Source organism: Diadema antillarum, unplaced genomic scaffold, assembly GCF_040938485.1.
Source record: "Diadema antillarum isolate AM-2024a unplaced genomic scaffold, OU_Dant_1.0 seq00000035_RagTag, whole genome shotgun sequence".
NCBI classification, from domain to species: Eukaryota; Metazoa; Echinodermata; class Echinoidea; order Diadematoida; family Diadematidae; genus Diadema; species Diadema antillarum.
Genome location: NW_027271149.1, coordinates 1,693,279 through 1,837,457, shown reverse-complemented (window position 1 = coordinate 1,837,457; position 144,179 = coordinate 1,693,279). Strand labels below are relative to the sequence as shown.

The 144,179-nt window shown below is 38.9% G+C and overlaps 7 protein-coding genes across 7 annotated transcripts in view; 2 read left to right on the top strand and 5 right to left on the bottom strand.

Annotated features, from left to right (window-relative positions):
- LOC139725376 (calcium-activated chloride channel regulator 1-like) overlaps positions 1-1,844 on the bottom strand; it is a 19,720-nt gene extending 17,876 nt beyond the window's left edge. The window contains exon 1 of the mRNA XM_071636460.1: positions 1,674-1,844. Within this exon, the coding sequence (XP_071492561.1) occupies positions 1,674-1,844 (171 nt within the window). The remainder of the gene's footprint in view (positions 1-1,673) is intronic.
- A 31,919-nt stretch (positions 1,845-33,763) lies between these two features.
- On the bottom strand, positions 33,764-59,001 carry LOC139725375 (uncharacterized). Its single transcript, XM_071636459.1, has 16 exons — positions 58,782-59,001; positions 56,129-56,319; positions 55,280-55,387; positions 53,384-53,571; positions 52,174-52,283; positions 50,602-50,864; positions 48,965-49,126; positions 48,219-48,259; positions 46,845-46,945; positions 46,079-46,331; positions 45,053-45,273; positions 40,537-40,799; positions 39,102-39,266; positions 38,100-38,202; positions 35,062-35,245; positions 33,764-34,295 (listed from the first exon to the last, which is right to left on the bottom strand). The coding sequence occupies exons 1-16, from the start codon at positions 58,896-58,898 to the stop codon at positions 34,099-34,101; spliced, it is 2,667 nt and encodes an 888-aa protein (XP_071492560.1). The 5' UTR covers positions 58,899-59,001; the 3' UTR covers positions 33,764-34,098.
- A 13,017-nt stretch (positions 59,002-72,018) lies between these two features.
- LOC139725343 (uncharacterized) lies at positions 72,019-101,416 on the bottom strand. Its single transcript, XM_071636431.1, has 23 exons — positions 101,316-101,416; positions 99,225-99,363; positions 98,676-98,820; positions 97,806-97,941; positions 96,530-96,604; positions 95,622-95,731; positions 95,097-95,196; positions 94,215-94,559; positions 93,498-93,612; positions 92,850-92,885; positions 92,148-92,233; positions 90,004-90,084; positions 88,504-88,634; positions 86,665-86,998; positions 85,911-85,992; positions 85,152-85,246; positions 80,263-80,376; positions 79,701-79,791; positions 78,434-78,570; positions 77,485-77,674; positions 74,215-74,273; positions 73,324-73,446; positions 72,019-72,749 (listed from the first exon to the last, which is right to left on the bottom strand). The coding sequence occupies exons 2-23, from the start codon at positions 99,334-99,336 to the stop codon at positions 72,690-72,692; spliced, it is 2,757 nt and encodes a 918-aa protein (XP_071492532.1). The 5' UTR covers positions 99,337-99,363; positions 101,316-101,416; the 3' UTR covers positions 72,019-72,689.
- A 6,669-nt stretch (positions 101,417-108,085) lies between these two features.
- LOC139725374 (uncharacterized) lies at positions 108,086-110,851 on the top strand. The gene is made up of 3 exons (XM_071636458.1): positions 108,086-108,344; positions 108,974-109,192; positions 109,752-110,851. The coding sequence occupies exons 1-3, from the start codon at positions 108,089-108,091 to the stop codon at positions 110,849-110,851; spliced, it is 1,575 nt and encodes a 524-aa protein (XP_071492559.1). The 5' UTR covers positions 108,086-108,088.
- Positions 110,852-116,154: 5,303 nt separating this feature from the next.
- Positions 116,155-116,602, bottom strand: LOC139725342 (late histone H2B.L3). Its single transcript, XM_071636430.1, has one exon. It carries the CDS (start codon positions 116,579-116,581, stop codon positions 116,210-116,212), a length of 372 nt encoding a protein of 123 aa, XP_071492531.1. The 5' UTR covers positions 116,582-116,602; the 3' UTR covers positions 116,155-116,209.
- A 2,793-nt stretch (positions 116,603-119,395) lies between these two features.
- LOC139725341 (uncharacterized) lies at positions 119,396-122,699 on the bottom strand. The gene is made up of 2 exons (XM_071636429.1): positions 122,443-122,699; positions 119,396-119,678 (listed from the first exon to the last, which is right to left on the bottom strand). Exons 1-2 carry the CDS (start codon positions 122,697-122,699, stop codon positions 119,396-119,398), a joined length of 540 nt encoding a protein of 179 aa, XP_071492530.1.
- Positions 122,700-134,958: 12,259 nt separating this feature from the next.
- On the top strand, positions 134,959-141,304 carry LOC139725373 (uncharacterized). The gene is made up of 8 exons (XM_071636457.1): positions 134,959-135,011; positions 135,863-136,024; positions 136,628-136,696; positions 137,179-137,211; positions 138,012-138,115; positions 139,072-139,106; positions 139,498-140,690; positions 141,199-141,304. The coding sequence occupies exons 1-8, from the start codon at positions 134,959-134,961 to the stop codon at positions 141,302-141,304; spliced, it is 1,755 nt and encodes a 584-aa protein (XP_071492558.1).
- The last annotated feature ends 2,875 nt before the right edge of the window (positions 141,305-144,179 follow it).

Genomic DNA, 144,179 nt, shown 5'->3' with positions numbered 1-144,179 from the left:
AATGCATTTCTTACTCTGCCTTTTTTCCCCCAAAGCATTGCTATAAAAAAACTGGAAATTTCAAAATTCTATGTACAAAGTATATGGTAAGTTATGAGGGAATGGCATGCTCACTTTGCCAATTGCATATTCATATTGACTGTTCAAAAACTGTCCCCCACCAAAAAAAATAAATAAATAAATAAAAAACAATAATAATAATAAATAAATAAATAAATAAATAAACAAATAAATAAAAATAACGAAACTTAAAAGTGTCATATTAACTTCCTTATTTTTCATCCGATTTCAATCAAATTCATACAGTTGAACTGGTAATATTTTACTCTTTCTTATCAAACTAACTTATATATTTGGACTGGATTTCCTCTTTAAGGCAGGAGTTGTGGGGCCACGTTTTTGTTTAGAACGGATTGTTTTCCTTTTCTTTCTATCAGCATATTAATCCTGTTTTACAAAAGAAATAGTTTTATTTTTATATTTAGGGAAGGTAATCTAGAATAGCCATTAATAAATTTCCTTCTTTACTATGTCTGCAATTTAATCTCCTGTCATGCTAATTCTCTCACTGACATTCGACCCACTAGAAATGGTTCGTTCTATTCCCAGCGGGTGTATGCCTACACCTTGTGCTCAGTACATGTTATGGACGTACACGAATATGGTCTCGTATACTTCAATGCATTAGATATTCATCCCGCGAGATGGATTATAGCGAGTTATGTCAAGCCCAACCATGGAAAGTATGCAGTATTCAATTCCAATTTACAAAACTTTATTTAACGTTTTGATAATATCATGAAGATCACAAAAGCCGATTACCTAAATGCAATCAAATCTGACACCTGTTTAACTGAATTACTCGTGGTACTTTATAGAAAAGTTGTATTTCCTTATTTTCCACCTGGTTTAAGAAATATTTCATTCAAATGCCATTAAAGGTATTATACCTTTGTAATTTGAAATTAACATCATTACAGCGTATAACGCCAACCGTGACACCAGTAAGGGTGTGGTTTACAGGTGCGATCCCATTTAGGGTAAAAAATTTGATGTGCCGTAATACTAGTACGTCATTTAGGGTCCAGTTCAGATGTGTTTGGACTCTGGTCGGTTTATAACTTGTCTCAGAACAACCCCGTAAAAAACACACTTCATAGTATCTTCTCAACAGTTTTTTTAGATATTGTGTATAAATTCACCTCTTTCTCGCCTATACAACTATACAACTAAGCATGTCAAGTCATCCTTTAGTGGTTTCAATGAGGTACTTTCCATTAGTAGTCAAGTATTCATGGTGATTTTTGTAATGTGTATTCTCATCTTCTGTACGACTTCTATTAAGTCAATAAGCACTAACGGTACTGACCGTTTCATCAAAAACAAGGAGGTTGGACGCATCGCTCCACTCCATTTTGTTAAAACATATGGTCTAGTAACTATATGCTTCCTGATGAAAACTAAATTGTATTATTCATGGTTTATACCCACGTACGGATTACAACTGCCAGTCATCAATTTTTCAGTATGTGTGGGGCCCTTTGTACACCGGTGTTGCACCCTAGACCTCGCGAGATAAGGAGTGGAGCGTTGAAGGGCGAAAGTATTACACTGATGGATTGTCCCGACTAATATAGGTCTATATATCGTTTTATAGTAGACGTCAACCGTACCTGTCTCAGAAGTTCTAGTCTCTCCGGATTATTACTCATTGAACCTGATGTATCCAAGATTAAGATCGTAGTGGTTTGTGGGCTGTCTTTCAAAACAATGAATTCAGGTGTGGTGTCATCTCGTAACACAGGGTCAATATTATCGGTTCCTTCGAAGTCCTTGTGTTCCATGATAACCTTTCGAAGTAGTTTGAAATAAGGTGAGGAAAATGGACATTTCATTAACGTGAGTTGGACGTATGGCCTTTAAAGGCATAAATTACCTTTTGGAGATGAAACAAAAACCCAGCAATGGTGCTTTAAAATAGTTCTAAAATATGAGTTAGGGATAGCAACAACCACTGTAAAAATTTGAATCGGTAAAATCAATGTTAAGTATTGTTAAATATACCAAATGTGAACAATAGTTATAATACGAATGTTTCCAGATTAAACCGTCTACAGTTACGGTTTATTGAGAAAAATACAGATATCTCCTTACATTTTAGGCTTTATCCAGAAAATGTTATATGATAGGATGTTTTTTGGTACAACAAACCTACACATATGCATTAAATGTCATATCTTAAAAATTTTCTGAATCATTGTTTCCAAAGGTAAACAGGACCTTTAAAGTCAGGTGACTGTGTTTGCAATTCACAGTTACGTATGCCCTATATATTAGTAACATAAACGTACTTATGATATAAATGAGATTGCTGTTATCATTATCATTGTAATTATCATGATCATTAGAAGCCATGTCAGCGTTACCACTATCACCATTTACTGTTCTGTAATAATCATTATTGATGACACTGGTATCAGACAAAGTTGAAATAATACATTAAAACATTTAAAAAAAACTTTACAGTATCACACTCCTTTGTGAGAGGGTTAGAGCTGAAGCACTCTTTCGGAATACTTCAATAGTCTTATTCTTTGCTGGGCAAGTTTGTACACCAATTATATGATATCAGTGATAAAATTGGGATGCATATGTCTACCATTTATCATTCAATTTCTACTGCATCGTACATTGCCATCCAGGTGCCAGTCTATAAAGAGCGTCCCGATAACTGAGAACAATCACCTCCATCGACTAAATAATGGGCACAGTATGAAATGAAAGGAAAACTATATAGCAGTTTAAGGAAAACATCGTGACACTATGTAAAAGAAGAAATAGAATTAAAATAGATAAAATAGGATAACTTGGAAAACGAACGTGTTCTCTGTCACTGGTGTAAATATCAGGATGTCATAATCCTATATTCATCTCCTTAAAGACCTGTGATTTATCCTTTTAGACAAAGGGTAGATCAAGTGCGCAATGTCGACATAAGGAGACTATGGCTCCATATTGAAAGCTTCGCATGAAATCAAGGTACTTGTTCCCATTCTTTCTCTGCTACGTGGGTGAAAACGGAAGAAAGTAGAATCAAATAATCAGACATGTGTTCAATTCTAGTAAGTATGATTCGTTTCACAGGGAAGAGAATTACATTTTCTTCAATATGCGATGCAGCATTGCTTACCTCCCAAACGCTTTTTTCCATGCACAGCCTATTCTGCTGGTTAGGTGCAAAAGCGTTGTGCTGGAAGTCGTCGACGCCACTGTTGTCACAGAAGTGAACATTCTGCTCGGATGGTATTTCAACATAGTAATAATAGAGAGAGAATAGCAATGGTAAAGATAGGAGTAGTGATATATCGTCAACTAATGAGGTAGTGCTTGTACATAACATTTTAGCTGAAATGATACACCTTTTATTTAAGGTACCTCCTCTGTGGTTAAAATAGTGGCGTTAGTTCTAAAGAGTGCATTAGGAAGAGAGTGAAGAGGGGAAAATAAAGATTCGACCCAAGTTTACAGCTTTTCGATGGGTAATGCGTCATTGATAAACCTTAAAACATAATAAAAAGCAATAATAAAAATCAAATCAAGGCTGTTAAAACATTTCATAGACATTCTTCGAAGATTTCAGTTTGAATAATCAGATACCTTAATAGCAATTCAACAGAAATAGTAAACACTTATCTTACATTCTTATCTTTTCAGCAATGACACAAAGTATGGTCAGGACTAACACGAAGCCAAGTGTAAATTTATTGAGATATTCTGTACTTCATCAGGCAACGTTCTAAGGGCAAAACGGTCGCATTATAGCCCTTTCAATTGCACTTTTGCCCTTTGAAAAAGAATGCGAAGTTGGAGGGTACTTTAATAATTTGCAAAATATTAATAGCGGTAATGATAACAACAATATCAATGATAACAATAATGATAATAATCAATAATAATTATAATAATAATCAATAATAATGATAATGATAATGATAATCAAATCTAAGATGTAGAAAGATTATTTGCCTAGGTTCAAACATTATTTAAGAACAGTCCGCCTTTAAATCAACTTCATCGAAGCAAACGATGGCTGATGAGGGAACAACACTTAACATTGCTTAAACAAACACAAAAAGCAGAATTTGTCAAAGTTTCGTTTCACAGATCCGCCAAAAAAGTGACTCGTGAATTTTGAAAACTTGCCATTTTGTCTTTAATGTGTGCTCACTCGTGCATTACCTAATCAATCATTCTCACATTCCGACAGAAGTTAGTCAGTAATTAGTGCAGGAAGCACACCTGTGAAATTATTTTACTCAAAACGTCTTCTTTGAAAATTTACCTCATATAGATATCTAATATGAAGATAATACGAGTCGAAAATTACTTTACTTACCCTTGTAAGATAGGTTGCGTACATGAGAGAACCGTGATCTCTGGAAGCTGTGTCTACGGCAAACCTGCAAAGCGATGGATCGGGTAACCCGTCGGATCCCACAGAGTTGCAATCACCGTCATTGAAAACATTTTGTATACGTCCTGGATATTAAGAGATAAGTTACTTATCAAAAAAATACCCATAAGACGGGTTGGTATTTACGACGTGATAAAGTTGTACTAAGTTGTCCGATGGCACTGAATATGTTCTTACAGTGACTCTTCCATGATTCCTGATACGCACACCCACACATCTGTTAATTGCAATCTTGCTGAATGAAAAATCCCTTGATACCTTGAGTTTGAGTTTATCAGTCACCTTTCCAATAATTAAGAATGAAATAAAGGTCTTCACGTTCAAATTTCGCAATTTTCTTCTTCTTACTTTTTGATAGGGAAAAAATCCAAAATTTTCACCAAAAGTGTGCACCAGATTGCTGATTTTTAAGTTTGATATTTCAAAACCTCCCTGAGTACGTATCCCCTCCCACATCCTCCACCCGCTCGGTGGCTCCGCTCCCTGTCATAGATACCCCCCCCCCCCCCCCCATCCTTTTATGCGTGAAAACGGATCGACGCCGCTGATACCAAGGTTAGGAAAAAAATCCAAAATTTTCACCAAAAGTGTGCACCAGATTGCTGATTTTCAGGTTTGATATTGCAAAATCTCCCTGAGTACGTATCCCCTCCCACATCCTCCACCCGCTCAGTCGCTCCGCTCCCTGGCATAGGCGTAGCCAGGGGGGGGCGATGGGGGCGGTCGCCCCCCCTAAGATTTGGACCGGGGATTTGGGAGGCGGAAAAAAAATGCGTGTATACTGTATGCATGCACATGAAGCGGGTCTCCTTTGCAACCTTTCATCAAATAAGATATTTTTTTTTGATATTTCACTCAAAGTGTGCACCAGATCGTTGAATTTCAATTCAAAATATGCAAAATCTCTCGTGCTTGGGAGGGGGTATCCCCCTCCCAAACCCTCCCCCTCTGTGCCTCTTTCCCTAGCCAAGTACACTTTTTAGATTTTTTAAAAATTCTGAATAATTCTGAGTGCACAAGACTTATCACTTATATTCCGAAAACTGAAGGTTCCCTCATGTATCTTAAGGGGAATTTCCCCTTTTAATCGACCCTTTCCTCCCTCAGCCCCCCCCCCCCAAAAAAATCAGGTTTTTTTTTTTTGGTGATTTATCAAATGTTGATTCCATCAAATATGTGTATACAAGATATCTCAATTTCAACCTTAAAAAGATAAAAGCTCCATCGGAAGGGAAGGGTGGAGATAACACTCGCCCACGCCTTCTCCCTGCTCGCCCCCCCCCCCCCCCCCGCCATGCAAAGAAGTAGACTGTGCCATACCCAGATCGCTTTATTTCAATTCTAAAAACGCAAAAGCTCCGCGAGCGGGAAGGGGAATCCCCCTTCCCCTAAGCTCTATTAGTATACCTCACTAGACTTTATACATACGCACAGATGGTGCACATTCGGAATAAGAGCTAAATTCCGTGATTTTAACACTTCGATGAAAAAGTATTGCACCAAAAATTTGCACCAGATCGCTGAATTTCAGGTCTGAAAACGCAAAATCACCTTCGTGTGGGAGGGGATATGCCCCTATATCTACACCCTCGTGTGCATGCTTTTTCTGTTTGATTGCTGAACAGACAGCGTTCATGATATTCAGTGTAAGAATAAATACAAGAAGACTAGTGTATTTAAATTATACCATTTTATAGGCAAATTGTTCAATAATAATCTACACTAAAATATACTGCTACCTTAAACAAGTGGGACTGTTTCACGTCGATGAAACACGAAAAAACATGCACCAAATTGCACCATTTGCAACATCAAAATGCAAAAAGTTCTCGCCGTGGGAGGGGGGACACCCCCCTCGCTCGCTCCGCTCGCTCGGGTTCAGTCGCGTTCATAATATTCAGTGAAAAGAATTAATACAAGAAGTGTATTTGAATTATACCATTTTATAGGCAAATTGTTCAATGATAATCTACACTAAAATATACTGCTACCTTAAACAAGTGGGACTGTTTCACGTCGATAAAACGCGCAAAAACATGCATCAAATTGCACCATTTGCAACATCAAAATGCAAAAAGTTCTTACTGTGGGAGGGGGGACACCCCCCTCCCACACCCTCCCCTCCCCCCTCGCTCGCTTCGCTCGCTCGGGTTCAGTCGCGTTCATGATATTCAGTGAAAAGAATTAATACAACAAGTGTATCTAAATTATACCATTTTATAGGCAAATTGTTCAATAATAATCTACACTAAAATATACTGCTACCTTAAACAAGTGGGACTGTTTCACGTCGATAAAACGCGCAAAAACATGCATCAAATTGCACCATTTGCAACATCAAAATGCAAAAAGTTCTTACTGTGGGAGGGGGGACACCCCCTTCCCACACCCTCCCCTCCCCCCTCGCTCGCTCCGCTCGCTAGGGTTCAGTCGCGTTCATGATATTCAGTGAAAAGAATTAATACAAGAAGTGTATCTAAATTATACCATTTTATAGGCAAATTGTTCAATAATAATCTACACTAAAATATACTGCTACCTTAAACAAGTGGGAATATTTCACGTCGATAAAACGCGCCAAAAACATGCATCAAATTGCACCATTTGCAACATCAAAATGCAAAAAGTTCTTACCGTGGGAGAGGGGACACCCCCCTCCCACACCCTCCCCTCCCCCCTCGCTCGCTCCGCTCGCTCGGGTTCAGTCGCGTTCATGATATTCAGTGAAGAGAATTAATACAAGAAGTGTATCTAAATTATACCATTTTATAGGCAAATTGTTCAATAATAATCTACACTGAAATATACTGCTACCTTAAACAAGTGGGACTGTTTCACGTCGATAAAACGCGCAAAAACATGCATCAAATTGCACCATTTGCAACATCAAAATGCAAAAAGTTCTTACTGTGGGAGGGGGGACACCCCCTTCCCACACCCTCCCCTACCCCCTCGCTCGCTCCGCTCGCTAGGGTGCAGTCGCGTTCATGATATTCATTGAAAAGAATTAATACAAGAAGTGTATCTAAATCATACCATTTTATAGGCAAATTGTTCAATAATTATCTACACTGAAATATACTGCTACCTTAAACAAGTGGGAATATTTCACGTCGATAAAACGCGCCAAAAACATGCATCAAATTGCACCATTTACAACATCAAAATGCAAAAAGTTCTTACCGTGGGAGAGGGGACACCCCCCTCCCACACCCTCCCCTCCCCCCTCGCTCGCTCCGCTCGCTCGGGTTCAGTCGCGTTCATGATATTCAGTGAAGAGAATTAATACAACAAGTGTATCTAAATTATACCATTTTATAGGCAAATTGTTCAATAATAATCTACACTGAAATATACTGCTACCTTAAACAAGTGGGACTGTTTCACGTCGATAAAACGCGCAAAAACATGCATCAAATTGCACCATTTTCAACATCAAAATGCAAAAAGTTCTTACTGTGGGAGGGGGGACACCCCCTTCCCACACCCTCCCCTACCCCCTCGCTCGCTCCGCTCGCTAGGGTGCAGTCGCGTTCATGATATTCATTGAAAAGAATTAATACAAGAAGTGTATCTAAATCATACCATTTTATAGGCAAATTGTTCAATAATTATCTACACTGAAATATACTGCTACCTTAAACAAGTGGGAATATTTCACGTCGATAAAACGCGCCAAAAACATGCATCAAATTGCACCATTTACAACATCAAAATGCAAAAAGTTCTTACCGTGGGAGAGGGGACACCCCCCTCCCACACCCTCCCCTCCCCCCTCGCTCGCTCCGCTCGCTCGGGTTCAGTCGCGTTCATGATATTCAGTGAAGAGAATTAATACAACAAGTGTATCTAAATTATACCATTTTATAGGCAAATTGTTCAATAATAATCTACACTGAAATATACTGCTACCTTAAACAAGTGGGACTGTTTCACGTCGATAAAACGCGCAAAAACATGCATCAAATTGCACCATTTTCAACATCAAAATGCAAAAAGTTCTTACTGTGGGAGGGGGGACACCCCCTTCCCACACCCTCCCCTACCCCCTCGCTCGCTCCGCTCGCTCGGGCTCGGTCGCTTCGCTCCCTCGCAGACTAACCGCCCCCCCTAAGATGAAATCCTGGCTACGCCGTTGCATAGATACCCCCCCCCCCCATCCGTTTTTGCGTGAAAAGGGATCGACGCCGCTGATACCAAGGTTTGCAAGATACCACGCTCACGCACACGTGTGCACGTCACAAGTTCGACACCCACCTGTAAAAGAAACACACTAAGATCAGCCGTTGTACCGACCCGTTGTCATACCAACTCGCCTGTACGGCTCCTAATCATGGGCCATTTACCGGCATCACCTCCGTCTCCTTGAACGCTTCCACCAGCGCTGTCTACGCTCCATCCTAAGCATCTGCAGGAGCGATTTTGTCACCAACACCGAAGTACTCTATCTAAGCGTGGACATTTTTTTTTCGCGCTCGGCCGGGTAAGAAGAGTTTCGTGTGTTTTTAATTTCGCGTAATCTGGACATCAATAACTAGAATATTGATATGGCAAGCAAAATTCCACGTGCTTTTATGTTCGCGCTAGTCTCTGGTTACGTGAAATACGCGAAAATTTCCACTTTTACACCTGCTTGAGCTGGCAGCGGTCACAAGCATCGAATCTACGCCAATGGAAACTCGACTGCGCTGGGCTGATAATGTCTCAAGAATGGAAAACTATCGCCTTCCTAAGATAATGCTGGGTAGAGCTCTCTTCTGGACACCGAGACAGAGGTGGACCCAGAAAGAGATACAACGACTGCTTAAGAAAGCTCTGAGAGCCTTCCGCATTGACCATGGGCTGCTGTTGCCTCTGATCGCACACCTTACTGACGACGGGCAGCAGCATCATTTGAAAATGATCGCAGGGTCCACCTCAATAGGAAAAGGGGAACGGATGAAAAAACCCAACACCCATCCCAAACCAACAATTTTTCCCGTGCAACCGCTGCAACCATGCCTGCCTGTACCGCATCGGACTCATCAGTCACTTTCGAGCCTGCAGCAGATGTAGTCTTCCTTAATCTTCATTCGCGAGGCAAAGCTATACAGTCAAAAAGTCATACAGCCCATGAATTAGACACTAAGCACATAAGACACATGAGTCTAACACTAGCTATCATGTAGTATATGCAGTTTGGTCAATTTGACACTATTGAAGCAAACAGTGCCCGCGGGTTCGACACTGAGCAAACAAGGCCCACGAGAACGGCATTGAACTCGTGGGCATTGTTCTTCTACTGTCGAATCCGTGGGCATTATTTGCCTAGTGTCGGACTCATGGGCCTTATTTTTTGCCTAGTGTCGAACCCATGGGATGTAATACTATGACTCGTGGGCTGTATGACTCGTGGACCTTTTTCCAATGTCGAACTCGTGGGCTGTATGACTCGTGGGCGTCGGTCTTGTGGGATGACATCACGCACAAAGCGCAGCGTGCTGTGTCACACAAACAAATACACAATCACACAAACATTTCCATATTTTGCATCCCACCTGATATCCCTATGGCACACCTCGTAGCTTCCACTTCGTCAGTAATAGGATTGGTGTAGAATTCGTGATCGTTGATATCGCCAGGATTTGCGTGCTCATCGAACACGCCATATCGCAGGTGAGCCCATTCGTGTACTATGACCTCCAAAATGAAAAGATTGACGTATGTTGTTAACACACAGATAGTACTGCGATACAACTAATTCCTTAACTTGGATATTCAATTCGTCATCCAATATGTCTCACGAAAAAAGAAAACCAATGATCAAACAAAATAGACGAGATTAGTCATATTGCTCCGACATGAAGAAAGCCACAACGAACCGTGAAGATATCTAAACAACTGAAAGAGGACAAACAGATAAGATACATATGGTAAAGCCCTCAGTGTAAACAATTTGGAAAGTAATAAGTAAATTATACATATTTTAATGATTACTGTTGTATCATATACAACAAAGTTGAGTATTTTGCTGATGAGAACTGAAGGTACAAAGGATCATCCATTATAACTGAAACAAGTTTTTAGTTATGGAATGAAATAGTCCTGCACGTGCATATGATTTGCAATATAATACAATTTGTCAAATGAATACTTTGCACTATGTATGAGGCCCTACAGTATCTGGAAATGAAAGGAAAGGAAATAAAGCATACGATTGACTTGACTTGAATTGAATTATATATCATATACTCGTTCATTCATATACCTGTCCAGGAGATCCATATCTTTCAGTGATATCTGGATTTGTTAGATAAGATGGTGACAGGCGTATGTACATGCCTGGTTCCCCGCACTGGCCAGGCTGCTGGGTTTGGGCTGGTCATTGCCATCACTATTAATTTTGACATCACTGGTGTCGTAGGTCTCCCACGTGACCTGTTGGTATTCGGCTGAGTCTGTCCAATCAGCAGGAACTAGGATCCGAATCGTCTTGAAATAAGCAAATCGCCTGTTTCAAAAAGAGGTCAGTGAGCTTTCATCGTGACGAATTTTACAGGCGTATCAAAATATTGACAAAATTGATTATGGATTTATTGACGAAACAAAGACACCGCATCCTTAATCATGAACTTGTTCATAATTATTGTGAAAGAATGGGTGAGAAATCATTTTAATTTCGGTTGAATCAAAGACGTATATAGAGCGGTAACAGAAATTGTGATCAGATTTCTAATAGTAATAGCATGAGGCGACGCGGGGGGGGGGGGTCGGCCTTATGTATTCCTTTTGCTTTCTTGCTCGGCTATCTCCTCCGAAGTCGTCGGCTCCGGGCCGCCGCGACCGATGCCGTCGGCCGAGGGAGAGTATCCTACATCGAACGGCCCGGGTTTCGTCCGCGCTCCGCCTCCGTGTCGACGTCGAGGGCGGCAAAGTGTCGCATGGCATATTTCGTTACGAATCAGTCATTTCGTGTTCGTCGACGAAATGACCGATTTCGTGACGAAATAGGCCATGTGATACTTGGCGCCCTAAACAGAATGCGCCAGCTCGCAGGCTCATAGGTCGCACAGTGGGCAGTGTTCTCTCTCACTCGCCCAGCTGATCGCTCGCAGAGACAATGGACACAACATACTATGGGTACGGGCAAAGAGATTTTAATCTCTTCGGGCACGGGTACCGGAGAGTGGCCTGTACATATGTGCCTGTGTTGCATGTCGCGATGAGTTCTCGGTACACGGGACATTGCTCATTTCGTCACTGGCGAGTCCAATAAAAGCTACGAATTCCGTATTTTATAGTATTTTCGCCCAACTGCAGGATCCTCTGCACCCAAAGTGAGTCATTGAGTTTACTCTCACATCAGATGTCATTGTACACAGACTGCTGTATGGCTATTATATCCATTTTACTAGGACATGTCCGTGCCAGTTGTGATCGCCTTTCATGATAGGGGTTGCAATAATGAACACGCCGCTTCATAATCCGAACATATGGGGTACATTCGTGTACCCAGTGGGCCCTACTGCTGCGTAATGTATGAGGAACAAGCAGCCTGGGTCAGCCGGTTAGAATGTTGCTGCATACTGTAATAAGCGTTGGTATTTTATCAAATTTCTACAAATCCACAGAATTCCTCACTAAATATATAAGGATGTTGAAGTGACTGGCATGTCGTAAAATCGTGGTGTCGGTCAGTACAACTGCCTGTGTACATGATCTGAGACTAGCGAAATTTTACTGCATGGTCCGGATGGATACTGTATATAGTATTAAACATTGCATGAATACGTACACACGGGGGGTGTGAGACACCTCCATGATCACACGTCGGCCGTGTGTCATGGATGAATTAACTTTTTTTCCCTTCCCTGTAATTTCTCCCTATAAAATACTTTTGTTCTTTCTTTTTTTTTACTGCACATCCAAACCCTCTCGGCCCTATTCCCCCACCAAAAAAAAAAAAAAAATGACAAAATGACAAAACAAGACAAAGCCCGAAAATTAGTAAAATAAAGAAATAAAAAAATATATAAAATAACAAAAATAACAAAAATAAAAACAACAAAAATCCGAGTCAGATGAACAAGTGATTTTCTGAAAGGCCTTATTTCGTCAATGTAGACACATGTTCTCGAAAAGGAAAAAAAAAACCCAATGTTATCACAAAGAAAGACAAACAGAGAAAGAGGAAAGAAAACATTCCCTGGTATTATTTTAGCTCTCTATTCCTCTCTCTCACCCTCTCTCACACTCTATCTATATCCTGTAGAACTGAACGGTGGAATAGTTAGTGTATGTTTTCCAGTGACAATTCTAAAAGAAAAACAAAAAACACACATTCACACAAACACCACAATTTTAATGATGAAAAGAAACAAATATGAAATATATAATTAAAGAATGTGTAAAAATACAACAAAAGTCTGAGTCGCATGAACGGGCGGTTCTATAATATACAGACACATGCTCTCGAGAGGGGATTAAAGAACATCAGAAAGAAAGAAAGAGAGAGAGGAAAAACGATGAATGATCCATCAAATGCATTTCAGGAACAAGTCATAACCCACAATATATAAGATTGTCATCGGGTGAAAGGGTCGCAGACGTGGAAAAATTGTTTTTGGTTTTTTTTTTTCAATAGAAAGAAGTATAAATGTATAAATAAAAAGATATATAAATGATGATATAACCAATTTGCATCTTTTTAATGAACCGGAAAGGTGTGTGTGTGTGTGTGTGTGTGTGTGTGTGTGTGTGTGTGTGTGTGTGTATGTATGTGTGTGTGTGTGTGTGTGTGTGTGTGTATGTGTGTGTAATAATCCATCAAACAAGTGTACCTACATTAGGAACCGACGACAACCCACTTAGATGGGATTGTCGTTGGGTGGGAAAATCATTTGTGTTTTTAGTAATGAAAACATGGTAAACGAAATATTAATCATGACATAAGGTACTTAGTACTTTTCAGCTTTCTAATGAAGAGAAAATATGTATGTGCGTGAGGGTCAGAGGGGACTCATATATATATATTTTTTTTTTTTTCAACGGGCGGGGAGACTGAGGGTGAATGGCATGGGTGAGGGGAGATATGCAGGGCAAATGTCAAGGGCAACCCCCCGGTGCTTCGACGGGAAGAATCTTTGGGCAAAAATCAGGGAAGTCATAAGCATTTTGGGGGACTTTCTTCTGACTTTTTTATTATTATTGTTTATTTTGTAACCAAAAGTGTGTCATGCAGGGGGTGGGAACAAGAAGAAGACAATCGTTGGGTTACCACGGGTATTATGTTAATGCCAGAAGTGTCTGTGTGATTGGGGGGGGGGGGGGAGGGCAAGAAGACAACCCTCGGATTTCCACGGGTGTTGTTAACATCTCTAAACCCAAGTTCTGTGATAACAGCAAGAGGGGCTAAATCCATGGACCGGGTCCTCAGCTCAGGTGTTAGGAAGGGATGGTCATGGGTAGAAGAGGGTGCAAACGAAGGAAGGAGAAAATAGTAAAGTTCTTTCTTTTTAACTAATAAAAACGAAAGAAATATGAATGAAGAAATATGAGGCCCTCAAACCCGTGGATTTCCACGGGTGCTGCTAATTTATCAAATTCATCTAGAGTGACACATTCTCACTTACTTTACCTCCCATAATGTAATTAATCAGTGTATATAACGGAAGTCATGCACGCGGTCGGTTTAGTTGATTTCCAGGAGGAGTTCATCATCCAAATTCTGCTTAATTTCTCAACTACAACTTTCTAATCAAACACTTTGCAATTGTTTGCAATGTAATAACGTATATGGAAGCATTGCGTTGTACCAAAATCAATAAAATGGTCAGGCAGGAGCCTTTACAATGCTTTATGCAATCAAACCCATTAGAGTTCGATTCCATGCCTGTGTAATGTCGTTTGAAATCTATATGAATTTTTTAATAAGGAAACAAAGTTTACAGAATTCCATACACAATACATGAGAGTCAATTTGGAAAAATTTCCGTAGATATATATATATATATATATATATATATATATATATTCCTTTGGGGGGTTGAGTCATACCTCTACCTCCATGAAGGGAATTCTTGATATCGCAGTAGCATAGTCATTTTGGCCATTCCCTACATACAATGTTGGACATCAATTCTGTTGATATGTTACGTACATTGCTCATCACTGGTGCCCACAATTCCGGATTTGGTTTGTAGTCATTCATGTTTACCGCAAAGATATTCTGTCCCAATTGTATGGGCCAATGTCGATTGTACCATTTCAATGAAATCACAGTTTGGTCGTCCTTGGTAAGTCATCGTCTGACGTAAGTCCTCACGAACTAATCCTGATTACTGTAAGGCTTTGAACTGTATAGGCATTCCGGTTTACACGTCTCTTCATGCTTTGCTTTGCATGTTATTATACTTCGCTATATGTGTCGTTTCTTCAACCATTTCTGTTCTGTTCCACACGGGGGGGGGGGGAGGGAGGGTAAACATATCATTTTGCTCCCCTCCCCAATAATTCTCTAACATTTTTGTTAGCTTCATTGGCATATTCAGCGAATTACCGCAAAATAAAAATAATGTTAATTTCATCACAGGAATCCCGAATACGCATATAATACGACTTCCCTTTTCAAAGGTTTTTCTATGACCAGGAATCAATTCATAACACCAGTTTGTATTCTCAAAGAATGGAATGTCTTTGATATATCATAATTATCATAATTAGTATAATATGTATGTGCAGTGTACAATAGTCCAGTATAGCTGGTACCATACACCATGCATGTATAAGACCTGGAAAATTGTGTAAGTACAAGGTCTTTGTAGATTCGTATTTTTAGATGGGTACGAGCAATGCATAAAAAATAAGCTTGGTTGCCACCTTCTCTACCTTGGGCTTTTATCTTCCATTAGCCAAATTAGCATATTTAGCTAATATCAGTTTGTATTTTCAAATGATGCAAGCTTATTGAAAATGAAAGAATATGAAAATTAAGATAACACAATTTGCATATATACATAAGCGAAGTAGATGGCACCATATTATTGTATGTAACCTTGTAAAATGGGAAGTTCAATTTGTTGCTGCTGCTGACTCATCGTTAGTCAAATGCTCTTTCATTATGCTACGGAAGTGAATTTTTGTGGAATTCCCTTTATATCTATATATAAATATTGATGTCCACACATGATGTCATAACTCTAGTTGTCTCCTCATCCAGCGGTTCCAACAAATTTTTAAAATTCATAACATTTGCATCGATTGTCTGATTTTCCTCAAACTTTCACTGATGTGTTCTACTGCTGCTCTCCCTCAATCCACAATTCTCTTTGGGTTTTGGTTTCATTTAACTCTTTGAAGATTAGCCCCGAGTATACGCATATTCGAGCAAGTGTTAATGGGAAATGCGTGTTAAACTATATACATCCGGCAAACTCATCTCGTCCTACATGGGTTGTTTTACGATAGACAAGGCAACATGTCGTTCTCCACCATTGTCTACATTTATGAACATCATTGCATTCCAGCGTGTCTTCGGAATCCAGTGAATTGCTTGAATTGAATTACAATGTGTGTGCCTGAAATGACGTCACTGCACTGCACTGTTTGCATTAGTCACGTGATTGCATTATGAAAAATCACTGTCAGGTATCTTGCATGTAGACCCCATTGTTAAATTGCGTCCCCTCCTTGGGCCAACAGTTTGAGGTTGTATGCCCACACCCTTACCCCCCCCCCCCCCCCCCCAAATCCAGCATCGGCACTGGCGTACGTGTTGTAGTGCACACGCTGAAAGTGAAGATAGTCCAGCGAGCGTATAGAGTGATTCGTCATAGCATGGCGTTCCCACTTGCACTTACAAGTATGTCAACATGAAGACAATGCGAAGACAATGCGGAGGGGATTTCCCGTTTTATTACCTCTTACTTCTTTGAAAATTCTGTGTATCGGCCTTGAAAATGTTCACCGTCCAATTCCTTGCATCAGCATTTATAAGAACAAGAAGCTGGTTGCACGAACAGAAATTAGTTTTCACATTCATCCTTAAAATAAAGTTGAATTGAATTAAATTGAATTGAATTGAATTTAATCCTACACAGAAAAAGACATTCAATCATAAACAAGTAAGGTTTTTTTCTCAATTTCACACACGGTTTCTCCTTTTATACAGGACTTCTTCTTCTTCTTCTCCTCCTCCTCCTCCTCCTCCTTCTTCTTCTTCTACTTCTTCTTCTTCACTTCTTTGTTCCCCGTAATTCTTCTTCTTCTTCTTCTTCTTCTTCCTCCTCCTCCTCCTCCTCCTTAAGATAAAGTTGAATTGAATTAAATTGAATTTAATTTAATTTAATCCTATACAGAAAAAAGACATTCAATCATGAACAAGTAAGGTTTTTTCTCAATTTCACACACGGCTTCTCCTTTTATACAGGACTTCTTCTTCTTCTTCTTCTTCTGCTTCTTCTTCTTCACTTCTTTGTTCCCCGTAATTTAGAGACCTCAAACCGTTTTTTAGACTGCTCACCAGGAGGGAGGAGGTTCAACGGTGTCAATACTATCAATTCATCATACCCAAAATAGGTGATATGATACATGCAGATTTTGATTTGCTCGTAATTCCCAGATTTCAAATATAATATGGCTATCAATGCAGCATTGAAAAATATATTCAATAGAAAGTGAATGGAGCGGACATTCGCGTGAAAGTACTTCAAATCTTTGAACAAGAGACGTAGAGAGAAGACGCTTCGGTATTACATTGAAATCTATACGGCCTTACACCAGTTTGTTTTAGTTTATCATGATACAACACGGGTATGAAGCGAAAGCATTTATTAGGACAAAAATCATATCCCATTTTGTCGTAATCCGTTTTAGAATTGTTGGTTAGAAAGTTTTGTTGTTGTTGTTGTTATCGTTTGTTTGTTTCTTTGTTTGTTTGTGTTTGTGTTTGTGTGTGTGTTTTCTTTTTAATCGATGGTAGCAAATTCAATATGGATGGTACTGCAGAGCCCATTGCAATAGTTACAGGAGTAAGGTACTCACCGTGTGGTTATGTAGAGCTGCCGAGAAGCCGCCGTGAAAGCTTCCTTGATCTCGTCCAGAAGCTGCGGGAAGTCGGACTCACTCACCCCCGGCTGGATGGCAATCAACAGATCCTGGTAACCACGATCGGTCACGTTCAGGTATACCCGAGATGATGACACCGACGAGATGGCAAAGAGCACAGTGAAGCAGAATGCAAGTAATGGTACTGTTGCCATTTCTTTTTTGTATTAGTCAGTTGCTTTGTTTTGTTTTGTTTTTGAAATTGTTGTTGTTTTGCGAGCAAATAGATTTGACAACTCCAGAGCTAATGATATTTTCGTTGATTGAAAAACAGACTTTAACTTTGAACGCCGACAAGCAGACGATTGTACCCAATGCAGGATCACATTCTTTCACGATGCGTCTTCTGATGTAGGCCTAATCCTACCTAGTTTCCCCAAGGAGTGTGCAAGAAGGTACTGTAGGCGTACTTGGCGAGGTGGTTCCCCGGATACATGTTGTTGCTTCTACGACAATCGTGAAATGAGTGGACTATGGTCACGCTCCGCTTAGCACACTTACCCTGTAACGACACGTCCAGAAGCGGATCACCGTTTGAATGCAGCATTGAGCTCGAAGAAGTGTCACGATATTCAGTGGAGATTAGTGGGAAACGTACATCATGGTGCTTCAAGTTTGTTCAAGGACAAGTCCACCTTCATATTACATAGTACATGTGAATGGAGAGAATGTGGCAATATTTCTAGAACACATTAGTGAAAGTCTGATGAAAATTGCACAATCTGTTCAAAAGCTATGAATTTTTAAATGTTTCTGCACATTCACTGCTGGATGAGAAGACTACTACAGTCATCAAAATGTATGATGTCACATGTGTATTACTACAGATAAAAGGAAATATAAAGAGAATTTCGCAAAATGTTATTTTTTGAAAAAATGGCGTATGTTAAGGGTGATATTATTCCCCTGCCTTCTGAAAGAGGTATATCTATAGTGTTCTTTTATTATGCGAGAAAAGTGAAAATATGTTGAACTTTCTCTATATTTCCTTTATATCGTTCTACACATGTGACATCACAAGCTGTAGTAGTCTTCTCATCCAGCAGTGACTTTCGAACGGATTGTCCGATTTTCCTCAAACTCTCAATAATGTGTTCTACTAACATTGCTGCATTCACTCAATCCTCATGTCTATGAAGGTGAACTTGTCCTTTAATACTTATTCTTCTCAGGATTGCTCAGTGCTGGGTCTGCTTGAATGGTTGTGGAGTAGATTCCTGAAATAATACTTACTTGGTCAAATTTAGAAATCTGCGAATTTCCATTCTTCTCATACATTATAAAACATGTAACCACTCCAGACAAAGACAAAGATGTCCTATGTAAGATGTTTTGTACTTTCACTGGAGGAATAATGGCGAAGGCAAGTCAGTCGCCACAGTATTACTTTTTTTTCGTTCTTTTTTGTTTATAAAAGTGTGTAAAACTTCTTTATTGTGTATGTTACATATTTATATATCTTTATATATATATATATATATATATATATATATATATATATATATATATATATATATATAAAATAGCATACATACTTATAATACAGGCCGGCAGTGCACGACAAAAGTTATAGTGCACGCAAAATATAACGATTGCAAACGATAACCCACTATCGATTTGATATCGGTTTTTGCTCCCTCATTTTAATCATCGAGTACTTGAATCCCGCACCTTATCAACGCGATTGCGCCCCAACCGCGATATGTTTTGCTCGATATTATCGTTATTCTCAATTCTCGCAGGCTGGCTATGCCAGCAACTTATCTGTGTGATGGTGATGGGACTTGACTTTCAGCGGTAGATTTAAACATGGAAGCTGAAATGAACAGGTTCGCTACTTTTAGAGAGACTGATCTATATAAACAGTATCTTAGACAATAAGGACACAAAGGATGCCATCAAATACGCCCTACGAATTTTGGACTCCTACTGTTCTGAAAAAGGAATCAATCCGACGGATATTAGGCCTACTGAGCAAGTCAACCCAAGATTTGTGCCGCTTTCTCCGTACATTCTACGTGGAAGTGCGCCGTGGAAATGGGCAGCGTGTGGTGTGTACAGTATACTCTAAGCGCTCTTTGATCACGCCACGCTATGAACTTTACTACGACATTCACAACACACTCTCGGAATCCGCATGTGTAGCAATGGGGCCTGGCACGAGCCTTGTGTTTAAATCCAGTAGATCCCTAATCCTACAAAACATCATCAAGTCCTGGTCCTGGACCCACAGTGCAGTAAGTAGGGCGTCTATAAAACGTGTTACTGTTAGTTGACCTATTGTAGGGTCAAGTGTTAACTGGCTCTGTTTGCTCGTAAGTGACGTACAGTACAGTGTACGTAGATCTAGTATAAAAACGTTAGGCCAGGACCCCTAGGGCCCTAGGCCTAACCTATCGTAGGGCCTAGAAAACGTTAGATATAACCACGTAGACCCTAGACTCTATAGTTGAATTTGGATCTTCAGGATTTTGTCTACACAGGTTCAAAGAAACTGGTATTATTGCTTGTGTAGACACGTGCAACTGTTAGAAATGATCTAGGCTTATCTTGACTGGGTATGTATGCTATTTTATATATCACATAGTGCATGACATCTTATTGCACTATAACAAGTACCAAGCACCTCCAAATTCTGAATTTGCCCTCAGGCAATTATATTCAATTCGGCCTGCGGCCTCATTGAATATAACTGGCCTTCGGGGCAAATTCAGAATTTGTCGGTGCTTATATTGTTATAGTGCATTCAGCCTCATGCACTATATATATAATATATATATACAATGTATATATATATATATATATGATTATTTTTCAATTTTCTTTTCATATTTCTCAATGGAAAATACATGATAAACAAAATATAATTATACAGAATGTCCAGCTTGGATACATACATAAAGAAATAGGAATACAAACATAATACATAGCGGTCGATGTGTCATTTTCAATCAAAGTAAAGGATGCAAGGAGAAATACGATGGAACCTACTAAAAAGCAAAGCTTGTTGAGTGTAGGTCCCAACAAAGGCCTATTGTGGGGAACAGGATGAGGAGCACGGGTACAATTAAAGACCAAAAGTAAGGATAAACAAAAGAGAATGTCTATTAATACTCGGGGGTTCAGAAGATTCTTCTCACATGTGTGTGATAAAATGAGAACAAGTAACCACATGCTGCACACTACAGCAGTTGCTCTAATAGCAATTTTGACATGGGAGTGATAGTGTGAATACGACATAATTTTAGGGTTTAAACATTCCGACTTCCATAGACACGGGGAAAGATTCGAAAAATCAATTGCAATTCCTATATGTGATATACCAGCCAGCTGCAATGCCGCATGAAAAAAAAAAAGGAAAGAAAGAAAGAAGGGGAAACTATAACGCTATGCGACACGACCGAAGGTCTTACTAGAAGTGGAAGGAAAAACACCGATGGGCAGGAATTTGAGAGAGCATGTAACTATATGTATATATGCATAAGTCTGTTCACATGGCAACAACCGAGTAGTATAACAGAGCATAATAAAAAGGAATGTTAGTGCACTTGCGTGTTGTTGCTATTCAATACATGCTGTCTGAGTTTACGCTTTTTAAGCTGGTATCTCACTGAGCGGCGAACGTTTGCGAACGTAGCGAATTTGAGATTCGCCAACTTTTCTGACGAACGTTTGCGAAAAATCAAGGTTCGCTTCTGCCATTAGCGACAGTTAGCGACTTTTAGCGATGTTTAGCGACAATTAGCAACACTTGAGCGAACGTTTGCGAAAGTGTTTGCGAAACACAGATGGCGACTATTAGCGAATGTTAGCGACAATTTTGCAAATGTTAGCGACAGTTTTGCAAATGTTAGTGACAGTTTTGCAAATATTAGCAACTGTTTGCAAATCCTTTGCGACAATTTGCGAATGTTCTTGGACCTAGAAAAGTACCAGGCGATTATGTATAGTCAGACCCACAAAATGAACGTAAAACCTTCCACTGAATTCAGATCTCTTGTGACAACCGTTCAAGATGGATTTCCAGTATATGGAAATAAATTTCTGCCAAGAAGAGGCTCAAGGTGTTGCTATCCTTGTAGAGCTGCTTTGTCAGGCTGCTGCTACAGCTATTGTGCAGCATAAGAGAAATAAAATAAAGAAAAACAAGAAAGGAAGAAGAAAGGAAAGACTGTTTGGGTCAGAGAGTGGTTGCAGAGGATAGACTTGCAGCAATTACATGATGGAGATGTCAAGAGCTTCAAGAACTTTCTTAGAGTGGAACCATGTCTGTTTCAGAAGCTTTGATATGGGAACCATATGGTTACTTGTTCGCTAACAGTGGCGAATCAAATAAAAATGTTAAAAATTAAAATGAGTTTTCCAGGAGAGGTCGCTATCGATGTAAAGTATACAGGATACTAATAATAATAATAATAAAAATAATGTACATTTATATAGCGCTTATTACAGTAGTTCGTAAGCGCTTAACATTTAAATCTTAAATTAATACATGTATAAGGATTATGAAAAGCATAATAGATTATATAAAATAGCATACATACTTATGATACAGGCCGGCAGTGCACGACAAAAGTTATAGTGCACGCAAAATATAACGATTGCAAACGATAACCCACTATCGATTTGATATCGGTTTTTGCTCCCTCATTTTAATCATCGAGTACTTGAATCCCGCACCTTATCAACGCGATTGCGCCACAACCGCGATATGCTTTGCTCGATATTATCGTTATTCTCAATTCTCGCAGTCTGGCTATGCCAGCAACTTACTGTGTGGGACTTTCAGCGGTAGATTTAAACATGGAAGCTGAAATGAACAGGTTCGCTACTTTTAGAGAGACTGATCTATATAAACAGTATCTTAGACAATAAGGACACAAAGGATGCCATCAAATACGCCCTACGAATTTTGGACTCCTACTGTTCTGAAAAAGGAATCAATCCGACGGATATTACTGAGCAAGTCAACCCAAGATTTGTGCCGCTTTCTCCGTACATTCTACGCGGAAGTGCGCCGTGGAAATGGGCAGCGTGTGGTGTGTACAGTATACGCTAAGCGCTCTTTGATCACGCTACCCTATGAACTTTACTACGACATTCACAACACACTCTCGGAATCCGCATGTGCAGCAATGGAGCCTGGCACGAGCCTTGTGTTTAAATCCAGTAGATCCCTAATCCTACAAAACATCATCTAGTCCTGGTCCTGGACCCACAGTGCAGTAAGTAGGGCGTCTAACGTGTTACTGTTAGTGTTACTGTTAGAGCCATGGTAGACCTATTGTAGGGTCAAGTGTTAACTACAGATAGCTCTGTCGCTCGTAAGTGACGTACATTGTACAGTACAGTGTACGTAGATCTAGTATAAAAACGTTAGGCCAGGGCCCCTAGACCTAACCTATCGTAGGGCCTAGAAAACGTTAGATATAACCACGTAGACCCTAGACTCTATAGTTGAATTTGGATCTTCAGGATTTTGTCTACACAGGTTCAAAGAAACTGGTAGTATTGCTTGTGTAGACACGTGTAACTAACTGTTAGAAATGATCTAGGCTTATCTTGCCTGGGTATGTATGCTATTTTATATATCACATAGTGCATGACATCTTATTGCACTAGATGTCTATAACAAGTACCAAGCACCTCCAAATTCTGAATTTGCCCTCAGGCAATTATATTCAATTCGGCCTGCGGCCTCATTGAATATAACTGGCCTTCGGGGCAAATTCAGAATTTATCGGTGCTTATATTGTTATAGTGCATTCAGCCTCATGCACTATATATATAATATAACATTACGTTACATAATATTACATTAAGTTACAATATATTACATTACATTGCATGACATTATAATAAATAATTAAACAAAATAAATTGGATGACATGGAATCAGTGAATCGAACTACAGTCCATTGAATAGATATGTTTTGAGTCTGATTTTGAAGGTGTCAACAGAAGGAGAATCACGGATTATCACTGGGATACTGCTCAACCTATTGATTTGTGCAATCACGATATTTCCTCACTCATTTTATCATGCGTGTAAATATTTTATTTTGTAACCGTCTGAAGGTTTGAATTTGTCTGTACATAGGTCTCACCTCTTCTTCAAGAATCGATCGCGTTCTTTCGCACCCATTGTATTAGTTTGGTCTTTTTTATTGATTTTTTGTATCTCTTTCTGTTCTTTAATTCTCTCTCTCCCTCCCTCCCTCTCTCTCTCTCTCTCTCTCTCTCCCTCTCTCCCGCTCTCTGTTTCTCTTTAATATATCTATCGTTCGAACCTTTGTCCCATCCTTGATCTATGTTAGCTCCATGCATGCTCCCACTGAATAATTTGCTTGAAACAGGGTCCTAATTGATGAAGTTTCTTTTGATCGTTTTTAAAACCACCAGCATAGCAAGGGGAGGGGGGTGGGCGAAGGAGGCAGTTGCCCCCCCCCCCCCCTTCCCCCGATTGGGAGGGCGAAAAAAGGATAATAAAATTGCTTGTATATGCTTGTGAGGCGCTCCCTTTCAACATTTTCTAAAGTAACATTACATTGTCCAAATATTTTACCCAAAGTGTGCACCAGATCGTAAAATTTCAATTCTGAACATGCAAAATCTCTCTTACTTTGGAGGGAGCTACCCCATCCCACACCCTCCTCCTCTGTGCCCTTTTCCCTGGCCCTGTTGCACTTTTCAGATTGACACAGAATTCTGAATAATTCTAAATGCACTCGACTTGTCACTTCAATTCAAAAAAACTCAGAAGTTATCTCATGTACAAGGGGAAGATCCCCTTTTAATTAGCCCTGTCCTCATTCAATCCTCATTCAGTCCTCATTCATCCCCTCCATACCAGTCTAGTCAGATTTAGTACAGTTTTTTGGCAATTCCCAAAATATTCCCAATAATTCCGGAACGAGATATTTCAATTTCACTTTAAAAGATGCAAAAGCTCCCTCGCAAGGTAAGGTTGGAGATATTCAATTCATTCAATTCATTTATTTTCATACTTCTCATTTATGAACATTACAACAGAAACCAGACAAGTTCTTTTACCTTGTGAACAATGTGCAGAAAACAAACAATATACATGGTGATAACACAGTAATTACATGTAATGATAACTGGTCAAAATCGAAATCGAAATGGGGTTGATCAAAGAGAAGTATGACGGGACCTACATGAAAGCTAGCTTGTTTGGCTGTAAGCCCCGAGTAATCAGTGTTTGTGAAAAAGAAACGGAGAACGGATAGAAGATAAGACCAGAATGATGATGTAAGGTTGCCAAATTTTATGTAATAAAAAAGAAGAAGAAAAAGAAGAAGAAAAACAAACAAACTATACATTGATATGAACTTACTGTGACCGAGCCATCATTATTATACAGCCTACTTTGGTATATATACTATGAACTATTGTTGCATTAAAACTTTCACCAGGATATGATCAGTAAAGACACAAAAAGTAACATGTACAACTATTAAGCCATTTGGTGCCTGCCGTCAAGCTCTGCATAGAAGGTTAGAGAGGGGTAGAGGGAAAGAGGAAGAGAGGGAAACGAAGTAGAATGTGGAATTGCTAATGATGAATTCAGAGAGCCCGATGGCAAGACCCTAAATGGAATCTGCAACGTGTTGACAAAATGTTTGATTGGACAATAACATACCACAGTATTACATAAGACATTACGACTGTTCAGTGTCTGCAAAATATGCACTCAATAAAAACTCTTTTAATTTACGTTTAAAGGAATATGAGGACGAGCAGCTTGTTATTTCGGGGGAGAGGTCATTCCAGTATCTAGGGCCCGTATACATTATCGTTTTTTTAGCGAAAATTGTTCGAGTACGTGGAAGGTGAAATGCGTCACTTTGGCGGGTAGGATAATTATGAATCAAATAGTTTTTTCTGAACATGCTAGTAAAAACACCCGGTAACTCGTTGGCAGAAAATTTGTACATTAATATGCCGACGTTGTAACTGAACAGATCTGATATTTTCAGTATTTTATTTTTCAAAAATAAATCATTCGTGTGGGACAAATATCCGACATGGTTGATATTTCTGATGGCACGTTTTTGAATACGGAACAGTATATCAAGAAGATTTCTAGTTGCATTCCCCCACACAAGAATACCATAATTAAGGTACGGAGTAATCAAAGTAGAATAAAGATTAAGCAGAATTTGACTTGGAAAAACACTCTTAAGTTTATTAAGAACACCCGTATTTTTAGAAAGAATATTACTTAAATAACTAACGTGGGATTTCCAAGATAAATCACTATCAATAAAAAGCCCTAAAAATTTTATACTACTGACTTGATTTAATTCAGTTTCATTAAACTTAATATGAAAAGGAAGGGTTTTAAGAATATTGCTAAAAAACATACAATGAGTTTTATCAATATTAAGTGACAATTTGTTGGCGTATATCCAAGATTGCACAGATTTAAGTTCTTTATTCACTGTGTTAACAAGAGTATAAGGATCTCTGTGTGTAAAAAACAGATTGGAGTCGTCAGCAAAACATATAAAGGAAAGAATTGGCGAGGAACTAGGAAGATCGTTAATATACAAAATGAACAATAGTGGGCCTAGTAAGGAGCCCTGTGGAACACCACATGAAATTAACTTTAATTGAGAATCACGGCCATTTATACTCACAAATTGTTTTCTGTTTGATAAATAATCTCGAAACCAGTCCAAAGCCTTCCCACGTATACCATAATGTCGTAGCTTGTAAATCAAAATATCGTGGTCAATTGTGTCGAAGGCCTTCGAAAAATCAAGAAAAACTCCAATAGTGTGGGAGACATCATCTATAGCATGAGCAACTTTATGGATAAAAGTGAGTAAGGCATGGGTCGTACTGTGGTTTTTCCTAAAACCAAACTGGGAGTTACAGAAAACTTCACACTTTTCGAGAAATTTGTGTGTGCGCGTATATACCAACCTTTCAAGAAGTTTTGAAAATGAAGTTAACAAAGATATAGGGCGATAATTTGTCACAGATTCTTTTTGTCCTTTTTTAAAAATTGGTACTACTTTAGCTATTTTCATTTTTTGTGGAACTATGCCAGTAGATAACGATAGATTAAAAATGTGTGTTAATGGTATAACTATTTCATTAATGATGTTTTTAAGGAGAAAATTGGTGATTCCATCACATCCAGAGCTTTTCTTAGTGTTCAAGTTTTGCACGATATCTTTGATTTCTTCTTCAATGACAGGTTCAAAAAAAAGAGACTGCTGATTCTGGTCTTTTAGAAAGTAATAAAAATCAGTATTTGAATGCGGAATACTGCTGGCAAGGTTAGGTCCTATGCTTACAAAGTATTCATTGAATACTTCTGCCACATCAGCTTCATCTTCAATGTACTTATCATTATTAATAATATGCCTAGGTGGTTCGATGTTATTTTTAGTGTTCAGCGCTTCATTTATCACCTTCCACGTACTCTTGATGTCATTTTTATGCTTGATAAATTGCTTTGAAAAATACATTCGTTTGGCTAAACGTATGGATGATGTTAGAACGTTGCGATAATGCACATACCGAGACCGAGTTCGACTGTTAGGATCACTTCGGTATTTGTAGAAAAGAGCATTTTTACGGTTAATAGACCTCAGGAGAGATTTCGTAATCCATGGTTTCTTTGGAACCTTTTTACGGTTTGAACGAGTAAATGGCTTAACGGGTATAATGGAATTGAATGCGGATGATAATATTTGTGAAAAGTGTTCAAAAGCTAAATTTGCATCGCTTTGGTTATTAACAATTGACCAATTAACGGATCCTAGTCTCTCCCTAAGTCTATTAAGATTAGTTTCTGACATTTCTCGAAAACCAGAATTGGGCGAATAAAAAGAGGCATTACTTATGTTAACATTGGGCAGAACAGCGAAAATCGGAAAATGATCGGATACATCAGACACTATTACACCAAACGTGATATTGGAAAGAGAACTATTAACAAAGATGTTGTCAATTAGAGTTGCTGTGACATCTGAAATTCGAGTGGGCTTCTTTATAAGAGGTGAAAAGGACTCGGATAACATCACATTGAGGAAATCTTGGCATGCGGAGTTGGTATGACAGTCTAAAAGGTTTAAGTTGAAGTCACCCATGATAAAACAACTTTTATTCTCCAAATATTTATCAGCTAAAAGTACGGATAGCACTCTCCCATGCCTTCCCCCAGCTCGCCCCCTCCCCCATGCATAGACCATGGCTACACTTTGAAGACTGGTGCATCAGATCATTTAAAAAAAGAAAAGAAAAAATCTCTCTCGTGTAGGAGTGGGAATGGGGCTTAAAATACTCCCTCTCACATCCTTCTGCTTAGTCTCCTTCCACAGACTTGCTACACTTGTTTGATTGACAAGTTTCCAGATATTCTAACAAAAGTGTGCGCAAGACGGTCGAATGTTAGTTCAAATTAAAGAAGTAAAAATAAAACAACCTCCCTCGAGTATTGGAGGGTATCTCCCACCCTCCCACTGCTTGTTCCCTTCTATAGAGCTAGTACACTTAGCGGAATAACAATTTCCGAAATTTCCACCCAAAAAATGTGAAAATGTGCATCAGATCACTTTAATTCAATTCTAAAAAGACAAATAAGCTCCTTCGAATGGGATCCCCCCCCCACACCCTCCTCTTTACCTCATTATCAATTTTAGATCTAGTACACAGTAATGATGCACACGCAGAAGAAAAGCTCATAGATTCCGTGATTTAGCTATTTACACTTCCCTGAAAAGACCGAATTTATTTTCTTTACTTTTTTATGGAAAAAATTCCAAGTATTTCACCCAAAGTTCTCTTTCTCCCAAATTTCAGGTATGAAAACACAAAATCACCCTGGTGTGGGAGGAGGAATACCCACCTTACGTCCTCGTGTTAATGCTTTTTTTGTATTTGATTGCTTTTCAGACAGTGTTCATAATATCAACAAATCCGTTTAAATGAAATCCTTTTTATAGGCAAAATTGTTAGACATAATCTACATCCAAGTACTTCCTACATTAATGAAACCAGTGGGACTGTTTCAAGTCGATAAAACACCCAACAAATTAGCATCAGTTTGCACCATTTACATAAAAATGAAAAAAAAAACACCGCGGAGGACACCCCCCCCCCCCACACACACCCTATTCCTCCCCCCACACACACCCTACCCTGCTCCCACCCCCCCCCCCCACCCCCATCAAAGCCTAGCTACGTCGCGCTGGTGTTTAAAACTACCACCCCCCCCCCCCCCCCCTAAAATTCTATCAAGCCAAAGGATAAGGATATTATACGTTAACCAATAACTTGTGTAAGGTCAGCTACATTAGTTGCAAATTCATGGAGATCCATTGAAAGTGCAGCTTCATTTCCTCGTGAAATCTGACTCAAAGAGTAACTTGATACTATCGGTAAGGAGTTCGGTGATAATGATTAATGGGATGGTATAGATATTGTTGAGATAGGGATTCAGGTTTTAACTTTTTGTGAGATAATCAGATACCACTTACGTGGAATATTAAAAACATTAAAGAGCATACAATAATAAAAGGATTTAAAGGTTTATTTGATGAAAATGATTTTTAAATGGCTAGGATATCCCCACCAAAAAAAAGGGTCCTGACAAACAGTGTTACCCACCTTTTATTAGGATCGCTTTATTTTACTTTTTTATGGATATCTAAGCAACTTCAAAACCGATTTCCATCAAGTAAACTTTGAATTCCTCTTAGATTGAATGTTCTTTATCATTTCATAAAGTGGTTTCCATGATATCTCGCAAAAAGTGAAAAGTTGAATCCTCACCTTAACCAATACTATACTATTCCCTTAACTTTGCAATTTTGCATTGAATTGAATATTTACAATACTGTGAAGGTAACATACACCATAATATTATTTCCTCAGTTATCAATTTTCTTTTTTTACGATAACTATACTATATATTTGATACTGTTATTGCAAGTGATTGTCGCGAAAAAATCAGGTACTGTTAGATTTATTTCTCTTTGCTTTGATTTTCCAAATTGATGAAATCCTCCAGTTGAGTTATACTTACCTGCGCAATACCTATAGCCAATCTATGTTTTATAAGCCTCTTACTATATCTGAAATATTAAGTGTTGTAAATGATCTGAAAGTAAACAAAAGTCCTGGTGATGACGACATTCACATTAATGTATTTATGAAGTCATTATGTTTCATAATGGAACCCCTGTGTGCAATATCAAATTCATCACTGGAACATGGGATATTTCCACGACAACTTAAAGTTACATAAGTAATTCCAGTTTTTAAGAAGGGGGACAAACACCAGCTCCAAAATTATAGACCAATATCATTGTTGCCTGTTTTTTCTAAATTGTTTGAAAAATCATTTTATGTTCCATTGATGTCTTTTATTGACAATATTGCAATAATATTTTGTATCATCAGCAGTTTGGGCTTAGACATAGTTATTCTACATATATGGCGCTACTTAAATTGACGGAAAGAATATCAAATGCATTTGAAAACCACGAATTTTTGTCGGAATATTTTTAGGCTTAAACCATTTGATTGTATAGACCATCGTATATTTACTATGAAATTGGAATATTATGGAATAAGAGGAATGTTTTGAACTGGTGTACAAATCATTTATCAGATCATACACAATGTACAGTTGTAAATAATACAAAATCAGAATTGTGTCATGTGATTACAGGCGTTCCACAAGGTTCTGTACTGGGTCCTCTTTTTTTTTGTTATTTATTAATGATTTGCAGTTTGTAAGCCCTAATATGTATTCTACATTATTTGCAGATGATACAAACCTTTTTGTCTCAGGCGGGGATGTGCATAAAGTTAATCACAATATGATTAATTCTGAAATGAAGAAAGTGTGTTATTGGTTTACTGCAAATCGTTTGGTCTTAAACATTTATAAAACATGTTATATGGTATTTAAGACAAAGAATAGGGTAATAGATGAAAATGTTCTACAAATATAACATATATGTCATGTCAAAATCAAGCAGGTCAATAGTGTGAAATTTCTCGGTGTGACACTATTGATGACGGCTTAACATGGAAAGGTCATTTTGATATTTGTACCAAAATAAGTAGAATTGTTGGTGTTATAAATTACCTGAAAAACATATTTCCATCAAAAATTCTTGTGACCATGTACTATACAATGCTTTCCCCGATTTAACATATTGTGCAGCAATATGGGGTCATAGTTGGTTATATTTATCGACTCGTGTTTTGGTGTTACAAAAGCGTGTAATAAGAATACTCTTGTAATGTAAATCCGTATGCATGCACTGCGGTATTGCTTAAGAAATTGAACATTTTGAAGGTTGATCAACTTGTCCAATTACAAGTGGCTACATTTATGTTCTTATACTTCAAAGGTGTCTCACCTGATACATTCCGTAATTCGTTTACCCCAAAAAAGTGCATTCTATGCCTACAACACTAGATGTGCCAATGAGATTTGTTTACCTTTTTACAGATAAAAGTTCTCAAAGACTACAATTAGATACAATGGAGCAAAATGCTGGAATGAGTTACCAACTTTTATTAAAGAGAGTCCAACACTGTCATCTTTTAAGCGTAAATACAAATCGTTTTTAATCCAAAGTGCAATTGAATGATTATTGTAATAATTTTGCCATCTTTTCCCTTCTTTTTTGTTGTTGTGATGTTATTTGTTGTCTTTATTTCTTAATGTATATTTCTTCACCTGTGTTTGTATCCCTGTAAATGCATGTCTCTGTTCGATGGAAATCCCCTCTTATTAATTGTTTGTAAGGGAATCGGTCTCGATAGGCTTCATGTGGCCTTTACTGATCCCTCATGTGCTATATATGTATTTTTTTTCTCTTTTTTCTGTATTGTGAACGTGATGAACGTGATGTTTTCTTTTTAGCATGTGAAATAAGTTTGAATTTGATTTGAAATCGAGTTGTTTTTTATTGCAACTAATTGACATATACATGTCCTTCATCGACTTAAATAAGATTTCTCTTGTCATGGCTTCTACTAAAGCACCGATCAATGCAGTGCTTATCTACGTCAATGTAGGACAACTTGCCGATCAGTTGTAATAAAAACAACTCGACTGAAAATTTGTATTAATTTGAATAACTACGCATATACAGTACCCAACTGGCGGCCGGACGGAAGCTCGTTCGTCTAGTGGATAAGACGCCTGTCCGGTGATCAGCAAGTCTTAGGTTTTGAATCCGCGTCGAGTATAATGGCCAATGACTTCTTTTGTCATGACTACACTGTACTGACTAAAACACTGATCAATTCAGTGCTTATTTAAGTAGATGTTATGTAGGACAATACTTATTTGTCAATCATTTGCAATATTATTGTTTTACTTTTTTTGGTCAATCATTTGCAATATTATTGTTTTACTTTTTTTGGTCATGGTATAGACAACTGTCCTATCAGTTTTCTCTTCGTGTGTCTATTTTATTTCTTTGATTCGTTTTCACCATCTTAAGAGCCTGCAAAAAATCACATAACATGTGAAAATGACAGTTATGTTGCATTCATCAGAGCATATACGGTAATAAAGGAAACATGACAGTTGATAATGTATCATGAATGAACATTCGCTATTGTCTGCTCATAGCACTGAATCATCACAAGACTTTGAAGATCTTGTTACATAAGAAGTTTCACGCACACAACACATACTGCTTAAATACCATGGACAGATCCCATGCTTACTGAAAACACGTACGCACACACAAACACCTACACACACACACACACACACACACGCACACACACATACATACATACATACATACAATGCTATTGGCATTTGGAATTTGAACCGATTCATCCCTGGATATGTGCACATAATCATGTTGACAACTTCACAGTATGACATATTTGTATCATAATTACGATCTTCCTATCCGCTGTGTGGGTGTCATTTCCATATTGAAAGCAATCCCTGTAACAGAACAGAATCATTAACCAAGGGATATTTGAAGCAATACCAATAAAATTGGATGTTCGTGTATGGCATTGTTGACATTAGAGTTATTACACAACTATTCTTATATACTGTCTCAAAGCGGAAAGGCTGTAGTGGGTTGATTATTTGGAGAAACTCCGGACACTCATCCAAAAATGAAACAAACATTTTCTTTCATGTACATGTTCAAACCAAAAACTTGGAACTCTTCTAAATAAACACTGCTAAGAAACAACGATCATTCACAAAGTTAAGCCATTTCTAATCATTATTCTGAAACAACCTCTAAGCCGGGCTTGAAGATAACCTTTATCATAAACAAGCATACAATTTGTATATATTTCTCTCTTTCTCTCCCTCTCTCTCTTTCTCTTCCTCCATATGCATGTGTATATATATATATATATACAATGTATATGTGTGTGTTGTTGTTGTTGCTGTTGGTGGTGGTAGTGGGTTTTTTTTTTCTTGACATGGAATATTTTATATAGAGTGTTGTATATCGTTGTAGATACGTAGGTACGCAAGATAACTCTGACTGGCGCAACCAAACTGGAGTTGTCTTACCAATCTCAGATACCTGAGCGGGGAATGCTGGACAAATGCTAATCATTGTTTTATTATACTCTCAGTTTATGTGAACGCAACCGGGGTCACACCAAATGACTCCTACTCATTTCCATTACAAGCAACTCATTACCGTTCATAAATTCACTACTGAATTTAGCCAATAGGCAGCTTTTACAGTGTTAATTCACGCTTCGTTAAAACTCTTAATTTGACATTCAAGTCTAACAAAATATATTATTGTGGTTTGGTGTTGAGTTATGTTTTTGTTGTTTTTTATCTTTAATTTTAATTATCAGCCTCTAGATTGCTCTATAATCATAATATCAAGTTCAATTTCAAGTTGTTGCTTAAACTTTTTTTCAAGTATACAATGTGCAAACGGAACTACAATAACACCGATTTTGGCTAAATAACATTTTCTATTGAAATAGATCGAGTGTTCAAACAAAATTGATAAATTGTTCAGAGACAAAATACAGTAAATTATTGCATTATAATTTTCATGATAGGTTCCGCGTTGCAGGGGTCGTCATGATAATCATACCTAATGATGTGTGACGAGGATGACAACCCTTTTATTTTGACAGAACGACTAAAAATTGTTCTCACGGATTTACTCGATTCAAGTTATTCCTTACTTTGACAACACGCCTTTGAAAAATAAAATGCATGTTTTCAGTCCGATTTCTGAATTTGTGAAGATTGAGGCGGATTTAATCAATTCCATGTAGTCTTTTCTCCTATGCAGGATCAGGGGTAAAATGGAGAGCTCTCAATTAACCTGTTCCCTACTGAATTCTGAAATCCTCATAGACATAATACACAGGCCACCAGGTTCCCGTGAAAAGGAACGGGTTAATGAGGATGAGATGATTTTATCTGCCAACAAATTTCCCGAGACTTGATGAGTCAACGCTTCTGGCCACCCCTGCGTGTCTCGAAGGTGTAGGCGGCTTGTTCAGTGGGGATCCGTTTCCTTCTATCGCTCCGTGATCGACTGGAGGGGGATGGCTGGCCGCCCGACGAGAGCTCCGAGTCTTCGATTCTGAATCTTGAGTCTCCTCATCACCGTCGTCATGGAGATGAGAGCGGCAACCAAGATGACGCAGGCTGCAAGTGCAATCGCCGAGATGTAGATGGACCCGAGAGGAGTCTGTGTGGAAACCTGCTTATCATCTGCAGAAGATGACAATAAACATTTTGAACGAGGAGCAACTTTTGCTAGTCTGAGGGTCAGATTTCACAACTTGACAGAGGCTAGCGGCCTGTTAGCTATAAGCCCTACGTATACTCTTTCGGTTCTGCCCGCAGAGAAGTACAGATACTGCAAAAGCTGTTTGTAAACACCTCCACATTGAGATTTCAATATGCTTCAGATGAATTAACGAACACACAGCTAGAAAACACTACTGCATTAAGTTCCACGAGACGCACACCTACAAAATTGTAGCATACCATTGCTTAACATGCCATTTGTTGGGGGAAATTCTCCACTGTTACATTGATATCTAGACATTAGACATAAAAAACTTGAACTATTTGTTTTCATGGGTATGCACGGGTCTTTGCCGTCTCAAGCATAAAGGACTGTGTGCGATCATTCGTAAAGTTCTTCTGTAGATTCCGTGCAAATTCTCTTTGACATTGGACAAAAAAAAAATGAAGCAACCACTCGATGACACAGCAGTTCTCATAATGATACTCGGGGGAATTATTCAAGCAATTCCTTTTTAACAAGCTTTTTTACAGAGTTTCTACAAGGGATTTCAATGCAGCTGGTGCCATGGAGCAAGACGAGCATAAAGCATGTTTGGGTGTGTGCGTGTGTTCATTTGTGAGTGTGTGTATATTTGACCATATATATGTTTTGAAAACTACACTTCAGCTCTAAATCGCACCCATAATCAACTCACAGCGGACAACTTTCAGACTAATCACTAACCTCTCAGGTTAACCAACGGTAAAGATCCATCGACTATTCTGATTGGCCCGTCTGCGTTAAAGAAAGCCCGCGAGAGACTACTGGTATCAGCATGGCGACGTCGTCGGTTGGTCCCCTGAGCTGTGGCCGGACAGGCATGGAGACTTCCGTTCTCCTCCACGTGAATGTCGCAGTGAATGAAAATCTGCAGCAGAAATTGAGTGACAGTTGGTTACTTTTTGTTTAAAGATGGGTAACGTAATGGAGGCTTTATCTCGTAAATCAATGACGAATTGACATGATTATCCTCGTAAATGTCATGCTTTTAGGATTATTTTCATCTGTTCATGTCAACTGATATCAGAGGAAATGTGGTTCAACCATAATTCGCTGTCGCTTATTTGATACAAAGGGATGTAGTAACCTCACTATATTTTGATATTTCTATCTGCCAGCACGCACAAGATGTCGGTGGCTTCCTTTAAAGGCATATCAGAGTGATGATGTGGCAGCTGGATGCTTTGTTTTCATTCAAATGATTCCTCATTAAATCCACCTATTTCATTTGCCACGTTTGCCATATTTCAAGTGCTATTTTCGTCTGCTTGTAAACAACTCTAACTCCAGATCAAAATAACTCACAAACAACTATACAAAGTGCTGTCTTCATTCCAACGACTGCGTTCATTCATTTATGAAGCGTCGCTTAAGGCAGATATTTACCGCACGTACGATTAACAACAATCTGTGCCACCTACGCATATCAAGTCTTTCTTAATTCCTCATGTCGGGAGCAAATTTTGATAAGTGTGAATAATATGATCTCGACGCATTTCATCATTTCTTACTGCTTGATCATAATTCCTGCAGCTTGAGTATTCATGTTCTGTTTGGGGTATTTCATTTGAGCGCAAAATTCAAATAGTATTCGTCACATATTACATGTGCGTTACAGCTTATTTCAAATTATTGTATAAATGTGTAGTCCTATCTGGCTTAGTGCTTCATAATGTCCTGTTTTGTAGACTGTTTTCGTTTTGTAATTGTTTTATTTTGTCCTCTGTAAGTGCATATAGTAGATGTACTTGTAATTGTTTTATGTGTTTGTTGTTAATTATTCTGTAATGCTTCAATTGATAACTGTTAATTATGATAATTTTATCATTACTTTAACTGACTCTCTTTTTCTTCATTTTGTCTATTGGGTTCAGCCTCGAAAGGTCAATGGCCTATTGCTGTTCCACTCCACACTCGCCACATATCCTGAGTCACAAACTTTAATTTTTATACATGTACATTATTTTGTTATAAATTGGTTTTTTCTGTGTGTACATTTTGTTATGCTCACATGAAATCACATTAATTTCATTTTTTTTTAATGAGAAGTGGAAAATAAACTTGAAACTTGAAACTTGAAAGGCGTGTCGTTGTAATATGCTATACGTTTTAACTACCTCTTAGCACCTTGCACTGCGTTCAGAACACAGTAGGGAGCTTTCAGAGGAAAAAAAAAAGGTTCTGCGCATGCGCAGAAACGCGCGTCAAGATGATCTATTTTTATAGCTTGCGTCGTCTGAGTTTTTCACTACGTGTTCTGGGCTATTTTTACGTCCGCTCAATTCACGACGTAGAGAGCTACTTCATGCACCGATCATATGGGGGCGCCATTTTATCTTTTTTTTTTTTTTTATACGTTGATAGCGTCCCAGCGTGATCTAAAGCTACTTTTCAGCACGACGCAGGGGAGAGGAGAACGTCCAGTTCAAGCGTCCGCGCTGCAAATCTAAAGCTCCCTAATGAATCACAATCACAGACAAGTAAACAAAATGTCGAGATGACATTTCTACGCATTGGCTGTGTGACATACAAAGAACTTCGCTTTATTCAGCAAGTACAAACCAATCATTTTACAATTATAGAACACTACAGTTTGGCCTATCTTGATATGCACATATTTCAACCGGCCATATTTAATTCTTGACACAATTTCTGCCTCCGAGTCTTCAGAAAGCTTCCATTACACCAGTATCCACTCTTATCAATCTCGTCATTTTTCTGATATTCACTTGAACAACTCCGGACTATTACTAGCGTTAAAAAAAACAAAAACAAAAATAAAAGCAAGAGGCAATAGTCCTGATGTATGGAATTCTTTACACGAATATATTATAAAAGCAGTCTATTATTCTCATTTCTTTGAGATCCTAACAAATTCAATTCAATTCAATTCAATTCAATTCAATTGAATGAAGAAGCATTTACTGCTAATATACAACCAAGAATGATTGACTGACTGTCAATATTTGATTACGCTTGCTCTTCTTGTTTTCTTAAGCTACCCCCCCCCCCGAATAATGGCAATATCAAAAGATACAGTGAAAATTTTAAGCCACCTAGCCAATGCACAAGTACACATAGCATGTACAGCAAAAACGTGCATAATTCCCCTTGAAATAATGCACAGCGACAAATTATTATGATGACATTTATTTTCTGAATCTTCTATACCATACATGTTTGATTTTGTTGTTGTTGTTGTTGTTGTTGTTGTTGGAGAGGGGAGGGGCTATTATCGCTTCAAGCAAACGAGTGTGATAGTCTCTATCTCTGCTTTTTATAATCATCAAAATCGTCTTTTCTTCATCAAACAATCTTTCGGATCGATGATATTTATGTAAAATGATTGATTTATTTGTTGTTTATTTATTCATTTATTTATCTATCTAATTTTTTAGAAGGATAAACCCTTTTATTTAGTCAACTAATGTGCCTAAAGGCCCTGCTCACAATTATGTACAGATAAAAATGTCATGAACAGCAAAACAAAATTTGCGATGAAAAACATAGAACAAATACTCAAATACAAAACATACAAACTCAAGCATCATTGCAATTACAGCTTGATAGGGCAATCATGAAATCATTGGATTAATTCGAGCAGTTGATCAATTCGTCATTTTTATATCACGTTATTGTTGTTCATACTTGGTTTTGGAATACATGCAGAAAAGTATCTGCAAACAAGCAAACAAACAAACAACACCCTGATAATGGCTTACCGACTCGCTGAGAAAATGGCCTAGAAATGCGAAGGACTGGACAGAGAAGCGCCATTTCAAACGAGACTGTAAATGAAACCTGACGGTGTCATCGACAGCACACCTGTGGACAAGTTAAAGGAGTCATATATCCATGTATTTATATATTCATGCATCAATATATTCATACATTCATACTGTCATAAATGTGTACATTTCATACACTCATTAAAGATATAGAAAACTGCATAAGGATGTTGCCGAAGCCCCGAAAGCCTGATGAAGTTGCCCGATATCGATTTCCTATCTTGGGCATTTACGAATACTCCAGATTCTAACATTTTCAGCGGCTTATACTTTGTCTCACATGACTGAAAGAAAGATATAAAACAGAGCAAAACATACTCCAGAACGGGTGAAAAAAAAAATGTCTGCCACCACACCAGATAGAAAAATGGCTTTGAAGTTTAGAAGCAAGAGTATGAAAATAAGATATGAGAACATACTCTCATACTCACAAAACCTCGTCTGTAAATAGATTCTGAAATATAAATGTTGATGTAACGAAAATTATTATAATAAGAGTCTTTCAATTCCTATTCTGTGCTATTACTGTTCATCCAGATGACTCTGACATTTCAAGTGGTATAACCAACACAAGGCACTCATTCCTACAGCTGGGTCAAGAGGGAGATGGTAGATAACTTGTTTTGACCATGGATGAATGCTATGTGGTCAGGATTCGAACCTATGGATAATGAATCTCCCGTTTAAGATACCACAAGTATTCTTCCTCCACAGTGTTTTTGAAGCACTACTTCGTTTCACTTTTATGGTTGCGCAGACATGCGTGACAATCATTTTTAATACATCTTATAGCCCTATACCACGTGCCTTCCGTCACTTAAATTATCGGTATACGATTTGGGCTTATATGTACCTTCAAATGAATACTCATATATCCCGCTGGACTGTAAAGCAAAGCTGAATGTACATAGACATGGGTATAGATATATTACCTACCCATCTTCAATGAATCGATAGTAATATCGATCAACGGGGTTTGGAGAGGGCGTGGCCTCACATGACTTCAGAGACAGCTGATAGGCCAGACTCGAGTCGATCAACGCCTTTGCTTCAAAGTATAGTCTTTGATCGAGGCTGACCTGGAGAGGATAGTCTTGGTACCTAAGATTGTGTCAAAGAATAAAGACATGCTGACTGATTGCATTTTTTGGAAGTGACTCATTCTACTCTGGAGCATTTGGGAGTGAGTAAAATGTATAGAAAATATTTTATTAATCTTAGATATGAGTAATAAAGCACCTGCACCTTATACTGTAAGTACTAAGTGAAGAATTGTGCGAGCTTTTGACTTAAAACAGTTTGCCGTGTACCACTAGCCTCCATTAAAAAAAAAGAAAGTTAATATAAAATGACAAATGCAAAGGCTAAACGATTTTCATATAATCATATACCTTAAAATTGAAAGTTGTAGATAAAATATCTCATTAATGGTAAACTATTCAAGTAATTTTAATCTACACACCCTCCGGTGAATGGGATGGTGTAATGCGTGAATTGTGTTGTGTTTGGAATGTGAGATTTGCTGCCGTTTCTTACTTGCATGTTATGAAAACGACACTTTGAAGCGTCCACTCACGGTTTGTTCTCTATGTCATTGTTGTAGGCCTACTAGTTGCTCTCAAATATACAGAAAAGGCTCTGTACGTGCTCCAACAGCTAGCCTATATCATAGTATTGCCAGCTACACGCAAAGTTCGGCATAAGCGGTGACCTGGGGGCATTACATGAAGCATTTGGTCAGATATTTTGTCTGACAAAATGTTAAAAGCTACTGAAATCCTTGCATCTGATTGGCTTAGAGCAAATTTGTCCGACAAGTTGTCGGACAAGATGCTTCATGAAATGCCCCCCTGGGGGGCATTTCATGAAGGAACTTGTCGGATAAAATGTCCCATAAGTCAGTTATATCCGATAAGTTCAGAGAAATCAGCCAGTCAGATTAAAGAACTTCTCAAAACTTGTCGGATATAATTGACTTGTCTGATATTTTATCCTACAAGTTCCTTCATGAAACACCCCCAGGTCGTGCCGGTAGCCTGGGACCATTGAAAATTGCTGTCGGGCCACCAAGCCTACAAAAGGCAGATCTTTTGGTGGCAGGAGTGGGCAACTATAAGATTCAAACAAAATCGCTGTTTCGTATTCAGCGCAACTATTTCGGGTCGCCAACATTTCAAATTTGGTGATTTTAGTGGCGTAAACAGGCCATGGGGGGAGTTATAAAGTGTCGAGCCCTGCTATAAAAATACATACGTCCTGTAAGTTATTTGAAATCATGTCCTTAATGCTATTAATTCATAAGGCCACTGTCGAATAAACATAATTGAATTATATCAGTGGAATGTCAAATGTCAAAAAGATCACCGCTCACTTGTATTGCGTCTTCGCGGCAAAGGATTCGTTGGGGTACATCCGCAGCGAGAAGTTGAACAACCCGAGGCTGGTACGGTTGTACACTATGGCTGGGAGATCGGCACCGAACTCGACGAAAGTCGTGCGGTCGTTCTCCATCTCACAGATGACGTTGATCTTGGTGACGTTGTGGCGAGTCATGTGATCGTAGCCGCGAACGTTCATTGGTGCGATGAGGATCGTGTTTGAGATGATGGATTTGCGTGCCCCCGGAATCGTTTTCTTTACAATTATATGACAAAAAAAGGAAAATCCAATTGTGTATAGACAGTGAACTATACAAACAATAACATTGCTCAACAGTTGCGATGCTTGCTACACAAACTCAACATTAATAATTCGGTTTTTCACACTTAATTATGATACAATTAAGAAGATTTGGTAAATCTTTCTTTTTCATGTTTTTTTTTTTCCTGCAGTTTGGTACGTGTATTTTTATCATGTTACTTTTGAGTGCTTTCTTGTACTAATAGGCTAGTCAGATCTTTATTTAACGTAATGATTTGAATTTTAAACTTGTGGTGAGAGCGTGAGAGCGTGGGGAAATACATATAAAACATTCTTAGATAAATTACTTTTATTGCAAAAGAAATCACTCCGTGTTATATGTCATACTGCATTTTTGTCCCATACTGACCCACTATTTTATGAGCATAAAATATTGAAAATTAATGATTTGTATTTGTTTAATCTAGGACAATTTATGTATAATTATAATAAAAATAATCTCCCAAATATATTTGAAACAATGTTTCAAAGAAATCAATCCATTCATAATTATCCAACACGGCGATCAAATGATTTCCATTTGCCATTTCTGAGAACTTTGTTGGCTCAAAACACATTTATTTACGACGGGCCAAAGTACTGGAATTCACTTCCCAGTAACATTACTACTGCTCAATCTCTGAATTCCTTTAAGAATAAATTAAAACCATTTTTATTGAAACTTTACAACATCCAACAGAGTTAGTTTCCCTTTATCATCTCAGTCAAGTCATCATTTTTTTTTTTACATAAGTCCTCCTATTAAACTATGTCCCTCTCTGTGTTCTAAATATAACGATGTGTTTTTTTTTCTCCTGCATTCTTACCAACATAACTACGTATAAAAAATGTTTTGCATTACATTCAATCCAGCTTGTATTTTATCACTTATTTTACATTATGAAATCCAGATTGCTTGCGTCCACGATGGCACATGCTGTAGTTCCCTCTTTTTTCTCCCTTTTTTTCCTCTCTTTTTTTCCTCTTCTTTTTCCTTTCCTTTTCTCTCTTTTTCCTCTTCCCAATCATTTTGATGTCAGTTGACATCGGTTCGTTTATTGTGTTTTATATTGATGTTTTGTGTATTTTTCTGAGGGTCCCATATCGTACAAGCTTTGCTTCTTAGTGGGACCCTCCACTTCCATCCTCATCCTTAGTTGACTTGTATTATACGCTTTATGTATTTAACAAAGATGTAATCACATCTACTTTTCACTTTCATAATTTTCTTATGTACCTTTTCAAGTTTTGTTCTGTATCACAAATATCCCGTGTATACGCAATGTACATAAAGTTCTTTGTTCATTTTGATGGAGGTGAAAATAAAGTTGAAAGTTGAAAGTTGAAAGTTGATCTATTAAAAGCTGGCCGGCCCATCATACTGACAACTCTGTGATCGGCACATAAGTGGGAGTCATGCCACGAGCTCGATACCCACATGTCACATGGCCCACTTTGTAGCTATATTAAAGGTTTTCCCGGCGAATTTCGCACTTTTGTCAGTCCAATTCCTTATTGCTGCATTCAATTTAGCAAAATTTAGCGTAGATGACACATTTGGTGCTTCAATTTATGATCTCTTTATTCAAATTCATTTTGGAGCATTCAAATTACCTTTAGCCTAATTCTAATTAACACTTTTTCAATTGAAATTGAAACAAGCACCATTTTTTATTCGTTCATTCAATGTAGAATGATATAGTCACGTGATCACGGACATGCTGCACTCATTCATTCGAATTCATTTTTGGGCATCCAATTTAACATCTTTTGCAGTCAATTTAGCACGCATGTTTAAGCTTTGGTTCTTTCTTTATTTTTTTTTCAACATAGTTATTGTTTTGCAAGCGTCATTACATTTCATATTTTCGTATTCATTTTAGAGATTTTGGCGACAGGTTTTTTTTTCTTCAATGTGCTTATTGAGTCTTCCGGTCCGAAGACGGACTGGCCACAACTTATCTGGCCGTTGAGCTCTTTATTCCGAATGTGTCGGCCAGTTCTAGGAAGTCAAGGTTATGATCATCAAATGTTCCTATAATTCTTTTTCTGTCTTCTTGAGAAATACGTCTGGATCTAACTTGTGCTGTCATGACAGTAAGAAGATGAAGTTAATCTGTAGTATTGGTAAATGTAGGCCTAAAATGACATGTATGAAAGAAAAGGGGCGTTGTACAGAACAACAAACTCGAGCTAAGGGTCAAAAATATGATACTTTTACTGCTTAACAGTAAGTGGATGAAACAAAAAGTCACATAGAAACACGCGTTTAAATGTTCTCACCTTTTCAAGAAGAAATAATGACGTTAATTTGAATGAACATGTTTGGAATTTGACTGCCCATGGCAATTTGAATGCCCGTTTTACGAATTCGAAAGGCACATGTGCAAATTTTATTGATCGAAATGCTAAATTAAACGAACTTGCCATTTTGAATGACAGAATGTGCAGTGACGAGGATTTTCGTTAAATTGAATGAACCTTCTATCAAATGGACAGACAAAAGTGCGAAATTGGCCGGGAACACCTATTAAAAAAAAAGAGTTATCAGCCCACAATCTAGACACTAGGCATATATGCAGACCCGTGAGAAAGGCCCATGAGCTCGACACTCGGGACACTAAGGCCCAAAAACTCAACACCACGTGAAAAAAAAAAAAAAAGGTTCATAAGCTTGACCCTACGTACAACAATACCGGGTGTCCCAAAAATAGCGGAACGGTGGATTTTCAGTACCTTGCGGTCTAAAAGTTATATATCTTTTGACATCATTAAAAAGAGCAACTTCCGCAGAAGACCATGATACCAAAATCATTATTATTTATTTTTGCAGTCGTTTTCAATTTTTTGCGACTTATGAGATAATAATTTGGGTGCGACACGCGTTCCATACGGTGAATTGTGTAAGCTCGTTGATCTATGTCAACAAAAGATACAGCTTTCATATTGGGAGCGCGCGCACACACACACACATACACACACTGTTTTTTCCTGGCCCGTGCCCAATGTGAAAACTGTATCTTTTGTTGACATGGATCACCGAGCTTACACAACATACACCGTATGGATCGCGTGTCGCACTCAAATTATTATCTCATAAGTCGCAAAAATCTGGCGAAATTTGACAATGACTGCATTTTCAGAAATTGGCGTATAATAAAAAGTACTGAACCAAATTTAATGATTTTGGTATCATGGTCTTCTGCGGAAAATGCTCTTTCTAGTGATGTCAAAAGATATATAACTTTTAGACTGCAAGGTACTGAAAATCCGATATAGCCTCGTGATGTAATGTCGAGCTCCTGGGACTATTTGATAAATGCCAAACTAATGGGCCTTATTTGCCCATCGTCCAACTCACGGACGGTATTAGCTCGTGGGCCTATTTTAGTAAACGTCGGGCTCGTGGGCATTGTTCACTTATTGCCTTGCTCACGGGCTGTTTGACTGGTGAGTTATACAACTCGTGGGCAGTACGACCCGTGGGCAGTATGATTCGTTGGCTGGGTGACTCATGGGTGTAGAGGTCGTGATGTGCACCCGTATAGTGGTACAATGGATACCCTCTCCGTGCATTTGAAGGTGAAAGTTTCTTCAGTTCCCTCGTCCTCGTCTTATTTAAAATAACATTTAGCACATTTACAAGAAGGATTCGTATTTACTGAAGAAGAGTGGTGTTGCTTGGTCTTCCCTTGGCCTGAGTCTACAATACACAAACCAACTGATCTCCGTACAGTTACAGAGATTAGTGGCAAAAAGCATTTCACCTGCCACTGGCTAGCGCCATTTTTGCCTTAGGGCTAGCATGATGTCAATAAGTACAGGGCCGGCGGAACGGAGGGGGGGGGGGGGGCTGGGGGTGGGGGCGAGCCTTTAATACAAAGGATACCTAAGATGTCAACACTTTCCCCTTCCCCCCCCCCCCCCCCAACTGTTTTTTTTTTATTTTTTTTTTTTTTTTTACTCCGGAAGTGCGTAAGTGGCATGAAAAAGAAATAGATAGAAACCTTGAAGTATGAGCGCGGTTAAGGCTTTGTTTTTGCGCTGAAGACCTTTTTGTTGTTGTTGTTGTTGTTGTTGTTGTTGTTGTTGTTGTTGTTGTTACTTGTTAGCTGATGAAACCCGGAAGTGGCACCAGAAGTCTGAAGTGCCCCCCCCCCCCCCCCCCCACTTCTGAAAACGTGGCGACGCGGCCATGAAGTACTTACGATGTTGGTGCCGCAGTACTGGTAATGAGTGCCAATGACAAAGTGTGTACTATTGTGCTCCGCTCCAACACAAGTTGGTTCCCGAAAGTGCATGTTAGTTGGGTCTTCGTACGGCACCATGGTCTTGGGAATAAACATCTGCATGAAGGTCCCAAAGCATTGGGGCTTCCCGAGGAAGCGATCCTTTGGCGGTCTCGTGTACCCTGCACTGGATCCATTCCCTTATAGGGTAAGGCAAGTGAGAAAGTGATTTTATTTGAACGATACGGCAAAATAACAAATGAAAAACAAACTGAACATAATTGACCGTTTCAAAATTGTTTTTCAGTTCAGTACAGGTCATTTATCATTTATAGTCATTTCCATTTTTCTTCCAACAAAACATAACACAGAATAAATCAGGAATATCATAAGCATAATACACATGTACATTAGAATTTGTTTTGTTGTGATTGGTCAGCCGATCCTGTTAGCACATGATCTTGCCCGGGCGGTAAGATATAATCTTGGTCCGTTTGGACATGTAATTGGAATTGTCAAAAGCTGATCTTCAATATTTACGCAGCAATAATTAGATGAAGGATAGATTTCTCCCAATGCATTTAATTCAATTAAAATTAAGGAGTAGACGTGACGATGATATGTATTATTTCTATAGAGCATCAAAGTGGATATCATCTGCCCGTTGGCAAAGAGAATAATAGGGAAATATGCGTAGAGACTTTAATCGGAGGCTGCTCTCAAAAACAATATTTTCTTTTCCTTTACGAAGTATTTTGTGTAATGACTATCGTATATAAGACTTACTTTAGACAGAACACTGCGAATCTACACAGCTTAGTTCCCGGGAGAAAAAAAAAAAAGTACACAAAGGCATCTCCCTAGCGCAAATCAATTTCTGTGACTCTGTGTCTGCGTATTTTGTATAGATAGATGATGGGAGGGATTCCTTGGGAAGATTACACGAGATAGAAAGAAAATCACCTTAATTTACTTTCAAAAAACAAGAAAAAGTATTATTGCTACCTGTACGGAAGGTCCAGGACCTGGCCTTAGACCAGGGTGCACAACTGCCGAAACCCCGGGCCAGACCATCGGGAAGGTCGAGCGTGTAGTCCACACCGGATGTCAACAGTCCTTCGGGGATGCTGAACAAAATGGCGTCTCTGTAGAAGATAACGCCATCGCCCGGTGTGCTTTCAACCTTGACACTGGTCACTTCAGAGCCGTCTGCCGTGCGCAAGATCCTGATATGACAGTCTCTATTCGGTCGGCTGATCTATTTTGCGATGAAGGGAAGGGGTGTGATAAGGGAGGCAGAGGTGTTGGACATAAACACGAGCAATGAAATACGACAAACAAACACAAAAAAAAAAAATCACCTGTATACTACCGAATAAGGGTCGAGGATATCATTAACTTTGAGGAAGGTCTACTACACAATCATTTTTTTTTTTGTGACTGAAAAGAATTGTAAAATAATGAAATAAAAATTGAATTGATTGAATAAATTGAACTGAATTTGATTGCTGTTAAATTTTTGTTACCATGTACAGCAACATTCGCACGTCACTCTACTGATTATCATAATATTATTATGGTATTGGTGTGTAGCAGATTTCCTGTGCTGTACCAGTGGAGCACCAGATATAGATGAACATTATGTGACACTTATATGAACATACAAATAGTTACCTTTTTAAGAAAACACTGTATCATGTATTATGAAAATATGGTGGGATGAGCAAGATGAGAAACTGCCGTGCAGGGTTGCGTGTATACTAGTACTCACATCCGAGTCGAATACGATCTCAAACGCGGTATTTTCCGTCATAATATCCCTGCCAGCCGCGGGATTGGAGAGGAAGTCATCGGGAACGGGAACACGTTCCTCTACAACGTTTACAAGAACAGATTGATATAAAGGTTGGCATCACTTCGCTATTAGGGAGCTTTAGATTTTAGACGCGCGGACGTTCAAAGGGGAAAAAAAGCATGTTCTGAGCGTGCGCAGAAGCGCGGGTCAAGTTGACGCACGCTTCTGCGCACGCTCAGAACATCCTTTGAACGTCCGCGCGTCTAAAATCTAAAGCTCCCTATTAGCCATCAATACAATCACTGCAAAGGGTGTGTATGAGTGTCCTACTTTGGCAAAAGAAAGCAGATGATGTTCGTGATTCCGAAAGATTCGTTAACACGAAAATGAAATAAGGTTTGTTATTCCGATGGTTCGCTATTCAAAAACACATAATTTCCCAATACCCAAGGTTCGTCAATCGGAAAATAAAATTGGTTGATTAATTCGAACATTATGCTGATGGTATTCCGGCTGTATGAAAATGAAATAAAGGTCGTTTTTTGAAAGGTTCGTTCATCCGAAAATGAATTAGAATATATTATTTCGAAGGTTCGTTTATCCGAAAATTGAAAAAGGGGTCATTATTCCGAATGTTCGTTAATCCGAAAACAAAATAAGGTTTGCCATTCCGAATTAAGGTTTGTTAATCCGAAAATGAAATAGAGTTCGTTAATCCACGGGTTCGTTATTCCGAAAATAAGATAAGGTTCAAATTCCAAGAATGAAATGGGGGTCACTTTTCCCAAAATTTTACCTGTGTATTCTAGTACTAAGTTTGGTACTCCCATTCAAACCATTTGGGCTTTGGTTTCCTCTGCACCTCTATGTATGTACTACCAAGGAGGTATAGCACTAGGCCTAGTACCTCCTTGGTACTACTCTGAATATCCTACGTATTTATTAATCGTCACGGTGTTACAAGGAAGAAAATCAATCAAGAGATACGCGAGTGAAGATACTTATCTATGGTTATGAATAAGAAACTGATAATCACGATCATGTAGAGTTACGATGAAAGCATCTCTAATCAAAATGGGAATTATGATCATCACCGTAAGAGAGCTAGATGAAATGATTTGCTTTCTAGGTCTTTTGAAACTGCTGCTCAAAGGTTCAGGCTGTTTTCACAAAGTTCCCGAGCATAGATTTTAAGCCATGACAAATATTTCAAATGTGTACTCTTATTTTTTTTTTTATCAAATGACTGTATACAAAAGTTTTTATCATATTTGAATCATAAAGAGAGTAACTGAAAGAAAAATAAGACATTCCTTCCATTTGAATGAACAAATGTAGATGAATACGTACCACCAACTGATATATCAACGCACACTTGATTTCCCTGAAGCCTGCAAAAGACAAAGGAACCATGTCTGTTTTCATACACGAAGCATTTCACGCAATAAATGTGAGACTGTATTAAAAACGCACATGACCAAAAAGTATAAGCGAAAAATTGATATAAGCGGCCCTACCGCCCTCATAGGGCACATCCAGCCGGCTGGCTTCGGGCGATTCCTCATGGCAAAGTGATACAAAGGGATTTACAACATTTTGACCGAATGAAACAATGCCAAACAAGTGCGAACCAATGGTGACAATGATCTTAACTGCTATATATGCTGCATTACTACCTTGGGTCCTATAAAGTACAATTTACTACTACTACTACTACTACTACTGATACTTCCACTACTACTTCTACTACTACTACTACTACTACTACCACTACTACTTCTACTACTACTACTACCAATACTTGTGTAAACACTGTTGTTACTAATACTACTTTTGTTTTCCTTGAATACAACACGAAAGAGACATTACTTCTGATTGTAGATAATATTATCATCTTTATCTATTTTACCATTATGGTAAACAGCTTTGCTGAAGGTATTAAACAGGTACCAGGCTATACCTTTACGATTATCACCAGCATATCTTCGTCATTGGTTTTATCAAAAATGTTAAGGAAAATGTAAACTCTGCCTAACGGTACAACCTGCCCGTAATAGCATGAAATGAAGATAAAAAGGCATTCTCAATTTCCGTACCCGTTACTGTCCTCTGGTTGAAAGCAGACAAGAGATACCCCTCGCTGATTGGCTGCAGGTGTCCATGTCAGTGTGACGTAGTACTGTAGGGGGCTACCGGGTACCTGACGTAGAGGGCTCTTCTCCATACCGACTATACTTGTCGAGGCGATGTCTCGGATACTAAAAAAAAAAAAGGAAACCTTTATCAACTGCAGCCATCTTTTGACACAAACAGATGAGTGTAAATTTGTAATTGGTAAATATGAAACACAGCATAATGCTTCACATTTTTGAACTATGTAGGCCCACACTGCGCGCTACAAGAGTCTATGAAATAGTGAGATACCCGCACCTCGTCAGGGGCACTGTGTTCAGTATACTCTTGAAACTTTTTTTTTCAATTCAATTCAATTCAATCATAGTTTATTTCCAATCATCGAAAATCAAAAAACATAGTACAAAGTATACATGTGATGAAATAATATTGTTCAAACGTTTGCAAAAGGTTCATGTAATATATATACGAGATAAATTATAGAACAACATATAACATGTACAATATTTAGGAAAAACACTGTATAGATACTTCGTGGGCGAGCGGAAAATAAATTCGATTATGGAAAATAGTGATCCACTAAAAACTTTGCAGGGTTACCGCAACAAAGCAAACTGAAGTGAAAACCAAACAGTTTTTTTTACAGTTATGTAAGGAATACGTGTTATCGGTATCATCACGTTCACCCGCACACGTCTTTTACGTGCTTTGTCTATGGGAGCGCGGGGTAGCGAGGTGCGGGCCCCTTCCTTGAAATAGCGCACATCTATTCCGCATCGTTCGCGTTTGACAACGATAGCTGCAAATTTCCGGTATCGATCACTGAACTTGTACTTCCATTTGAATCTTAAGCATTTTTCCTTTATGTGAGTGGGATTTCATAGAATTTCAGTGGCGTAGTGTGATTTAAACATACATAAATATTAAATATGACGAGGTGCGAATCAATCAAGCATACTCATCACACATAACACAATGCGTACTACCCACTACACATAACGCACTACACGCTGCACAGTTCACAATGCACACTCATAACACTACACACTACGAAGGAACTTCATTATTCCGAAGGTTTTGTTAATCCGAAAACGAAATAAGGTTTGTTTTCCAGAAATACACGAATTCCCTACACCCACCTATATATAGCATTTTGTTACCCTCTAAAGAGGGTTCGTTAATCTCAACCGATTATCGTGGTGTTATTCCGAAGGTTCTTTCATTCGAAAGTGAAATGAGGTTCATTGTTGCGAAGGTTCATTGATTAAAAAAATGGAAAAAAAAACCAAGTTCGTTATTCCGAAGGGTCGGTTATCCGAAAAGGAAAAAAGGTTGGTTAATCCAAAAACGAAAAGAAGGTGTGCAATTACGAACCTTCAGAATTTCAAACCTTTATTCCATATCGAATATTAACGAACCCTCGGAATAATCATTTTTCGAATGAACAAACCTTCGAAATTCCGAACCTCATTTCATTTTTTATCTAACATGTCTAATGAACCTTCGGAATATCGAACTGTCACCACACACTACTCGGCGTAAAAAAAAAAAAAAGAAAAAAAAAAGGTATAGGTGAAGTACATCTACCACAGTTGCTTACGTGGTGACATTGTCGGGTGTTTGTGCGGTGACATTAAAGCTGAACGTCTCCCCAACGGGTAGGATAAAGCAAGTGCCCGTGGACGGACCAATGATGCGGGGCTTCGAGCACGTGGGGTCGCCCGTGATTTCCAGCATGAACTGGAAGGGAACCTTACTGTGCACCACTCCGTTTGACGAGTCCTCGATCATGATGGCAATGGCGTACCAGCCAACGGTGGCGCTGTTCGGCATGACAAGGAGGCTGCATTCTCCGTTTCGGTTCTGACAGTCAAACATGAAACGGAATGTTACAAACATTGTGTGATGGTTCTGGGTATTCGTGTGTGCTTATATATAAATTTTAACGTTTACCTGTGATACTCTTATTTAAGCATACTTATTTTTCTGGAAATTTACCACAGAGTAGGATAGAGCACCGAGATATTATATGAGATATCAAGAGCAACTGGAAATTGACAGCTCTCGCAGCTGACCATGGATTTTTGTCGAGGGTGTATTTTAAAGATATTTTAGTTTCTTTTATACTTCACAAACATCCAAGTGTCTTCTTTGGTTTTCGCTGACTTGTATGTAGCTTGGTGAGTAACCGCTACTATTGAGGTTGCTCCCCTGTAAGTGTTATCACAAAATCAAACTTAAAGAGAATGAAAATATCGTCTTGTGTAGTTCGATCATTCTTAAAGGGGAAATCCAGTCCAAGTATAAGTTAGTTTGATAGAAAGAGTAAACTATTACGAGCTAAACGGTATAGATTTGATAGAAATCGGATGAAAAATAAGGTAGTTATGACATTTTGAAGTTTCGCTATTTTGGGGGGAAACAGTTCTTGAACAGTCAATATGAATATGCAAATGACAAAGTGAGCATGTCATTCCCTCACAACTTACCATAAAGTTTGTACATAAAATTTTGAATTTCCTGTTTTTTATTCAAACGCAATTATACTCGAGGCTCAAATCCTCATATATCTAACTGATCACTATTCTGAAGTTATTCAACCAGGAATAACGTCATGTTTCAGACTTCAATGACAGAAACATTGAATTTTTGTCTCTTTTTTTTTGTACACGATAAATGCAAAATTGTGAGGGTATGACATGGTTAGCTCACTCATGTGCATATTCATACCCACTGTACAAGAACTCTTCTGGAAAAATTATCAAAACTTCAAAATTTCCTAATTTCCTTATTCTTTATCCGATTTCAGTCAAATTTTTACCGTTGAACTCGTAAAATTATACTCTTTTTTATCAGACTAACTTATATTTGGACTGGATTTCCTCTTTAAGCATACTCCTCTACATTCAAATTTCCGAAGATGGGTGAAGGAAATGAGGGAAGGCTAACAGTTATTACAGTCTACTTGAACCGGTATCCTCAGAAAGAGGTTATTGATTTCCTATCAAGTTCATGGGAAAATCGGGATATTGCGGGGAAAAATTGAGATGCAGGGTTTTCCTTTTTAATTTCTCCTATACATCAGTCTATTCAGTATGTCCACCGATATCCAAGACCTATATAGTGAGCGTCCCTTTCCAAAGGGATTTTCAAAGGGGATCTACAAACTCACGATCAGCCGGAAACGTCGGCTTGGCCACACAGTGCTGGCATCGCAGTTGGATCTGCACTCGTCTTCGCTCACCCATCGACATCGGATTTCATCACCATCCGGGTCATACGCTACAAAGCAAAAGCGTGATCAGAAATCAACTCATTAAAACTTATGCACCGTTAGGATGTTATTGACCGCATTTGTAAGGTTAAAGGAGAATTTACTCCAAATATTTGTTATACATGTGGATTGAGTGAAAGCAGCAATATAAGTCAAACATATCAGTGAAAGTTTGAGGAAAATCTGACAATCCATTCAAAAGTTTTGAATTTTTGAAATTTTGGTGACAAGACCGCTGGATCAGAAGACTACTAGACAGATCATGACATCACGAATGAATTACGATATAAAGGAAATATTAAAGAAATATCCACAAGATATCATTTTTTTTAATGAAAAGTACACATTTTCTGGATTTGTTACTGGCATAATTATACCAAGGATAATTTTATTACCCCTGTTCTCTGAAAGAGGTAAGTTTAGTGCTCTTTCATTATGCTACAAAAGTGAAAATATGTTTAATTTTAATAGTGGAAATAAATCATATTCATTTCTGGTCAATTTCCCTTTGTTTGAATCTAGATAGTGTAAGTTTTGATCGGTGAGTCTCAGGGGAACATAATAATTTATGAAGAATCCCAATTTTTTCTGGTGAGAAAATGTATACTTGATGTAGGCTACACCATTAAACATCCCTTTTCAAAGAAAAATCTTCTACTAAAACATAAACAAATGCAAAAAAAAAGAACACATAAATTAGCTCACTAACAGTGTTTCTCGCCTTTTATCCGAATGACAGGTACACATACTTGTCAGTTTTCATCATAATATAATTCATCATAACATAATGAAACAGCGACGTCCCGCATATTTATCTACTTTTTAAAATTTTGTCTTTCTAGCGCGGTACACGCTTAGGCCAATGGCTGTCTTTCGCACACCCTTTCAACATAATACCTGCTCCAAAGGGGACGTGATACAAAAGTTATGTTGGTCATCATTAAGTTTAGGCATTCAGTACATCAAAATGATTTGTTTTCTCTGTTTAAAAAATGAAATAAATGATCCCTCGAAATCAGTTCAATACTTTGGGAGGGGAACTAAAACTGTCAATATTATTATCTAAATCAAAACCTGCTTGATATTTTTCCGTTCGAGGTTACATTACTTGGAATCCTGAGCACGGCTCTGTTGCATCCCTGCCTGATCCGCTGCACCGGGAGGCCCGTCGTGATAGGCGAGTGGTTAATCTTCCCCGTGTCTTGACGTGTCTCCAAGTTCACCGACATCACAAAGTCCCAGTTCTTGGGTGGGGAATAGTTGACTAGTGTATGCACCCAGCAGCATGACTGGTAACTTTAAGGGGAATATTGTTAAAGGCATAATTTACCATTTGCAGGTGAAACGGAAACCCAGCATTAGTGCTTTAAAATAGTTCTTAAAGGTGTGTTAGGGATAGAAGCAACTACTGTAAAAATTTGCAGCGGTTAAATATTGTTAAATATATAATGTGAACAATGGTTTAATAAATATGTTTCCAGACTAAACCGTCTACATTTACGGTGTATTGAGAAAAATACAGATATCTCCTTGTATTTTTTGCTTTATCGCGAAAATTTAATTGATAGGATGTTTTGTGGTACAACAGACCTACACATTTGCATTAAATGTCATATCTTGACAATTTTTAAATCACTGTTCCCAAAGGTAAACATGGCCTTTAAGACAAGATAAGACAGACTGAGACTGATGAACAAGCAACAGGCTCCCTCTTTCAGTATCATCATCGTCAACTTCGCTTGACATTATACATAGACACGTTGGCCGCGGGACTGAAATGGTTAAACATTTCGGGCGACATTTACCTTCACAGAAACAGTTTAGATGCAATGAAGAGATGTATAGCACCAACAAGTAAATAATAGAATCAAAGTATAGATATTCGAGCAAGTTCAGAGTGTATGGAAGTGAAGTCAGTAGGCCAATATACATGAAAGAATAGATAAAAGGAAGAAATAGCAAAACTAAGCAAGTACATCATTTAATGATTCGCTGAAGAATCGGTTACGATTCGTTGTTCCGAAAATTTGTTATTCCGAAGGTCCATAAATCCAAAAATGAAATAAGGTTCAATATTCTGGAGGTTCGTTAATTCGAAGAGAAAAAAAGAAGTCCGTTAGTATGAACCTTTTCCATTTTCGGTTTTAAGAACCTTGTTTTATTTTTGGATTAATGAATCTCCGGAATGATGAATCCAGATTTAATTTTCGGATTAGGAAATTTTCGGGATAGTGAACCTTCGGAATAATGCCACGAAATAATGTCCGAATTAACTAACCGTATTTCATTTTTCCGAGTATTAATGAACATCTGGGTATAGAGAGTTTGACTGTTTCGAATAACGAGTCTTAATTTAATAAATTAAATCTCGGAATAACGAACACCATCCGATAAACCAATAGACAGATATGTATACAGAAAGCGTAGGAATAGTGCATGCTGAAACTAGAAGAGAACAGATTATTGTATGAATTTAAGTTGAAAATTTGCATAAATCTGGCAGGCGAGACTTATAAGCGATGTAAAGGGGTATAAAGTGTAAGATATGAAATCAGACAGTTATACTTGGTATTAGATGAACGTTTAAAATTAGTTATATTGAAATACTTAATTTATTACGTAGACAACTTGCATTGTGTGCAAAATTGATGTCACTTTGTAATGTTTAATATCCAGATTTAGGATTTTGAAATCTTTTAGTCTGTATATCATTTGAGGGGTGTGCAGGGTAGACACACGTGATGAGATTTTGATTGATAGCAAGGATGCAGTGTCACAACAAATTTTCCTCTTATTATTGTTTAAGCAGTTGATTATACACGGCTTCAATTTGGTAAATTAACGTTTGTGATTCTTAATGCCATCTATGTGACTGCTTAACTAAGACATCGTGATTTTAAACCAATAATGGAAAGAAAAACCTAAGTCTGACATAACTCCCCGGATGCGCGGAAATTGTGAATTCTATAATTGTTAAAACAATGAACAGCTCTGTCATGCTTACATAAGTTCGTACTCTAGGAGGCCGTTGGGAGGGGCGGACTGGTTGAATTTGTTCTCACCCATGACCCAGCTGCGACTGAGATCGGAAGGGTAGTCGGACGCCTCGTATCTGACATCATCATGAGAGGAAACAGAAGTCGGTGATGTCGTTAATTGCAATAAAATGAATGGAAAAGCGTTCATTACTTCACATTGATACAGGCAAAATAAGGAGAGAACGGGAATTTCCAGGTATACTGAAATAAATAATTCACATCGATAAGACTTGTCTTGCCATACTTGAATCATCCACAGAGGACAAGTAAGGGCGACTTCCGCGACCCTCCGCAGACCAAGATAGTCTCCAGGAGACGTCAAGGAGACCTATAGTTGAGACATCTCCGAGATTTAATTTGATTTGATTTTATTTGATTTGATTTATTCACAAAATGCATATACATACATTATTCACAAATATGTACATTGTTTGTACATGAAGCATGTTATTATACATTTTGTGTGGATCGTCATAAGCTATGAAAAGCTTGACTGGGACGTCCAGTATGGATAACGTACACATATTACGTACATCAACTGGAGACTGAAGGAAGAAAAAAAAAACCTTCGGAAAAAAAGCATGTTCGATCCTCTCGCGACTCCCCGGAGACCAGGTAGTCTTCAGAAAACGTGTGTCTGGAGGAGACGTCATGGCGACGTCACGGAGACGTATCCGCGACCACTCCGTGACCGGCGAGACTCGAGAGTCGTCACCAGTTTGCCATCTAGTCTCCAAGCCAATGACAGAGGCCTACCCACTTAAACCAAAGAGCTCGTTGATTTAAACTGTCAGAGAACTGTAAGGAGAACTGACCTTGTCGTGCAGTAGTAACTGAGTGGACGAATCTTGTTTCGAACTGTCTCGGGAGCTCCGGGGTAGTCAACCTTGAGACCGCCACTGTCCCCCTCGACTAGGGCGTTGGTCTTGACTCGCTCGTGAGTGCAGTTATGGGAGCCCTCATCGGTGTCCGCTTGCCAGGCCAGTCGGTAACTCACCTCGATCATCTGCCGACAACATGGGCCGCAAATGGTCACATAAGCCATTTATTTTTCGTGTCTCATAAACCATATTTCAATGTCTTTTCATAACCATTTTTTTTTTACTATGTAGACCCTATTCTGGTTGTTTCAAAAGAAGAGTAGAAAGCCCCTTTAAAACAAGGCCTTTGTTGATCATAATTATTTTGTATGTTATAGTTAAACTCTAAACTGTTTTGTAATTGGGAACACGGTTTAGACGATCATAGCTCCACTTTCCTTCTGAAATGGGCAATTTATTCTTGTACTGTAGATAATTAAATGAACTCAATCGAAGTAATCTTTCTCCAAAGTAAGAAAGGTAGCGAAATCTAAAAGTGTCATACTGTATGCTGATTCATTCAACAAAGTCTCCAGGGCTTGATTGGTTAAAAGTCACTGTGATACCCTTTGCCGGATTTAATGGATTTTAGGTGTGCTCGATCTTTACCACTTTGTAAATCATAGCATAACTAATATTACTAGACTTAAAGTTTATCCACCGTTCATTTCTACGTCCACTCCATTGCATTCCTACAGTAGCAGACTTCATGCTACATCAAAATTAAAAAATAACGTAAATTCTTAAAATTACGAATGCTGATAGCGCCCTTTAACAAACGGAAAATAGCAAAAAGTAGCAAGACTTATCTGATTTTTAATTATATTCATGAATCAGTCAAAAAATACTGAGTATTATTTCTTTATCTCTTCTTCCATGCCTGGAGAGGGGACGTTTTAAGAAATAAGATTCATTGTCATTGTCATTGTCATTGTCATTGTCATTGTCATTGTCATTGTCATTGTCATTGTCGGATATAGCTATAAATGGAATACACACCAGTATTTCACAAAATACAGCAGGTGAAGACCAATGTTCATTGTGAAAACTAGTACTTGAGATCTTTCTTGTTTTATAATACGGACTACCGCGCTTTTTATCGAGAAATGAGGAATAAACAGTTATTTTTCCCCAAAACCATTGCTGAATATTCACGGAATATTTTTGCCTGCTGTTAATGGTGATATACCGAGTTTGCGGCTAAAACGAATATACCATCATTCGTATAGGCTCATTAATGCATTGGATGGGATAATTCATTTATGAATGTCTGAATTCTTTGTCGCGAATGGAATTGAAAAGAGCATATAGCGCGCATCATGTATTTCAACAGCCAAGGGAATATGATGACTGATGTTACACAACATTTTTAGTCGTGTAAACTGGACATTCGTTTATCGGTAATTGGTAGCCAAGGAGGGTCGGCTTCACGACTAATCAAAATTACTTCTTTGCTCGTTGACAAGACTGGCAGGCATTGATACAGTGGACTCCCGTTATAACGAAGTCCTCGGAACCGGCTGTTTACTTTCGTTACATCGAAATTTCGTTATAACTGAACAAATAAGCAATAAAGAACAAAGAGTGGATAATGTGGCGGTCTGAATTTTTACTTCGGTGTAACCGCAATTTCGTTAAAACCGTGTTCATTATGACGGGAGTGCACTGTACAAGGTGAAGTTGGGATGTTTATGCCCCTAGGTTTTTTAGCGATGTCAGGAAACATTTTGCTCCCTGTTTCCTGTCGACAAAAATGAGCAAGTTATCAAACATCTGGGTGAATGAAAATCCACATCTATGTATCGAGAGTTAAGTATTTCTACAACTGAGATTTAAATAAGTCTGACCCTTCTTCTCACATTAACGGGCTATCGAAATATTAGACGAACACTATTAGCTAACAGATAATAAGAAACATTGACAGGTTCTGGGAATGTAAGAGTACAAAAAAAAAATACTCTACCGATTACAATAATTCAATTGATTGTTTATCTATAATTTAGTTGTTTGTCTATGTAATCAATACACATTATATGGATATATATATATATATATATATATATATATATATATAAGGTGAAGCGGGCTTGGCCTCGTATGTTGTGGGTGCTGCATTATCTTTATGTATAGGTGTGACGGAGGAATGACTCGCAGACGTTGCAGTAATGTTCACTATAGCCTTTTATTCTCCCGAGCTTTCGACCGAGTTACCAGTCTTTTTCAAGGGATTGGGACGTAAACACAAAAGCAGAAAAGCAACCAATTTGCATACATCTGAACAAAATAAGGCAATTGCCTTGTTTTTGCCTTATTTTGTTCAAATGTATGCAAATTGGTTGCTTTTCTGCTTTTGTGTTTACGTCCCAATCCCTTGAAAAAGACCGGTAACTCGGTCGAAAGTTCGGGAGAATAAAAGGCTATAGTGAACATTACTGCAACGTCTGCGAGTCATTCCTCCGTCACACCTATAAGTTTGAAAGGTAATTGGCATAACACAGTGCGGTGGGAAAACAAAGTGAAAATATGTGTAAGGAAAACTCATTAAACATGCATGGTTAGCAGGTTAGTGACAACGGGAAGCTGAATTTTGGTATGATTAGAATCTCACCCCCAAGGACGGATCCCCAATCGGCTTCCAGGACATGGATCCACCGCGGAAATGCGACCCATGACAAATGCCGAAGACCAACACGAATACGAGAGAATGGATGATGACGGTCATCATGATCTTGAACGGAGATTGACTTTCAGCCTTTGAAACTTTTTCTGTTCGTCGGAACCCAAACCCATCCGATGGTCCTGTTCGAAGTTGCGCTCAAGTATTACCCTCTGTAGTGACTATGCTATCTCTACACTCTCACAAAAAAAAATAATAATAAAAATGAACTCCAAGAGTTAGCGATGCACCAGAGTGATGGATTCCAGTATCTTGTCTCCAGCTCTCTCTGTCTCGGGCATGAACTCCTGCAATTTACTGGAGACACGAACTACTGGTTTAGTAATCCGAAAAGAATCCGCATCAACTTTGGGCGACACATTCTTGGGCAGAGGTTTTATATGAGTTTTCGAGATGGGAACATGACACCGGTCTGTCGCGCATGCTGAGCGCAAAAATTGTGTCGTTTGCTAGGAAAACAAGAGGGCGCTCAAACAAACAAAATATAAGCGAGAGAATATTTCGGAGAAAATGCGATCACATCGATTGGCAGGTGATCTGATTTACTTTTTTCCTCTCTCCCTCCCTCGTTTCCTCTCTCTCTCTGTCAAAGTTATTTAATCAATTCATTTTGGGACCAAACAAACTAGGAATATGCAGTTCCTGTTTATATCACGGAAAAGGGGGAACACAATCACGAAAGAAAAATAGTGCAAAATATTTTAAACAAATAGAGTTAACCAAAATATGAATGATCAGATCAGGTTAGTAACCTGTGCTTAATGCAGGCAGTTCAATCTGTCCATTAAACAGAACAACCAAATCCATACAAGGATTTTCTAGAATGTCGAATTCCTGCACAGTTCGCAGAGGGAATACTGCATGGAAGCCCCTTAAATGAAACAACCATCGCTCGAATGAGAGGCTGTTGTTCTTGTTGTTGTTGTAGCTGTTGTCGTCGTCGTCGTCGTCGTCGTCGTCGTTGTTGATGATGTTGTTATAGTATACCATGGGTGTACATGCAATATGTTTCTGCCTTTAATGCAACTTAGGTCTCCTTTCAAAGACTTATTTGCATAAAACACCAATCTCCGATTCCAATACGCCTGTGTCCCTGCACTCTCGATCAACAGTTTTACAGATTCTACGCGTGGTTTTTAGAGTAAAGCACGAATTAGTTGATAGGGGTCAGTCCATTAGGTTTGATTAATGCCAGCTCTTTTGCATCAGTAACTTAATCATTAATGTAGACCTCTTAATATAATAGACCCTAAGTGTGGAATGAAAACAGGCGGGTCAATGAAAGACAAAGGAACGGTAGACCATTGCAGTAAACACGTTATTTGCGATATTTAAAAAGGAAAAAAATGTATGCCGTGTCGTGTGACGTTTTCCTTGAACACGAGATTAAGCAAGACATTCAATTCATATTTGCCTATACACTGTTCTTGTTTTGTTTTGTTTTTTGACGCATGATGATATCCTTGCCATCTCTCTATTTTTTTTTTCATTCACTGATGTGTCTGTAATTTCCAACCATATCAATAGTTAAACAATAATAAACAACAGTTGCTTGGGAAACGCGATCAAAATATGATATAGATGTATAGTGTCCGGTGTCAGAGGTCATAGGTCACTTTCACGAGCTTGAAACTTGTCACCGTCGATTTCAAAATAAGATAACATGGCATCGCTTTCACCGGTCGTCACTCCTTGAACTTCGCTTTCCTTACATTCCTGATTTCGCATGCCGAGTTCAGTTAAAGGCGTCATTCTTGTTCTTCCATCTCCCGTCCTCCCGGATGAAACGTACACGATCGAGATACATGTGACGTCAAAAGATGTTGTGACGTGAAAGACAGAAAGTTGCATGAGGTAAATACGAAGACAGACTATTAGGCGAGGAGATCAGTACCTGAAAAGATTACTGTCATAAGGAAGAGAGTGGAGACAGGACCAAAAGAAAATCTAAGAGGAAAACGAAAGAGGAGGAGGAGAAAGCAGGGGAGTATACAAATGGAAATAGGAGAAGAGTGGGAGTAGCGTGTGGAGTAATAGTACACTGCAAAAACATCGGTGTTAGATTTAACACCACGCGTGTTAAATCTAACACCGATCAAATGTCAATAGAGGACCACACCCACTGGTGTAGAAAGTATGTTGTGATGGTTTTGTAAAGTGTTCACCTGGCACTTCGTGGCGTTAATTTGACACTGCAGCTGGTGATATTTTTGACACTGCGCTGGTGTTAATTCAACAATGACACCGCATGCATGGTGTTGATGTGATATTGCTAGTGTTAATGTCAATGGTATAACACCCGTCCAGTTTCAATAGGAGACCACACCAACTGGTGTTACTGTAGTTTTCAAAAATCAAGTACTTTATCGGAAAATTCTTGATCGTCTTGTTGAAGTTCGAAATCAACAAAAAGTGCAGCAACTAATTTAAAAAAAAAAACATCAATTCTATATTTTTAAATGACACCCGGAGGTGTTAATCTAACACTATAAATGAGCATCGAAAATTTAACACCAGCTCGGTGTTTCATATTTAACACCGGACTTTTTGCATTGTAGAAATAGTGGCAGTGGCAGTGGCAGTGGCAGAAGCAGTAGTAGCAGTAGGAGGTAGCATAAACATAAAGCAGCAGTGGTTGGTAGTATAGAAGCAGCAGCAGAAGTTATAATACAGGTTGCATCGGTAGAATAGGTCTCAGAAATATATGAAATACTTGTTATATTGGATCAGAAAGTACGTGGCAATTACAACATTCACCGAGTTGAGAAATTGAATTGCTGGTGACACCATGTCGAGAAATTGCGCATAAACTACAGTTCATGCACTGCAGTTATTTATACGGGTGGGGGTTCCAAGAATTTGGAAAGATTTTTGCATTGAAACTACGCCGCAACATTTATTTGTACAAAAATTCATCTTCATCGGGACATCAAAATGGAAGACGGAGTTGGTTTTATCGTGATAATCAGGTATACCATTTCACAATAGATACATCTGTCAAATCCGGCTATAAACATGAATATAACCCGAGAGGGACGTCAATCCAGCATGGGGCCAACCAGCGGGATATGCCAGACGTTATCGTGGGCTTCATCAGTAAACGAACTTTCTCAGATGACCGTTGAACTCTTGGTCTCCAATTGCAACGATAGCAATTATATAGGCAAACGTTTTGTGAGCGACAGAATTTTAAAGGCATTATTTACCATCAATTGCAGATGAAGCAAAACCCCGAGCATATTGGTGTTTCAAAATAGTTCTAAAATGTTAGTTAGGGATAGAAATACCGATGTAAAAATTTGAACCAGTATAATCAATATTAAGTATTGTTAAATACAGAAGGCCCTATACAAAATGTAAACAATAGTTATAGTAAAAATGTTTACAGACTAAACCATTTACAGTTATGGTTTCATGACAAAAATAGTGATATCTCCTTATATTTTAAGCTACAATGTTCTATTGCAAAATTTTGATATGGTGGGATGTTTTGTGATTTTTCTGACCTACTCATATGCATGAAATGTGTTATCTTGAACATTCTTTAAATCACTGCTCCCAAAGGTAAAAACGACCTTCAAGGTCTCCTATATTTCGCGCATCTATACACATATCCATGTACCATTACGTGCAGCGTTCGCTTATTTTAAAGTGGATACGAATACTGATCATTTCGAAATGAGACAAATTGCACCCCGGCAGTGAACTTTCCAGTCGGATTAGAAAATACAAATTTGTCGTGTTGTCGTGAAAAAGGGATACACAAACATAAAAAAGACAACATAGCAGAGCATTTGACTCATGGCGTGAATAAGCGAATTGTAACGGAAATAAAAGAACAAGGCCAACCCCCCCCCCCCCGATTTTTGCATTTCTACGTACAATCCAACAAAGTCGTGAAAAAAACACACACACACGCACGCACACACACACACACAAAGGTAGCATTTCAGAGAATTTGACTCATGGCGTAAATAAGTGAATTTTAACGGAAATAAAAGAAAAAGGCTAATCCCCCTCCCCCTTTGCGTTTCTACGTTCAATCCAACAAAGTCGTGAGGAAAAAACAAAACACACACACACACACACACACACACACACACACACACACAAAGATAACATTTGACTTATGGCAAGAATAGTGAAGGTTAACAGAAACAAAAGCAAGACAACAAAACAACGAACCCCTAACTTCCCGTTTCTATGCACAATCCACCAACAAAGTTGTGAAAAAGGACATACAAAAAGGCTACATGTTATCAGAGCATTTGATTCATGGCAAGAATAAGTGGAGGTTAACAGAGAAAAAAAAACAGGACAAAAAAACCCGAACTTCCCGCTTTTATGTAAGATCCAACAACAAAGTCACCACCTATGGCAAGAATAAGTGAAGGTTAACAGAAATAAAAAACAAGACAAAAACATACGAACTTCCCGTTTCTATGTACAATCCAACAACAAAATCACCGAGACCCAAACCAGTAAGTTTTGAAGCTCCTTCTACCTTTATTTCTCTTCTCGACATTCTGCTCAGTCACTTTGTCATCAATTCAGCTCCATGGCCATCTACAAAACAATCACTATCCTACTTTCTACATATATTCAGATGAAAGACATTCACTTTGCATTGCCGTACAAGTACCGAATTTGAATACAGCGTGTAAGATCTATTGTAAAAGCATATTTATTATCACCATTGCGTACGGTTGTACGGAGTTAAAAGAAATGCATAAAATTATAGTACATGAGGTCATTTGACAATACACTCATAAAGAGAAAGGGGAATACAAATGTACCATTTCTTCAAAGTTTCACTTTTTTACCCTTGAAAAGTGTTCTCATGTAAGACAGACAAGAATTCTGCTCACTTCTCCTTGTGTAATTTTGTATGTATCCATTCATTTATAACTGCCGAGGGTGTGATGGGGGATATAGAGTAACTGCGATCATACGTACAAAGTAATAAAAAATAAACAAACTGAATACAATATATTCAACGAACTACCACCGTGTTTAAATCGCAACTGCACGTATCGGACGGTAGCCATTATTTCACATCAATATAAAAACAGATTCCCAACAGTACGCGATGGTTTACACTGCCTATATGCCATTCATGTACATGGTACATTTGTATTCCTTTTTTTCTCAGTTTTTTTTTCAATCTTGTGTAGTCTCACCAATAATTCGTAAGAGTACTGAAATCGCGAAACAAAGACTGATTAAACTGTGGATGTGACTATTAATCAAACAGAAAAAAAAAACACCAAGATTATCGTCCTAAATGTAGCTTTATATTCCACTGAAACCAAAATTGTTTAGAAAGATTCCAAGTAATGTAACTGTCTGCCGGGATCTTGACTAGCGCTACTGTTAAACAATAGCCATTGTACACCAAGTATGTTATACTGGTAGTTTCTAGCACAACCACATGATTCAAAATATGCTACATTTGACTTTTTTATGATAAAGTCGACACAGACATGATAAAATATGAAACAGCAAACTGCAAAGTGTCCATAAATGTTTCATCTCTTTATCCTGATATTTCACGTTACAAACACATAAGGAATGAAACCGAAGGAATTTGAGGTTTGTTTGTTTGCTCGTTCGTTTGTTTGAAATTGTGAACATCAGATATGCGTAACAAATTGCGTAATAAATAAATGTAATGTAATGTAATAAATAAATGTTTCAACAAATTCGGCCGGAGGTGAACAGGTAATATGTGCAACTTTATTTTGCATGGGCAAAGAAGAAGTAATGTACATATAGCATTGCACATCTACCATTACTGTGATTTCCCGCAAATATGTTTGTTCGATATTTCTAAAATTGAATTTGGTTCTAGCCATGACGCATTGATCTGCAGGGTTTATTTTTACTAACAGATGTAGGCGGGGATTTTTTTTTTTCGGAATGTGAGACAGAGTATAGTAACTGAAATAATGATAAACCATAAAAGAACTTGCAGATGAAGTTGTGTATTGCTTTTTCATAACTCACAACTTCCTCCGCAGTTCCTTGGTAAAATCCATTACGAACTATTATGTATACATCTGCGCAGGAGAACGTACCTCCACTAGATAATAATATACTTATATACACATATTCTTCTTAGTACAGAAATGAGGTATATATACAATACATTAAACAATAATAAAGACTGTCTTTACAACAGTTACAACTATGATTCTAACATCATGACGAAAAGGAAAGGCATTTGTATTTTTAACCAGACATGCGACATCTATAGTAACGTCTGAAATAAATCAGTGCTTGCTGACAGATAATCAATAAAATTGATACTTTCAAAAGTGAGGCAAAAACATAAACATTAAGGTAAACATTATATCTTACTCCTGTATGTACACAATACTAGCTTAGCAGGTAAGATTTATATCTATTAAAGGACAAGTTTGCCTTCATAAACATAAGGATTGAGAGAATGCAGTAATATTAGTAGAACCAGGGAGGTCGGTAGAACACATTAGTGAAAGTTTGAGGAAAATTGGACAATCGATGCAAAAGTTATGAATTTTTTAAATTTTTGCGTTGGAACCGCTGGATGAGGAGACTACTATGGCTCATGATGTCATATGAGTACAACAGCATAAAAAAAATATAAAGAAAATTCAACATATTTTCACTTTTTTTCGCATAATAAAATAGCACTTGACTTGCCTCTTTCTAAAGGCAATGGGAATAATATTACCCATAACATATGTCAGTGACGAGTCAAGGGAATGTGTACTTTTTTCAAAAGATGAAATTTTGTGAAATTCTCTTTATATTTTCCTTATATTGTTGTACGCATGTGACATCATACACTGCAGTAGTCTTCTCATCCAGCGGTGACTGCACAAAAAACTTCAAAAATTCATAACTTTTGAACGGATTGTCCGATTTTCCTCAAACTTTCAATGATGTGTTCTACAAATATTGCTACATTCTCCCAATCTTTATGTTAATGAAGGTGAACTTGTCCTTTACAAACATTAACTTCAAGGTATAATTTAGAGATCTCATCATTTCGCTACAACCTCCGATTGCCCAATGAGCTTAAAACAAGGATCTAAAATGTATAACCTGGTTGCACATAGGCACTTTCGATACGTACGACAGATAAAAAATTTTGCATTTTTATATCAAGATCATCAAACACATCCTGTCTACGTGTACAGCTATATTTCACCCAAAGAGACTCAACTGTACAATTCCTTATTCAAAGTAACAAAACATAAACTATAACTTAATTTAGTGAACTAGACACATACAATTATCAAATACAAAGAAATATACCAGCCAATCTATCATATATACACATGTATCAAACACAAAATGAAAGTGTTCTTAAGACATGAATTACAAAGTTGTACATTAACATTGTCTAAAATAGTTAGAAAATACTTGCACAAGTTACACTTACCTAGCCTACTTACTTATCAGCTGTACACTTAGAAAAAAAAAACCTACTAAAAGATGTTTTACAATCGGATAAAAGGGACATTTTGAATACACAATCAGTACGTAATGATACATTAAACTTATTCATTACTACAGCCATAAAAATCTAATAACAGAGCATACATCAAAAAATCTTGACAATCTCCACTGCGCGTCAATATAAACATATACAAAGTACTAAAGCAGCTGTTTGACATGATTGTCGCACAAAACATAAATTCATCTAAAAGAAAATAGGAGACAAAGTGAAATTTTGTGCTGAATCAATTTTCCATATTTCTTTAGATGATCGCGTTATTACATCACATAAGCAGGACCTTCTAGAGATCATATGCCTCCATTGCCTTCTCATCTGATTATCTACTATTGTAAACCCGTGATAGGAATCTGATATTTTCTTGAAAATTGCATCAGAATGAAGAACATAAGAATACATACGAAACATCAAGGTGTATGAGATAGATTATCAATAGTTTAAATTGCAAATACCAAAATATGCACAACAATAAATACAACAAAGTAAAAGTCATTTCTACCTCTCTCTCTCTCTCTCTCTCTCTCTGCCCCTCATATTCTTTTTCCCCTTTCCTCTTCTCTTAATTACATGGACATAATATACAACTTCAAAAGTTATAAATAAAGACAAATGAATTGCTCGGCTGTTCAATATACATTAGAAATGCTGCACGGTCTGCAATTTTTGAAGAGAGGAATGCTAGGATTCATACTAACAGAAACATGAACAGAAAATTCAATAATAGTGGAATGAGGGAATGTTTTAAGAAAAAAAAAACATGAAAAAACTTAGACTGCCAAGGAATGTGATATGAATACTGGAAGGAAAACAAAACACAACGCGATAGCGATACTCACTTTCCAAGGAAATTCAATTACTACAGGAGACGTAGCGTGAACGAGCATGTCAAACATTGCACTTTCACTTGAACAAGACGAACAGAAATCTCCCGATACATGACACTACGCAAGACCAAATTCCTCGGTTAGCGATCCTTGTAACAGTACAATGCTTTTAGGTCAGAATTATATACTGTTTATTTGCTTTTTGACTGGCCGCTCTATCAACAAAATTACATAACAAACATTTTCAATACTTAACACAAAGCGAATAAGACATGTGTACTAAGGAGTCTATGCCTTCCTTGAGGCTGAATGAATGTTCATGCACTGCAGTTAGTTTAATATACGGGTGGGAGTTCCAGGAATTTGGAAAAATTTTTGCATTGAAACTACGCCAAAACATTTATTTGTACAAAAATCCATCTTCATCGGGACATCAAAATGGAAGACGGAGTTGGTTTTATCGTTATAATCAGGTATACCATTTCAGAATAGATACATCTGTCAAATCCGGCTATAAACATGAATATAACCCGAGAGGGACGTCAATCCAGCATGGGGCCAACCAGCGGGATATGCCCGACGTTATCGTGGGCTTCATCAGTAAACGAACTTTTTCAGATGGCCGTTGAACCCTTGGTCTCCAATTGCGACGATAGCAATATATAGGCAAATGTTTTATGAGCGACAGAATTTTAAAGTCTCCTATATTTTGCGCACCTGCATATACCATAATGTTTATTGGAAACGTGCGGAATTTGCTTACTTTGAAATGGATACAAAAATTGGTCATTTCAAAGGTGAGCACGGCACGCAACATCTAACTCAGTTTTATTTTGATCGCGTGACATTCGAAATGATACAAATTGCACCCCGGCAGTGAACTTACCCGTTGGATTAGAAAATACAAATTTGTCGTGCTGTCCTCAAAAAACGGACACACAAACATGACAAAAAGACAACATAGCAGAGCATTTGACCCGTGGCGTGAATAAGCGAATTGTAACGGAAATAAAAGAACAAGGCCACCCCCCCCCCCCCGATTTTTGCATTTCTACGTACAATCCTACAAAGTCGTGAAAAAAAAAGACACACACACACACGCACACACACACAAAGGTAGCATTTCAGAGAATTTGACTCATGGCATGAATAAGTGAATTTTAACGGAAATAAAAGAAAAAGGCCAACCCCCCCCCCCCCTTAACAGAAACAAAAGCAAATCAACAAAACAACGAACCCCGAACTTCCCGTTTCTATGCACAATCCAACAACAAAGTTGTGAAAAAGGACATACAAAAAGGCTACATATTATCAGAGCATTTGATTCATGGCAAAAATAAGTGGAGGTTAACAGAGAAAGAAAAAAAAAAACAGGACTAAAAAACCCGAACTTCCCGCTTTTATGTAAAATCCAAGTCGACCAATAACAAAGTCACCACTAATGGCAAGAATAAGTGAAGGTTAACAGAAATAAAAACAAGACAAAAACATACGAACTTCCCGTTTCTATGTACAATCCAACAGCAAAATCACCGAGACTCAAACAAATAAGTTTTGAAGCTCCTTCTACCTTTATTTCTCTTTTCGACCTCTGCTCAAAGTCACTTTGTCATCAATTCAGCTCCATGGCCAGCTACAGACCAATCACTATCCTACTTTCTACATATTCAGATGAAAGACATTCACTTTGCATTGCCGTACAAGTACCGAATTTGAATACAGCGTGTAAGATCTATTGTAAAAGCATATTTATCATCACCATTGCGTACGGTTGTACAGAGTTAAAAGAAATGCATAAAATTATAGTACATGTATTCATTTGACAATACACTCATAAAGAGAAAGGAAAGAGGAATACAAATGTACCATTTCTTCAAAGTTTCACTTTTTTACCCTTGAAAAGTGTTCTCATGTAAGACAGACAAGAATGCTCACTTCTCCGTGTGTAATTTTGTATGTATCCATTCATTTATAACTGCACGAGGGTGTGATGGGGGATATAGAGTAACTGCGATCATACGTACAAAGTAATGAAAAATAAACAAACTGAATACATTCAACGAACTACCACCGTGTTTAAATCGCAACTACACGTATGGGACGGTAGCCATTATTTCACATTAATATAAAAAAGATTCCCCACAGTACGCGATGGTTTACACTGCCTATATGCCATTCATGTACATGGTACATTTGTATTCCTTTTTTTTCTCAGTTTTTTTTTTCGATCTTGTGTCGACTCACCAATAATTCGTAAGAGTAATGAAATCGGGAAACAAAGACAGATTAACTGTGGACAGGACTATTAATCAAACAGAAAAAAACACACCAAGATTATAGTCCTAAATGTAGCTTTATATTCCACTGAAACCAGAATTGTTTAGGAAGATTCCAAGTACTGTAACTGTCTGCCGGGATCTTGACTAGCGCTACTGTTAAACAACAATAGCCATTGTACACCAAGTACTGGTAGCTTCTAGCACAACCACATGATTCAAAGCATGCTAAATTCGACTTTTTTTTATGATAAAGTCGACACAAACATGATAAAATATGAAACTGCAAACTCATTAAAGTGTCCATAAATGTTTCATCTCTTTATCCTGATATTTCACGTTACAAACACAAAAGGAACGAAACCGAAAGGAATTTGCAGTTTGTTTGTTTGCTCATGTTTGTTTGAAATTGTGAACATTAAATGCGCATAATAAATTAATGTTTCAACAAATTCGGCCAGAGGAGAACAGGTAACCAGTACAACTATATATTGCGTGGGCAAAGTAGAAGTAATGTAGCATTGCACATTTACCATTGTCGTGATTTCCCGCAAATATGTTTGTTCGATATTTCTACAATTGAATTTGGTTCTAGCCATTGATCTGCAGGCTTTATTTCTACTAACAGATGTAGTTTTCTTTTTTGTTTTTGGAATGTGAGACAGAGTATGGTAACTGAAATAATGATAATAAACCATAAAAGAACTTGCAGATGAAGTACCTCCACTAAATATATACTTATATACACATATTCTTAGTACAGATGTGAGGTATATATACAATACATTAAACAATAATGAAGACTGTCTTTACAACAGTTACAACAATGACTCTAACATCATGATGAAAAGGAAAGACATTTGTATTTTTAACCAGACATGCGACATCTACTGTAACGCCTGAAATAAATCAGTGCTTGCTGAGAGATAATCAATAAAATTGATACTTTCAAAAGTGAGGCATAAACATAAACAGAAATAAAAAACATTATATCTCACTCCTGTACATACACAATACTAGCTTAGCAGGTCAGATTTATATCTATTGAACACGTGAACTTCTAGGTACACCTTAGAGATCTCATAATTTCGCTACAACCTCAGATTGCCCAATGAGCTAAGATAAGGATATAAAATGTATAACCTGGTTGCACATAGGCACTTTCTTTACGTACGACACATCAAAAAAGTTGCATTTTTACATCAAGATCATCCAACACAGCCTGTCTATGTGTACAGCTATATTTCACCCGCAGAGACTCAACGGTACAATTCCTTATCCGAAGTAACAAAACATAAACTGTTATTTCATTCAGTGACCCAGACACATATAATCATGAAACACAAAGAAATATACCAGCCAATCTATTATATGCACATGTAGCATACACGAAATGAAAGTGTTTTAAGACATGAGTTACCCAACTGTACATAATGTATATTGTCTAAGATAGTTAGAAAATACTTGCACAAATTACAATTACCTAGCCTACTTACTTATGAGCTGTACACTTTAAAAAAAAAAAAACTACTAAAAGATGTTTTACAATCAGATGAAAAGGACATTTTGAAAACACAATCAGTACGTAATGATACATCAAACTTGTTCTTTTCTAAAGCCATAAAAATCTAACAACAGAGCATACATCAAAAAATCCTGACAATCTCCACTGTGCGTCAATATCAACATCTACAAAGTACTACAACAGCAGTTCAACATGACTGTCACACAACACATAAATTCATCAGAAATGAAATAGGAGATGAGGTAAAATTCTGCACTGAATCAATTTTCCATATTTCTTAATATGATCACAATATTTCATCAAAAGAGCAGGACCTTCTAAAGATCATGTGCCTCCGTTGCCTTCTCATGTGATTATTTACAATTGTAAACCCGTGATAGGAATCTGATATTTTCTTGAAAATTGCATCGGAATGAAGAACATAAGAATACATACGAAAGATCAAGGTGTATGAGATAGATCATCCATAGTTACAGAAATTGCAAATACCAGTATATGTAAAACAATGAATACAACAAAGTAAATTTTTTTTTCTCTCTCTCTCTAACTCCCTCTATTTCTATTTCTCTCTCTCTCTCTCTCTCTCTCTCTGCCCCTCTTATTCCTTTTCAACTTTCTGCTTCTCTTTAATCATATGTACATGATATACAACTTTAAAAGTTTTAAACAAAGACAAATGCATTGCTCTGCTGTTCAAAATACACTGGAAATGGATCCTATCAGTGGGGTCAAAGGTCAGATTCCGGGAGGCTCTCAAGTGAAACCCTTGTTTACCAAAGACATACAATCCCTCCTCCCACCCTCCCAAGGGTGCGCTATTGAGAAGCGATCCTTGTTAATCTGTCACTTATTTTAAGTGGCATACTTCAAAGCCAGCATTAAAAAGTCTCAATCGCGTAGGAGTGCAAACAATTGCATTTACATTCAAATCTGATCTGACCGTGTAATCACGGGGGATTGCTTCTTTCACGGCCAGTGCCTCTTCAGTGTTTTCAATGGGTCCAAGGTTAAAGTATATCCAGTGAGGCCATCATTAACTCATGAAAGATGGGACATCGCACCAGAGTTTGCCCAGAAACTTTCACCTATGGCATCACATGTCATACCTCGCTGCAGACAAGATTGGACAAACATTGTTTTTGTCTTGCTTTTCTCTGCTGAAACAAGATCCACGCAGATATGCATACTGCCCCAAATTGCTTACACAAACATGTTTTAATTGCATAACGGTATCTCAACAACAACAGGAACAACTAAAAGCCAAATACTTGACATAAATGGATGGTCATAACTCAAACAAATTTGCAAATTTCTAAAATGGTGACTTCATGGGGGGATACATGTATGGATTGATAGGAATACAAGGACATATCAAATATCACATTAGTCTCCCTGATACTGATGTAAACAACTGTATCAATTTTCCAGAAAATATAAAACAATTTCAGTGTCTCATTAATCTCCCTCTCTCTCTTAAAAAAAAAAAAAAAATCAAACAAACAAACAAACAAACAAAAATGCCCTGGATATATGAAGAGTCCTAATTTCATGGAACAGTCTTAAAAAACTGTGGGTTGATATGGGTTCATCACAGACTGTGCCTTGGTCTACATGATGCATGCTACACATTGCTACCATACCTCTGCTGGTGATGGTCCCATCACATACAGAACTGGCAGTGGTCTTCAAATCATGATGGATTCAATTGAGTCAGTTTGTTCCTCCAACAAGAGCCAGAAGAATCTTCTTGTAGTCACCTGATGTATCATCCTGAGAAAAAACAAACAAACAAACAAACAAACAAAGAGGGTGACGTTGTACTACTTAGTCGGATTGGTCAAACTTTACAATGAGTCAGAACTCTGAACAAAGCATCTACCGGGTATATATTTTGCTACCTGCAAACAGAAAAGAAACAATATCTGAATTACTCAGTCAAGTGCTTTGCTTTGTTAATGTTGTCTGTGAAAAACACAACCATAAAACAAATCTTGGGCATGAGAAGACACATGCCATGCATAATATTTTGCTTAGAAATCTATAGCATTTATGAATTTCACCAGGAATCTAAAATGGAAGCATAGTTCATAGTGCTCTTTTAAAGGGATATGTCTTAAAAGATGTTTTCATGCAAACACTGTTGCTCCTAGCATTTGTTAAACTGCCAGGAACTTTCAGGCTCTGAAAATGATAAAGTCTTAATGTCAAGTAAAACTGTCCTGATGGAATTCCTCCAAAGGCAAATTGTACTGCTGGTTTACATGCCATAGAGAAACAAGGGTCTTACAACAAGTCCCAAACATACAGTTTTTTGTTGGGGCAGGAAAGGCACCCAAATACTCACAGCAATCATCTGGCCTAGCGGCTGAGAGTAGGCTGCCTGGAATTCTCCACCAATGTTCTGCATGTCCACTTCACAGCGGGAGATCACGATGCGTTTGAGTGTGTCGTCATCTGTTCCTGCTCCCTGGAGGGGAATAATCCGAAAAAATGGATCGCAAATCATCAATACTGCTCTTGAAGGAGAAGTTACTTTCAAGAATCAAGACATATTTGTGGCAATTTTATGGCTGATTAAGTAAATGATCAAGTTCTACCACAATGGAATGACGTCACATATTTTCTTGTTTCAAAATGCATAGTTAGGGATCCTCCCCCTCCCCTGAGATGGCATGTCATTAGAGTCTTGTGCCTCATTTTGATTTGTAAACAATGCTCACAAAAGATGTGATTTTCCTGAAATGCACAAACAAAAACATGTAATTTATTACTTCATATAATTCAAGGAGAAAATGAGAAAGTAAGCTTTAGTGACATTTGTGCACAAAGTAAATGGGGCATAAAACACAAGCAACAGAACAATACCATGATCATTATTGGTAGCAATTTGAACATGTCCATGGAACTCCTATTCTAACTATCCATATTCATATGGATGATTGCCTACCACTTGCAGTTCATTTCAACTGCTGCTTTCTGCCACTACTTTCATTCATAGTGTGCTACATACAATATTCTATGCATGATATCCACTCATTCTTTTTTCTCTCAACATCAGTACAGCTCTTGAAGTCAAATCCCACGTTAAAGTTTACAAGATTTGATCAACTCCACATCACAACACACAAAGGTGCACATTATCTCAGAAACAATTACAGAATGAATAAGCAAACAATGTACCGATTGTTGAGAGTATGACAATCACATGAGACAAATGAATGATTTAAATGCATACCTTCATGGTCTTGTACAGCTTATCAGCAAAGTACTTGTGTTTGTTACGGACGCATCGCACTGTACAGAGGAAGAAAGAGATGAAGACATGAAAAAAAGGCGGTCACCTCTCTGATAGTGGGTGCTTGAGGATAAAACAAGGAAAAGTAGAAATTACGCGGTGCGTAATATATGTCCCTGCCGGAAGTAGCATTTAGTAGCAAAATGTACAACATAGGTAAAAAGATGAAGGTCAAAGGTCAAAGAAGTCAAAGGTCAAAATTCTATGTAGAAGTTTTGAAGCCCTCACCTAGCGCCATCACATAAAGCAAACGGAATCGAAATCGGGTTAGAAATGGCGAAGGAGTAGCATTTTGTAGCCAATGTACAATATAGGTAAAAAAATCAAGGTCAAAGGTCAAAGAAGTCAAAGGTCAAAATTCTGTGTAGAAGTTTTGAAGCCCTCACCTAGTGCCATCACTTAAAGCAAACGGAATTGAAATCGGGTTACAAATGGCAAAGGAGTAGCATTTTGTAGCAAAATGTACAATATAGGTCAAAAATCAAGGTCAAAGGTCAAAGAAGTCAAAGGTCAAAATTCTGTGTACAAGTTTGGAAGCCCTCACCTAGTGCCATCACATAAAGCAAACGGAATCAAAATCGGGTCAGAAATGGCGAAGGAGTAGCATTTTGTAGGCAATGTACAATATAGGTCAAAAATCAAGGTCAAAGGTCAAAGAAGTCAAAGGTCAAAATTCTGTGTAGAAGTTTTGAAGCCCTCACCTAGTGCCATCACTTAAAGCAAACGGAATTGAAATCGGGTTACAAATGGCAAAGGAGTAGCATTTTGTAGCAAAATGTACAATATAGGTCAAAAATCAAGGTCAAAGGTCAAAGAAGTCAAAGGTCAAAATTCTGTGTAGCAGTTTTGAAGCCCTCACCTAGTGCCATCACTTAAAGCAAACGGAATCAAAATCGGGTTAGAAATGGCGAAGGAGTAGCATTTTGAAGCAAAATGTACAATATAGGTCAAAGGTCAAGGTCAAAGGTCACAAGTGAAATTCTGCATACAAGTTTCAAAGCTCCCATGTAGTGCTATCATATAAAGCAAACAGAATCAAAATCGGGTTAGAAATGGCGAAGGAGTAGCATTTTGAACATTTTGATCACACACGGACGCACACACGGACGGACACACACACATACGGAGCCCGTTTCATAGTCCCCTGCTCGAACTCGTTCGGCGGGGACAATGAGCAATACAGGCAACACCTGTTACAACAAAGTCTTCGGGATCAGCATTTTTCTTTTGTTATAAGGAAATTTCACTATAGCCGAACAAATCAATACAGCATATAGAGATCCTTAAGTTTATAATTTTGGGACCTGACTTTTCACTTTGTTGGAGCAAAATTTCATTGTAGCATGTTTGTTAGAATGAGACCGCCCTGCACACTGGCTTTCTGCATCTCAGAATCTATGCAATGTGCCATTATTTGACAGATATTTTCAAGCAACCTCATGACAAAGGCAAGAATCATGGCATGTCTTTTCTGTCGAAGATGAAAACAACTCCTTTTAATCACAAGAATCCAGCCATTACACCAAAATGACACCCCCACGTGCATCTTACAGTGTGAGCAGCATCCTGTGTTTATGCGAAAAATTGTGACTGGCCACAATATCTACTTGACAAAGTCACCTCACGTCACTTTGCAGACTTTGGTACTTCTCTAGACTTTGTAGGTATATGTCTTCACTGATGTACAATTTGTCAAATGTTATTTCCAGATCCTGCCATAGAAATGTGCTTTTCTTTGCCGTTATCTTTGCTCCAATGATTTTGACTTTCTCATGGTAACATGGTAAATAGTCACAAATTAGCAGACTAGTAGGTGTCTTTAAACTAAAGCATAACATTTATAGAGTGATAATTTGTTTTTCTTCATCTATTCTTTCAAATAAAAAGAACTACAAGCATGCACATTCTCCAAGATGTTCCCCAACGATATCAAATGAACAAAATACAAATAAATCTACAGAGCATGAAATCCCAAGCCATTATATATGGCACTCAACAATTTGCAACTGACAACTAGCATTTGATGTTTTCCAGGCTCTCGTCTCTATCTCAGAATGGTATCAAAGACATGCAGCCTGTCTGGTTTTGTCTGCTCTAACTGATTCCTTTATTTCACATTGTCTGAAAACAAAAACTGACAGTCTATCTTCTTTGCGCATATTTCTCAATCTTTTTTTCATCCTTCTTTCAATGTGCATGATTCAATCAGCTCCCCCCCCCCCCCCCTTTGCCTCTATCTCCGATTTGTAATGTATTTGATTTCTTGAGTGGCACAAGTATTTACCACATACAATTTTTGAGCTGCTTGTTTCTACGGGCTTGTATCAAAATATCTTATTTTCCAAAGCACTGTAACACATGAACAGTTTGTGAAATATGTTTTATTTTGTTTTTGTCTTTTTCCAGGAATGACTTGCTTGTCCCAGTTTACCTCACAATAATTGCATTTCCATGAGATCTGGCATGCACAAACAATGTCATAGCACACTGTTTAGGATCACTTGTATTTCTGTAGAGAAAAGCTTGTGCTCATAGAGACTTTACATTTGAACTATATTCACAATAAATCTTTCTCACAAGATTCCTGTTGGTCTGGGTTATATCACAGAGTCTACGTTTCTGATATAAAGAAACACATGTATTCACAGTATCCAGATCGTGATTTACTAGTTTTTAAAGGTCTGTATTGCAGCACTTACCGTTCTCAATCACAAATGATCTGTGGTGTATTGTTGACGATTTCTCTGTTTTGTTCACGAGTTGTTTTTTCATTTGGGTTTTTCCAAGAGGTTTGATGCATTTACTTTACTATGTGTCTCATAGTATCCACAGACTTCATGACTTGACACACGTATTTGTAATATATTGTTAATGATCGGTAGTTTATTATGTTCATGAGTTGTTGGCTGCTATAGGCATACATCACAAGATTTACATAATATCCAAGAGATTTGGTGCATGTACAGTGGACTCCCGTTATAACGAAGTCATCTGGACCAGCACTTTTCTTTCGTTATATCGAAATTTCTTTATAGCCGAACAAATAAACAATAAAGATACATAGAATGGATGATGTTGCGGCCTGAATTTTTACTTCATTGTAACCGGAATCTTGTTATAACCATGTTCATTATAACTGGAGTGCACTGTACTTCTTCTGTCTGTATCCGTAGATTTCATGCCTCGAGGATAATGTGACTGTAAACTTACCGACGGCCAGCATGGCATCTTTCAGGTCTCCCGACATCTCCCTCTTGATGGACTGCTCGATGTCGTGCTTGCCCAGTTTCCCATACTCCTCGAACGTGGCCCGCAGCTGGGCGTAGCTGCGTGACATCATTATCACGTTGAAGCGTGACTCGTCCGTGCCCCACTTTGCCTCGCCTGCCTTGTACAGAGCCTAGAGACACAGCAACATCACGGTGAGTTCAAAGTTCAAAATTTGTTCTTACATCATTGAAGAGATGATGTCGTCATAATTGAAGATATTAAAGGTAAAACATAGTTCTCGTACGCCTGCAGAATTGTCAAAATTTCGCTCCAAAACGTACACATATGCCTAAGAAATGTGTGGAATAATGCTGTAATAACAAGATATTCGTTGGGTAATGATGAAAATGTGAAATATTAACCAAAAAGGTTTGCCGGAGCGGCAATCTCAGAACGAGGTCAGGCTAACTCGGACTAAGGGACAACTCGGCCTCGCTTTGATGGCAGGGCAAAGTTGTCCCTCCGGATTGTACAGTGCTGTACTATGGGAGCGCTTTGCATTCTGGCTGAGATCGGGCCCCCCATGTGGGACCCCCCACGATGAAGAAACCCGGAAGTGCAATGAGAAAGATGGGCTGAAGACTGAAGACTTTTTTTTTTTTTTGCTTGTCAGCTGAAGAAACCCAGAAGTAGCACCAGAGGGCCTTTTTTTTTTTTTTTTTTTTTTTGGGGGGGGGGGGGGGGGACTTGTTAGCTCATGAAACCCAGAAGTGCCCCATGGTTACTAGGTATTAAACAATACTTCACTTTTGCATTACACTCATGTGCAAACTACTCATCGCTCTCCAACATCAGCTATCTTCCATCAAATCTATGACTGTTTCCTTATTCAGTACCCTACTGCAATATCCATGTCTTCTCATTTTTGCCCCATCCACCACACCCTCACCTCTGCATCGGCTTTGGCCTTGTCGGGGTCCACCTCGTCTCCCTCTGGCCTGGCTCCCTGGAGGACCGATACCAGGAGCCTCTGGAAGTGGCCCGACGTGTCGTCCGCTACCGCTTCCTCCAATTCTTCGCCGTAGGCTGGTGGAAATTTTGGAATTGGGTAGGGATAGGAAGGTAGAGATTAAAGATTACCACACAGATAGCACTGATGAAGAGTAAATACTAAGATGGTTTACAAATGTGCCAAGTTTTTCATTTTATCAAAATGGATAGCCATCTCCAAGTGAGAAGTAAATTTCCAAATTGTCATTCCATGAATTTCAACCCCAACTTAATGACCCCCGATAGGTTTATTTCATAAGCATACAAAATACATAGACATTATGGAAGATCACTCCACACTGTCTAAGCCTAACCTACTAAAATGCTCCTTGAAGAAGCATTGAGAAATGTTAGGATTCATATACTCCAACCACATTGCCTTACAATAAGGTAGGCTTTGCCCAAAAAGTGGTTGACTTCATAAAAGCATAACCATCTTTATATTTTCTGAAAACCCTGAGAGGTTGATTGAAAAGAACTGAATTAGCATCTGGTAGGAATGCAGCAACAATATTTACTATGATGAAGAGAAGAAAGAAACTTTTTGAACATTTGATGACAGAGAACTGTGTTGAACATCACAAAAAGCTTTGACAGTTTTTTGGGTTTTTTTAAATTTCCGAAAGAGGATGACTGAAAGATTCGCTCATAGTCTTATGATGTGACATGTAGATAATGAAAACAGTTTCTTGTATAATTTGTCAAATACAATACACAGAAAGACAAAATCTGCCTTTATTTAGGCCATAATTTGTATCTATCTTCACTCATTTCCTCCTACGTGAATCTGAATACTTTCTTTCTCTCTAAAAAAAGAAAGAAAAATAGTCCAACATTTGACCTATTTCTTAGGGAGCCATTTTCTTTTTTCCCCTGAAGCCAACAAGAATCAAGAATTGGGTGTATAAAACACCCTATCACTTCCCCTCCCCATTTTCCTGAGCTTATCTTCATGATTTTAATCCGTTGAGGACAAGCCCTGAATATACTCGGGCAAGTGTCTATGAGAAATGCATGTTGAAGCAAAATCAGTCTGTCCTCAACAGGTTGATGTGAACATGTGGCACAAATCATTCAAGTGTGGAGGAACTTCCATGGAGTCAGCTTCTACAACCTAACCCTGTCCAGCAAACAGCCGCAACCAGCTCTACGAACCATGATCTTACCGTCTTCGTAGACCGTCTTGATCGCCTCGATGGAGCCGTTTGTGCGGGTGCACAGGATCTCAATCAGCACTTCCTCATTGGTTCCCAGACCCTGGAGAATTTAGGGCATGAAACCTAGTAAGTTGGGTGGCTTGATGGCATTCTGGATATTGTTAGAATGTGTGAAGAATCAGTTTCTGCACTATAAAACAAATGCTTCATGTTTGAAGCTATGACGTGATCTTCCATCTGCTACAAAATGCTACAAGACTGACAACACTTAAACATGATAGTAAAAAATAATCAAAAACTTATACTGAATTGTGAAATAATGCAAAATAAAACAAAGTAATACAAAATTTGCACTGAATTGTGAGATAATGTAGTTTAGATTTCACTAGTCTGTTGAGATTTAAACAAAGCAATATTGTAAGACATTTAAAATCAATTATACCCCCCATATCTCCAAATCTATTAAACACAATTGAAGATACCTATCACTTAGCACCATCAAAACATCTGTCAAACCTTTCACTACTACTGAGAAAGTACTGGAGACTGGTGCAGAGCCATATTCTCTCACCTTGACGGCATTGTTGAGTTGGTATGCATCGTACTGAGCTGGGGTCATCATTAATCCCTGCACCACATCCCATAGTTTGCCGCTCAGTTCACTCTTCAGCTCCTTGATCAGGTCCTGCCAGGAAGGGAAAAAAAAGAAATCATCATCAATTTATCAAATGTGCGAAGTTTACTGTCTCAGTAATGTGTGACATACAGAGTTAAGATATTAAAAAAGAATTGTTGTATGTCGCTCAGCAGTAAGCAGATATTGAATTACTTGTCATCGTCTACAAGTCAAGGTCATTCGAGGGCACAGCCTGCTGTCGCCCCTCTATAAAGTCACTGAACCCATTGCAGCCATGCTTAAGATTATATGAGCAGGGGCGTCACCAGCTTTTTTTCAAGGGGGTGCGTTTTGACACTAAATGTAACGAGATTTTTTTGGACAGACATTTGGAATATGGGAAGCTCTCAATCCCTAGACTTTTACTGTTTTTTGAGGGAAACCAAGCGGGGAAAGGGCACCGGCGTAGCTAGGATTTCATCTTGGTGGGGGGCGGGGGATTAGTATGCGAGGGAGCGAGCAAGAGGGTGGGGGGAGGGTGTGGAAGTGCTTGTTGTCCCCCCCCCCCCCTCCTCCCACGGTTAGAACTGAAATTGCATTTTGATGTTGTAAATGGTGCAATTTGATGCATGTTTTGCTTGTTTTATCGACTTAAAGGGGAAGGCTAGTAACTGATCAGTGGGAATCAGTGGAAATGCTGGGAGATGATTGTTCCAATCCTTATGGGATTCATTCAAGAGTTCATTGTATATCTATTGTTGTGTGAAAATGATTTGCTTCAGAACGGTCTCATATTCAAGTAATGTGCAGATTAATGCTCCGTCACTGACCAGGGACGCTAACCTGGAAGCATTAAACTGCACATTACTTGAATATGAGACCATTCTGAAGCAAATCATTTTCACACAACAATAGATATACAATGAACTCTTGAATGAATCCCATAAGGATTGGAACAATCATCTCCCAGCATTTCCACTGATTCCCACTGATCAGTTACTAGCCTTCCCCTTTAAAACAGTCCCACTTGTTTAAGGTAGCAGTATATTTTGATGTAGACTATTATTGAACAATTTGCCTGTAAAATAGTATCGTCCAAATAAACTTCCTGTTTTAATATTTACACTGAATATCATGAACTTGGCCAAGCAAGAGCGAGAGGAGTGAGCGAGGGGGAGGATGTGGGGGGGGGGTGTCCCCCTCCCACGGTGAGCACTTTTTGCATTTTGATGTTGTAAATAGTGCAATTTAATGCAAGTTTTTTGCGTGTTTTATCGACTTGAAGCAGTCCCACTTACAGTACATTTTGAAGTAAATTGTTATTGAACAATTTGCCTATAATAATGGTATGATTTAAATAAATTTCTGCAGTAACAATTCTTACACTGGTGTCATGAACACAACCGAGCCCTAGCAAGCGGAACGAGCAAGGGGGGAGGTTGTGCGAGGGGGTTGTCCCCCCTATAAATGGATTATGGAATGACGGTGTGAAACGACAAATTACTGGCAGCAATATCAGGAGAATGGCATAACGATTACATGCGAGCGAGCGGAGCGAGCGAGCTTGAAAAATTTGACATTTTACAGTCCGAAAACTGCAATTTGTAGCCATAAATATTTTTTTTTTTTTGCTTTGGAAATTAAGGGGGGGGGCGCACCGGGCGCAACTGCTCGAAATTACTGGCAGCAACATCATTTGAATGGCATAACAATCGAATGCGAGCGAGCAAAGAGAGCGAGCTTGAAACTTTTGACATTTTACAGTCCAAAAACTGCGATTTGGGGCCATATTTTTTTTCCTTTGGAAATGAAGGGGGCGCACCGGGCGCAACTGCCGGCAATTACTGGCAGCAACATCAGGAGAATGGCATAACAGTTAAATGCGAGCAAGCGGAGCGAGCGAGCTTGAAAATTTTGACATTTCATAGTAAAAAAAAAAAACTGCTGTTTGTAGCGATATATTTCTTCGCTTTGGAATTTAAGGGGGGGGGCGCATCGGCCGCAACTGCTGGCAATTACTGGCAGCAATATCAGGAGAGCATAGCGGAGAGAGCGAGCTTGAAAATTTTACCTTTTTCAGTCCACATACTGCCGTTTTTAGCCATAATTTTTCGCTTTGGAATTGCGGGGGGGGGGGCGCACCGGGCGCAACTGCTGGCAATTACTGGCAGCAACATCAGGTGAATTGCAGAACGATTCAATGCGAGCGAACGAAGAGAGCGAGCTTGAAATTTTTGACATTTCACGGTAAAAAAAAACTGCCGTTCTTAGCCATATTTTTTCGCTTTGGGAATTAAGGGGGGGGGCGCACCGGGCGCAACTGCTGACAATTACTGGCAGTAACATCAGAAGAATTGCATAAAGATTAAATGCGAGCGAGCTTCAAAATTTTGACATTTTACAGTCCAAAAACTGCCGTTTGAAGCTTTATCTTTTTTGCTTTCGAAATTGAGGGGGCGCACCGGGCGCAACTGCTGGCAATACTGGATATTACTGGCAGCAATATCAGGAGAATTTAAATGCGAGCGAGCAGAGCGAGCGAGCTTGAAAATTGTGACATTTTACAGTCCCCAAACTGCCGTTTGTAGCTATATTTTTACGCTTTGGAAATTAAGGAGGGGGGGGGGGGGGGCGCACCGGGCGCAACTGCCGGCAATTACTGGCAGCAACTTCAGGAAAATGGCACTACGATTAAATGCGAGCGATAGGAGCGAGCGAGCTTTAAAATTTGACAATTTACAGTCCAAAAACTGCCGTTTGAAGCTTTATTTTTTTCGCTTTGGAAATTAAGAGGGGGGGGGAGCCCCGGTGCGCCCCTCCCCTGGATCCGCCACTGGTAGTCAAGGGTGTCGGTTTATGTTCATGACTGGGGGAGGTATGACCAGCGATGTGGGGTCGAAGTGACCAAGCGGGGGAAGGATGTCCAATGATCTGCACTTTAGAGCATCCCCTAATTGTGCGTGTTTGTTTGTGTGTGTGTATTATATACATGGAAAAGTTAGGAATTAGCCCAGGTCGTCTTTTTATTGGCAATGCAAGACATTTTTACATAGACTAGTATGTAAAGCAACACTGCAAAATCAATGATCTAGCTTTGATATAACGGAGCGTAAGGTATATACAAAGGTGCACTACATCACATTGCGCAACATTTTTGCCGTTCGGATGTTCTGAGTACACACTGCGCACATCCTGCTTATACAGAACGCCAACCAGGAATCACGCTGAATCACGCTGAATCACAATCTTTTGTCGGCTCCGGGCTTTTTGAACAATGTTTCACACTATATACCTATTTAATTATGGTTAAAAGAAATCATAGAAAAATATCTTATTTTTGATCACCCTGTCATTCAAAAGCAGTTTACTAACCCTTGAATTACTATTTTGGTATGTCTTTTTTTTTTACCAGCGGATGGGGGGGGGGGGGGGTGGCACCCCCACCCCGTGCGCCCTCCCCCCTCCCCCTCCGTAGTTACGCCACTGCTTTTGGGTGAAATAATTGGACAGATTTCTAACAAAAATGCAAACAAATCTTTTCATCGCGGAAATTATGATTATGTGGGGTGGGGCAAATGGTGCGCTTGCCTTCCAATATTCTTTATGGGGGCAACATTGTTGTTTTCTTTCAAAAGCAAGAAAATCTTGTCATTTCGGGAATTATTAATTATGGGGGGGGGCAAAATTATAATATGCTTGCCCCTCCAATATCTTTGTGGGGGCAACTTTTTTTTTTCTGTCAAAAAAAAAGGTAAGAAAATCTTCTCGTCTCTGGAATTATGGAGCGAGGGGGGGGGTGGGCAAAATGATATGCTTACCCCTCCATTCTTTTTTTTTTTTTTTTTTTTAATGAGGCTAAGGCTCGCTCTTGGGCTGGCAATATGGATTGGTCAGAAGTAACGTACATAGACCCTACATACAGTAAGTAGCACACGTACATGCAAACGTGTACGTGCTCCGTACCGTACGGATGTACAGTACGGTCGATACATAGTAAACACTGTATAGAATACTAATAGACATGTATAAAATCAGTGCTGCGAGAACCAGGGGTGCGAATTGTTTTTGCCCACGATTTTTTTTTTTTTTTTTTTTTTTTTGTCCCTGGTGTAAAATAATAAAAAAAGATAATTATTATTATTTAGCGTCCGGCGTTGAGGTCGCTCGCAGACTTATTTGTTTTGTTTTTTTATTTCTTTTTAAAGGATCTGAAGGGGGGTGCGTTCGCACCCAACGCACCCCCCCTGGTGACGCCCATGATGAGTCAGTGCGCAATGAGTATGTTTCTTTGGCTTGTATCAACCCTACATCCCTCTTCTCTGCGTCTTTATCTCCATAATACATGATAAATTTGTTTTCAACCCAAACAAATTGTTTGAAATTTTTCATATTTCTTCAGGTAGTGGAGATTGACATTGGAAGAAATCTCTGGGTGCTTAATGATTACCAGTAGTCTCTAAAATTTCATGTCAACAGGACACAGTGATGAGGAACATTATGATATAACCTGCCACACTCCAACAAACCAACCTTACTTTGTTAATGAAAGTTTAGCTTTTCAGATTAAAAAAGAATAAAAGATAAAAATATATGCAAATCTGGGCATTGTCATATTACAATTACAATTACTACAAGGCTGATTCAGCCTCTTTGCGGGTTTGGCGGATCATAAATGATCATTAGAATGATTCTTGTACAATTCTCTGACAATATTTTGAATATCCTTTTTTTCAGGCACCACAAGGAAATCAGTCGGCATGGCAAGCATTCTACTTGAGTGATCAAAGACTGGACTATTTGATGTTTCAGCATTCTGCGAGGGTGAAATAATCTTATATTCTGACCTTGCCAAACATCTGCTTGAACTGCCTGGCAATCTTCTGCCTCTGATCATTGGAGCGGGCCGTCAGGACATCAATAATGGCCTGTTCATCGGTACCTGTGTGCCACATAGAGGGGATAGTTCAAAGAAGTCAAAATCACCAAATCACAGCAAATATGCAAAAGTAAGCAATTAAATCAGAAGTAAATATACACTTCCTGATGGACATACAGTAGACTCCTGTGAAAATAAAGTCCCCAAGACCAGCAGTTTTATTTCATTGTATCGAAATTTTGTAATAACCGAACAAATAAACAATAAAAATCAGAGAGTGGATAATGTTGCGGCCTGAATTTTCACTTCATTGTAACTGGAATTTTGTTATGACCATGTTCGTTATCACAGGAGTGCACTGTATAAAAAACATTATCCTACACAATAAATGTTTCAATATCAGCATAGCCTTATGAATCTTAGCGAGGCTGTTCGTTTGCAGAAACTAAAACCAAAAAAAAAAATGAAAACAGGCCAACTTTGTCAAGAAGAAGAGACTGGTTAGCACATTTTATCACAGACAATGTATGAGTAAATGAACATCTTACAGCAGAGAAACAACACTCCTCTTAAATTTTTCATCCCTTCTCACTCTCAATTTCATTTTTTGTCGACACCTTCACAGGTCAGTATCTTCAAAGGAAGGTCTGAATTTTGAAATGTGACAAAACCAGTAGCAAATCCCACTAGATATGGGAATTCCACAGAGTTCCAAGGACAAACTCACCAAGTCCTTTCATTGCCTTGCGCAACTTCTCTGCATCGGCCTGAGGATCAAACCTGGAGACTGGATTCACTGTGCCTTTATCCTGGGCAATACAAAAACAGGAAAAGATGTAAGGAGTGCAGCAAAGCAATAATTAGTGTATGTAGGCTTTATCTTAAAGATTTATCATACATGCAGTGTCATTTCTGTAGTTGGCCATCAATGATTTATATGTTTATTTATTTTGAAATAACTGAAAATGAATGTCGTTAAGAAATATGTTTTTAAAAATCCACACAAATTACACAATCTGCAAAATAAGGATAGGATGTAGTATGCAGAATTAAGAGATTATTAAATCAGGAGTAAACCCTTTTTTTCCAGCTTTGTGCAACTCACATACACTGGCCTCAATGACAATATGTAATTATTTAAACATTTGCATATTTTTCATCTGTCAGCACAACTAAAAGTTGCAAAATTCATGGAAATACACTCCAAACATTAATATCAACTGTGAGATTGCCCTAATTACAGAGAGATAGAACAACAATTGCAATGTAGCATAGAGTTTTATTAGGATCACTCTGTTTTTTGATATGTTCAAATCCTCTTGGAATTACATGCTCTTTCACATTTCTTAAGAGGTTTCTTATTATCTCACACAAATATGTTAGGCCTCAACCAAAACTATACGATACCTTTAACACAAGAAGGTACAATAATAAGACTTAGAAGTGCATGAAACTATATGATTGCAAAAAAATATAGTCACCTTGGGTAGTTTCTCCCTGTACTTTTTGCTCCTCTTCTTTGGCTTCTCTTCCTCTTCAGACTCTTCACTCTCCTCACTATCCTCATCCTTCCGTCGTCCCTTCTTCCCTTTGTCCTTCTTCGACTTGGTCATCTTGTTCAGCATGTCCTGGCCCATGCTGGAGGCGAAGAGCGCCACCACCGAAGAGTAACCGTTGGAGATGGCGAGGTCGTAGGGCGTGTCCCCCTTGGCATTCTGCACCTTGGCGCTGGCCCCCGCATCCAGGAGGGCCTCGATGGCCTCCTGGCCTTCTGGTCCCAGGAGTACGGCCTCATGGAGGGCAGTGTTCCCTTTCCTGGTAAATGTGATATCGCATTTGATGAGTTGAGATTAGTCCAAAGAGATTTTGGACACTTTTTTATTCTTTCCTTCTTTGTTTACTGTCAATGGCAATGAGCTGTTCAGTTGATACATGAGGGCGACATTCCCTTTCCTGGTGAATGTGATATGGGTTCAATGGGTTGAGATTTGTCCAAAGAGGTTTTGGATTCATTTTTTTTTCTATCCTTCTTTCTTTCTTTATTGTCAATGGGAATGAGCCTTTCAGTTGATAGATGAGGGTGATGTTCCCTTTGCTTTCTTGGACATGGGATATGTGGTAATTTGGTTGAGATTGGTCAAAAGAGGTTTGGGATTCATTTTTTTTTTCCCTTTCCTTCTTTCTTCACTGTCAATGTGAATGAGCTTTTCAGCTGAGGGTGGTGTTCCTTTTTCCATGTGATATGGGTTCAATGGGTTGAGATCAGTTGACAGAGGTTTTGGATTCAATTCCTTTCTTCTGTTGTTTGTCAGTGGGAATGAGCTTTTCACTTAACAGAAGCACGAAAATCTTACTTTGAATAGACAATTTTTATCTTGTGTATGCACGATACAAACTCTGTACCAACGTGTTATACAGAAATCTTGAATGATACAACCTTATATTAAAAGTTCCTCAAAATGTGTATATTGAAGTGATACTGGGTTTACGCAAGGTCTATCAAGATTTTATCAAATTGTATTTTCTTCCTTTCCACTTGTGCAATGCCCAGTTTCCTGGTCTAACTCAGGTACTAATGTGATTAATGCCAACATAAAGCATCAAAATTTATCTGGATCACTATCCTATCTAAACTGCTTATTCATTCTATCAGTGACATCAATCGAATGGCTTCAGCAAAAGGAAGATCTCAGAATGTATAATGGGCTACAGCATAATACACTGCAATCAATGTGAGCATAACTTTCCCATATAATGTCCCTGGATAAAGACAGGAAATAGTAATGACGGAAAATAATTTGGTAGGCTTGAGGGTTTTGTTGTTGTTTTTTTGAAAGCCAGCAACATGACTGATGAATTAATAATTTAGTGCAGCAAAGCAATAAATCATTATCTTTCTATATCAATTCTCTTTGTCCGTAGGCCTGCTATCAAATTATAGATACAGAGCAGAAATGCCATTTTCTTGTGAGATGCCGCTGAGCTGACAAGTTTCATTTTCTTCTGGTTCAAGGAAGATGATGCATGTGCAGATCCAGGAATTCCGTGAAGAGGGGCACCATTACAAAATTAAAGGGGGGCGCACGCACCCCTCCACCAATTTTTGTTTTGCTTTGTTTTTTGTCTTTCTTTTTTTGTGTGTGTTTTTGTTTCAAAAAAAAATAATGGGGGGGGGGGGGGGGGCACGTGCCCAGTGTGCTCCTTGCTGGATCCACCACTGTGATGTACTAAATCCCATTTGCAAGCTAGTAAACGTACAAGCAAAACCCCAAGAGAAGTGTTCACACCCAGGGAACTCCGACCCTTGACCTCTTACACACCTTGATGGGGTCTTCCTGTTGACCTCTGCCCCTGCATCCGCCAACACTGGAATGCAGTCCACTTGGTTGTTCATTGCAGCATAGACAATGGCTGGAATGCCGTCTTTGTTCTCACAGTTAGGATCTGCTCCCTGTAAAGAAAGGAGAAACATAGTGCTAGAATTTTGTGCACATCTTAGGGATTATCAAATGAATTGTCTTTCCTGTACAATCATATGAATGATGAAGACTGTTTGATTTGAGAATTGTTTACACAAAAACCATGTAAAATGAATTTTAATAGACAGAATATTTGATATTGCCAAACTTCTTTCAATGAAGAATAGAACCCAGTCTATTTATTTATTTATTTACTTATTTATTCAGTTTTCTTTACCCAGGGTAGCCACATCAGTGGTTTAAACACTGTTATCCTAGGGGGCCCTGCAAATGAATGACAAAATATAACAGTTCAACAAACACAAAATAACAAATCAAGGACATTCCTTTTTACATCATAACATCAGCACAATATCAATATTCTATATAAATGAAAAATGCAAAGTTAATCGTTGACGATAATAATACACAAACTCATATTATTTGAAAAAAAAAAATACCTTAACATTAAACAGGAATATCAAAAATACCCGAATTCTACCCCAAGTGAGATATGTATGCTCTTACGAACGCAAGCTGAAAGCACCACTCAGAAGCAATAGGGTATTATTCCCATACACTTTGTACAGTGCCACTAACTTTGTGGTGTTCTCATGTGATAACATCAACCCATTTTTATAGTGTATATTCATGTCGAGTGCATGCAAAATAATTATAACGCCATGTGATCACCAGGGGGCACCAAAGTGAGTCACAGGAGTGATCGCAGAGATGTATCGTTGGAAACCCGTTGAGGACGGGCAGATTTTGCTACAACACGCATTTCCCATAGACACTTGCCCAAGTATACATGGGACTCATCCTCATAAACGGGTTAAGTTGGAACTTGTTGGTGGGTATGACGTGGCTGGTGTATAGAGTATCCCAACACAAGTGGATTTATTTTTCAATCCACAGAGCGACCATCCCTTCCAAACCCACTATTACCCGCCTCAGTTTCATATCAAAATGAATAAAGATTACCGGCATTATTGCATGACAGTGATTCCTGGAAGAGTAATCATTGTACGTGTAATCACTTTCAACTGCAAAGAGTCTCTAACACATTACATATTACTGGTATCTCACATGCCTTTACAAGCTGTCTTGAATGAATAGCAGAAGCTTTTCTTGCATCACCATAATACACCATAGTTCAACCTTTACAACAAACGATACACAGTACCATTCACCATGTCAATCCGAAGCTCTCTGTCTCTGTCAACCCTGTGTGCTTTGAGTGTTGATTGGCACAGAGAATGCAATAGGATTGTACACACTGTCCCAAGTCCCTGGCGCAGAAGGGGTTAATGATTATCCCAGACACATGGCACATGTCCCTCCCATAATATTACCACCTACCTCATCAAGCATGTCTTGCACAACGTCCACATTTCCCTCACCCCGTGGTCCAACCTCTCTGATCAGTTTCTTTTCCTCGGGCTGGGGAAGAAAAATATGAAGAAACAGTCTCAGCACACCATATGAGGTAGATTGATGGAAAAGCTACCAACAGATCACAATTCATGTTTGCTTCTTTTTTTTGACAGCTAGATAGTCTGCACCGCTGATTAAAACAATACCATATCGTCGCTGGGGCGACAAGACCTTGTATCTACAAAATATTAAATGTTCAGGAGAGCCAAATAACATAGCGGCCAAAGCACTATACCGAATGGGATAGCCTTTCCTCTGACATGCCGTGGTGGCTTTATTTTTGGGGTATGACAGTTAGGATTTGGACAAGACATTGTTTCAAGACCACACAAAGAATCAGACGACCGCCATGTTACGGTTCATACGTGCACGCTGGGCTTTATTGTGTCAACAAGCAAGTGATCACGTCACTCGTGAATATGCATATATGCAAATCAACAATATATCACATATTGTTACAGACATCACTTAACCGTTTATCTGACCGTTAATCTATAAAAGTCATTTTCACCAAAATTTGAGATACAGGGTCTTGTCACCCCAGCGAGGATATGAGGAAGATTGAAAGAAAATCTCCCAGTGGATCACAACTCAATTTTAGATTTTTGACTGCTAGATAATCTGCACCACTGATCAAAACAGCAGCATTGATCAACTAAATGTGAATATGAGCATTAGTGTAAGAACTTAGTGAATAGCTATCAAGGCAGGTTCAAAGTATCTGTAGATAACAATCAGAATCATTTCCTGTCATTTCTTGCTAGTAATAACTGGAACCCTTCACTGCACTGGGTAGTGTAAGTTTGTTCGTAGCCCTTTTGATTCTCATATCCAGAGTTCGGCACTTCGTCCCTGCTCTATCTTCCCCATCACTTGTCACTACAAATGTAAGAAAATGCACTATTTATGGGTACTGTCAGGCATTAATGACCCAAATCACTTTAGCTGTATATTCTTCCACAACAAACTATACCATCATTTAGATTATTACTGAACAAGAAATGGGGGTTTTATCATTACCATCTTTTAACCCTAACCAGGCCGGGCTTTTTGGCCTGTTCTGTGGCCGGGGGAGGGTTGATTCAATCCCCCCCGAGATCTCGGCCGTCGATTGCGCAATTGCCCTGAAAATTGGCACATACATTACTTGTTGCGTAATCTATAACACCATAAAAGAAAAAATTCAATTTCTCATTTTTTATATTTTATATTAATTAACCCGTTGAGGACGGACTAATTTTGCTATAACACGCATTTCCAATAGACATCTGCCCGAGTATACTTGGGACTCGTCCTCAACGGATTAATATGCGCGAAATCATAAATTTTGCTCTTATTCAGAAAATAAAGCTAATGGCATCCTAATTTATAATGACATTATTCCTAGTAGCATTCCTAACAATGCGCTTGAAAGAAAATCTGGTATCAAAGTTAATTTCATATGTATTCTATTGTTTTATGAATATCTTACGTATGTCTTTGTTTTTCAAACTTTTGTTTTCTTCATTTTTTTCCACAAAATTTATTACAGAACCTATTTTGAGCACAGTTATGCCAAAATTCATTGATTTCAGCCATTGAAAGTGAAAATAATCATATCTTTTTGAATAAGCTGAAAAAAAAACCCTATCTGCATAGACTTTGTACACAAAATCACGTTTTTGAGCCATTTTCGGTCTGACAAGCATGTATAAAAGGTCGTGCAGCGTCGCTACGGTACGTCTGATTTTCGCAAAAATGGGGTCATAAGATGTGCGAGACTTGAAAGTAAAAAGTCAGTGAGCGGTGGCGGTCAAAAATATTTGTGCAGCAGAATGGTCGCGGAAAATGTCAAGGGGGGTGATTCAACCCCCCCCCCCCACCATCGGCCTTTTTAGGGTTAAAATAAGAGCAGTACATCACAAACATACAATGTGTATGTCTCCCTGGGATATCTCATGGCAAGGCATTTAGAAGAAATCAATATCATCAATTTTTCAACATCTAGGGAGAGTTCCTCTCATTGTGTTTCACATCAGTGTCTTTTGTTGATTATTTCAGTAGGTCCTCAAAACTAAAAACTGACTTACTGTAAGCCTCTCCTCCTCAGCTTTCTTCTTTGCAGCCAGCTTCTTGGTGAGTGGTCTCTTCTTCTTCGTTGCTCCGTACAGCTCCTCTGTTGGGAGTAGAACGAGAATGTGTATCAGAATGATTCAAGTATCCTGAAGTGCATTAATGAACAACTGTACAACTTTTTTCTTGTGAATTACATTGTATGTCTGCGAATCTTCGCTGACTCGGCTCCTTTACTCGCCTCTTCTGAATAAAGCCTAACTCCTTCATAATTTTATACAATGTATGGCAGAAATTAAGAAAGGTTGCAGTGTTATGCATTTAGTGATTGCAGGGTAGGAGACTTCGGGCAGGAGCAGAAAGAAATGATTGAACCCGATACACATATTTAAATGTCTACTAGCACATCTGTACGAACTGCTAAAGCTTGTACAACATGTCTCATCCACTATCTTTTTGTAAATCTTTTTGGTTGCATTAAGTGCACTTGGAAAAATATCATTTACACATTTATGCCCAACTTCTACAGTCCGAATTACTACACATAAGCCTAATGCCAGAATGCGAGGAAAAAAATAGCAGAAGTGCTGTTTCAAATCACAAGCACATTGATAATGCTCTTTTTGGAGTGGACTATAAAATCCTCAATTACAAAAACAAAATGATGATAAAAACAAAAATAAAATTCTAGAATATAAGCAATATTCATATGAACTTACCTGCATCACTTGTTTTATTCTTTGCCAAAATAGCTTCTGCAAGATGAGGTAGGGACAAATACAAAAAGAATTTGCATTACTTGCCATGAATGACACTTGCCACAAATTACAATGCCCCATTTCAACAGTCACCCAGACATGGAGCTACAGCTCCAGTATTTGAAGTAACAGAATCAATCCAGATCTTCCCTTTTCTGTAGTCCATTTAACATTTGTTACAGGGCCCATTTGAATCAGATGTTTGCATGTAATTGATTGTTGCCTGACTGCTTCCTGACTGCTTCCAAGAAAACTGTCATTACTACATGCTGCAATTTCGTATGAATTAATAAATTGGAACTCTAGTTTCCATGCACGCACTAGTATGTTTTGAACGTCTACACATGATTCATCTGATAAGATACATTAATGACAGCACTAACATCCTATTGCAAATTTACCTCTTGAACATAATATCACAAGAATGCCTTTACACAATATATTGAATTTCGATTACAGTGTGCTTGCATGGTTGAAATGGGACGGAAGACCTGAAAGTCAGTGGATCACAGTCAAGATAATTGCTACAAAATTACAGATTTTGTGTTCCTACATATGTTTCATTGATACAAAATGTAAGAGGACAGATTGATGTGACCTGTGACCTACCTTGACGAGCCACTTGTGCTCTGTTGCCTCTGACGGGAGGATTTGAGCCACGCGACTCAAGACTAATGGTCAGTGTCACATCCACACCATCATCTTCCACATTAGCATAAGTGATCTGCAATGAGGCAAACACGCACATTGTAGGTGTCACAGCATTATAGCCCATCTATGAAGCGTTTTGTTTACAGTTGGCTTGATATGGCTGCTTATAAGGTTGGTTGGGTGTTTTGAGTTTTATCGGAGTCCTATGCTGGGCAATTTGCCTCACAAAATATATGTTATGATGATGTTAATGAAGGTGAATTACTGTGTTTGTTAGATGACGGGTGTAGTGATGTGACTAGTTTAGGGGTGAATTATACATGTAGTCTCCATTCCCAATCTCAGGTTTCTTCAGGGATGTGTGTAAGATTCATTGAGTAAAACACATGTGGAGTATAAGACGCTGATCAAATGGTATTCTCTGCAGAAAGCGATCATGTGGTCATCTTTGCAATTGTTCGGGGTACCTTATAAAAACTGGTTTACTTGGTAAATGTGTGCTTATCAAAGAATTTGATTAGCACAATACTCAACACTAAACAGCACTTTCATCTTGATTTTATCTTCATCGAAATAGGGTTATCATGATGCAGTTCAAACATTTCAAATCAGTTTGGTATTATCAATGCTAGTGTAATGAGGGAGAAAAACATTTTGTGACATTCTGCTCCTCACCTTCCCCATCTTGGGTTTGCCAACGAGTGCTCGGAACTCTGCATCCCGCTGGGAGAAGGCCTCCAGATGGGCCGCGATGTGGGCGAGCTGGCGCTTCCAGTAACCCTTGCCGGGACTGATGTCGGTTAGCTTGGGGCGCTCCTGGGGCGCTGGGGTGGAGGCCATGGTGGTGGCCTGCTCCCTCACCGCCCGCACCTGCTCCACATCCTGCGGGGAGCGCCTCAGCTGCTCGTGGGTGGGGTAGAAGAGACCCACAGTCTGCGTGCCAATGGATTGGTTCAGCACAGCAGGGAGGGGTACACTGAGTGGGCGCCACGCCTCCTGGTTGTTGTAACCCGTCATTGCCTGAAAAATCAAACAAGCAACAAATTTAGCCTGTAGCAGCATTGTTAAGCACTCCATTATACATGAAGACACTGAACTTGTAAGTTTTGAGTTTCATTTTGCATATACATGTATGTCTATACTACCCATATACTGGTGTAAAAGGAGTTTTGATGCAAATTCACTTTGATCATCATAGATAAATAAGCAATATCAACATTACAGACTGTACAGTACATGCTTTTGCTCATTCAACTACAAAAAACAACAACACCATAATATGCCGACATACGATTGCGATATAATCTGTAAGTGCTGAAGGATAGAATGTTGCATAAATTAAGTGCTGTTTCGAGCGTATGAATATTGGCATTATCATTGTTGTAGGCATCCTCATAATCATCACCAGCATTCCTATTATCAACAATACTGATATGACTTACAGCAGCATCATCATCACCCCTACCACCACCACTATCTTTTACATCTTCATCTTTGCAATCATTATTTTCCTAATTATTCTGTATGCACCATATGGCAGAATGACCTGCTCCTTACATCAATAATAACCGGTGGCTGAACCATAGCAGACCCCTGGCCAATAGACTGTCTCACTTGGGGCTGACTCTGACGTGGGCTGGTCTGATGCATGTGGTAACTGTTACAAAGAAAAATAGACAAAAAAGTGGGGGAAAAATATAACACATACTCCGCATAAATGTGCGCATTTTTGTAAAGAATGTTGCAAACATTGAGATTCCATATGTTTAGATAATGCAAATCCGATAAAGTATTTCCGACACGTCTGAGAATTCCACATAAAACGTATCATGACATATATCATGAACTCTTTCATTCCTTGGGCATTGACAGCAGCCATTCCAAGTCAAAAAAGTGGTGGGTCTCTTTCTTCTGATATCAACAATCCTTTCAAATCATTCAAGAAATGTAAGTCAAGGATAGTCCACTGTAAATGGTCGCAATATTTAAGTCTGAATGAAAAAAAAATGAAATGTGATTTGGACTCTTAATGGGTGTGCGTTATCAGTTACTCTTGCAGACAGCAATGTGGAGTACACTTACTGGAAAAAGTAATCCGGGTTTTTGTTGAGTGTCGTCATCGGTTGAGGCTGTGGGGATGTGGCACCCCAGGCGTTGTAAGGGACCGGTCCAGATGCCATTCCCTGCATTGGCTATAATGATGAGAAAATTATTTCAATTAAAAAAAAAAAAAATTAAACAAAAATATGTTGGCTATTCTAGTCATATTTTCATAACATGCATTTTGTATATTACAGAAAGAATATAGGACATCTGTAACACACAGATATGACAGATAATGTTTTTAACTTTGAATATATAGTTACAGGCATGTGCAGAGAAACAGTTATGCAATTTTGGACTGTGAGGAGTACTGCTCCATAGCAATTTCATATCATGTCATGCCTTTACCGACCTGGTACAAGGTGCTTCCTTGAATATATTGCCAATAGAAAGAGGTTCACTCATTTTAAAATGGTCGCCATGAGTAAACATGAGCTTCAAGATTTCATGACGTCTGAGAAGGCTTTTGCTTGAAGTTTTACAGGTTAGGGAATGTCATTTCAATGAACTTTGCTTTCTCTCGAGACCGACAATTGAATGCTCAAACAACTGCATCTACACATATGGTTCTTGCACAGTAACAGTCTTTTCATACAAGGTCTCAACAAGAGAGGCCTTTTCAAAGTTCTAGTACAGAAAACAAAAATGTGGTTTACATGCAAGAACATTTCATATATTGTCAATTTGTGACACATACCAGGTACAACAGACACTTGATCACATCACTTGGCATTGGTAAAACTGTTTATAAAATATAAGATATCACAACTTTATTTGAAAGTTGAAGTGTATTGTCATCGTACAACATACCACCTTCAGTGAAACTTTGAAAGAAACTGCAGAGGGTTGCAAAAGTGAAATGCTACTCTAGAGAGACTTGTACTAACCATAGAAGATCTGGCCAGGGTCACTGCACCATTGGTGTGTATCGTCTCCAAGGGACCACTGCTATTGAAAGAACTCTGTTAATGAAAACAAAACACAGGTACAACATCACCAACTAACTTTGCAAAAATACACAGCAACTTTAACCACACACGGATGAGGTGGTTTCAAATGGCAAAGACCAAAATTTCTCCTGCATTGATTACATGCATCATTTGGCACCTTGATCAGAGAAAAGCTGTAATTTCCTTAGTCTTAAACTATTACCACAAAGGGAAATTGCATTTTGTATTCCACTGAGCATACAATTATTTGGTTTTTGAAAGAGAACCCTTCAAGTGTATTGATTTCAGTTTGTCACACATTTACAAAGTAATATTTACTAGGTTGGTAATGTATAACTCAGAGGTTATTACGTAGTATACTAATTCCAAACACACTTTATGCCCCACAAAGTCGATCTATAATTTCTGGTGACTTGAAACTGTGACTTAAAGCTGTGTGCCTTCTAATAATCTTACTCTCAATGATGGATGGAGTAAAAAGAAAAAAAAGATCTCCAGATACATACCCACCCCCTTACCCTTGAATATCAGGGGTTTGATATTGAGCTTGCACCCTAAAACCACTACAGTGTCAAAGACATCAAATCTCAAGAAGAAGCATAAATAACCAACTTGTCAAGTTGTTCTCTGAACAACATGTACTCATGTTATTCTCCCTCTTTGTGACAGGGTGCCTATTTGTAGCAGGGGCCATGTCATTCATTGATGAAAGGGCCCAGTCATGTGCAAGAGTACTCTCACTTCCCACTTACGAGAAACTCCCGCTTTTGTTCTAAAGTGAGGCTAAATACACTTGATGCTCTTTATCCAGGGCTGCACGCTAACCCATATTCTCTATTGGTCTGACCTGCCCCTAACGGACCAGTAGATAGCCAGTTTTTCATTTTTTTACTGGTCTGAACCTAAAATTTATTGGTCCCTTTTTTTTTTTACTTCGACTGGCCCTGACAATGCTATTTTTTCCCCTTTTTTTCTTTTTACCGGTCATGTTGGACTTGTAAATTTGGTAATTCCTAGAAAGTTACTAGCCCAACATTGATTTTTACTGGTCTAGGACCGTCAGACTGGTGCCAGTGTTAAGCGTTACTTTAGCTGTTTTATCAATGCTGAACTGCCCCTGCCACAAATAAGCACCCTGTACCGTTGCAAACAGGGATAATTACTCTAGAGGACGTACATGTATTTTTCCCTGCTTCTATTACAATCTACTCACATGGAGAGACCTCTGTGTTCGCCTGGAGTCCATGATGAAACTCTGGTCGTCATCCTCATTGTTGTCCTCTGGTTCAGGCGGGACCCAATCGACGATGAAAGTCTTACTGTTCACATGACTCTCTCGACTGCCATCACTGCCAATAAGAGTTAATAATAATTAACTATAATTAACAGTCCTATTATAACGCATAACACATAGTGCATATGTCCGTATGCACTCAAAAAAAAGAGAAAGATTATACAAAGACATGTGATTCCAATTACAATGAGTTACTTGTTTAACTTTTGGTCACCACACTTCTTACCAGTTGATTAATGATTTGACCTTAGTTTTGAATATGTGCACTGCTCTAACCATATCACAAGACTTTCTAATTGTTAATGAACATTTTAACATCATGCCTATCTGCTCCTTTCATACTTAACCATACAAGCATGTGATGCAAGAAAACCCCTATGATCAGTGCAGCTGGGTCTGCATTATACTTCACTAATATCAGGAAGGAACTTTTTCTCAAGAAAGAATCAAATACTAGATGAGAAGGGGACATCACATGCCATGCTTACTCTTCTCTTCATTCTGTGCATCATTCAGTAATTCTTCATCATATTTCACTTAAATAGTATTGAGGCTGGGATTGAGATACAAAGAGATAATACTTGTTTCAAAGAGGTCCGCTGAAGACAACTGTGAACAAGTACCATGCATCAGCAGATATTTTGTATTCCACACAAGAAAGAAGTACATGTACGCAACACTGCGGTGGAAAGACCTTGATTTATGTGTTATGATGTGTGAACTAATTCAATTACAGTCACTTCTCTGCTTGTAGCAAATTTTGTGTCCCAACTGACAGTCTTACAGTACCTGGACACAGCAATAGCCTTGATGGTCCGTTTTCCAGGATTTAGGAGAAATGGTCCTTTGTAGCGGATGGTGTTCTTGTCCTTCCTAGCAAATGGGTCAGGTTTGCTTCCATTTGTGCTGAAGTAGATGGCTGCTCTATGAGTAGCTGCAAAAATACAAGAACATACCCATTTTGAAATTTAAAAGTAAAGAAATTTACACTATATGGATAATACTGCAAGAAAGGAAAAAAAAGAATAAACATACATAATGTACAATGACTGATGATAACATAAACAAGCTGAGGTTAGTTTGTAATTATCATGTACACCAATAGTAATCATGTAATGGACAGACATATGTTTGAATAACTTATAAATTGTTTATTTTCTATAACTCAACTTAATAAAAAATGTATACATGTAGGTTGGCAATATTTCCATCATCTAATTGATACAACCACAAGCTCTTGACAATATGTTGTTAATAAACCTACCAGTCGTAAATGGGATCTTGCACCACACTGGAATACATACTACAGAAATGTGCTAATAAAATAAGTTTCTTTACCAGACTTGATTTCAACGAGTGTGTTGGTGTCAATCTGATTGCTGGACTGGCCAGACAAAGGCAGCCTCAGAGGGGTAATGGTTGGCACACATACAGCTCCAGCCGACGGCATCTTGGAACCAAGGCAATGTAGTTAGTCCTGCATAGGTGACATTGAGAGATTGTGCTCTGAAACACATGCACAACATATGAATGACATAACTTGCACCATACACTGCATACATGTAACTGCCCGAGATGCTGTATTTTTGAAAATATTTTAGCGAGTGTTAAATCTCTTACTGAATAAGCAAAAATAAATTTGTAAATTTACATACATTGATGTAACAACAAAAACATGCCAGTATTAGAGATTATACAGAGATTATTGTATTTACCAAGTAGCTTGACGGCCAGTAGACCAAGTGCATTACATATGGCCAAATTATTCAATTCAACTAATGCTTGCCATTTGAAAAAAAATAGCCAAATTTGTCAGAATTATTATGTTTCAGTTCTCTTCAATACCAAAGAAGAAAGACAGTATTTTTGTAGAAAGTATAGTAGATGCGAATGTTTGTACACGTAGTGGTAGAGTAGTTAAACGTCCTTTACGCCTTGTTTTGTAAACATATTTATTCATATCTGTTATTTTCACATAACTGTACATGTACATTATCACTTATATTTTTGTATTCATATATTGTAAATATGTTTGTACTCTCATACCCCGAGAGGGGGTCGAAAGAGTCAATAAAATCTTACAAAATCTTACAAAATTACATAGTTGATGCTGTAAATGTAGCAGAAGCGTTCATCATTTATTTCCTTGTCATTTCACATGATTACTAGTCAACTTGTAAACTCTAAATTTATGTAAGAATATTTATGTGTTTACTGATGTAATTAGGCTACATAGCCTTCAATTAAAAGTATCAGTGTACCTACCACATTTACACAAACTGTATGGTATTCAACTAGTCTACTAGACCCTGAAGGAAATGCAGTGAAAGTAATTATATGTTCATTATCATAAAAACATAGACTAGGGTCTAGTCTAGATATATTGTTAGAGATGTAGAATCTACATAACACTTCAAACAGTCTGACTGATCGTAAAATGTTGATGTATTAATCATTAACAGTGTCTCAAGTTGATCAAGGCTAGACTATCCTAGAATTCTTTTGAGTTTTGTAATACTTAGATAATCTACTCTAATTTCTCCTTTACTACACCTAGCTTATACTTGGTCCTCAATCCTCCCATAATGGCCAGGTATTTTAAAACCCGCAACATGAAGTCATGCAAGTGCAACATTTTTGCACAGTCAAGTGACGTTTCGTAATTATCATTATTGTGTGTGTGTGTGTGTGAAAATAGACTCCAGGATGATTTAGCTAGACCCTAATTGCGACCAGCAGCCCCATACGCATAGTACGCGTATACTATGGGGCTGGTCGCAGTAAGCTAGACCCCTACAATTACAACTACGGAGAACTAGATCTTGGTCTAAGTCTAGTCTAGTCTAGTTTACAACTTCCAGTGTTTAGACTAGACTGGGTCCACATGTGCGTCACTGTATGCTACCTAGAAAGGCTGTTCTGTACATGTGTGTCTAGCAGTTAGAACTTAGAAGTCTAGATAGTGTATCGACTATTGGTCCCTCTCAGTCATATAGACAACTGATGTGAACGCCATCCCGATTCTCACCAACAATTCATGCATGATCTGCTTTCTAAAGTCAAAAAGAAAGTGGAAGGGAATTGAGCGCAGTCATTTTAGTATCTCATAACTTTATAACGTTCCTTCATCCACATGACTGAAAACCAAGATAGCAGTAAATAAGAGGAGAGAGAGGGGGAGTGAAAATAGGAATTCATCTTCATTTCGAAACAATAAGCCTAACGTTACTGTATTTGCAGCTTGTTCTTGAGTTGTTGTACTTCTCACGAGTAAATGTCTACCAACAAAATAAGCAGTTGATGGGACTACGCACCATGAAACATTCGGGCCGACAATGAAAAAGAAAAAAGATGTATCCTATATTATATTGGATTAATATGCATTTTTGATTATATGAGTTTGTAAAGTTATTATATAAGATTACAAACCTCGCTTATGGTCACCATTAGTTCCTTCGAGAGGTGAAAAATTGGTATACACTCTGCTCTTTCACGTGCGAATTCCCGTAAAAGCAGACCGATTAGTTTGGCATTTGTGACCTCGGGGTCAATCCTGGCTCGTTCCTTTTCATTCACATCTGCATGCGCGTAAAAGCCTATTGTTGCGATTAAATTGAACAAAAACTGTGAACGAGGTTACACCCAGGGAAACAAACACCAACGTATCCTAGCAACACCTGTAGCCCGTGGACGTGGGAGTTGCCATGTGCTACGGCAGGTGTCTCGACAAATGTAGACAATTTGCTCTTGAATCAAATGAGTTAACTGGGTTGATGATTTTTCTATATCGTTAAGAGGGGATAAAGTTAGGGACGTGTCGATGATAAAGAATAGATTTAAATGCATATTAGTGTCTATTTTCAGGCAAAGTTATGGAAAATATTAGTTTATTTATATTAGTATTGCCTATAATATCATCATTAAAAGGCTGTTGAACTCGTCAAACATCTACTAATGATAATGATATGGTCTCCTGCATTTTCATTATCCCTAGATTGGATTAATTGTCTCTTGAATAGCAGGTACGCAAACTCTTGTTTGGGGTTTTTTTAGTATTGTTTTGTTTTCTCAATTAGTAAATGGCACGAGCTCGTATTCATTAATTTTGTGTAATTCAGAAAACAGTATAATTTAAGTCAATCATTCACCTGTTTCCATCTATCTTCACTGTTCAAATACTTTGTATTACTGAATAATTTTGTTCAATTGGTTTTTTTTTACATTTTTGTATGAAAAAGAAATGCAGAAATGAAATGAAATAGAATCAAAAGACTCGAGATGAACATCGCTCTAAAAAGAGCTTAAAAATAGAATCACAATATTAGAGGCTTACATACAAAAGACACAAAAAAATATTTGATAATCGTTTATACGAGCTGTCTTAATATAAACTCAAAGATTTGACTTACCTACTTGCTTTGCCTCATTTGGCCGTTGTCAAAATCTCATGTCATTTCTCCATTTTCAATAATTGCTAAGCCCCTAATTTCAACGTTAATCAGCAGGACTATCATCAAGTACATCTGTGTTATATATCGTAGGCCCTATAAAAGATATAATTATATTTATGAGTATATATCTACCTTCAAAATGCGTCATACACGTCTACTCATATAGTCAAGAGTTAACTCAATTTGCTTCTTCAGTTATATATTGCTTCTATGCAAGTTATAACTTCTGTACAAAGATGTATCGGCAATAAGCACCATTTGCAGATGAAACAAAACCTCAGCTCTAGTGCTTCAAAATAGTTCTAAGATGGGAGTTAATCACGGGATAGAAACAGCCAATGTAAAAATGTTAATCAGTGTAATCAATGTTAAGTATTGTTAAATGTACAAATTGTGAACAGTAGTTATAATAATAATAATGATAATAATAATAATAATAATATGAAATATTTATTTAGCGCTTAATACAATATGTTTCGAAGCGCTTTACAATCATCAAAACAAACAAACAAACATATAAATCAGCTTAGAATACAAATAAAATAATAAAATTGTTTCTCGAATAAACCGTCTACAGTTATGGTCTATTGAAAAAAACAGTGATATCTCCCGTATATAATTAATATAGGCTTTACTGCGAAATTTTTACATGGAAGGATGCATGTTTTGTAATACAACTGATCTGCACATATTATGCATCAATTGTGATAACTCGAACATTTTTTGAATCACTGCTCCCAATGGTAAACACTACCTTCAAAGGCAGATTTTTATATGGAATGATTTAATGATCAGGGAAAATAAAGTTCGCAATTTTTTTGCTCTTCTGGAGAGCTTTATGCAGCATTTCATTCTGAAAATGAATCAGATCCATAGCAAATTGTACTGTCATGTGTAGCAGATTTTTACTTTTACTGTCATTCCCCGCTACTGTTTCTGTTTTACTTGTCGTTTGTTTTGTGTTTCTTTAATTTTCTTTGTTTTCATTTGTAATTAAGACTTTAAATGACCACGCCGATAATTGCAATCACTTTGCTTGTTCTCTGCACTGTCATAAAATTGACTTTTCTCTCGTTCTCTTTCGTTTCTCCTGCCTATGTGCTTCAAAGCGCCGCAGTCTTTGGCCTAGGGAGAAGGCCTACTACAGTTAGTTGTTATAGATACATTCTGTATGTGTGTATTGTATGTGTTGTTGATGTAGGTTGTTTTGTTTGTTTTGTTTTGTTTTGTTTTGTTTTGTTTTGTTTTGTTTTGTTTTGTTTTGTTTTGTTTTGTTTTGTTTTGTTTTGTTTTGTTTTGTTTTGTTTTGTTTTGTTTTGTTTTGTTTTGTTTTGTTTTGTTTTGTTTTTGCTTATGTTTTTGTTTTGGGGAGTCTAGTTTCATCACTGCGTCGCTACATGGCATCTCCATGTGTTTTCTCCATACCTTTCATCAATTTCATTCAGAGATCTTTGTATACAGCCCCGTGCAGAAGATGTTCCCCCAATGTTCAACAAACCCCAGGGGTAGGGGATCAATACGCCACCTATTGTGGGCACTTTGCAGCTACAAGAACGGGTCAATAGGAAGAGCTGTTACCCCTTGCTGGTGGTACTCTTCACTCTATCCCTCGAGCTTGTGTATGCACAGTCAGTAGTCAAGGGTGAGGAATTTGCACGGTTTTTGTGCACATCGTTGAATTTACACTGGAATGCACTGCCCCCGTTCTTTCGGCGGAGTATCGCACCGTTTATATACGTCGTGATAATAATTTGCGTATAGCTCTCTGCTCATCTCACGTTCAACTGGTGAAACAAAGACGTCATACCCGAGGTTGAATGCATCCTTGCTTTCGAATGAATAATGAATCAATCGTCGGCCTCGATGAAAATTAGGTGATAATTGGGAAGGACTATCATGCGTGTCCCTCAACCAAGAGTTTGACGTAAGTTTTTATGTGAAACTATGATCTTCATCCTCTACGACATATCTATCATAATGTATCACGTTAAGTGGCGGTGTGCCCTTTGAAGGCGATTCCGTGTAACCTGCACTGTATAAAGTAGGCCTACAATGTAATACCAGGGATGTGAGACGAACACGAGTGCATGTACTATATACGTTCTGTAAATTGACACTCGTTGGTACTTTCGTAATATTAGACGGTGTAAAATACCTCTCCCGTAAAAACACATTTGTTCATGCATCTTTCAACTGTATACGGATTTCTTTGAAAACAGCAAATCTGTGTATCATCATACAGGTTTTGCATGACCTTTCAGCAACCGAACGCTGCACTTACAAGTTACAGGTGTATCTGTAAACCGTGTTTAAAGGGCCTTGGACATATGCGGGAAATGAACTATCAATCAGTGTAATTATGATTCCCCATCACAGGATCAATTATCCAAACCGTTTTGAGGTAGATAAAATTGAACACAGATGCATGACATTACCTCGTTCCGCATCTCCATAGGTATCCTTATATAAAAGTATGATATCCCAAATGATATTGCACGGTGATTATAGACTCTGGAAGCATATTGACTGTGTATCCATATTTTGCGCATTTACCGTTTTTGTCGTCATGAATTAGGTAATGGCAAATCCTTAATTTACACAGACTTATGCATGAAGAGCACTGAAACGGCAAATTCGTAATTTCTTCAGATATTTCCAGGGCTTTGATTTTTTTTCCCTTTGGTTCGTTTGTTTGGTTGGTTGGCGGGGGAGGGGTGTGTTTCTTTTTGTTTTTGTTTTTGTTTTTGTTTTGTTTTGTTTTTGTTGTTTTTTGTTTTTGTTTTTGCTTGTGTGTGTGTGTGTGTGTGTGCGTGTGTGTGTGTGTGTGTGTGTGTGTGTGTGTGTGTGTGTGTGTGTGTGTGTTTTAGGGGATCTGGGCCTGGGGGATTAGGGTGGTTCCATATACCAACAATCTATACACATGATCTTAGCCAAAAGGCCGAGAAGCGATCTTGAATTTAACATGTCATACAGTCCTTGCCTTTGAACAGATTTTTCATCTCGTTGTCTACATTTATTCTCGCAAAACATTGACGAATGCGAATACATACATCGAAATATATAAAAGGAAAAAAAAGAGAAAACAGCTGAAAGTCTTCCTATGTCATTATTATTTGCGCTGAGTTGCATCGAGCATTTATTGTAGAGGGTATTTTGTGTGGTATTACAAAATACAATTGAGAGCAATGCCAACCACTTTACTCACTACTTTGCTCCAGGTGGGTACAAAGTTTGATGTATACGTGTACTACTAGATGTGACAGAAGCGCCATGAAATGTAGCTCTGTGATAAATAGTGCGTGACTCATAGCACCACGTCATACTAGCAGTTAACACTGAGGTTCCGGTAGAATGACAGGACAGTTTGAAGTGACATAAACCTCTATGCAGATAAACGCAGAAAATATGCATTAATCAGTATAGCCTATATGTGGATGCTTTCACACCACGTGTCAGCGTGGAAGGGATCACAACTTCTTTTTTTTTTTTGAAACTTTTTATTGATCAGATAATTGACATGTCCATCAAATCAACACTATCAATTTATACAGTTTAGGATCAACATGCAACTGCAACACTTTATTAGTCAACAAAGCGTAACAATTTTACTACTCAATCTTGAGAAATCCATCTTCCTCAAGAATATGCACGCCGTGAGGGGTTGATGTCGATAATAGGAAGGTCTCCTTTCATTGCTGCCTCAAGAAAATGGGGTGGTGTTTTTATCATCATCTTTTTTTTCTCTTTTTTGTTGAGGGACGCTGTATTTATGACATAAAAGCCAACCTTCTAAACTGAATTATAAGCACTGTGTGCACTGTTCAGCCAGGAAGCGATGAAAGGATCGCTCCCTATAACATTCAAAACCGCTCGAGACTTACTACATGTAGTATAACATGGATGGAGAATGTCGTGCTGTAACCCAGCATGGATGTTGTCTCTATATAGACTTTTGACATATCCACACAGTGTATGTATGCTGATGATGAGGGCGTTTGACGTTCTCTTGGACTGTTGGACTTAAATGGCTATGATAATGGCGGAGGTGAACTCATGAAGTGGAGAAAGCAATGTCATGTTATTGATCCATGATCGCTCTTAATGTCGTCCCTCCCAAAAGATGTGTTGTCTTGCAAAATCGAAACATGAATCGATGCTATCGACTGATTCGCCAGCGAACTGTGGTATTCAATGTGAAGTTGGAGACTGGACATTGGCGAGGTTGCCAAGCGATATGAAGTCGCCGACGCGAGTCGGCTGTAACAAAACGTTGAGAAACAAAGTTTGATCAGACGAATCACATGAGATTCTATCAAAATGTCCACCGTGTCTTTCCTAAACGACTTAAAGTTTGTTTGATGTTGTGATCACGGTAATTGTAGTGGGTGATAGAATATTGATGGAGTTCATCAGTCAATGAATGTCTATATTTTTCGTTGCAATAATTTGCAATTTGATATCACTATAATTCAAAACACCAGTATAGTGCAGTCATCAAAGACGCTGCTCAATCAGTCAATGAGAGTGTATAGTGGGAACTTCTTGGTTGGAATCACGTTATCTACTGTATCTGGCAAAATGTACATTCAAATCTAAAATTGGAGTACGAGACTATTATTTTGTAAATTCTTTGTTGCTTATCAAAGTATGAGAAGAGAACTTGTTTGAAACATACCTGTCATAAATAGGTAGGTACAACGATAGACAGACAGACAGACAAATAGACAGATAGATAGATAGATAGATAGATAGATAGATAGATATACCGTGCTCTACCGTGGTTGCAATAATTAATGGGTTTTTTGGGGGGTTTTTTTGGTCGTATAATTCTGGAAGTGCAACCTCAATTTCATTATGAATGAAGAAGTATATGATCTTTATCATTATCAAATTTGTCAGTATAAAGATGGTAACTACAGATTTGAAGCGCTGATCTCCACCCCAGAGTAGAAATCCGTGATTTGAAGGGGGCTTGAAACAAAGATATTGTTGGAGCTATAATATAAGGTTAAAGGGTATGTGCAGTTCTGGTCGAGGTGAGGATTTAGCTTTTAACATTTTGCAAGATATTCTAAAACCACTCAATGAAATGTCAAAGAGCATGCAATTCTAAGGGGTATCAAAAGTTTTTAATGAAAATCGGTTTTGAAATGGCTGAGATATCCAAAAACAAGGTGAAACAAAGAGATCCTAATAAAAGGCGTGGCCTATAGTCTTTTATTATAATCATCACTTTTTTGGATATCTCAGCCATTTGAAAACCAATTTTCATCAAATAAACGTTTAATCCTTCTTAAAATTACATACTCTTTCATATCTCAAAAGAGGTTTCTCATTATCTCACCTTTAGGAATGTATAAAACATGAATCCCCATCTCGACCAATACTGTACAGCCCCTTTAATTGTTCGTGTGGCACTTCTTTATTCAACACCGAGAAAACTTATCTTATCATGTTGTTGGCATGAAATATTTTATGCTAACCACATGATAAGATAAGTTTCCTCGGTGTTAAACAAAGAAGTGCCACTCGAACAATTATTTTTACGATTATAACAACACAGAACCTACAATGAACTTCCGTGCAGTCATCAGTCATGGCAGCTATAATAGATTCGAACTTGAAACATAATCTGGAACATTGACGGTTTTCCTCTTTGTTTCTTTCTCTCATTTCTAGGAGATTACCTGTAGCTATGCACCACGAACGGCCAACTCATTTTTGACGTGAGAGGCGCGGCACTCTATCGTCATGCCGCAGATACGATACTTCCACCAGGGCCGATACTATCGACCGGCCCGACCGATGCCTCTACTGCCGCCCCTGTCTCTTGTGCCCGCTGTCGACCCGTCGAAGCACGCTCAACTCCGGCTTGGTTGCCATGACGACGAGACCGTAGCGAGAAAGTGGAAGACCAAGAGGGACAAGGAATTTCGATGGATGGTCCGATATATCGGAGAAAATCTGACGATCGATAACGTGGCCGATATTCGATTCCTTTGCAGAGGTAGGAGACTGTGAGAAATGGTATTATGATCTAATGATAAAATTCCTGTTTTATTCAAGAGGTTACGGGTATACTTGTTTCCATCTCTTACTTCTTGTTCGAATTAGTCTGCTATGGGCTTGCCAAACCTATCTTTGCGCTTTCAAGTGGATTTCAGCTACGTATTCACAATTTATTCACGTTTCATTAAAATACAAGCAAAGGAGATTTCTTCAATCACTCGAATGTGTGTCATGTTATCAACTCCTTGCATGTGGTAATATTTTTATATTTTGTATTTGCCTTACTTAAATACAGCTGATGCACGCAAAACAACTCCAGTTTTAGATGAAAAATATAAGGAGAAGAAGCTGTAATTGATATCTCGTCGATATGCAAGAAAAGCATAACACATGCTACAGGTGTCTTTATATTGATTGTGCTGACAAAGGAATTTGGCCACTCCCTTTTCAAAACTATAACAATGCGAAGAGTTATAGCGCACACCGTGTAAGTTTACCTTTTATACGTAAATCATCTCAGAAGCAGAAAGTCACATATGCGGAAGGTAAATAAAAAGTGCATTTCCTATTTCCCTTTCTCATGCGTTTACTCTTTTTGCTCCGGAAAATGTTTGTACCCCTGTGCAGATCATGTCCACCCGCCGGATCTCCTCCGACAGAGTCTGAAGGGACCCCGTCTGATGGGCATCCTGGAAGGACAACGACTAGTGGCCGAAAACAGCCTCTTTTTTCTCCAGACGCTGCTCTTTTATATCGCACGGCCCGACCTCTACGAACTCGTGCTCGAATTCCGAAACAAGCGGCAAGACGACCACCGGAAAATGGGTGTCGAGATCCTCTACGAAAGTGAGTACTACAGTACATCGCGTGTGAAATCACTGTAGAATGTAAGCTCCTTTGAAAGCGACGTCAACAGTAATTTAAATCGCACACTGATTAATCAAATTAGAAGACAGATATTTGACTACCATTGTCACCGGGGTGACATTTTAGCTTTTACCATATTGATTGATTCTGACAGTGATATTTAGGTCATTGTGAATTAAACCGTAGGACTCCATTCAACAACAAAGTATCTTTAGACATATGCAGAGAAGTCATTCTCGACACTATTAGTTTCTTACTCACCTTTGCTTACAGGATGAAGTAGTAAGTACAATCATGAATATACTTTCCCGCATTTCATGAAATAAGAAGGGATTTGAGATTCAACAAAATTTTCAGGTCAGAGTGAGAGGAAACAAAAAGGGGGGAATAAAGAAAGTAATAAGATATTTCTGGATGAAACGCCTCACTACTAGTTTGTTTTGATTGTATCTTTCTTTCTTTTTGAACGACCTACTTCGTGGAATAAGTCAAAATCAACGTGATGTAACGCCCACTCTGTTTCTTCTTTCCCTGACAGCAAAACCACCCAACGAGCGAGGTTTAGCGCTGAGTCAGGATCTCCGGGCATTTCGCAAGAAACTAAAACCTCGATCACGATTCAACACCGTCGACATTCAGGCGATGATGAAGCGATTGGCGGAGCTCAAATCGCGGATGCAGTCCCAGCTACCCAAACCACTCGACCCGGCATACGCAACCGCCTATCTGTCCGCCGCGACGTCGAGCAATACCGGCGACAGCGATTGGGAGGATGTCGATTCGGATGACGATGACGAAAGCCGCTTCGGCGAGAGTTTGACCAACCGGCTGGGTGTAAAATCGCTTAAGAGCATCCCTGAGAGCCGGAGGCGAGCCCGTGAGAAAAGTGCAATAAAGAGGAGAGCAGGCAGTACTCGGGCAGCGGGGAGAAGAGGAGATGGTGGACGTCTCCCGGACATCAGGAAGAAAGCTCTTCATGTCAAAGTGAAGACGGGACGACCAGACGAAAGTGACTATGAAACCGATGGGAACGACGACGATGGGGAGGTAAATCTTGAAGCAAGTCTGAATAAATCGCGAGCCAGCATCAGCAGTGGAGGGAGTGCCGTCAGCGGGGTTAGCGGACCGTCCAAACCGACAAAGACTCACACGCACAGGTCAACAGAATTTGGAGACTTACACGTCAAAGGTCAGCAAACTTACAGCGACGACGACGTCATCGCGTGCGTCCGCGATTTCAATAAAATCAAAAGTGAACAAAGCAGCCAGAAAAGTGCGAAAAGCAATGAGGACGATGTAGCCGTGGACACGGCGAGCGAAGATGCTCCCAAAGAAAAAGAGATCCCTCGAAAGATTAAACTCTTGCGTCAGAGATTTAGGAAGACATCTCCCGAAAAGGGGATCAGAAGGAACGTCCCGAGAAAGAAAAAGATGAAGTCTTCAACGACTCTGCCGAAACTTCAGCACGTGAAGGATCCCAGCAGCCTAGAGCGGCTGAAGACCACTAGGAACGTTCCCTTGCACGACCCCCAGCAACTGAACTTTCTTCCAGATATCTACGACAAATACGCGCGAAGGTCTGTATCGACCACGACGTCATCGAAGACATCCACCAGTAGAAAGAGTTTAAAGAGATAACGCAACATATCTCACACTCTCCGACCTGCGATTCGACGTCGAGATGGACACGACGTGACATGTAGCACTCACACCGCGATTCGGGTACCGCTAATACAGATCGATTTCGTGCACTGATGAGAAATTGCAATAATGATTATTGTCACTGTCTTCATCCACGTCATGCAGACAGTGACATTCATCGGGTATCTTGTCATGTTTCATTCATTCATTCATTCATTTATTCATTTTTTTTTCCATTTCCAACAAAAGCATATCGATATTTTACAGAAAGTTCGACGGCATTTCTTTTCATTTCAAAGTACTTTGTGCTAATGTTCTGTATGACATCAGTACAATGATGTATCATAATGATATTTATATTTCCAGAAGAAGTGTGCTTTTTGGCATGTAAATGCAGATATTTTACAGTAAACCGTTGCGAAGAAATAATGCTGTAGAACTTTGCAGATAATGTTGTCGTAAATGCAAAATTACAGTAGAGTGAAAAGGCCCGAGTGTATTTCATCCTATAGATACCAAAATCTAGATGGTTTAGATTGTAAATTTCTTCAGAGAATTCCTTGCGTATGTGAACTTGTATCAAAAAAGGTGTAAAGCTTTTATTGAGCTGTAAATCAACTTGTGATAAAATGAAACCATCATGGAGAATACACGTGATATTCTATCTCCATTGGCTCCGTGCAATAGCAAGACTCGGCTCAAACTTTGTCTATTTTCTGTGGATTTGGGGGTAATCCACATAATATGGACTGCTGCATAATCTATTTGATATATTTGTATATCGAATAAAATCAAATGAAATTTTACTTGGTCGATCCTGCCAGTCAATTCACACAAATTGTTTTCTACACTGCCACGTTAGACTTTTGCATTGCAATTTTATCCGACAAGCGTATAATTCACAACAAGTAAAGGCCTATTACATATACAAGATAAGACAGAATGTGTATTGATATTGTTGCTTTTATGTAATAATAGAGAGTGCATCTGCTTTATATTTGGAATAAGAGTCAATGGAATTTTACTTGGTCGTCCGCCGTCGCACTATAAGTCAATTCACTATTGTTATAACCAGTGTGAACAAATTGTATCTACCTCCTTTTCAATGTACTTGTACTGTACATGTACGTATTTTTATGTAACGCGAACGCATCCAACAAACAAGATACAGCTGTGTAAGTGATATCTCCTGGGGATCTCCTCTTGCGCTATAGATGTGAAGAGCTGAGGTACCTTCACAATCCTGTATGTTCCTCTGCGAGCCAAAAGCAGATTGTTTAGTTGTACGTACAATGTATATGGGGCAGCTTTAGACCTATCCCAAGATGGGGGTGAAGACAATGGTAGTACAGTATTATGCCCTCAATTTCATCCAATCAGAATAGAGGATTTACCAAATGTGGTATAGTAGTGTATAGTGAATAGAGTGCTATCCCCAATTTCTCTTTAGTTCGGCCTTTTGTCCAATGTGATAGGTTTTTAAAATCAGAGTCGCTTCAATCGCTCTAATCCGGATAGTCAACTAAATACAAGGGAACTCACTAGCAACAGCCCGCAGACCCCAGTCGTGTACACGTACCAAACCAGCACACTAAGGAGGTGGAAAGAGAACATTGCGATATGAATTTTCGCTAGTAAAGGCTCATATCCTGAAAATAACCAGGGATGTGAGAAGAGAGAACCAACAGAAATTGTACGATAAGGTCTCACACTAGGCTTTACATAATTATAGTACACGTAATTTACTTGTACACCCTACTTGTCAAATTGTGTTACCACCAGTACCTGGCACTCTTCAAACAAAGCTTTAATGTGATATCAATTCGTAGGGAAATCAACACCAAATAAAATATGCACATGTTTATTGCTATTACTGTTTTATAATACCTCTTGACAGTGTGGGATAGAACACTGCACTTGTTATGTTTATCCAACTTTGAAAGAACATGTATATTAGCAATAGGCCTATCGACTTAAAGTGTGCAGCAGTGAAGGTGCATGTACAATATAAGCATGGATAATACATGGAGAGACAGAAGATCAGAAACAGAGAGGCAGAGACAGAGACAGACAGACAGACAGACCAGCAGACAGGAAAGGAAGGAGGAGAGTGATCTGTTACCTATAGAGAATGTTGTAGATATTTTCTTATCGTCATTTGTTGCATACAATGTCTAAACATGGGTGTCCACAGTGTATGCACATCTACGTATTCATCAAGCAATAAAATCTTATGATTTTCACCTTTACACACATGGACAGTGTTGATTCTTTTATGCGTATCATATTCGTGTCTATGTCTCGGCGCCACTGTTTTAGCATTATGCAAGTATGCGGGTCTGAAGTAACCATAACTGTAGCTCCTGGTACCGATAGCCAATTGGAGGTGGTAAATTATGGAGCGCAATGTATACAAATACATGATAGAAAAGCATGCAGGCCTATTGAGTTACATGCATTATAGGCCTATAAGTCAAAGCTAGCCAGTCAACGAAGTGCGGCAGGCTTTTGGAGAGATTGTGCGTGTACATGGATCACTTGGGGAGTTTTAGATGTCATGCATAATCATTATGGCAGTCACCTTTACACACATGGACAGTGTGTTTGTTTGTTTTTTCAGTCGCGAAAACTTATTTTGCAGTGTCAATCTATAGACCTGTTTCACTGTCAGAGTTTCAAACGTACATTTGCACGGGTCATGTACATTGTACATGAACACTGTACACATTGTACATGAACACAAAGCTTTAATGTGATATCAATTCGTAGGGAAATCAACACCAAATAAAATATGCACATGTTTATTGCTATTACTGTTTTATAATACCTCTTGACAGTGTGGGATAGAACACTGCACTTGTTATGTTTATCCAACTTTGAAAGAACATGTATATTAGCAATAGGCCTATCGACTTAAAGTGTGCAGCAGTGAAGGTGCATGTACAATATAAGCATGGATAATACATGGAGAGACAGAAGATCAGAAACAGAGAGGCAGAGACAGAGACAGACAGACAGACAGACCAGCAGACAGGAAAGGAAGGAGGAGAGTGATCTGTTACCTATAGAGAATGTTGTAGATATTTTCTTATCGTCATTTGTTGCATATAATGTCTAAACATGGGTGTCCACAGTGTATGCACATCTACGTATTCATCAAGCAATAAAATCTTATGATTTTCACCTTTACACACATGGACAGTGTTGATTCTTTTATGCGTATCATATTCGTGTCTATGTCTCGGCGCCACTGTTTTAGCATTATGCAAGTATGCGGGTCTGAAGTAACCATAACTGTAGCTCCTGGTACCGATAGCCAATTGGAGGTGGTAAATTATGGAGCGCAATGTATACAAATACATGATAGAAAAGCATGCAGGCCTATTGAGTTACATGCATTATAGGCCTATAAGTCAAAGCTAGCCAGTCAACGAAGTGCGGCAGGCTTTTGGAGAGATTGTGCGTGTACATGGATCACTTGGGGAGTTTTAGATGTCATGCATAATCATTATGGCAGTCACCTTTACACACATGGACAGTGTGTTTGTTTGTTTTTTCAGTCGCGAAAACTTATTTTGCAGTGTCAATCTATAGACCTGTTTCACTGTCAGAGTTTCAAACGTACATTTGCACGGGTCATGTACATTGTACATGAACACTGTATTTTTATTACGTAACTGTACATGTACGTAAACAGAAAGGTATCGACGGGGATACTCGGTACTTGATATTCGTTGGTAAAATGGCATCTTTCTATTCGTTAGTTAGCCTTCAGCCGTCAGGTGTGTGGTTTTCTTTTCGTTCTTTTTCAACCTTTTTAACATTTTGCAATTAGATCTTATAGAGTCATAAGTTGATGCTCCTACAATGACTTAAATAAATGGCCGCATAAAGGTCTACATAGTAAGTTCAATCGTTTACTTTCATCACAGGGGAGTAGGCCACGGAAGGAGGGCGATTCACATGGAGAAATCTGCCATACTACATACGCAAATACAATTATGTACAGGCACTGTACATTACTTGTACATGTACAGTCAAACCTGTCTTAGCGGCCACCTCTCTATAGCGGCCACCTGTCTATAGCGGCCACTGAAAAATCCCCCCGAGAGAAAAGCAATGTTAAAGACCCTGTGTATAGCGGCCACCTGTCTAACGCGGCCAGCGGCCCCAAATTTTGTTTCCCGCGGTAGATTTTAACCTGTCTATAGCGGCCAAAAACCCGATGGGGCCGTAGCCGAGCCGATAATTCAGCGTGTTTTTCTGCTTGTTAGCCGTGCCAATCATTCCTGCGCCATCGTTGCATTCATCACTTATTCAGTCACAATAAGGCACTAGTGTTAAGCTTTCTTCATGACTGTGCACATGCTACATGTACTGTGCAACAATTTCATAAACACCGGCATTGTTCTATGCATGATACACACATGTGCATACGTACACACATACATGTACATGTACATGTAAGTATATATAGATGTATACAACGATAATACATGTTACCTGTCTATAGCGGCCACCTGTCTATAACGGCCACTTTTCCCGTATCCCTTGGGTGGCCGCTATAGACAGGTTTGACTGTATATATTTTCTTTTCGTAAAAAGCAAGGAGGTATAAGGCGAGCTGCTCGAAGAAGTCGTTTTTTCTCATGCTATCTGTTTTATCTTATTTGAATACGAGAATAAAAACAACCTCCTCGGTCAGAGCATGAATTAAGCTACAAAAGAGATGATGTGCGTATAGATGTACACTTGTTTTCAAATGCGTATGGTAGTACTACAATGTACTAGTAGTACTAGTAAGGTTTGTATCGCCATGGTAGGCTTATATTTTTCTAAAGATGTGGATCCACCAGCGTACCAAAGGGCGGTTTTTATGGATGTACAGGTACATGTATACTGTAGACTGCTGTATCATGCATGTACATACAGTCAGGTGCTTCCCTGATACAGGAGTTCATGCACCCATTTCGACGAGGTAGTTTTCATTCGGTGTACCAGTTTATTAATGTATCATGTATGTTCACAGTGAAGCCCATATTATGTTCATGCTTTAATACTTAATTTTAAAAAAAAAAAATGAGAAGGGAATGACATGCTTGCCGGCTACTGATCCTGAATGACTATCGTAACCACTGGGTAAACTGTTCTGATCGTACTTGCCTTATTAGTGTCCAGTTAGTTATGCAAAATTGATTTTTGTACCTAACACACAACACTAAAATTAAGTCTCTATATTTAATAAGGTTTGCTATGAATTTGAGTTTATCTTCACGAATTCTCTCTTGAAGTTTTGGTGGCTCTAAAAAGAGCCGTTGGGTTTTCCAAGAAACCGGCTACAAGTATGTAGTCGATTTACTTGGAGGTGGTGTACTTGGTGACGGCCTTGGTGCCCTCAGACACGGCGTGCTTGGCCAGCTCTCCGGGGAGGAGAAGACGGACAGCAGTCTGGACCTCACGGCTAGTGATGGTCGACTTCTTGTTGTAGTGGGCAAGGCGGGAAGCCTCGGCAGCGATGCGCTCGAAGACATCGTTGACGAAGCTGTTCATGATGGACATGGCACGGCTGGAGATTCCAGTGTCGGGGTGGACCTGCTTCAGCACCTTGTAGATGTAGATGCCGTAGCTTTCCTTTCGCCTCCTGCGCCTCTTCTTGTCCCCGCTTGGCCTGGGGGCCTTGGCCTTCTTCGATCCCTTCTTTCCGGCAGCTTGTGCTTTGGCAGGCATGTTTGGAGTTGTGATCAGAGTTGATCTGTACCTCGGCACGGCGAACAGACAGAATTTATATCGCGAGCATGCGATCCAAATTTGCCCGCGAATCCAGCGAACAAGCACCTGCTATGCAAATTGCCATTGCTGCTCGACGTCGTCCAATCAGTAAACCCTAAATTTTAGCGCGCGCTCCGCCTACATGCAAATCACTACGCTTGACTCCAGGCAACCAATAGAGCTCGATTCGTTGCTACGTGATTGACTGGTTGTTCTGCGACGCTTGAACTGCGTCATACAAAGGAGGATCGCCTGGTATATTTCCTATTTTCTACTCACCTCCCCAGAAATACATAATTACATGTACTGTACATTATACATATACAGGTACATTAGCCTAGAGGAATGTCACGAATAATGATTATAAACAATGTATTCCTCTCTTTCATTTAACATTTATTGCAAATATGATTACATAATGTTACAATACATATTTTGAAGGCTATCAGTGAATACATTTTAACAAAGAATATTGCAATTCTTATCAATTTTGCACACATAATAGATTTTGTTTGAAATGCATTCATCTTACAAGCGCATTTTGTTTTCAACTTCTTCATAAAATCATGACACATTCATACCTTTCTATACAGAATACTACTGCGACAGACAGTATCAATTCACACAACTATATTACACGTATACTCAGTTCATGCAAAGTTTCAGAGCTGCCAACTCTCACTCATTGAGAGTGAGACTCACTCATTTTGGTCCTTTCTCACTCTAAAACTTTATTTCATTTGCATGCATTTCTATTGATCTCAATCATTTTGACTCATAGTATTGGCCTATGGGAGTCTCACTCTCAACTAGTTTCCAATGTTGGCATCCCTGAAGTTTCCAACGTTACGAAATGTGCAATTTAAATCAGGTAATCGTTATCATCTTGGAAAATACAGCATTGTATTATATCCTATCAACGTTAATTGCAAAAATATATACATAAATGTATTTAAAGGCAAATTTCGTGTAATATACTCGTTGAGTTTGCATGCAGTGTCGGTGAACGAGAGGATAAATGGATATCAGTGATTATTACAAACAGTGGTCAACGAAGGGAAAACAGCAGCTGCTATCTTGACGCGTGTGTAACAGTAAACAAATACTGCGTAATAAATCAGAGGGGATGGAAGCCAAATTGATAAAAATGATATAGTGGAATAGATTGTTGGCAAAGGGGTATAGAGAGTGTGGCTATATAATTCAAGAGAGACAATTTCGGCAGCATGTGACCCCAACATGCATATCATAATACAGGTGTATGCATGTAGGCCTAAACAAATAATTTTGGAGTCAACTGGGCCTGAGCTTTCGATCCTAGCAGAATCTTCACGATGGCCATTTTTTGCCTCAATTTTGCTGTAGGATCTAAAGCTCATGCCCCTTTTGACTCCATTTTATTCTATTGGCTCGCCACAGTTGAATAAGCAGTTTTCAGCAGCTTTTTCTGCATTCAAATAGATAATTATCATAGACACATGCACGTCTGATAACATACTGGGGTAGATCCAATATACGTTGATTGCAAAATATCATAAAGCGAAATGATGGAAAACGTAAAAGGAACATTTTAGTTGCACATACATGTACCCGCCTGCACGAGCTAGCAAAACCTCACTTGCCTGCATGTAAGGAATTGGTGGTGGACTAATATCAACTTGTCCGATGGCCCATATACAGACAAGATGGTATTATTTTCGCGCCCTTCCATCATTTTCGATGACTTCATATTAGAATTACTTATCAAAACGAATTCAGACAGGAAGTTATTGATCAATACCGAAGAGGTATAGATAATCCAACACTCTTACAATTTTCAATGCATCAACAACTATATAAGTGGTGGAAATCCCTATAAAAAATCACGCTTCCAATACGTATTGTTTGAGAACCGGAGATTGTTCCGGGTGAGAACAAACGTGTGTTTATACACAATATGATTATGTCCCTCAAAGTGTGTTCAGTAAGCCAAAATACGAATACTGACTCGTAACCAAATAAGGAAAACTAAGTAGACTGCAAACAGACATCTTAAGCTTCCGAAGAAAAAAAAAAATAAAGTTGCTGTTCAAAAGTTCCAGACTCTATTCTAACACAGGGATACTAGTAGTTTAAACAGGGAGATGGGAAGAGCTGCTAACCCTAACCCTAACCCTAACGCTCTTCCCACCTCCCTGGTTTAAATAGGCCTAGAGATAGTTCGTGGATATGATTATTTCGTGAAGTACACATCAAGCCGTTATCGTGTATCTTACCTATTTATGTACGACTATAAGACGACGTGCGCTGAGCTTCTGCACCTATTTTCAATCGCGAGTGTGAGGAAATACAATCTATCATGGGGAAATGTATTGAACTCAGAATCCCACTTTCAGTCATGGCAAACAATGTAAATAAATTCCAGTAGTAAAGATAATCGAAGACATCATTATGGTAACACTATCTATACGTGCCATGAAACAGAATATTTTGACACACAAGGTGAGGTAATCACACACTTAAAAACGAGTAAAGGAATTCACCAGTCCCATATCATAGTGCATTGAGAATGAGTGATTTACATACACATCATAGCACAGGAAGATCCCTTGAAGGCAAGAATCAGTTTTTATAGAGATTTAATAGAAATATAAAGAATACTTGAAATTCACGAAAGAGAAATGGTATTAAAAAAATACCGGTACATTATTTACACAATAACGAACATGGTTTCGTTGTATAAAGAGTTCTTCTTGAATGTGTAGGCATTAAATTTTGATGACGTGTAGTCTTTTACTTGACGTAATAGCGGTATGCTACGAGGTCGGTGGCGGGAATGCCAATGCTTTTCTTCCTGTTGTCTGTGTTTCGGGAGAAGAAGTAGCCGCACGTAGGCTTGCTTGTGGTTGCGAAAGGAGCGAGCGAGTTCAGAGCAACAAGAGGAATGTGCGCGTCCCGAGAGTGGCCGCGGGACGGAGGCGATCCCACCTCGGTGGAGTCACTTGAGGCCTGGTCATCGATGCCGACGACACCCGACGGTGACGTTTTGATCCTTGGGAGGGTGCCATCCGTAGATCTGCGATAAGAAGTTAATAATGAAGACGTAGAAGAAGTGAGGACTGCAAGCATGTTACATAATGGGGGGTCACAACCATAGCATGTGATGAATTCATACACAAACAGACCTGCATGTCATATAAGGAGTTCAATTTTTTTCATAAAAAAGAATATAAGATATTTTTACTTGAAAGCCTAAAGCCGGTACTCCCATCCGATGTACACGACTTGAATGCATTTTCTTTTTTAAACCCGATCAAAAAAGAATTGAAATGAAAAGTCAACTCTATCTATAATATCATTGCAATTTGACAGAAGTAGATTTATATATTTCTAGGTGAATTATATACCCCGTAATCGTATTTAGCTATTTGATATTAAAGTGATAGTGATACATTTCGAACGAAAAATTACCTGATATTCGAGAGAAAAAAGGAGTTCGTGTCGCTGATATTCAGTCACTTATAGATTTAATGTTGTATTTATAGTTGCAATGAAATACACGATTGGTACAATGAAAAAAAAAATGTTAAAACACTCTAACAATCTACTTTGTCGCCCTTGTACAAGTAACTCAATATTGACTCATGCCAGAGGAGAGCTTTCTCAATGAAAGTATTTGTTTGAAAACGCACTTGAGGGTCGGCGATCGATGCCAGTTTGCATAATAGATTTCATGAAACATGTGTCAATGCAATTGATCAATTCCTTTCCCAGCGTCCATGTTCCGTGCGAGTTGTTTGCGCTCACCCAACTGCATCTTCTTTCAAGGCCTAAATGTAGAATACCCGATCAACCGTTTCGGCTATACTTTGATGGTTGTCACTAGCTAATAGCTGTCAAACAGGCATCTTGTTTAATCCCTATACTATATCTATAGACCCAGTTTCGCTGATGCTAACGTTGTATTCAGATGTCACAAATTCATACAGACGATGCAATATTTGCGCCCAAGTATATCTTGCGCAGAAGAGAGAGCGGCGTTTCATGCAATGATAAACCCCAATTTATGTGCTCTTGTTCGATTTATTAATATTACGCAGTTAAAAATCAAGAGAAAACTCATTTACTAACACGCTATCGTAGACCTTTAATACTGTATCATGCACTCAACATAATGAGTTCAGGATGCGTAGTTTACCATGCTCATAGAGAAACAACACTAAACTTCTCGTGTATTGAGCATGGGGAAACCATCATCTTGCAAAATGTATGCATGGTACCTGGTAGGCATACGCCATTATTATTTTGATCGTTATACCTGTCTGGCTCGCGTGTCAACGGATTGTCATTTATTACAGCATTCTATGAAAATTAATTAACTGTTCACTTCAGTTACCGTAGATATAGTCATGGTATAGAAAAACAAGAACAAATGAAATATAAGGACTTCTATAGAGGGTGGGCAATCCAGCATTGTCCTGTTGGTTGGACAGTAGACACGTCCCTATAACGCACAAGGAGCGACAAACCAACGTTCATTCGGTTCCTCGTTAACCTACAACAAAATTCGCGGGGGGTGGGGAATCCCGAAAATATTGTCGAATTATAGGAGGGGGGGTTCTATAAATGTATGTTTTTTCCCCGAAATATTTCTATTAGGGGTAAAGTTTTCAAATCTTTCCCCAACAATCCTGAAAGAGGGTCCCGATATAGGGTAAGTTTTAAATCCTCGAAAAAATCCGAAATATACGTGTATGTACAGGAGTAGTGCGGCATCTTGGTTTTTGCCCCGATTCCCCTATTGTGCTTCACTGTGCATATTTTGTTGCAATGCATGCCGGCTGGCCTTCTTTTCGCAGGAAAGTAGGGCCTACATCTTCTCTTGTATATTCAGTATGAGAAAGTCCCTAAAGATATTCTTGTTAGGGAGTGCTGTTGTGCACACTCTTTACCTCGGCATTCTCGGTTCCTTCATTCAAAGGACAATTTTGCTAGCGAGTTTCCTTCCAAAAATCTGTGATAGATCATATAGGGTAATTTTAATGGTTTCCTTTCAAAAATCCCCCGTAATTTCCATCCTCAAAGGGAGTAGGAGCAAGCATGTGTATGGTTGACCGCCTGAGTGGGGGATACAGTCAGTACGAATACGATCGGGAGGAGAGACGATATACAATATTACAATATTACAAGATTAACACTGTCAGCCGGGTTGTCACACCGCTCTTTCAGTTAAATGTAATAGGCTTTGATTTTGTCATCTTCGTCGTATGCATCTCATACTTCATAATTTCTCATTCGTTACAACTGCAAATTATACATTAAAAATAAAAACATGATTTCATTATCTTGGAGTCTATACGCCCTAAAAGTAATGCAGTATTGCTTTTATGTAGATTCCTCACATTGATTCACATGTATTCATTCTGTTAAGTTTGTATTCAACAATTTGCATGCACCCTCAGTTTTTTATATCATGTTTTTATTTTGCATGTAAATAAATTATGGTACTTATACATGGAACATTAAAACCACATCGAACTAAACCAATTCGTTATTGGTAACCTGCTGATATAACTATCGGTTGCACAGAACCAGTCCGGAGGTGATGTCATAAACCCACAATTGAACCAGAAATTCATATAATAATAATGTAGTGGCGTCTTGACACATTGGTTTTGGGAGGATCATTAAACATAATTATTACAATGATCATAATGATGACTTTAGTCATATGTCAGAAGCTCAACAACAACAACAACAACAACAACAACAACAAAAAGCTACCACGACGTGAGGGACTTATTTAACCAGCTTGCGTGCAACAAATCTTAGCAACTGACCGGTTTCCAAGCTGAGAGTGGATGTTGCTCGGTCTGACTGGCGCGAGGACTTCGGTGGTAGTCAACACCCGCGGCGTCGAACCCGAGCTAGATGATCCAGACGACGCACCGGAGAAAGGTTCCCGCATGAACCTGCTCCAAAATGCTGGGTTTGGCAGATTCCCGGTTACGTACTGGTCTCCTAGGGGCACGAGATCTGATTTACGGGTTCCGTAGAAGCTCTGGTTAATTTGTCCCTGGAATCCTGAGTTAGGCATGATGACTTTTGATGATACTTTGCAAGTGCAGATGTCCTAGATATATCTTGCGTACAGTGTGATCTGCAAAGAGGGGTCGTGGTTCTACCGATGCGTTGGAGATGCTCTTTGACAAAAGCTGGATAGTGCTTCTTCAACTTTCCAAATGAAATATCCCTCTTTCTTTTCTTTCGCTCTGGATGGCCACAGGGATATGCCCCTAGATTTTTGTATGAAAGTGTGCATCTAAAGATGAGATAGTGGCAATTAGACCTACACTGCGAGGGGCCCGAATTTAATGTACTTCTGTTGATTTAGTGGGTTTGTAGCGTATTGTTTGATACTTGGCTAGACTATTGTCAGTGGCGCGCGCAATACCTGTGTAACGCGCACACAGACAGGTTTGCTAGTCTTTATATACAGACCAGTTTCGAAATTCTAAGTCTCTTAGTGCGGTAGTGTTTCAAAAAAAATAATTTACTAAAGGTCAACATATCTCTTTCATCTCCAATAACACACATTTCAAAGATATCGATGCAAATAAATTCACGTTTTCCGAACATTTGATGAATTTGAATTTGAAAGACTTAGCAATATTACTGTGGAATTTAGACTAATCTGTCAAGGCCCCATTGTTGCCAACGAGGGAGCGTATCGTTACTACCTTATTATGCATCATTGGGCTTACTCCACTCAGCCGAGGGGGTCTCTATTTTCATGCTAATGACGATCACTTATTTGTATAATTGAGAACACACTAAACTTTCGATCTGCTATACCCACTCTGTTTAATGACAAAGCTAATCGATCGATTCTGTATTTGTTATTCTTACGAAGTATACCACGCCACTGTTCTTGACTTGACTAGAGATCTTAGTTTTGAGACGCCAATAGCCACACCCCCACAAAGAAGGCACAAACGAATTATTGGTATATTATCGGAACGTCTCTTCCCTCAGCCGTATAGACTGCATTCTTCATTCAACAGGCCAGTGGGCCTATCAATTTTTATTTATGATATTCAACATAACAATTCTTAATCCCTTTCCTTCTCCTCTCTCCCTCTTTCTCTCTCTCTCTCTCTCTCTCTCTCTCTTTCCATAATTATATCTTTTTTTTTCCTTTCCCTCAATCTTGCGAACAGACTACACGGGGGAATACAATGGCTCTACCATGTCAATGTCTACCTTTATCTTACGGATATGAAATTATGCTCAACTGTTATCTGCGCACAATCCGCGCTTCATGATTATGACATCATAGATGATATGCGCGTTCCATCTTTCGTCTTCTCCCCGATCACCATGCTGGCATGTTGACCACTGATGTAAATTCAGTCCACAATGTATGAACAGGGAGGAGGGAACGTATAAGAAAGACAGCAAGATAATAACAAGAAGATGAATGATTTCACAACTATTTTTCATACGCGGTAATGCAGATTGATGATAGTACAAGTTTCAGAAAAGCATTGTGAAGGAGAAAACATGGAGACTCTGCCGAAATGATCGCTGTACCAGCAGAGGTTCGAATCTGGGACCCACCGGGTCCTCCAGTATACACTGCTAACGTATCTCGTACCGTACAGTCCACCGACCTCTTCGGTCCTTACGGGGAACCCAAAATAACCCACCACAGTGTCGCGTAAGTACAGAAATACACTGTATTTCGTCAATTTTTGTAACAGATTAGAATTAGGAGGTGTATGATCTTTTGTTTGGATTCGGTTACACTTACATGCATTCATGCAAACGTACGAAAACTGCATGAATTTTATCTTTTATTTCTAAAGGATAATAATAATGATGATAATAATGATAATTGATATGACTTATATAGCGCCAAATCCACTCTGCATAGTGCTCTAGGCGCGGAAGGAAGAGAAAGTGAAGGAGATAAAGGACATACAAATATCAAATACATGAGTAATCCAATGGAGGACTTAAACAGGTGAGTTTTTAGACTGCTTTTAAAGGAGTCTGATGAAGAACAATTTTTATGGCTGAAGGTAAGTTAACAAACATGTTCATCTAGTGGGGTTTCAATTTTACAAATGTTATAAAAATCGAATATTTTGATTTTACATTATATTGTGTAACTGTAAATATGTTAAATGAGGAGATGGATGGTTTTTTTTTTAATTCATCTCTATTGTGCATGTTGCAGTGTAAGTAGCAGCCGTAAAATTTGCATTCTGATGTGCTCCTTGCGATTGTAATTGCGTGCAGTGAAGTGTTAATTATTCAACACTTCCAAGGGTCCATGCACTTGACTGATCATATCCTTGAATATTGTATTCTTGCTAGACTATCTCACTATCTCTATAGACTAATTCAACACTAAGCAAAAGAGGCCCATGAGTACGACACTAGGTAAAAACGACCCACTAGTGAGTTTGACATTACGTCATTGGGCCTAATGTTTCGGTCTCGTGGGCCTTGTTTGCTTAATGCCGAATTCTTTGGGCCTTGTTTGCTCAGTGACGGACTCATGATGGGCCTTACATTCGCTGTCGAACTCATGTGCTGTATGACTCGTGGGCTGTGTAGGCCCTCGTGGGCTGTATGCAGAGATGCCAAGTTCAAAAAAAATTTATGAGGGAGATTTTCATGACTTGGCATCTCGGCGAGCGAATGTGTTCCCAAGCGAGGGTGTGGGAGGGTTTCCCTCCCTCCCCGCCCACCCCCCCCCCATAGCCTCCCACGGTAGGGAGCTTTTTCAATTTTTAGCTCTTAATGGTGCGATCAGGTGCATACTTAAGTGACTATTTTTTACTTATTTTGAAAGACAAAAGGAAAATATACCTTCAATTGTAACTATCAATTTAATCCTTTGAGCTATGCTCCTTATTATGGGCCCAAATTGCAGATTTTGCCCGATGCGTGAGAAATATGAGTGCCATGCGTGAGATCGTGAGACGACCCCTAAATGCTTGAGTCTCACTCAGAATGCGTGAGACTTGGTAGCTCTGTGTATGACTTATGGGCTGTATGATTCGTGGACTGTCGTGGGTGTCGAACTCGTAACGTGCACCTGTCACCCCTTGCTGCAGAATTTGAAAGTTTTTAATTGTGAAGTGATTGATTGTTTAGTCTTGCGCTCGCAAAGAACATTTCATTTTCGTGCCTAAGAAACAAAGACAAACAAACCAGGTGGGCATGAGGGGACAGAATAAAATGAGCAGTTCGTGTATTCAGTGCCTCGTATAACAACAAAACATTTCCCTGAATTCCATAGCAGATCTCCAAGTTTAACCCAGAGGAAAGTCATCCGTTTGAATTTCGGTGTAAAATCATCATAATATACAACTTGAAAAGGAGTGAGTTACAGATACACGTACAGTGTATAATAGAGTTAATGCCGTACGGCGTAATACGTTTACCTTCGATGCCGTGAAGTCCTCCGATTCTTTCCGAATGTTGTGCTGACGTGTATATACAATAATTACACATCTTTCCTTGTGTTATTCCGACATAGTATCGGTCAACATGCACGATTATTTGTTGTACCGAAAAGGTGGGTGGCGTGGAATTTAATATGACTGGAAGCACGTGAGCATTCGTCATTATGCCCCATCCCGGTTGTTTTGTTTTCATTTTGTTTTGCTGAAATGTAGTCTACCGGTTTTCAAATGCTTTTTCTATATTGTATTAATAAGAATAACTAAAAGGATAAGGAATATAATTATTGATGTATAGGGGATAAACAGGACATTGTCTACAGAAGATAAATGCATCAGACATAAGCACAAACTTTTACAACTTCAACAGTGAGTCATTTATTTGCATTCTACCACAAGTATATCATTTCAATTAGCAACTCTGCACTAAATAACACTTCGATAACTAATTGACATTATCATCTGACTACACGTAAATTATTACAATAAAACTTCACTCTTTACGCAAAATGCTCCAAACAGATGTACAGATGACATCATGTATTAGTTACGTGATTATCATCAATGTATAAGCACTCAAACTAAGTCAGTTAAACAGGTAACCCGATTCCAAAACATATAACAAAATTTTAACGAGACAATTTGGCAATATTGTCCAGACTTACAATGTTCGCATGTAAACGTCTTTACTTTCAAAACGTCGTTTAGCAGTCAGATACACCCTTATCAAATCTAATTCAGACCAACAGATCGTTTTGATTTAATGCATGTACATTCTTAATATCGATATACATTCCCTCTATTGTCCCCTTTAAATACTTGATCTTTAATTAGAAAAAAAGGAGCTCCACGTCATTAGTTTATCCTTTAATTGGCATAATCATGTATACATCACTACACTTACGTGTATTCTGCCTTTTTTTTCTTTATGTCTTTTTGTTGTTTTCCACTGATCATAACCATCAGTTTACATCTACCTGTAAAGATTGTATTGTGTTCTGATTTCTCGATAAGAATACAACACAAAAAACTTTACGCTTTAATTGTATCTAGACATCATATTTCACATATTTCATATGTACCACAGGAATTTGTTCTGCATTATGATTAAAGTGAGTTGATTTGGAAACGATTATAGATATACAATGTTTCTCAAATCTAAAAGAGCGCACATCAACGCAGCGATATGACTACTACTTTGTTTCGATTTGTTTTTGCAACTGTTTATGCAACCACTGTGTAACGGTACCGAAATACTGAATAAACATGTAAATCATTTCAGTGGAAAGGCGTGTATGCATTAAGTGTCAAAATGATGCAGAAGGGTGCTTTTTTGTCAGGGTAATGGTTTAAAGTTTTCAAATCTGGAAGATATAACACGTGTGCTGCGATATTTTTTTCCCACAACCTGACTGTAACATCATTCAATTCCCTGCAACATACACTGCAATATCAGCCCGGTCTCTTTTCAAAGAGTTTCCAGAAATAATCCAGGTGGTCTTAAAATATCTAATCACCAATTCTCGTAGATTGCCATCCCCTACCCAGTGGTCTTTATAATATTGTCTGAGGCAAACTTTTGAGACAATTCTGACCCGAGATCAGGGCCCCGTTTCATAAAAGATGTAAGCGAATCTTGCTGGAATGGCAACTTTCAATAGCAACAGTCAATCAGGAAGCTGAATTCTTGTTATTGCCATGACAATTGCCATTCCAGCAAGAGTTGTTATCATATCAAATTTTTATGACAGGGGCCCAGGCGACAACATTTTCTCGGCCTGCGAGAGGGAGAGTTCATACATCAGCAGTGGCGGATCCAGAGGGGGCGCAAGCGGTGCACACCCCCCTTATTTTTTGTTTTTAAAAAATGAAATGAATCCCGGAAGTGGCACCAGAAATATTAGTTGGGCCCCCCTTTACAGAATTCCTGGATCCGCCCCTGCATCAGTAAACCGGTGGGCTACAAGGCAAATCAAACTTTCTTTCTTTCAAACTTATTATTCATTGTTGGAGGCAGATTCCACCTGTGGTCTCTTTTGTGGCGTTGAATCAACATCACGATGAAGAGTAATGCTTCCTAACAATTGGCAATCATTGGTATGTGCACCGATGTTGGCATTTCCTCCCGATCTATGCTTTTTCAAACGATTATTTCGTCTTAAATTAAGAATACATCGTGGTCCATTGATTAATTATATATCAGGACCAATTTATAGTGATCATAATAGCCAGTGTTTGATGATGGTGGACTACACGCACTGCAACTGTAACGCACTTTGTGACTGTTTGATGTTGTTTTCACAGTGAATCTACGTGTATAGCCTTCAAAACAAACTGTGTAGCAAGTTTCACTTCATCTTCATCAGTCATCTTAGCTTTTCCAGCAAAATATGGAGGATAGGTTTCTGAGTCAAAGTCTGACATGCCATCAATCACATGCCTGCAGTCGCTGGAGCGGTGACGCAAAGGTACCCAAAATTAGGGGGAATACCCATTCTCATTTTCCGATGTTCCGTCGTCCTCGTGAAGAAGTACCCGCACGTTGGCTTTTGGAAGGACGAGAACGGTACCATGGAACTGTGCGCGGCGCCGCGACCAACGCTCGGCAAGTTCAGACGCGGTTGCGACGCGGACTGCTGTGCGTAGAAGCCCACTGGCGTCACGGGAGCATTCGGGCTAGGCATGGCGTTGATGGTAGGTAGCTTGATGCTATGTATCTTCGTGATGGTCGTTTGTCCGCTCGTCCGTTGCCATGGTAACTGCGAAGGATCCTGGCTGTAGAGACGGACCAGTTCCATGACGTTGTACTTATTGTCGCCATAGGTGTTCTGAGTGTAGTCGACTGTTGGGCGAAGTTCGAGCGTTGACATCGGCATGCTGGACGATTTATCTGTAGAGAGATTGACAAACGATTACATTCTTGCGTAAATCCATCGTAAGATATTTTGCTGGTTCAAACGTTTAATTACAGATTACAATTCGCAGACCATGATACACATGCCATGATTAGCTAGGGTAAGCGAACAAAACGTGGGGTAACATTGAACGGGAATAATCTTAAAAGTTCATTAACAAGGTTTGGGAGGCCTGAATTGTGGTAGGTGCCTGGAATATCCTCTCTTGAGTTGCGTAGAGCGGAAATGATTTGAAATGGGGGCGCGATCGCATTAATATTGGTGCAGGCTGGTTCAATGCTTTTCTGAGCATCAAGATAATAGGGCTTATACGGAAAAATCAATATAGGATATCGTTATGCCAAGTGAAACGATGCATTTATATGGATCGAAAGAGATGCAGAAAAAGTTTACCAGAAGTCAATGGTAAGAGTAATCGAAATCCAAATCAGAACAAGAAAACCCGAGGGACAAAAAATAGTTCGTAAATATATATTCACTGTACATCATACAAAGTAAAATTCCATCATGTCAAGAAAAGGGGAGGGGGGGGGTGTCGAGGGAAGGATCAGGGAGGTGATTTCGTCTCACCTCCCTGGAAAGAGACAATATAAACTCCTTGGCCCGAATTCACGAAGGTGGTACAATTGAAACCATGGCTTAAACCATGGACTAAAACCATGAAGCGCCAAGTGTCGCATGGCCTATTTCGTTACGAAATCACAACATTTCGTCGACGAAAATAATGATCATTTTGTTAACGAAATGATCAACAAAATGGTCATTTCGTCGACGAAATGACTGATTTCTTAACGACTAAATTGCTCCATAGTCTCTGAATCGTTGCTATTATTTTTTTATTTTATGATACACGTCAATAAAATTTCATAACAGCTACAAAAATTGCACAATCTTCCTAAATAAGGTCACGGTTGTCAATGCTTTTGACAATGCTATTGACAATGCTTTTGCAGGAACACCATTTTCTCTTTTTTGGGGGGGGGGTGCGGAGGGCCATCGTAAATTTGTCATGTTTGTAATCATCGTTTTTCTGTATATTTTTACACAGAAGCACCTGATTTGTAATTTTAGACAGTGATTCATGTAGTTACAAAATTAATGCTAGCAAACGTACGCACAAGATTATCACGCGCATTTCTTTGATCGGAAAGATTTAGCTTCCTTCAATACACCCGGTGATATTCCGCATTTTGGTCACAGCAATTGCAGTAATTATGATAATATCTATGCTTTTTCCCCCTTTATTATTCTTACAACTACATGTACGTCCCAAATTCGGCTCGGTTATGAATTAGGGAACGTTGTTATACTATCATAACATGTAGCTATATATGTAAACGGCCGGTCAGATCGTACATATATCATTACAGATATTGCAGTTTTTTTCTTTATTATCTGAGATGATTGAAGTCAGTGAATTTAATATCTACGCTGAATACGCATGTGATAGACTACAAATTGTAGACCTACATTATACTAACCCTTGCAAAGTATATTTATGAGTGAAAACGGTTCAACCCGATAGGGCCTGTATAATAAAACGTTATGAGATCTTGGTTGTGTAGTGCGTCAGGGCTAAAATGAAAATGTACAACCTTTGATTATAATGTAAGGAGACTGCAAAATACGCAATGTTACTTAATTGAAACAATGAATTCTTCATAATGTAAGTTAAACAACTTATCTACACATACCTCGTACTCACGCTCAGGTGTAAGGAAGCCTTTATCTACGATTGTATACACTGTTAGTTGCATGTATTTCATAACAATTGTCTTAACATGCAGACATGTAAATATGACCGCTATAACTAAAAGGGACCGTTGTTATGGTAAGATTGAATACGTAAAGGTTGCAAACATTAATACATATTAGATATGCCTGTACGTACCTTATGCTTGCACCTGCAAGACGAAGTATGAATAGCGGTTGATTTTCGGTTGACCCTTGTGGTCCTCCCGTTCAGAATCAGGTGTAAACAAGTGCGCCGCTTTCACTTGTACATGAGATTCAACTTGACTGGACCATTCCTGAACAATGGCTGTCTCCAATGCAGCCAAAAAGTCGTCGTCTTTCCTGTTTTCTAACTTTCTTCTTGGAAAGATAAACTTGAAAAGTAAATGGGTATAAAAGAAATGAACAAACTTCTGTGTTCTATATTCGTTGAGTGAACGGCCCGGCTTGCTTTTGTGGGTGTATACCACGCGTGTAGTATTTGTGTTAATGGCTTTAGAAGTCAGCGAAGATTGCGGTAATCCGTAAGCCCACTCCTGGAAATAAGAGTAACAAGACATGTATGTACGAGAGTATTGCGTAGAGTTCCTCTTTTTCCAGGTGGTGGTTTATAGCAATGCAAAGCTTCACCGGTTACCGGGAGACAATCGGATTTCTGCCACTGACAGAAGATTAAGAGTGGTGCCCTATCATTTCTCGTTTAGTTTCCGCACATCAATACGCGAACAGCTCGTCGCAGAGGGGCAACGATTTGATTACCACTACTGTACACCTGTTTACACGCTGTGCAGTCTTGTCGATTGGCATTCGATTCTTGGAGAGTTCGCTTTTCCGGGTTAGAAGGTCGAAGTCCAAATCGGTGAAGACCTGAGAGTGCAAATGTCAGCTTTTACTGCTGATGTTGACGTATATAGCTGGTGAAAAAAAAAAGAAAGAAAGGAAAACATAATAGACATCTTCAAGACTTACAGCATCATGCCGTAATACAACATTGCGGGCGCAACGGTTGCTAATGGTAATACGATACTTCTTTGAATGTTTATTTAATACATGTAAGCACTTCAATTCATAGGTTTGCATCTATAACACCATGGACCCTACTTATGCTAAAGAGAATTGAACCCCAAGTGTAGGATTATGTGGATTGAGTGTATGCAGAAATATTAGGAGGACACATCAGTGAGGTTTGAGGGAAATCGGACAATCCGCTCCGAAAGTTGTGATTTTGAAAGTTTCCGCAACACAATTGCTTTGTGATTAGACTGCAACAATTCGCAATGTGGCTGGACGACAACGACATACAGAAAAAAAAAAGAGAATTCAACATTTATTTTCAATTTTTCTAGCATAATGGAAGACCACTTAACTTCCCCATTCTGAAGGCAGTGAAAAGTGGAAGGAATTTGTACTTTTCATTAAAAATAAAAACTTAACTTCGTAAAATTCACTCTAATTATCAAATTTTCTTAACCCATCGTTGTCCTGTAATATCGTGCATAGTTGTAGTGTTCTAGGGATGGTCATAACAAAACTTTAAAAACGCATAAGTTTTGAACGACTGGTGTGTTCTGCAAATATTTCTGCACTCATCCAACCAATATATTTATATTTGGGCCTTTTTTGCCTTGATTATAATCATACACGCCCTGTATCTAATTGAATGATGAATAATTTTCAACGAATGCAAACACGATTAGTAAAAGGAACGTCTGTAAACGCATATTCAGTGCCGATAAATCGACCACTGACATACAACACGTATAGTGGGGCAGATATGTGAAAAAGATGCTCACATCCGGCGGAAAGTATGAAATTTTGCATATAGGGGTATTTTGAAGCGCTGATTTCAAAAATTGCCGGATCCAAGAGATCTGGCCACGGAGTCGGCCGCCATTTTGAATTCCAATATGGCCGCCGTCAAAGATCCCTATCTTCAGTTCTGAATGACATTAGCCATTGGAATTTGATACATAAAAGCATGGTGATATGATGACTTCAATAACAGACTTATTCTATATGTCTGACAAGCTGCACGGCAGCCATTTTGAATTTTTATATATAGTTGCCATGTTGGAGTGTTGAAAATCTCTATCTCATGTTTGTAAACTAGGCTACCTGATTGAGCGCGCGTTTGTAACTGATATAGTGCGCGCTGCTGTATTTACATTGTGACGTCAGTGAAAGGTGCATTATGCTTCCTTTTTGCTGCACTTTTTGACATGCCCGTGAATGTTAGTCGTGATGTTTGTCTTCGTAGCCACATTGGAATTCAAAATAGCAGGCATTGCGTTTGTCAGACACATCACATCAGTTAATATTTTAACTCAGTATGTTAAAATACTTGTTTACACCTAATTTCAGCGTCACTCACCACTTAGAAATCGAGATAGGGATTTTGAATATTTCGTCGAGGCGGCCATATTGGAATTCAAAATGGCGGCCATTCGATGTTTGTCAGACACTCCAAATCAATCTGTCATCAAATTCAATGTGTCAAAACGCTCATGTGTACCAAATTTTGGTGCCACAGGTCATTCAGAACTGAAGATAGGGATCTTTGAATTTGTCTTGAGATGGCGGCCATATTGGAATTCAAAATGGCGGCCGACCCCTTGGCCAGATCTCTTGGATCCGGCAATATTTGAAATCAGCGCCCCAAAATACCCCTATATGCAAAATTTCATACTTTCCGCCGGATGTGAGCATTTCGACCAATTTTTGCTACATATCTGCCTACTAGTACGAGAGGAAACTGCAAGAGGCAACTATTTGAGCCCTCTATTGGCAGAGAATGTACAGGTACACAGCGCTTCTGGCTCATTGGCACTGAACCAGGGGCCCCTGTTGCTGGTTACGGTGTTGTTTCTGTTTTTCCCCATAGTTTGGTATTTTTCTGTGAAATACAAAGTAACCCTCAGCATTTCTGCGAATATTACATTGTTGACCTGGCGTAATACTATCAGAATTCATCAGGTTAGATACTCCTTTTGTGGATGAATAATTCCAGCGGATTATTTCATCTCATGGATGCTGAAGGAAGTACATTTCCCGTTGGTTCACTCAAAAGCCCCGAAAAGGAGCTGAAATCGAAATTTATTACCTAACACCAAAGCTATCTAATGACGCAACTGCGAATTGCTGATGACTCTGATGACAGAATCAAACTGAAGTGAATGATTTATGCTCAGAAATGCAATTGTAATAAGCCTTGATCAGGTGTGAAGTTTTTGTCAGTCCTCAATAAACTCCATCTCTCTTCCTCCACCGCCCCTCTCTCTTTGTTTCTTCCTCGTTCTTTGCCAGCCCTTCCTCTTTCATAACTTGTTTTTCAGTTTATTTGACTATTTACTACACTTCCATTGTCTCGATGTATATATATTGTTTCGCTTATACTGTTTCATGTCTTTCTTTGACGTATTCATCTTGGCTTTAGTTCCATTTTTCCTGCGCCTCCGTCCTTCTGTCTTTGTTCAGACTGACAATAACAGCCCAGCAACTAAAAGATAATTCTGTTCTCTCATCCTTTCTCTGCGATGCTAATCTTCTACGCAATTCTCACTTGGAACAAAGCGTTTAAAGGAGATCGTTCAGTCATCTTGAAACGAGCAACAATGCAACAAAGGCTCTCCAATTTTCGTGCCTCCAGGGGCCTGCTCGTCGCCCCCTCCTGGTCGATAATTCGGAGTTGTAAAACATAAAGAGGCAGAGCTCCGATGTCGTAGGCAAATCGATTTTCATCTCTTCTTCGGTTGAAATACCTCTACAAATAAAATCCGTCAATAATCTAAAAGCGCCTTAGTGGCCCACTTTGCTGGATGTCTGTAATGTCAGATTCACCTATCGCGGTTACAGTCGTTGTTCATTCACGTCGATGTGTTTCGATATGTTTCGATACGAGGTCGGAGACTGGTGTCGTCTGGTGTGAGTGCCCTGAGCTATAGCAACCATCTCAGGTTCCTTCGATTGGAAATTCATCATGGTTAACTTGTGATACTCCATTCACATCGAGGAAGAATCGTCGAGATCCCTGATGTGCACGACATGCAACACAATGTACAACGATGTTTGTCGTGGTCGGTAACATCCATATGGATATTTGGTGAAATCGAACCCCGGACATTTCCCTGACAACTCCTGCAGTTGGAGTTCCATTCTGGAGGAGCCTTGCTCTCTTACTTCACTGACACTTGCATGATTGTCGCAACTGTTGTAAATATTTCCTCTGTCAAACATGGCTTCGCTCACGATGTTGGACATCGTTCAAGTGTGCCAGCGCAGAAAATGGTAATAACGCTTTCTTTTTGTGTGTGTTGAGAATGTCCTTCATTCTCAAAGGAGACCGAGATGACGAATGATAGAGATGAAAATAAAACAGCAAAAGAAGCAGCAAGAAGAAGCAGAAGAAAATAAAGAGGAGGAGGAAGAAGGAGAAGAAGGAGAAGAAGAAGAAGAGACAGAAATAGGATGAAGAAGAGGAGGAACAGGAAGAAGTAGAGAAAGAGGAGGAGAAAGTTAAAGTGAAAGTAATTTAGGTTTTTTTTTTTCAACTCTGGTATTGGCAAGAAGGAAAATAAAGTGAAGGAGAATAATAAGATTGAATAATGATGAGATGGAGACAGAGTACGAGGAAGGAGATGATGGAGAAAAGAGGAGAGGAGATGAGAGAGGAGAATTATGAAGAGGCAAACTGGACAGTGCAGATGTAACGGTCATGATGACCATAACCATGATAACGATGATTGTAATCGTTCTTCGACACTTTCTCAATCGAGATGATGTCATCTCAGAATTCCTCAATGTTTGTCGTTACGTTTGAGACGGTCTTTTTGTGTAAGAAGCACAGAGTTAATGGTTAAATTTGCAATCCAAAGGAGCTTAAAGACCTGGCGACCATCACGTGCTCGATCCCTCCTCATGTTTCCTCTGTCTCTTGTTTTGTCCTTTTGTGTTTGTAACTAACTTTATTTCTTTGTTAGCCATTATTCGATTGTGATGAAATTGTTCTTTCTTATTCTTTTCTCATCTTACTCTTGTCCCATAAAGACCTTTCAGCCCCTAAAGTCATCCTTCTTTTCAGAAGTTAACTACATAATGTCAGGTGATTATCTCTGCTTTCTTCTGATTTTTTTCCACAGGGAATACCAACAAGCAGTCCCACCCCTTGGCGGTAAATACTGGGGCGAGAAGTTGACGGAGTATGGAGGAATCGGAGGACACCCGTTCTTGGGTCGGCGAAGAGTCCGGGACCTCTTCGTCAGCCGCAGCCATCGTCATTTCGGCAGCGGCGTTGCTAAACCGTGAGACCAGTTTGTGTGCTTTAATTGTTTGATTGCATTTGTCCCACAGTCTTTTTGTCTATAATTTTTTATTCCATGTCATCTATTTCATCCTCCATTAGTATGCTTCTCAAGTTTTAAATGATAACAACCGTTTGATCAAACGCACTAAGCATCCTTGAGAGTTTAAGAGAATGTCTCGAAACAATCAAATGGTGTTGAATGAGAATGTGACGTCATATCTCTGAATTCATCTATTCCAAAGTCAGTCTTGTTTCTATTTGTGGATATGTGATTTTTAATCAAACTGACGATCCCTATATAGCAAATTCTAGGGAGAGCGAGGTTGAACTTCTCCAGTCTCCCTTCAGTCCAATTTATTCGTCATCAATTCCTTCTGCCTTGTGAACCCAGTTAGATCCAATATTCCATGATAAATGAAAACAGACGACAATCGTCAACATTCTTGTCAAAAGAAATGTCTCGGTAGCTGACAGAAATAATGATCCGAAAGAGTACGTATTGGATGTCATTTCATTCCATGTGTTCCAAAGTAGCAGGTCTAGGCCTGCATTGATCGTTCAAGTATTCAATTAACCTTGATTTTGCTTCCGTGTCGAACAGGATGATGTATGACCAGCCATACAGGCTGACTGATTTGGCGAAGAGCGGATGCCGAATAAACGATGAACGGTAATGCTATGCTTATGCTTCTGTTGAAATCTCGAGATGCGGACCAGCAAAATATCGTTAGGTGTACAAAATTGTAACTCTCTGTGTTTGACTAAAACTTAACACGATATTCATGTCTGTAAAATGACGTGAACATACACTGACTCTTGGGGGTTACATTAAACCGCTGTTCGGGTGTGGTTTTTGAAAACATACACACACATATAAAAATGAAAACAAAGAAACTACTCAAAATTAAGTGTATTCATCCCACGAGGCATGACCTTCTCACAGACGCGAGTCTAGCAGATAGCAATTCCTTAAAAAAAAAAGGTCAATTCAAATTGAATTGCTTCCATCGTTTGGTGTGACAAGGATGTGCAGAATGTTACCTTCTATACTGTATATGTAAAGATATTGCTTGAATGAGTCTCCTCCGTTAGTTCATATCATAAAACCAAGTCATCTTGCCAAATGACTCTTATCGTCTTTCTTCCTTGCAGCTTATCGGCGCCTATGAAAACACCTTTTGAAGGGTGAGTATCAAGATGTATAGGTTTGAGGAGCAGAGAGGCGCCACTGCGTGCTCATCTAAGTAGTTTACTACTGACGATATCAAGGGATGAGATAATAGCATACTTTGCATCATCACTCCCAGAAAATGTGCAAATTTATTAGGCTTTTTCTTTCATTACTATTCATGCGTTCAACTCTTTTCTTGTATATTGTTAATTTTCAATGTTAGATATACTAATCTGTTTATTACCATATGTGTTTATTTTCGTCATACTTAAAGCAGTGGTACTCCTACACGACGCTCCCCGTAAGTCTTGAAATCGTAATGGTTTACAGCACAAGACAACCATGATAACTGGGATTCCTATATAATTTCTTCACATCAAGTAGATGCAAACACTCTTCTTGGGGGTATTGACGTCACAGATATAGTGCATCAAGTTATGGTAACCACATACATTCATGACTATAATCTTGTATGCTACTATCTACGGTGAAGAAACATACTGTGTAATATAATGGTGACGATCTTTCTTGAGTAGTTACCACTGAAGCAACGCAGATAGTTCTAGCTTGGATCGAACAATAGCGAGCTTCGGATCTGCAACGCGAACGCTAAAGACGACGCCTCCTCCCGTGTCGAGCGATGAAAACAGCTCTCTCGCGCATGTGCATGACGCCATTTTTGGCCTAATGAGCGTCATCTTATAGCGTTCGCGTCGCCGATCTAAAGCTCGCTAATGCCTTGACCGAGCAAGGGTGTTAGAGTGCGCGGAGAAATCAATGGTGATTTTCCTCTCGTGATTATACACAACTGCAGCTTCCCCCGACAACGAGACCGCTGGCCTGGCAACCATCCGTACTACTCTCATAAGTCTATGTTTGAAGTCTTCCCGGATGGCAAGCCAAAACCAGATGCAAAAGGTAATAAGTGCCGTTCGACGCTTATCAGACAATGATGCTTGATAGTCATTTCTTCTTCTTCCGCCTCCTCTAAGTAAGATAGAAATATGACATAAATGTGATAATGATAAGCACTGGGATTTTATACAAGTAGAAGCATGTACACATGATTTACATGTTCAAGATTCTCACAGAAAACCTACCCTGAGCTTCTCGAAATCCAAAAATTCAAAGTTCAATAATCCTATTCGGGAATGTTTTATGATGATGATAACTGAGTTTCCCTTTATGTGTGCGTTTGGGGATGGGGCGGTAGATCAATTCACAAGGAAAACAAGTAATGAAAAGATGAGAGCTATATGTGATAATGGATACAATAAGTGATTCTCACACTCAAGTTTAAAGACATGCGAATCGGCACAAAAGTGTGATTAAAAAACAGGTGTGATAGGCATCTCTTATATATTAGTAAGATTACCGAGAACCTTTCTGTGATCGTTTCAAATATCGACATTTGTACTTGCAGACATTATTCCATCATGGGTGACAGATGTTTTAATTGCACACTTCCGTAAAATCAAAAGTGCGACATCAGAAATGAAAGCAAAACCATCAAGCCTTCAGCAAAGTCTCTATTTTACTTTGCCGTGTTTATACTCCATCGTCATAGCAAGTAAACAATATCAGATTTGTGCAAGTTGAGCAAAGAAGCAGCATCTTAGGGATGGTTTGGAAAAGTGACATATATTGTCATAAATTATCATAGCATTTGCACTCTTTTGCGGTCTCTAAATTGCGATCTTCGTTTGTATCCTAAATCTTCCTTCTGTATTTTTTGTGAAGTACTGGAGAATTCAATCTTTCTGTATTTTAGCGGGGAAATAAAAGACAATTCTGCAGTTTATCATCTGTTCCTCTAATGTTATGTCGGAAGATTAAGTACTGTTTGTTTCACCAATCTTACTTTGTTCTTACAGAAAATGCGACAGACGGCAGAGCGTCATTTCAGTCGGTAAGATACAAAAAATAACATATCTGATTTCTTCTGTCGATGTAATTTGCTGAATTTGTGTGTTTGTGAGCTCGCGCTTGTTGAAAGTCATTGTTAAATGAATCATACTGTCGGTATGTAGTGGGATGGTAATCATTCAAGAAAATTAGGTGTGTGAAATGATTTAGTAATATCGGAGGACGAGCAACATTACAGTTATATTGATCACCATGAGAATGGCGACAAATATTCGCGTGAATTCCCCACTCCTTCCTTTTGAGAACTAATGGATTGTAGGTAGTATTGAGTAATTGTAACCATCAAGCGTAATGAAAGAGTTGAACAATGATGATTTATAGTAACAATAACAGAACAGAAAGTGACGGTTATTTTGAAATCATTTTCGTTATAGACCAGTACAAACTCTTCGTACGATGATGCCCTTCGTCGGCTTCATGACAAGCTCTACCACACGTCTCTCTACCAAGACTCCTACCGAGGCCGTGCCCGAGACTCCAAGAACACCGACTACCAACATCCATCCGCCGCTTCAAAATGGGAGCGGCTAGATTCAGTGCCGTTGACATGGCAACGGGATGTCGAACCAGCCAGACTGGAAGCAAGAGGAGGGCTCCTAGGTGGGAACCCAGCATGCTTAGAGAGTAACCTGATTAGAGAAGAGAATACCGATGACTGTGACAAAGAGCAAAATGACTGTGACAAAGAGCAAAATGGATGTGAAGAGGAGGAGGAGGGGGAGGAGACAGGAGAGGGTGAAGATGCTGGTGATGATACCAAGGAGACTTTAATGAAGAGCGACTCCGCTGGGCAGCGCGGCATCCTAGTCGGTGACTCGCAAGGACTACCAAAGTCCTCCAAGAGTGGTTCCGTCGGCACGAAACGGAGCGTCAGCTTCAACGACACACCAGAGATCCTCGAGAGTCGTGAGAACACCAGGGACAGTGGCTACACCATTCCCGGCACGGGTCCCTGCTGGCCACCGAGCACATCCCTCGTCATCGAGAACATCCGCGGATCCCAGCTTCTTGAGCGCCGAGACATCGCGGTTCCTCTCGCTGCTTCCGGCCCAAATTCGATAGGTCGGAAACTCCTCTCTTCCTCAAAGATAGGGGAACACATCAGAACTTTACCTCACCCGTCTGCACTGCGTTCACCTAGGCTTCCCTCCGTACCGCTGCCGTCTTCTCTGGTGATGGAGTCTGGCGCACTGAAATCGGCATCGGCAAACGATGTCAGCGAACAGGTGGACGAAACCGGGGATATACCAGAATGTGTTGAACGTCTCTCACAACCTTTCAATACGAGCATGCTTTACAGCAGGCAACAACACCAGCCCTTCACGATTCCCCTCAGTTATCGGACTCAAGCTGTTAAACCTTCGGCGGCTCTTCCAGGCATCCGATCATCGTCACACCCCGTGCGCAAGCTGCAAGACGAGCTGGCGAAGCGAATTATGATCCGGAAGGGGGCAGGAAGTACCCCTCTTGTCCTCCCACCCGCACCCCTCTCAGACTGTCTCACCCCTTCAGGGAGTAAGACGCCTCACCGCCTGGGTCTCCGCTTCAAGACTGAGGCACACAAACGGTGAGGTTTCAGCTCATGCATCTTCAACTTTTACGTTTTTTATCAGAAATAGATGGTTTCATGAATGCTTCGTTCTCATTCTTCCACTGCGTTAACCATGGTCTGTAATGGTTCGACAACATGAAAACCGCGTCATGAACTCTTATGCAACGCAACATCCTTGTTCTCACAAACCAAATCAAGCTTCACAAGAAGCATGCGTCCATCGCACTCGCTGTTTTGAATTTGTTGCAGTAGTCTGAAGCCTTTATTATGTGTGTCTTCATTTGAAGGTAATTTCTGGAACCGTTAAAAGTTAGTCTGGAAAGAAAGAAAGAAAGAAAAAACTTTTAACTGGTCTGCAATTCTCTTATACTGTTTTCCCAGACAGGACGACGTCAACATGTTTAAATATCAGCATCTTCATTACTTTTGAAGATATCTTCTGCTTTAAAAAAAAAAAACTAAAAATAAAACTTTACGTTAGAATTGTTATGATCTCATTTCTCGTTACCTTCTCGTCTCACAGATACCATGCGATGTATCCGGAGCAGACACCGGATCTGCGGAGCTCAAACCATTCTGGCAGAAAATGTTTCTTTGACGGTGACCATTCGTCAGTCTTCAGAGGTTAACGGCCACATGATGTCATGAAAACTGTTTCTTCTTTTTTTTATATATAGTAATGCAAATGCTAGATCAAGAGAGTCGTAGAATCTCCACAATTAATTTCAAGCGTTCGACGAATTTTGTATACAAGATCACAACGAACGTTTAATTGACTAATGAATACAAACCATATATTTCATGAGATTGCCACAGTAGGTAATGGTCTATTAGTAGGCCGAAACCAGGGAGATATCACTTTATCTCATGCAAACATACGCTATTCTGTTAAAGTTTCTCTCTCCCTTTCTGTCTCTCCCTCTGTCTCTCCTTCTGTCTGTAGTTCTGTCTGTCTGTTTATCTATCTATATATCTATATCCTCTTATGCAAGCTATTCGATTCGTTTATTCAATGCAACTAATTACTTGACAACCTTGGTAGATTTAAGAAAAATTTACCAAGTAACAAAGAAGGAAAGCCGAGACAACACTGTACATAGAATGCAAATAATGTTGTAAATAAATCTTTAGGATGCACTGTAAGTGCTTGGCTTGGGCCAGCTTTTCGCACGTCACGGACATGGGACATTAAACGATGCAGGATGTACTCTGGCGGAGAAAATCGTGATAAAGGACACATGGGAATCTAATTCTTGATCTTTGTAAATATATAACAAATCGGACGCAACACGCAATTGCTCCACGTGTGATTCTTTCAAGTTATTTTGAGCACCTAAAAGAAGATAACTGACGTGAAATCAAGGAGTCAGCGTTGAAGGTGTTCGTGTTGGTAATAGAAGTTGATAGCGACAGTTGAATCGCAGATGTTGTTGGTGACGATGACGATGATAGTGGCGAGATCATCGATACTGGTGTTGACGATGGCAACAGTCGCTATAGTGATGCCGACAATTATGATAAAGATGATGATGACTACAGACTGGATGACTAATGCAATAATTCATGACGATTATATTGACGATTGCGATGCCAGTCGGATTGCAAAGATGATACTGAAAATGGTGACGACATTTTGTAGCTGGTAATTATTGAGTTAATGGTTACGATGTTTATTATGATAATGACAAACTTGATCATTGCAATTCAATTTGAGTTAATTCAGTCGTACTGCATTTCCATCAAACTAATAAGCGTCAAACAGAATACAGAACATACATTTCACATAGTTTTCAGCATCGTGATTCAATTCATTTCAATCTTTTAAGCACTTCTTTAACTAAGAAAAAGAAAAATATTTATGAAACCATGCAACGTTGTATTATAAAATGCAATATTTTATATGACATCACCTCAGAAAGAAATAGAAATACACGTATATGGCCTAATTTTCAAATCGTTAACATATTAATCTGTAGAGCATGGGCGTCACCAGGGGGGGTGCGTTGGGTGCGAACGCACCCCCCTTCAGACCCTAAAAAAAAAAAAAAAAAAAAAAAAAGGAAGAAGAAAAAAAAAAAAAACACTTCAGTCTGCGAGCGACCTCAACGCCGGACACTAAATGATTATTATTTTTTATCTATTTATTTATTTTTTTTTGAAATTTTGCATCAAGGACAAAAAAAAAAAAAGCAATTCGCACCCCTGGTTCTGGCAGCACTGATTTTATACATAATTATCTACTAGTGCAAGTGTATTCTATACAGTGTTGACTATATACATAGATTTTGGACATCCTTCCCATACTTGGTCACTTCGACGCCACCTCGCTGGTCATACCTCCCCCAGTCATGAACATAAACCGACACCCTTGACTACCAGTGGCGGATCCAGGGGGAGGGGCGCACCGGGCGTCCCCCCCCCCCCCTCCGCCCCCTCTTAATTTCCAAAGCGAAAAAGTATAGCTACAAACGGCAGTTTTTGGACTGTAAAAATGTCAAAATTTTCAAGCTCGCTCGCTGGCATTTAGTCGTAATGCCATTCTCCTGAAGTTGCTGCCAGTAATTGCCGGCAGTTCCGCCCGGTGCGCCCCCCCCCCCCCCTTACTGCAAAAAATATAGCTACAAACGGCAGTTTTGGGACTTTAAAATGTCACAATTTTCAAGCTCGCTCGCATCTAAATTCTCATAATATTGCTGCCAGTAATTGCCAGCAGTTGCGCCCGGTGCGCCCCCTCAATTTCGAAAGCAAAAAAAGATATAGCATCAAACGGCAGTTTTGGGACTGTAAAATGTCAAAATTTTCAAGCTCGCTCGCATTTAATCGTTATGCAATTCACCTGATGTTGCTGCCACTAATTGCCAGCAGTTCCGCCCGGTGCGCCCCCTCCCTTAATTTCCAAAGCGAAAAAGTATGGCTAAGAACGGCAGTTTTTGGACTGTAAAATGTAAAATTTTCAAGCTCGCTCGCATTTAATCGTTATGCAATTCACCTGATGTTGCTGCCACTAATTGCCAGCAGTTCCGCCCGGTGCGCCCCCTCCCTTAATTTCCAAAGCGAAAAAGTATGGCTAAGAACGGCAGTTTTTGGACTGTAAAATGTAAAATTTTCAAGCTCGCTCGCATTTAATCTTTATGCAATTCCCCTGATATGTTACTGCCAGTAATTGTCTGCAGTTGCGCCAGGTGCGCCCCCCCCCCTTAATTTCCAAAGCGAAAAAATATAGCTACAAACGGCAGTTTTTCTACTGTAAAATGTCAAAATTTTCAAGCTCGCTCTCTTCGCTCGCTCGCATTGAATCGTTATGCAATTCACCTGATGTTGCTGCCAGTAATTGCCAGCAGTTGCGCCCGGTGGCATGCGCTCCACCCCCTTAATTTCCAAAGCGAAAAAATATGGCTAAGAACGGCAGTTTTTGGACTGTAAAATGTAAAATTTTCAAGCTCGCTCGCATTTAATAGTTATGCAATTCACCTGATGTTGCTGCCAGTAATTGCCAGCAGTTCC

What these genes read in the sequence shown, in the direction of transcription:
- LOC139725343 (XM_071636431.1), bottom strand. Translation starts at nt 99,336, where the DNA reads ATGCCGTCGGCTGGAGCTGTATGTGTGCCAACCATTACCCCTCTGAGG. An exon ending in AACCCGGATTACTTTTTCCA is followed by an intron (nt 95,197 to 95,621) that starts GTAAGTGTACTC and finishes TCTTTGTAACAG; the next exon opens with TTACCACATGCATCAGACCA. An exon ending in CTGAGGAGGAGAGGCTTACA is followed by an intron (nt 90,085 to 92,147) that starts GTAAGTCAGTTT and finishes TTTCTTCCCCAG; the next exon opens with CCCGAGGAAAAGAAACTGAT.
- LOC139725375 (XM_071636459.1), bottom strand. Translation starts at nt 58,898, where the DNA reads ATGATGACCGTCATCATCCATTCTCTCGTATTCGTGTTGGTCTTCGGC. An exon ending in GCCGCGAAGACGCAATACAA is followed by an intron (nt 39,267 to 40,536) that starts GTGAGCGGTGAT and finishes ACACAATCTTAG; the next exon opens with GTACCAAGACTATCCTCTCC. An exon ending in GCCATTTTCTCAGCGAGTCG is followed by an intron (nt 35,246 to 38,099) that starts GTAAGCCATTAT and finishes TTTCTGCTGCAG; the next exon opens with ATTTTCATTCACTGCGACAT.
- LOC139725341 (XM_071636429.1), bottom strand. Translation starts at nt 122,699, where the DNA reads ATGCCTAACTCAGGATTCCAGGGACAAATTAACCAGAGCTTCTACGGA. An exon ending in CACTCTCAGCTTGGAAACCG is followed by an intron (nt 119,679 to 122,442) that starts GTCAGTTGCTAA and finishes TTCTTATCGCAG; the next exon opens with ATCTACGGATGGCACCCTCC.
- LOC139725374 (XM_071636458.1), top strand. Translation starts at nt 108,089, where the DNA reads ATGCCGCAGATACGATACTTCCACCAGGGCCGATACTATCGACCGGCC. An exon ending in TATTCGATTCCTTTGCAGAG is followed by an intron (nt 108,345 to 108,973) that starts GTAGGAGACTGT and finishes ACCCCTGTGCAG; the next exon opens with ATCATGTCCACCCGCCGGAT. An exon ending in TGTCGAGATCCTCTACGAAA is followed by an intron (nt 109,193 to 109,751) that starts GTGAGTACTACA and finishes TTTCCCTGACAG; the next exon opens with CAAAACCACCCAACGAGCGA.
- LOC139725342 (XM_071636430.1), bottom strand. Translation starts at nt 116,581, where the DNA reads ATGCCTGCCAAAGCACAAGCTGCCGGAAAGAAGGGATCGAAGAAGGCC.
- LOC139725373 (XM_071636457.1), top strand. Translation starts at nt 134,959, where the DNA reads ATGGCTTCGCTCACGATGTTGGACATCGTTCAAGTGTGCCAGCGCAGA. An exon ending in GCCAAAACCAGATGCAAAAG is followed by an intron (nt 138,116 to 139,071) that starts GTAATAAGTGCC and finishes TTGTTCTTACAG; the next exon opens with AAAATGCGACAGACGGCAGA. An exon ending in AAGACTGAGGCACACAAACG is followed by an intron (nt 140,691 to 141,198) that starts GTGAGGTTTCAG and finishes CTCGTCTCACAG; the next exon opens with ATACCATGCGATGTATCCGG.